The sequence below is a fragment of the Phascolarctos cinereus genome, unplaced genomic scaffold, assembly GCF_003287225.1.
Source record: "Phascolarctos cinereus isolate Bilbo 61053 unplaced genomic scaffold, phaCin_HiC Scaffold_726;HRSCAF=1367, whole genome shotgun sequence".
Taxonomy (NCBI): domain Eukaryota; kingdom Metazoa; phylum Chordata; class Mammalia; order Diprotodontia; family Phascolarctidae; genus Phascolarctos; species Phascolarctos cinereus.
In genome coordinates, this window is record NW_027556098.1 from 406,764,937 (window position 1) to 406,897,975 (window position 133,039).

Below are 133,039 nucleotides of genomic sequence, written 5' to 3' on the forward strand. Positions count from 1 at the left end.
TGCCTTGGTTTCTGAGACCTGTTAGGTATCTGGGGAAGGCATGGGTTCAAGGCTGAGGGAAAGTTGTTCTGGACTTTAAGCTCCTGTTTGAGGCCTTTTGACTACAGAGCAGGCAGAGGTGAGACTCTTTCGGCCTTTGAATTCCTCTATGGGGTGTCTGGGGATTGGGGGTTCTAAGAAAAAAGGGGCCTAGAGTTCTACTTTGGGGTCTCTGGCTGAGGAGAGCCTGAAGGGAAGAATGCCTACATCTCCGAGTCCCTTTGAGAGGTCTTTAACTGGGGAACAGTGAATAAGATATATTGGTCTCAGAGCCCATGGGTTCTCTGAACTGGGGATAGGGAATGAAGGGAACATTTCCATCTCTGAGCCCCTCTCTAGGGGGTTTCTGACCCCTGACCTCTGTCAGAATTGACTGAGAGAGGGCACTAACTGCAAGGTGTCTTGGTTTCTGCTACCCTTAAAAAGTGTCTGAGTCGAGAGAGGCTGAGGGGAGGGCCCTTTGTGAAGTTTGACTGGGGAAAGGCGAAGGGATCACTCCATGGGGTCTTTGATGGGGAGACAATGAATAGGGTCCTTCTGTGGGGTCTTTGACTGGAGCAGACCCTTCAGTCTCTGAAATCTTTGACTTGGGAGAAGCTAAAGGGAATCCCAAGGAGTCTCTGGGCAGAAGAAGCTGAGGGATGGATACCTTTGCTGTAGTCCCTGAAGGAGGAGGGGTACCCCTTTGGGGGAAGCTGAGGTGGCTGGTATCCCTTGGACTGTGGGCTCTCTAACTGAAGGGAAGGCCCCTCTCTGGGGTAGATTTAGGAAGGTCCTTCAGACTGCGGGGGCTGAAGAAGAGGATAAGCGGGCATCCCTCCATCCATGAGGTCTCAGGGGAAACAAAGAAGGCACCCTGTGAAGGGTTTTAGGTGAGGGAGGAGGCTGAGGAGATGGAATCTTTTTGAACTATGGGGTTTCTGAGGAAGCTAAGGGAGGGATCACTAAAGGGAAGGGAGCTCCAGTCTGTGGAGTTTGGGAGGGATGTCCTTTGGCTTACAAGGTCTATGAGGAGAGTACCTCAGTTTCTGGGGTCTCTGGGAGGGTAGAAAGGGTTCCTTGGTCTATGGAGTCTTGGGGGGTGAGGGGAATCCCTCAGATTGTGGAGTCTCTAGGGAATTGGGGGTCCATAGTCTAGATGATCTGAGAGGGTCCTTTGTGAGGTCTGTGTCAAGGGTCTCTTGGTCTGTAAAATCTTGAGGGAGATTGGTCCCTTAGTGTGAAGTCTGGGGAGGTACCTTTGTCTCGGGGTGGTGGTGGTGTGAAGAAGATCCCTTAGTTTCTAGGGTAGGTAAGAGGGGGTTCCTAAGTCTTTAGTGTCTGTTAAGGGAGTCCCTTGGTCTCTGGAGAGGGTTAGGAATATCCCTCAGCTTGTGGGGTTTGAGGGTCTATGGAGTTTTAGGAAGGTCTCTCTGCTTGGGATGAGGTGGGAGGGGTCCCTGTCTATGGAGAGTCCTTGTTTTCTGAAGATTTGAAGAGGGTTTCTTGGTCTCTAGTGTGGGATGAAGGATGGTTCCCAACCCTGTAGGGTTTGGTGAGGAGATGCCCTAAGTCTACGGAGTTTGGGGAGTTCTTCAGTCTATGGGATGTGTGAGGAGGGGTACCTGTCTCAGGGATGAGGTGAGGAGGTCCCACAGTATGTAAAGTGATGTGGGGGGGTCCCTTGGTCTGTGGGGATCAGTCTTTAGGGTTCAGCAAGGTCCCTTCATCTATGGGGGTTTTCAGTCTTTGGGGTGGGGTGAGGAGGGTCCTCAACCTATGGGTTGGTGTGAAGGGAAGTCTGAGTCTGTGGGGTAAGGTGAAGAGAATTCTTCAGTCTCTGAGGTGGAGTGAGCAGGGGTTCTTTAGTCTGACAAGACTGCCCCTCAATTCCTAGGGTGGAGTGTGGGGAGTCCTTTGGTCTATGGGGTGAGGAGGGGGTCCCTCAGTCTGTGAGGCAGGAGTTAAGTGGTACTTCAGTCTCTGAGGTAAGGTGAGAGGGTCTTTCATTCTGTCGTGGTGAGGAGGGTCCTTTGATTTTAAGGTGGAGTAAGGAAGAACTCTCAAATCAATGGAGTCTGTGGAGGGCTCCCTCAGCCTATGTGTGGGTGTTATGAGGAATGTCCCTTAGTCTCTGGAGTGAGGGGAGTCCCTCAGTCTGTGGTTTGGGGGAGGGAGTTATCTCTTGGTCTCTAGGTTGAGGTGAGAGCTGTCCCTCAGTCTGTGAGGTACAGTCCCTTAGTCTGAGGGTGGTGGTGAAAAAGAGTCCCTCAGTCTTTGGGGTAAGGAGAAGGGGACTTTCAGTTTCTAGTGGGGATAAGGGGAGGCCATTTAGTCTGTGGGATCAGGGGGGTCTCATTCCGGGAGGTGGGATGAGGGGAGCTCATGGGGGGTCCTTCAGTTTCTAGGGGGAGGGAGGGTCCCTCAGTCTCTAGGAAAGTCCCTCAGTCGATAGAATCTGTGGGAGACCATCATTTTGTGTTCTAGGGAAGTCCCTTAGTCTCTGGGGAGGTAAAAGAAGTACTGTAGTTTGAGGGAGAGCCCTCAGTCCCTTGTGGGGAGCGGGGTTTCTTCAGTCTCTAGGGGGATGATGAGAGAGCCCTTAGTCTCTGGGCGGGGGGAGATCCTTCAGTCTCTAGGGGAAATGAGGTGGGTACCTCAGCATATAAGGAGAGTGAGGTGGGATGGATCTCTTAGCCTCTAGGGAGGGGTAAGAGGGGTCCCTCAGCATCATGGGGTCAGGGGAATCCTTTGGTGGGATGGGGGAGGTCCCTCAGTCTTGAGAGGGATCCTTCAGTCTCTGGGGGATGAGGGGGAATCCCTCAGTCTTTAAGAGGGTGAAGGAAGTCCCTCAGTCTTTGGGAATATGGAGGTGTGTCACTCAGTCTCTATGAGGGGAGAGGGGACCTCTCAGGCTCTGAGAGGTGAGGGGGAGGTCCCTTAGTCTTTGGGGAGGTGAGAGGGTCCTTCAGTTTCTAGGAGGTTGAGGTCCCTGTCTCTAGGGGGTAAGGGAGGTCTCTCAGTCTCTAGTGGGAAGGTGAGGGAAGTCTCTCAGTCTCTAAAAGGGGTAAGGGAGTCCCTTTTAGTCTCTAGGGGTAAGGAGGGGTCCTCTTCAGTCTCTAAGTGAGGGAGATCTCTCAGTTTCTAAGGAGGGTGAGGGGGGTCCTTCCAGAGACCTAAGGGGGGGGTTAGGGGAGTCCCTCCAGTCTCTGAGGGGGGAGGGAAGTCTCTAAGGGGGCAGATGAGGGGTCCCTCTAGTCTCTGAGGGGGGTGGGAAGTCTCTAAGGGGGCGGATGAGGGGGGTCTCTCCAGTCTCTGAGGAGTTGGGGGGGTCCCTCTAGTCTCTGAGGGGGAGGGAAGTCTCTAAGGGGGCGGATGAGGGGGGTCTCTCCAGTCTCTGAGGGGTTGGGGGTCCCCCTTGTCTCTGAGGGGGGTGGGAAGTCTCTAAGGGGGCGGATGAGGGGGGTCTCTCCAGTCTCTGAGGGGTTGGGGGGGAGGGAAGTCTCTAAGTCTCTAAGAGGGGGTCCCTCTGTCTCTGGGGTGAAGGCGGTCCCTCAGGTCTCTGGGAGGAGTCCCCCAATCAGCACGGAAGCTGAGGGCTGGCGGGGAAGGGGTCTGTCTCCTTGGTCTTCCAGGTTTCTGCCTCCCTCAGTCCGCCGGCTCTGGCGCCTCTGACGGCACTAACGGTCTCAACGGCTCCGGGCCCTCTCGCACCCCTGACGTTTTCCCGCTCGGGACGCACGAGCCGCTCCGACTGGGCAAGCGCAGTGCGCGTGTGGGGGAGGGGAGGGGAGGGCGCGCGCATGCGCGCCTCCTCCCGCCGCCTTTCCAACGAGCCCAGTCCCCAAACCTAGTCGGGGCTCTACCCAAACTGACGTCCTTCGAGGCTTCTTCCTCCAAATCCCCCCTACGAATGTCCCTCTTCTTCGATCCTCCCCCCAGCCTCCTCTCCCAGTTCTTCTGATCCCTCTACTTCAATCTCCCACCCCTTCTCCCTTATCCCCCAGCCCCTTCCTCTCGTTGCCCAGAGCCCCCTTTTCTAATACCCGCAGACCGCTCCCCTCCGATCCGCTGTCTCCTAATCCTCTCAGATCTCCCTCCTCTCCCTCCCAAATCTCCCGCATGCTTCAACCCTCTCCCTGATCCTCCGAACCCCATCCCCTGCTCTTCTTAGATCTCCGCCCTAATCCCCCTTCACCTTCCCCTAAACTGCCGTCTCCTTTCATTTCTCCATATCCCCCTGCTAATTTCCCTGAACTTCTCACCCCTACAGACCCCTTCCTCCATCTCAAGATCACTTCTGATTTTCAAAGACCCTCCCCAGCCTCCCCCGTTTATTCTCCCTGGACCCCCACACCCATCTCCTTTGACTGATTGCTGCTAAGCCTCTGCTCTGCCTCTGCTCACCCTCCTTCCCATGAGGCTTCTGCCCCTTTCAGGCCCTTCCTCCTATCCCTAGCTTGGCCCTAGGCTGACCACTGGGCAGCCCCCCTCATGCCCACACTCCCCCCTCACTGCCCTGTGGAGCTGGGCTCCCTCAGAGAGCAGGACAGCCCCCTGGCCCAGCTACACCAACTGGCGATTGCCGGAGGACCCTGCTGGCGGCTGGCCAGGGTCCTGAAAAAAGGTGGTCCTTCAGGGTTCTCTTCGTAGACGCCCAGCATGGTGGTGGGGGGGGGGACTAGCTGTGGAGTTTAGGGAGTTAGCAAGGGGAGGCGTAGGCATGGAGGAACTCTTTTGGGGTGGGCAATGCCACGAAGGCGCCATGCCCCTTCCTTTTCCCCCCAGGGGTACAGGTGGATGGGGAAAACTCATCAGGTCAGACCAGCCTCTTCCTGTCAGCGCTCCTGGGCCAAGCCGGTGCTGTTAGACTTCTTCTCCACTTTGGAGCAGACCCCAATCAGTGAGTCAGCCTGTAGCCCCACGGCACCTCTCCCCCAAAGCCAAACTTCTTTAGCGATCCCACCTGAACTTCAGCCTCCTCCCTATCAACAGTCCCATCAGCCTCCCTTCATTTCCCCCTCCTCCCCTCTCTCCCACTGACTCAGTTTCCCTCTCTCCATCTTTCTCCCATAGCCGCTGCTTGGATAGAAGTACCCCAGTCCATGCAGGAGCTTTCTCCGGTCGTGGCCAGGTCCTCCTTTGGCTGCTGGAGGCTGGCGGAGATCTGAGGCTGCATGACCAGCAGGGCTGGACAGCCGGGGATTGGGCCCGGCAGGCTAGATCAGAGAGCCGGGAAGTGAGCAAGCATTGCGTGCGTGCGTGTGTGTGTGCGTGTGTGTGTGTGTGTGTGTGTGTGTGTGTGTGTGTGTGTGTGTGTGTATGTGTGTATGTGGACCCATGTGCTTGTGCATGGGCACTGAGGCAGAGTCCAACAAAAGAGAACTGGGAATGGGGAGGAGGGAAGGTGAGGAGTAGGCCTTTGGAGATACCTGACTTAATACTGATAACTCACATTTAGAGACAAAATGATGGCATATGGTGGTTAGTGAGCTGGCCTCCAAGACAGGAAGACTTGGTAAGTCCCATCTCTGACGACTCCTGGCTGTGTGATAGGGATGGAGACTCCAGCGGGGATTTCCTTGCTCTGGGGGAACTCATGGCTGAGGGCAGCACCTTTCTGGGTTCAGAGCTGCATTGAAAAGAGCCAGCACGGGTTGGAAACAAGCCTCAGATCCAAAAGATGGCTCCATACAGACCATGCCAGGCAGCCTTTCAGTGAGGGAACCAAGAATTGGTGAGGGAGAGGGGGTTTCCATACCGGGAGGCCTCTGCCCCCAAGCTGGCCCCAGTTGGCCCCAGATGCCACCTCTCTCTTATACTTGAAGGTTTGCCCATCCTGTCAGGCCTGGCAGCACATGAACATGTCTCTGGCTCTCCCTGTCCCAAACCTCCCCCTCTAGGTCTTGGAGCTCCTTCAAGATTGCCGAGCCAGAATGTCCCTGCTGGCCCAGGGGGGTGAGACTGCACTGGCTTCGTCCTTGGGGGAGCTGTGGGGGCTCCGGGCTGGAACTCTGGGAAACCTGCACCTGGCCCTGTCCTCCCAGCTCTGGCCTCTGGCCAAAGGGTAATAGCTGATGTTGCTTGTTCCTTCGCTGCCCTGCTCCGACCCTACTCCCGTTATCCCCAGGGGAAGGAGAACCTGCTGGGTGCTGACCTCACCCCCACCCCTAGGTCACTGTGGCCCAATCGGATGCAGAGGTCCCCCCAGATCCCAGGGCTGGGGTTTGGCCAGGTAAGCAGGAGAGGCACACGCAGGAAGGGAAGGAAGGGGAGAGGTGGGGGGCCTCCAGCTGGGACCTGCTAAGTAGGGTTTCTTCCCCGCAAAAGCTGAGCAGTCTGAGACCTCTGGGCCTTACCTCTGGGGTTCCCCTGGTTGATCCTGAAGAGTTGCTCCCAGCACAGGGGGAGCCTGACCGGACATATGATTGCGGCGCCCACACCATTATGATCAAGTAAGAAAGCTGAAAGTCCTTCGAGGCCCATCGATCCAGATGTCCAGCTGTCAGCCCAGCCCTGTACACTGTTAATCCCACCCCTCCCACTCCCACACCAGGACCCCTCTTCTCCCAGTCTCCTCTCCCTAGGCCTCCCCTTATTCCCTGATTTTAGTGTTCTGTCCTAAAGCCTCCTGTGGAGGGGACACCGAGTGACCGTTCGGAAACTGAGGCCACCCCCAGCCCCGGCCCTCCCAGACCTGCTGTTCTCTGACCTGAAGCATTGCAGGTACTGCCTGGCTTGGGAGACAGCCTTGCACCCTTCTTCCCTCATCCTCAGTCAATCAGTAGACACTGGTTGGGCACCTACTATGTGCCAGGCATTGTGCTTAGTACTGGGGATAGAAAAAAAAAGGCAAAGGATGGTCCCTGCCCTCCAGAAGCTTCCAATCTAATGACTAATCCTCGTCTTCCATGGAGCCCCCCAGGTTCCAGCTGGTGGCCCCAGGGAGGCGGGGGTGGGGCAGGCTGGGGCAGGGCCCCCCCGGAAGCCTTCCCTGGAATTCTGTCTCCCACAGCTTCCTCCATCACCCAAACTTACTGCTGCTCATGGCCCTGAGCCCCTCCCCTGACCTGGCCGGCCTGTCTCTCCTGTTTGAGCCCATCCAGGAGGGCTCCCTGCACCAAGTGCTGCACCCCCAAGGGGTGAGTCACACCCAGCTCCAGAGGGAGAGCTGGCCTGGGATAGGGAGGCCCTCTCTGGTTATACTTGCACCCCCCCCCCTTATCTGATGCTTCCACTTTTGGATGGTAGCATGAGGACAAGTCCCAGATCCCTTCTGCTTCTCGCCCTCCCTGGGAAGCCTCTGAAGACCCCAGGGTTAGCGTGTGGCGAGTTCCTCCTGGGATACTGGACTTACTCAGAGGGAAAGAAAGACTGGGGGCCAGAAAGGGACAGAGAGAGCAGAGGGAAGCCATCAGGTGTGGACGAGGAGTTCAGGCCTGGCTGGACGACAGTGGAGTCTTGGAAGGAGACATTCCCCTTGCCTGTGGTCGGTTTTCAGTGGCAGAGGGATCCCATTTTCCTCTGTTAGGGATGATCTTAGGGGTACCTGGGGCACTGTGGAATTAGGATGAGACCGGGGTTCCGATTCTGGTTTTGCCACTTGTCAGCTATGTAATCCTGGGCAAACTGCTTGGCCTGCCTGTGTTTATTTCCTCATCTGTATAATGGGGATGTAAATGCCTACTTGGCCTTTCTCACACTGAGGATCAAAAATGAGGATGGAGGTGACCTCCTTGTGGAGTAGTAAGTGGCTGAGGTTCAGAGTTGTCTTGTTGCTCTGATAGCCAGGCCAGAGATAAGCTGGGATAGGATGGGAATGGAGAGGCACCAGGAAGGGAAGAGGCCTGGCCAGGTGAGGTAACTGAATGCAGACACTGGCCTCTTTCCCCACTAGGATGTGGCCTGCCCCAGAATTCCCCCTGGATTCTTCCCAGGGCAGCTGCTGTTACAGGTGCTGGAGGCCCTGCTGTTCCTCCAAGGCCAGGCCCGGGCCCACGGGGGCCTCAGCTCCCACGCAGTCCAGCTGGTTCGACCTGGGCTGGCCAAAGTCAGCAACCTGGAGCACGGGCGATCCTTGCCCCGGCCCCAGTGAGTGACCCTTGAGGCCCAGCTCTGCTCTGCCCTGCTCCCCTGGCCACAGCCTCTGCCTTTATGTATCTATCTCACTTTCCCTCCCTCTGGCTCTGCAGGCCAGAGCGAGCATTTCCTTGGGGAGGCCCGAGCCCAGGGCCATCTCCACCCTCTGAGCTGTACCCCTGGCTGCCACTGGAGCTGATTCGGGGGGACCCTCCCACCTTGACTTCTGACTTTTACAGCTTCTGCATTCTGACCCAAGAGGTCTTTACTGGTTAGTGATGCCTCCCCCTCCCCCCCGGCCGATTTAACCTCCTACCCTGAAACACCCTTGACCACCTTTTTTCCATTCCACACCCCCCCCACTCAGTGTTGTCTGTCCCCTAATCCCCACCCACCATGCCATAGGGAACCTTCCCTGGGCTGGGCAAGAAGGCCTGCAGGTCAAAGCAAAGCTGGAGTCCGGGGAGGTGCCGGCGCTTGATCCCCAGGTTCCCCTGACCTACCAGCCCCTGGTCAAGGCAGGACTGGGGCTGTGGCCTCGAGACCGAAAAGGCAGCCTACAGGACACCCGATACAAGTTGAGGGTGGTGTTAGCTCAGGTACAGGCTGGGCTAGGTGATGAAGCGTGGCACGGGGGCAGGCCCCAGCAGACAATGACAGGGCTGTCCAATCCCTAGGAGTCTGCACTCAAAGAAGCCTCTTTGGGCAGTCTGGGCGGTCCCCCTTCAGAGCCAAAGACCCTACCACTGCCACCTGGTAAGGAGGGGCAAGTGGGCAGGGAAGGCATCCACCCTCCAGTCCAGCATCATTTGCCTTGCCCTGCACACACAGAGCAGCTCTCTGAGGTGGATCTCAAGGTCACTAGCACACCTAGACCTCCATCCCCCAAGATGGCCCCAAACCCCAAACCATCTGAGGTAATGGGGGTGTTTGTGGGAGGAAGAATTGGGGGCAGTGGGGACTTGGCCGGGGCATAGAGAGAGGAGGCTCTGTGTTCCTCCAATGCCTCTCTAGACTTTGAAGTCCCCTGAGAGCAGTGGGGCCTGGGGAAACACCTGGAGCTCCCCAGCCTTGGACTCGGGAAGCAGCCTAAGCCTGAGCTCCCAGACTGAAGAAGCGTCACCAGCAGACAAGAGGAAGATACCCAGTCCAGAGGTAGTAAGGGCTTTTCAGCCTCTGCTTACCTTTAGTCCTTTCATCTCCTGGCTGCCTGCTAACTGCCCCATCACTGACCCAGCCCTTCCTCCCATCTCACCAGAGGCCAGCCCTGCTGACCAGTCTGGAAGGGTCAGCCTCCCTGCTGGGCCAGGTCCAGGGCTCCCTGGAGGAACTGGAGAGAAGGTTCCCAGCCAGGATCTGGGCCCTGCAAGATCTATCAGATGTCTTAGAGGCATCCGCATCCCCATACACCTGCCCTCAGAGTGAGTGAGGACAAGCCCCTTCCTCCTTCCCTTCCTTTGTGGGTGAAGATACCCTCCCCAGTGAGTTGAGGATTCCTCCCTCCTCTTCCAGTGATTGAGGACCACCCCCACCCCCATCCCCAGGTGGCCCCAGTCTTCAGGAATGCATAGACCTTGCGGCCCAGGCCTGACACCTGGACAGACAGGAGGGTCAGACCCAGGTAGGGATCTGGGGGCTGGGTGCAAGGTGTCTTTGACAAAAATGGGGCTCCTTCTCCTGAGTCCCACGCATTCTGAAGAGCTCAGAGACATTGGATAGAAAGGAGCTAGGCCACTTCTCAGTTGGGCACCTCATCACAAGGAGAGCAATACAGACTGATCGACTTTCATGGGCTCTGCCCTGCCCACCCTCAGACTAAGGACCTAAGAGGCTGCCCATCCTCCTTCTCCTTCATGTTGTCATTCGGTAGACATTTTGGGGTGCTGAGGGTCCCTGGGATTGACATGATCTAATCAGTGGGATGGATTAAGTGCGTAAGATAGGACACAAAGACACAGGGATTCAGAAAGAGAAATGACAGGGGTGGTGGAAGGCTTGGAGGGAGGCGCTGGGCTTTGAAAGGCAGAACGAGGAAGAATGATTGTGTTTCGATGAGGCCTAAAGGTGAGCACTGCATGGGAGTCTAGCAGAACTGAGCACAGAATGGAGAGGGCAGCCTGGCCTGGCCTCTGCTGGCCTTGGCCAGACCAGGTGGCCAACGGAAGAGGAAGTCTGCTCTCTGGGGACGCTAGAGGGAGCAGAAGCTCCCAGGGGCTGACTTGCCAGGGTCCGCCTTCCCGGCGGCACAGCTGCTAGGATTTCTTCCTGGAGCTAGGTCTTAGCACTTTCCTAATAATCAGCCATCATTGATGAAGCACCTACTGTGTGCCAGGTCCACACTTCCACCCACCCTCTCTCCTGTGCCAGGTGTCGGTTCCTGAGCTGGCTAAAGCTGGTCCCTTCACCAGCCTGCAGAAGTACGTAGCTATTGATCCCTTCCCCCTCTCGAGCATTCTCCACTTTCTGTGGGGTCCCCACCATGACATCAGCCTCTTGGGTTTTCCCCCCCTGCCCTAGGCTAGACCTGCTAGAAGAGATCATCACAGAGCTCCAGGGTGAGGCTGGGGGGGAGGTGAAGGATGACAAGGGATGGGGTGAGGGTGGGACAAGGACAAGACTGAGCTCTTCCCCCAACCACACCCTGGTCATTCTAGCTGGAATACCAGTCCCTGAGGGGAATGTGGCTCAGTCACTGCCTCTCTGACTGCCTCTCAGGGGCCTCCAAGCCAAGGAGCTGAGAGTGGACGAGGCTGAGCCGGGCTGATGTAGGCCACCTGACCCTGCTCCAATAAAGCTTTCCCAGTCAGCCACCTTGTCAGCTTCTCCCTGCTTCTCACTACAGCTTAGATACCACATGACAAAATGCACAGATCATTTGTACTTTTATTTCTGTTAATGTTAAAATTTGTTTTTAAATGTTTAGTACACAGGATTGGAGCTCAGCAGGGATACACGCACTCAGATGTGCATACTTGGGCGCGCGCGCACACACACACACACACACACACACATATATACACACACCCCCAATGCCCTTCATCTGGGCACACATTCGTAGCTGCACGTACAGGGCAATGAGAAGGGGGAGGGGATCAGGACATGCTGGGGGATCCTGGGAGTTGGGGGGAGGTGAAGTGTTTTCATCTTCAGTCTCCCCCAAATTAGTGCAAGAAACCCCAGGGCAGTAGAGGTGTAAAAAGTTTTTTGTGGGGAGGGCAGAGAAACTACAGTTAACAGGTTATGAGATCACATTGGAACCAGTTTACAAAGTTAGAAACTTGAGGAATTGGGAAAAATTACAAAATGGATCACTGAATTGGGGCCCTAGGGCCAGTGATGGCAGAGGGTCCTCTGTGGGGACCTTGGTCATCATCAACAGGCACAGCCAGCTAGGGCTCCAAGGATTCCCGTCCACCAACATAGGGAGCCATGTTACAAAAAAGAATCATTAGGAGACTCAGCAGTAGCTGTGTGTCTGGCCCTTAGCATGGAGGGACCAGCTTGGGGGAGGCAGGTAGGAGGGTGGGGGGCCAGCCCCCTCTCCATGGCCATCCCCCACGTTTCCATATTGAACCCCATGAGGACCCTCCCCAGCTCCTTTCCCATAGGCCTGGGTGGGCATCCGGTAGAGTAGGAGGGGATCTGGAGGCCCCCAGGGTCGAGGAGGCCGGGGTCCCCAGGTGAGCGCTGCTTGTGAGGGAGTCGAGGGGCTGGGGGACCAGGGTCAGAGCGACTTCGGGGGTGGGCAGGAGGGGAGGAAGAACAAGAAGAGGAGGAGGTAGGGGAGGGTCCACCTCCACCTAGGGGCAAGTTGACATAGACAGGTTCCAGATGGGCCAGGCGCCGCCGGGATTCTTGGGGGTGGTAGCAGAGGCGGCTATGTTGGGAAAAAGGTTGCAATGCTGGGGGGTATGGGTGAGGTGGGGGTGGGGGGTAGCAGAAGAGGAAGTCAGGAAGTCCCTGGGGTGGTGACTGTTCCCGAATCCCATAGGAAGCATTGAGCCCCTCAGGGGCCTGGTGGAAGGAAGCCCAAGGCCTAGGCAGGCCTGGGTAGGGAGGCCCCTCACCCCCACTGATCTCATAGTACAGGTTTTCCCCCTTATCAGGGGGCAATGTGGGAGCATGTGGGGTCCTGCGGGTAGGGAGCTGAGGACCGGGCCGGAAGGGAGGAGCACCCAGGGAGTGAAGAGGAGGCTTAGGGGGGGCCAGAGAAAGGTGAGGGGCGCTCTTCGGGGTTGGGAGAGGTCACAGCAGAGGAGAAAAAGGAGGCAGGCACCTGTGAAGGAGAAGGGGACTTGTTGAGAGCTGCAGATTTTACAGCTTGTCTGGGCTGATGGGAGCCCTTCCATTTGGGAACTTGGGTATCTAGATAACATGTGCTATCTCAACTTTTATTAATGCTTTGTTTTGGGGCTGAGGGTTGGGAGGAGAGAGAGAAGAAATGGGTAAATCTTAACTGGGCCAAAACCCTACAAAAATAAGGGCAACCTGGAGAAAAAGGGACAGACTTTCCTGCTGTTCTCACTGACCTGTGCAGGGCCTCTCCATTCCCTCCGTGGGGGACCAGAAACGTGTGTGCGCAACAGGCCACCGTCACTCTGCTGCCGCTGCAAGGAGGCTGGGGGACCTGGGGCTTGGTGGCTGGAGCTCACCATGGAGTAGAGAGGCCCAGGGCTCCCAGCCCCTGGAGTTTCCCCACCTCCCTCCAGGGACAAGGAACGTCGGAAAGGGGAGTGAGGTAAGGGTGGGACTGTACCCCCCATCTCCTGCTGGCGCTGCCGCTGGGCTGCCCTCTGAGCTCGCTCGGCCAAAGCCAGGGCCATCAAGCGGGCTGGATTCTTGGGAGGTGGGGGAGGGGCCCCTCCGGGGCGAAGGAGAGACAGGGGCACAGGCAGAGGTGGAGACTCAAACCCAGGCACAGGACCTGTACAGAAAGGAAGAGGAGACAAAAGTCAGGAGATGGGGAAAGCCTCAGAATGGAGGGCTTGGTTGGGAATTTGGAAATGGAGGCTCTGTCGTGTGAGACCCTGAAGGAAGATCCTGAGAGGAGTGAGGCTGAGCCCACATGCTCGGGGCGGGGGGGGGGGGGGGTACTCACTAAGTGACCCTTGTAGGTCTCTCTGGCTGGTTAAGGACAATTTACTCCGGATTTCCCTCTGGCAGCTGTCACTCAGCTCAGTCTCGGCACTGCGCAGCAGCAGGGGGATGAGCTGGGGAGCAGGGGTGGCAGGTGGAGGGGATGGGGTGGCAGGGGCACCACCCCCCAGCAGCTCCAGCACAGCAGGGGGCACAGAAACAGCTACAGGCTCAGAGATATCCAGAGCTGTGGGGGGGGCAGGGCTTGCCGGGCCTCGAGGAGAACGAGTTGGGGGGGTGGCTTTATGGATGAAAGAGCCAGTAGGGGCTGGGGGGGCAGGACTGGCAGGAGGGGCAGGGTCCCCAGGGGTAGGGCTGCTGCAGCGGAAGGTGAGAGGATCAAAGTCAAGGCCTCTCAGCCCCTCCAGGCATGTAGGGGGGCTAAAGTCCAAGTCGTCACCATCATCCAGCCAGGCTGAAACTCGGTGTGGGGGAGAGCCCACCAGCTCCCCACTCCCCACAGAGGTGGTGCTGCTGGAGGAGGAAGACGACGTGCTGGAAGAAAGGCTTTCACAGGAGCCGGCCAGACCAGGAGCCACGGGGAAAGCATCGCTGCTGGACCGGGGCCTGCGCAATCGGTGGAGCCTCTGCAGGCCTGCGGGGAGGCGGGAAGGCAGCTGCTGGGGCCGGAGGGCACTGACAGGTGGATGCACCCCCAGGCCCAGCTAGAGAGATGACTGCCCCAGTCTCTGCCTAGTGGCTCCCAAGCTGGCCCCTCCTTCCCAACTTCTCAGGCCATTCCCTCAGGTGGCAGCAGCTCTGTATCTAAGCCTGCCCCCATCCCCTCGTGGCCCATCTTATTTGACTCTCACATCTTTGCTCCAGCATTCAGAAATCTGTCCACTGCTCTTCAGAAGACAGAGCTAACTCTCTTCACGCCCAAAGCCCCCAGCAGCTCGCTGCTGGACTATCACAGGGTCACAGACCCAGAGCTGGATGCGACTTCGGACGTTCCTCCGGCCAATTCCTCCCCTTTATAGATGAAGCGAGGCCTAGAGAGGGGAAGGGCCTGTCTCCTGGCACCCAACCCTCATCTCCAGCTTTGCAGCCTCATCTGCAAAGGCTCCCTTGCTACTGGTCCTGCCTGAATAAAGCTTTCCTCCCTAATTCTCCAGGAGCATGCTAGCTGCTTTTCTCCTTTGCCTCGTTATACCATCTGTGTCCCTGCCAGCTCTCCGTACCCACCCATGCCTACTCCTGACTGCCAGGAGAGTGGGAACTACTTACAGAAGGTATCCCCGGGGCCCAGAACACTTAAAATCAATGCTGAATGGAATCAAACAGACTCATTCAGTGTTCACAGAGACCTCAGAGACAGGGAAACAGCCCCGACGAAGGAAAGGGCCTTGCCTCTAGAGCTAAGGCTAGAAGCCAGAACAGAGCTGTCCTTGCTACTCCCCACCCATCTTCCTAGACAGTCAGGCTACTGCTTGGCTGAAAAGCCAAGCGTGGCTCCCCAGGGCCTAGAACAAGGACCCACTCACACTGTCATTCAAGGCTCTTCACAATCTGGCTCCAAGCTCTTTTTCCAGTTTCACCTCCTCATCCTCCCCTTTAGGGATGTTCTGCCCCAGCCCAACCAGGTTACTCCTGTCTCCTGCTCCTCTGCTCCTGCCCCCACCACACACCCTTGCTGTCCTGTAGGCCTGTGATCTGCCTTCTCCGTGTTGAATTTCTATCCACATCTCAAGACAATTCCCTTTCCTCTCCTCTGGGATGTCCATGGAGAGGCAGCCTGGGGCAGTGGAAAGAGCCAGATTTGGAGTCCAAGAACCTGGCATTCAATGCCAGCTCTATCTCCAATACCCAGGTGACCTGGACAAATCCCATAACCTCTTAGGGCCTCAGGGCGGTGGCCTAGATGACCCCTGGGGTTCCTTCCAACTCTGATGGTCCTTTTCTGAGGCCCTATTGGAAGCAACCTCCCCTGACCCAACCTTGGACGGCATGGAGCACCATGTGTGATGCATTATTCTGTGCACCACATATCTACTCTGCTTGATGGGGAGCCCCTGGAGGGTACAGATTGGGTACCTCTAAGTAGAAGGTTCTGCCCATAGGAGACACAATAAACACTTGCTGAGCCCAGTCTCCCTCCCTCCCCACCTCCTCCTGACTGTGATTCCCACAGAGGCCCCGGGAACCGGCCACCCCTGGGTGGGTTCTCACCAGCTCCACTGGCCTGGGATGACAAGGACTCCTCACTCTTGGCTGAGCGCAGAGGGGCTGCTTCCACTGGGCCACCTGGGTTTCAAGAAGAGACAGGAGGAACAGTTAGTGGGAAGGCCCCACCCCACCACATCTGCCTGCCCTACCGCCTTGGGCCCAGGAGCCTGCTCACCTGGGGGCGGCTGGGACCCTTGACCAGCTCCACGCCAGGGCAAGGGCTTCTTTCGGACCGAGGAAGGGCCTCTGCCCAGGGCAAAGAAGGTCTTCCAGCTGCTGCCACCTGGTTTCCTACGCTTCTCTCCAATGACCCCCTTCCTCCTATACAGGACAGAGAGTGAGATGGGACAACCTCTGGGTCAGGGCCTTTCTCCCCACTCTCCCCGATCCTGAGTGTTACTCACTGGTCTTCAGGTGAAGTAGAAGCCTTGGCCCCCTGTCCAGACAGTTGACCCTGTGACCGAGCCTGAGCCTCCTCTAGGGAGAGGAGGCGAGTGGAGGGTCCGCTGCCCACAAGGGGACTTAGGCCTGGAGAGGAGACAGCGACCTGGTGGAGTGATGGTAGAAAACTCTGTCAGCCCATCAAGCCATCCTATCTACCCTGCAGGCAAAGCTAAGCACAGCCCCCACCTCCCCTGGGAGCCCTGGAAGGCCAAGCCCCCGGCCAGGGATCAGCAAGGCAGGGACCCTGGGATGGAGGTGGGGGTGGGGAGTGGCGGGGTGGGGTCAGGGCAACTTGGGTCCTGGGAGGGAAGGGAAGGAGAGGGGAAAGGAGTAGGGGCATCAGCAACAGGCGAGGAGGAGGCAGGAATGAGCTGATGAGGCAGAGGCGGCAGCAGCTGCAGGAGGAAAGCCGTCTCAGTTACCTCAGGAGGGCCGGCCGATGATCCGCGTCCTGCAGGGGTCCAGGGTTTGTGGGGCAGGGGGTGGGAATGAGAGAAGGGGACGTGGCAGGGGTTTCTTGGGAAAAGGTGATCTCTAAAATGGGGGGAGAGGGGCTCTAAAGTTAAGGGAACTGGGAATATCCAGACCTATCGGCACCCTGCCCAGTTTCCACTAGTCCCAAGGGGCCCCTGAGGGAGCTAAGGGAGGGTGGTGGAGATGCAGCATCCTGGACAGTGGGGAATCCTGAGTCGAGGAGCTGAAATGAGAAGGAGGCTGGGGGAGGGGGCAGCGAGACTCAGGGCAGCAATCGTGGGGCCCCACCCTCCCCCAGCCCATGGCTAGCTTTCCCGGCCCCAAGGAGAGGGAGCTTCCATCCATTTCCAAAGAGGCTCAGGCCACAAGCACTGGGGAGCAGGCATACCTGCAGGATCTAGGCCTGCCGAGGTGAACGTGTCGCTGAATAAAACATCCACGTGGCTGAGAAGAAACTCCACAACAACAGACTGGACTCGAACCTCGCGGAAGGCAGCAGCCCCACCAAGCCCTACTGACTCCAGCTCCATTGACCTGCAGGCACCCGGAATGCGGAGCTTAGGAGGTCCCCAAAGATCTGGGAGCGCCCCTGAGACCAGGACAATTTAGTTCAATTCAATATTAATTAAATGCCTACAAAGATTAAGGCACTATGCAAAGAGCTAATGGTACAAAGAAACCAAACCGTGCCTTCCCTCCATACATGGAGCAGGCTGGTTGCTTCCTCCCCAACTCACCGAAGCAGGTTGGGAGCCCATACGATGGCCAGGTTTCGGGCGTGCATGCTGGTGTTGGCACTGTGCTGGGCCATCCGAGAGAGGTGCCGAAGCAGGTACTCCAGAGTCCTGGTGCAGGGCAGGGAGGGACATGGTCGCTCACTGAGCACCTCTCCAACAGTGACCCTTCCCTCAGGGGCTCAGCCCGACCCCCTTCTGCCCCCCACTCCCTGGACCTAGCCCCTCCTACCCATACCGGTAATGAGGTGGGGGCAATTGCTGGATGACATCGTGAACGCGAACCAGCCGCTCCTCCTCCCCTGGCACAGACATGGCCTCCTGGGGGAACAGGGTGAAGGAGAAGGGTGTGCGCAGGCTGGGGCTGAGGCCTCATGCCTGGGTTCCCCTGGATGGCCCTCTTCACACTTACACTGAATTTTCCATAGAGCTGGTAGGTGAGCAGGGGGTTAGGCAGCTCTCGAAAGTAGAGTTTGCAAAGGGAAGAGACACTGTGGATGTCCTGGAGGAAGGCTGGTCCGCTCAGTTCCGGGATCCGCTCACTGTCAAACTCATGCCTGAGACCCCACAAGGGAGGAGAAGCTGTCAGAGCTCTTCCTTGCAAGGCCCGCCTTCCTGTGCTCTCCTCCCAAACCCCCCACCCTCCAAGCCACCCTCCCTCCCTCCCTCCCTGGCCTCTGGCCTCCCCACCTCAGTTTCTGGATGTTGGAAGAAACACCTGAGAGGCGGTAGATCCCATCCACAACGCCATGGGCCTCGATGAACTCTGAGCAACAGCGCAAGACTTGGGGAACTAGAAAGGATAATAGGGTCAGGGCAGAAGGGGCCGTGATCAGGTGAGGGGGATGAGAATTATAAAAGGGGTGGGGGAAGAACAGAGCCGAACACACAGGGATGTCCTGTAGGGGATAAGATAGGGGTGGTCCCCAGGAGGGTTGTGTTTTCACTTGTAATTGATTGACTGTGAGACACTTTCTCTGGAGACAGCATGGCCTAACAGAGTATGCAGGATTTGGAATGAGATGAGGCTTGTACTTGAATCCTACCTCTGGCCCTTACTAGTGACCATGAAGGAAATCACTTCATGTTACTGAGTCTCATTTTTCTCATCTGTAAAATGGGCGTAACACCTGTAACACCTACTTCCTAGGATTGTTGAGAACATCAAATAAGATACACTCTTAAACAACTATGTAAATGCCAGCTATTATAATTGTACCAACAAGGACAGACTACAGTAACCCCTTTTAGAGGGCTGGGAGGGCTGGGAGGCTAGGGAGTGGCCAATCAAGGTTAGGCCTGGGCCAGGACCTCACCATCTTGGCCAGAGTTGCTGAGATGCTCCCCGAGGTCACAGCCAAAGACACGTTGCCGAAGGATGCCCCGCTGCCGTAGCCGCTGACGAGATGGGCGGGAGCGAATGAAAGAACGGAGGAGGCCTGCAAGCTTTCCTCGGGGCCGGGGCACTGCTCAGCGGTGGTGGTGATGGGAGAGAAAGAGGGTACTCAATGGAAGGGAGAGGCACAGAGGGGAGGGGGTGGGCTGGGACAGGGCCCAGGGGATGACAGCCTCAGTTCTGTTACCTGACGTGAGAGAGGGAGGGCCCTCCCTTAGGGGAGCTGGGATGCTGGATGTGGGGCCATCAGGATCTGTGGGGGGAAACCAGCATGGATGGCTTGAGGTCCCTTCCCCCTCCCCCACCCTCTCCCCTGGCACTGCCCACTTGCTGTTACCAGCTTTGACCCCCAGGCCTGGTCGTTCAGTGAACAGCTCCACACACTCGCTGGGGAAGAAACCAACCTAAGGAGAAGGATCAAAAGCCAAAGGTCAGATGGCCCAACATCCTTCAAGGTTCTCGCCCTCTTAGGTTCTCACCTGCCCCCTGTCTACCTGGAATCCATGTTTCCCACGCCACCAGCTTCGGTCCTCTGTGGGTGGCATGTCAATCACAGAGACAATGTCACCAACCTGAGAATGGAGTGCAAGTGGGAGTCAGGGGAGGGTCAATATCCAAAACAAGCCCTGCAGCCCTTTCCCCTGAAACGTTACCTCAAAGGACAGCTCATCTGGGGCCTGGGCCGTGTACCGTTTGACCACGTGTGCCGCAGCCACCGCAGGAATGTTCAGGGAGGCCTCCTCGCTGAGGAGCAGCCGTCGGCCGTGGTTATCCAGCTGGGGGAGGGGCAGAGGGAGACAGAGATGGTGGCCTTCGTGGTAGGCACACTACCGTCCTCCCACTCAAGGATTTTCCCACTACACACTTCCCCCAGACATTTCCCAAGCCCTTCTGAGATGCACATGCCTCCCTGCCCCGAAGCCCACACTCTTCACCACAGCTCACGTTCGCTTCAGGATGCAGTGGCACAGAGAGCCATAACCCAGCTCTTTCTGCTAAGTGGCTCTTCCCTTAGTTGCCCACAGCCATCTTTCATGCACCCTACCCTTGATCCAGCCCCTCAGCTGAAACACTTAGCCTGGCTCGCTTCCCACACCCTCATCTATTTCCTTCTCTCCCTCATTCTCTCTCTCCTCTCTCTCCTCTCTCTGTCTATCCCTCTCTCCCTCTCTTACTCTTGTTCTTTTGAGAACACATATACACACACACAGACACAGACACACACACACACACACACACACACACACACACACACCCCCACACACAACTCCTACTTCCATCCAGGTAAGCACGGGGCCACAGTTGAGGTTGCTGTCCACCAGTCCAGTGAGGGTTTCAAGATACTGTAGGAGCAGTGGCACTAGCAGCTGGGTGGGGAAGAAAGGGGGGTCGGGCTTAGGTGGGACCCAGCAGGCTCCCTTCCCTCCATCCCTCTCTGCTGAAATGCCACTTGTTCCCAGTTTTGAAGGGTAGGGAGCAAAGCAGAGGGTGGGGCTCTACCTGGTTCCGGGAGCCCTCTGGAGCTGGGGGCAGTTCTGGAAGGCGAGAGAACCGACGGTCAAAGATGCAGCGATGAAGATGGCTATCCAGGGAGCGGAAATCCTCATAGCTTCGGAGAACAGGCCAGGACCGGCCCTGTTGGAAACAGTGAGTCAAGCAGGGTTGAAGTGACTGATTGTAGTCATAACTTCAGGCTGAAGAAGGTTCACGGGTTGATCTCTGACAAACTGGGAGCAAGGTTAGGTTAACCCTGATCAGTCAGTGTAGGGTCGAGAGGCAAAATGTAGAATCAAGGGTCTTACCTGACAGGTCACCTGGACCCCAAACACCAGCTCATTATCGCTAGGGAGATTGGCGCCTTCACGATCTGGAGATAGCAGCAGCTGAAAGGCAAAAATCAAGGACCCAAGGCCCAGGTTCCAGCACTAAACCCAACCTCAACTACTTGAACCCAAACATATAATATGCAACAGGAGAGAGAGCAGGCAAATAGAAAGGGGGGCTGCTCTGGGGGGCAGTGGTCATCTCAGGGCTCTCATGCTGCCATGCCCAGATGGGGGACCCCAAGTACCTGAATGTGGCCGAAATCGACATTCTCATAGTGGAAATGGGCACAGTCAGCCAGCCGGGGAAAAGGGCCACGAGGGGCAGAGATCCTAGGGATGTAAGTCACAGGTCACCCTGAGCACCTTGGCCCAGAGTCCCCTAAGCTAAACTTAGAACTGGGGTCCCCCAGAATTGGGGAGACCTGGCCAAGCTCAAGATATGACCTCACCTCCTACAATCCCAAGCAGCACCCATCTCTTCCTACCTCTTGCCAGGTTTCCCCTTCACGTTAGAGCTCCCTGAAGGGGGTAGGGGCTGTACAGGCCCCTCCCCTGGACCATCCAGGTTATCTGTGCTTCTGGCCTGTGGGAAGAAAAAGGTGCCTGAGGAATGCCTGGCCCCTAGCTAGAGTGTCCCTAGAACCTAGAGCTACCAAGGAGGCCCAGATGCTATTTCTTCAACAGTAGAGCCAGAGAACAAGACAAGGTGGCCACATGCGTGGTTGGGATAGGACTAAAAAAAGAAGTCCAATAGGACTCTCGAGTGCAAGCAAAGGCAGGGCCAGAACATTCCAGACACTTTGAAGGTAGCACCTATCCTTTGCAACGAGATGTCAGGAAGTGCACAGAAGAGAAGTTGTGTATGTACCTGTGTGTGCATGTGCGTGTGCGTATGTGTATATGTGCATGCGTGCGTGCATGTGTGTGTGTGTGTGGTGGGGAATCTTTGGATGGAGAGAGTGGGGGAGAGGAGGCCATAGATACAATGTCAGTAATAATAATAGTAATTATATAGCACTACTCTGTTGCCAGGCACTGTCCTAATGCTTTACAATATTATCTTAACTGATCTTCACATCGACCCTGGGAAGTACGTACTATTATTATCCCTATTTTACAGATGAAGTAACTGAGGCTGACAGAGAGGAAATGTCTTGCCCAGGGTCACCTAGGTAGTGGGTATCTGAGGCAGGATTCACACTTGAATATTCCTGATTCCAGGCCCAGTTCTCTATCCATTGCACCACCAGCTGCTCCAAGACCCCCTTAACATGGGACAAGAAGAAAGGATGCAGAAGGGGTGTAGGGAATGAGGCATTCTGTGGAGACTGGCAAATCAGGAAGATGCTGTAGTTAGAGTGAGGATGGGATAATGTTCCGATAGACCCAAGAAAGAAATGAGGGCCAGTGAAGAGAGTGGAAGGGTGAAAGAAGACCCCCATCAGGCAGAAATGGTTGGCTGAACCAAATGGGGCTGGGACAGGGTGGCCACAGGCCAGGGGAAAGTAGTAGGGGGAAGGCTGTGATGACAGGGCAGACATGAAGAATGCTCAGGCTAGAGGCAAAGGATGGGATCAAGGCAGAAGGGCTGAAGGGGACAGGGTCGGAGTAGCTGGCTAGGGCTGGGAGCGGGTGAATGGGTAGTTGGGGAGGGGAGAAATGGACCAAGTGGGCTAGGGCTAAGTTGGGATGGGAACAAGCTATGGCTATGCAGCAGAGACATCGAAGGGGCTGGGCCAGGGACAAAAGGAGCCCTTGGGTGGCCTGAGGTGACCAGGCATCATCAGGCTGAAGGGAGAGGTCAGGGTCGGATGAAGGATGGGACTAGGCTGCAGAGGAGCCAGGGAGGATGGAGCAGAGTGAGGGGAGGACAGATAAGGGGGAAGGTGTGGCCAAGGCCAAGGAAGTCAGGCAGTGCTGAAGGGGAAGACATATCAGGTTTAGAGGAAGATAGAGTCAGGCTGACCAGACAGAAGAAGGCTGGGTTGAGGGGAGGACAGAGCCCAATGAGGAGGAGGATGGAATGACCTGCTGAGAGAGAAGACAGAGACTCTGGAAGAGGAAGATGGAGACCCTGGGAAGGGAGGACGGAGACCCTGGGTGGGGAGGATGGAGGACTCACTGAGGGGAGGATGGAGACCCTGGGAAGGGAGAATAGAGGCCCCAGGAGGGGAGGACGGAGACCCTGAGAGGGAAAGATAGAGGACTCACTGAGGGAAGATCCCAGGAGGGGAGGACGGAGACCCTGGGTGGGGAGAATAGAGGCCCCAGGAGGGGAGGACGGAGACCCCGAGAGGGAAAGATAGAGGACTCACTGAGGGAAGATCCCAGGAGGGGAGGATGGAGGACTCACTGAGGGGAGGATGGAGACCCTGGGAGGGGAGGACGGAGACCCTGGGTGGGGAGGATGGAGGACTCACTGAGGGCAGGGTGAAGACCGCGGGAGGGGAGAATAGAGGCCCGGCCTGAGCGGCAGGGCCCCGCCCCGCCCCCGCTGCCCCCCCACCCAGACGGACAGACAGACAGCCGGACGCCGCCCCCGCCCCGCTCACCACCATGGCCAGTCGCGCCGCCGCCGTCACCCTGTCACCCCGGGCGGGCGAGGGGCCCGGAGGGGATCAAACTGCACTCCTCCTCCTCCTCAGGCCGGGGCCTCCTCCTCCGCAGCGTCCGTCTCCGCTGCCGCCATGGCGACACAATGGGGAGAGGGGCGCGCGGGCTGAGGCCACGCCCCTAACGGCCCCAACGGCCGGGCGCGCGCAGGGGGCGTGGACAGGGAGGGCGCCGGCCAGCCAGAGGGGAGGGCAAGCCCCACCCCCGCCCCGTCGGCTCTTCATTGGTCACGGGCCCGCTAGGCCCTGCCCACTCCAGTGTAGCCCCGCCCCACAGGGCCCGCCCCCGGGAGCTGTCCGGGCCGGCTGTCAAACAAAGCGGCTTGTGTCACGAGGCTGTGTGTCTGAACCCCGAGGGAAGGGGAGGGGGGCCCCAGGGTGCTCCCGGCCTCCCGGAGGGGCAGCGCGGTGCCAAGGGGGGGCGCATGCCACCGAAGTCCGAGCACCTGGCTCTGAACTGAAGCCAAGTCATTGACCACTTACGGGCCCTGAACAGTTCCCTGAACCTCAGTTTCCCCATCTGTACAATGAGGAGGCTGCCTTCTGAAGCCCTGTACAGCTTTAGAACAAGGCTCGCTGTTTGTGTCCACAAAAGGGCCCCTCTCTCCTTCCTGAATCCGACACACTTGTGGCCTCACTTCCCAAATGTCCCCAAACCTTCCCATCCTCCCATCCTTTTTAAGGTTCTGGCCCCTCTGGCCTCAGCCCCTGACACAGACATTCTCTGCAATAAGCCCCCTCCCCACTTCCTCTCCTCCTCCCCGGGGCTGGAGGATGTTTGCCCCCAGGATCCTGAGGGCAGGTGCCGCTGGAGGGTCCGAAGATGCCTCCTCCACAGACCTAGCCCCTGGCTCCAGGCTCTGCCCTCCCTTCCTCCCCCATCACTGAAGAAAGCAACTGATCCAATTTATTGAACATTTATTCCTCAATCCTATGTCTGCTGGAGATCTCCTTGGGGGAGCTCAACATGCTGGCTGGCTGGAAATTGGGCCCCAAGTTCTTGGGGTCCATGGGCTTGAACAGGCGCTTGTCAACCTCCCTAAGGAGTGGAAGGAAAGGGGTTTGCAAAGAAAGAGGCAGGAGGAACAGGCAGGGACAGGGGACTGGAGGAAGGCCACAGCAGGGCCTAAGCTGGGAGGCTCAAGGGTGGTAGGTCCTAGGACAGGGCGGAGGGGCCCACAGAGCAGGGCTGGCGTGGGGCAGTGTGGCTCCAGGATTATGTGTCCTACTGAGGAGGGGGCTTTCTGTGGGAGGGTGGAGGAGGGTCACCTCAAGCATGACCGAAGCTCTGAACGCTTGGCCCGGAGCACCTGCAGCAGAGCATCTTCTTCAAAGTCTGTCCCATCTGAATCTGGGAAGGACAGGAACAGGGATGCTCCTATGGATCTCCAGGAGTGTCAAGGATGACCCATGCCCAGCTCCCAGCCTCTTCCTGATGCTGTCACCTTCTGCAGCTTCCAGTAACCCAGAAGCCAAAGCTAGCAGCTCCCTGGGGGGTGGAGTCTCAGCAGGAGGAGGGGGGGCCTCACAGGGGCAGGGGGAGTCTTCTGAAGATCTTGGGAAGAGACGTGCAGCCACCACCTGCTCTAGGGCCCCCCTCAGCAGCAGTCCTGCCCTGGGAGCCTGGCTTTTGGTGTCTGGGTTCCGGGCCTTTCTGAGCTTGTGGTCCTGCCTCTTAGGCTCAGAGGGGCCCCTAGAACTTGGGAGAAAGGCCCCAGACTGGAATCTTTTGCAATCTGTTTCTGGAGAACCAGAGTGAAGAGGAAAAGGGCTCTGACATGTAGCAAGGGAATTTGGCACTGATGGCTGGGGGCTTAGCTGGGAGGCACAACTTGGGGCAGGTGGGCTTGGCTGAGGGGTACAAAGAGGCACCACAGGACTCGGGTGGGGAATAAAAGGGGAGTTTGGAAGGCATGGCTGAGGAAGACTAAGAGGGACTGGAGGGTTTGGTTGGGGAATATTGAAAGAAACTGAGGGACTTAGCTCATGTGGACAGAGGACAACAGGGCTCTGCTGAGGCCCACAGAGGGGGACTGGGGTTACCTGCTGGGACCCGCAGAGGGGGACTGGGGGGACCTGCTGGGGCCCACAGAAGGGGACTGGGGGGACCTGCTGGGGCCCATAGAGTGGGGCTGGGGGGGTCAGTTGGAAGTTGCTGAGAGGGGCAGAGGGGCTAGGCTGGGGGTTGTTGAGGGGGCCTAGAGAGTTCAGCTGGTTGGCAACAGTGGGTCCTGGAGCATATATCTGGTGAGGCTTAGGCTGACCATGGGTCACAGTGACCTGGAGGAGGAGCACACAAGAAAGATCTTTGAGGGGGTATGCCTCCCCATCTCCTGCTCCTATCCCCAAGTCCCCTGGGCCTCACTTGCACTCCATACCAGGGCCCTGCTGGGGAGCCAGGGCTGTGCCTGGGGCCCATCTGCGCACTGGTCCCGGGCCTGCTCCATTTTCCTCCGGAGACGCCACTGGGAGAGGATGTCATCCTCTGGGCGGGCCACAGATGGCAGAGGGACCTGGGTCCTTGTCAATGGGGCTGTGAGAAAGACCTCTGACTTCAGACCGAGGTCAGGATATGTGTGTGTGTGTGTGTGTGGTGTGTGTGTGTGTGTGTGTGTGTGTGTGTGTGTGTGTCTGTCCCACTGGCCCCCTGGGGGTTAGGAGGGGGAAGGTGTCAATCTCACCTGATTCTCTGGGGTGAGGGCCTGCTCCAGGGTCAGAGGTGAAGGGTGGGGAGGGGGAGGGGAGGCCCTCAGAGCTGACTGGGATGGAGGTGACTTCATTACTGCTGCTGGAAGAAATCTCACTGGGGGAAATGAGCAAGATAAAAAGGTCAGAGGAGGCCTGGGGAGGGGTCTGTCCAACAAGCCTTCTTAAGCTTCTCCTACACCCAGCCTAGCACTGCCTTGGACTCTGACCACTCGACTGTCTCTACCCATAAAGATCTGTTCTAATTGGGGGTGGGGGAGTGGCAGGTTATAGCACCTATACAGAAGAAATAACAGCAAATACTTATATAGAACTTTAAGGTTTGTAGTTATAAATACTGTCACAATGCCCCATGAAGCAGGCACTATTAGTATCCTCATTTTATTGATGAGGAAACTGAGGCAAATCAGGTGAAGTGACTTGCCCAGGCTCACACAGCTGGTAAGTATTTGAGAGATTCTGGCAGGAAGAATATTGGGGGAAGGGCTACAAAGATATGGAGGGCTGTGTACACACAGCTGCCACTGGTCAGTTGGACTGGAATGCAGGTTAGGAGTTAAAGTGAAGGAAGCCCAGAAAGGGGCAGGGGGCTAATGCCAGGCTGAAGATTTTATTTATCATAAAGGTAACACAGACCCACTAGAACTTTGGGGGGGGAGAAGGGGGAAAAAGGGGGAACCTGGGACTAGAAAAGGCAGTCACCTCCGGAGAAGAAGCTGGGCTGCCCTGTCTTGGAGACTCAGGGCCTCGAGGTCCAATGCAGATGTATCAGAGGCTTCCAGTGGAGACACATGGCCCTGGGCCAGAAGAGGAGGAAAGGCCAAGGGCTTGGGCCCCAGCAGGGCAACTGTCCCTCTCCTCCCAAAGGGTCAGTCACCAACCACATCCCCATTTCCCAGAGGGATTGCTAGGGAGGGAGGTCCAGAACCACGGTTCTCCCATGGGCCCGGGGCCAGGCGGTTCCCAACCTGCTCTGCTACAGCCCCGAGACGGGAGGCCACAAGCCCGGTTCTGCCTACTTCCAGCCCCATCTGCTTTGTGACTTTGGGCTCTGATCACAGTCTCTTTACTGCCACAAAGGAATGACAAACCCCTCGTACTGTCCCTCTCTGGGGGATGGTAAAAAAGCACTGAGGATCCTGGTCTTGGAGCTGGGCTGCCCACCCCCTGAGCTACAACTGTCCCTTCAACCATCAGTCACCCCGTGTGCTCCTGACATGCAGGCTTCCATCCTTGATGCTCCTGCCCTCTGCGGCATGGTCTGGGTTGGGATGGCTGGGCTGAGTCTTCCTCCTCCAGCCTCCTTATCTGCAAGAAACGTAATCACCAGCAGCCCTCCCATCTCTTTGTAAGACGCCCATCTAGACCTGCCAGTCACCCCAGAATGCAGGCTTGCTGTTGGCCTGGTTCCCTGGGCAATAGGGGTAAGGGGGTCCCCATGCAGGTACCTGCTGAGGGACCAGGGCAGCCCAGGGTTGGGGGCTGCAACCACCAGAAGTCAGCAGCTGCGGGGCCTGCTGCCTGCCGCTCCTGGCGGCTGGTGGGCTGAGCCTGCCGGAACCGAGCCATATACCTGTCACAGGGAGAGGGAAAGGGAGGAGGCCAGGCTCAGGCCAGGGAAGCTCCTTTCCTCCCATTCCTCCCAGATTCTGGTTCTTCCTACTTACTTGGCAAGCACAGAGTCCCCTAACTGGTCTGTCTGTTCTTCAGGAAGATCAGAGGGGGAGGAGAGGCTTGTGGAAGGCCACAACTCTTCAAAGTCTGGGGATGTGGGGGCTGGAGGAGAAGCTGGGGGGCTGAGCTGAGGTGGTCGTGATGGGCTCAGGACCTGGAAATGGGGAAGAAAAGCTGAGGCTCCAGGCTCCCTCCCAGACCTTCCTCCTCTATCCCTCCCCACACAAACCAGCTTCCTGGACCTAGCCCTAATTTCGGACCGACTTAGACACTGTCAAGAGATTTGGTCCCTCCTGTTTCTGTCCCAGTAATCCATAACCCCTCCATTCTGGTCTAGGCTCTATCACTGGGGGCAGTCACTGAAGACCAACAGGCCCATGTTTTTCCACTGCTCGCCTGCTCCAGGTTCGAAGGGTGGAAAGAAGCATCTCTCTCGTTCTGGAAGGCCGATCCACTTCCTTTGACAAAGGAGGAAAGGGAGGCCTCGGGAGATGACTTGTCCAAGGTCACACACACAAGCAGTAAAAGAGAGAGGTGAGATTCAAACCCCTTCTGCCATGCCCTTTGACCCCAAATCCAGCCCTTTCCACTGTTCTATTCTATCTTTCAATAGGAAGCATTTTCCTCAGGACATTTCAGGAGTCCAGTCATCAGAAGATCATTCTCCTCGGACCCATTTTACAGGTGGTAGCAGCTTACTAACTTGCCCAAGGGGTCACAGAGCTGATGGCAAGCCTCCAAGCCCAGTGAGTCCCCTGACTGAAGGATTAGCAGCCTTGGGGCTGGAAAAATGAGCACTGAAGAGAGGCAGCTGTGCTGAGGTGTAAAGGTCACTCGCTGGACCTGGAGTCAGACCCTCTCTGGGCCTCGGGCTCTTCCTCCATTGGGCCAGATTGCCAAGTCCTATGATTCTCTGACTTACCATCTGATCTAAGCCTCAGAGGGCACCTGGATAGATACAACTTCATAATTCAATTTAACAAACATTTATTAAGTGTCTATCACATGGACGGCTCTGGCCTAGGCTGGGGAGAGCAAAGCCCCTGCCCTTCAGAGCTTCTCCAGAGGATACCATGCCTGTGGGCTCACCTAAATGAGGAGGAGGCCCATAGGCATTTTGGGCCTGGGCCTTAGCTTCTTCATCTGTAAAATTTCTTCCTACACCCCTTTCCCCTCCGGATGTAGAGTTCTGTTTCTCACACTCACACTCTATCTCCCCATGCCACGCCAGGACATGGCAGGAGCTCTCTCCCTTCCCATCCCTGCTTCCTGTGTCAGCTTGCCTTCGGCAAGGCCTTTCCCAGGCTCCTCAATCTTAGTGCCTTCCCTCTGGATCGTCTCCAATGCTCTTGTCTTTGGTTTATACCTAGCTATTTGCACACCATCTCCCCTTTGGAGAGCAGGGACGGTTTCTTCATAAACGCCCATTAAAGGGGAGGGGTGGCAAAATAAATGCTAGTAATTGGCTCCTGATCCATACTCCTAAACCTGAAAACGTTATGTTAACGGCAGTCATTCTAAGAGGGTGAGTTCCAGGGGAGGGACTTCGGAGAACACTGGGGGAGGGGGCAACTTTGTGGCCTGGGTCCCCCTCTGGACCTATGGGCTCCACTTCAGAAACTGACAAGAGGAGACCCGCGGCATCGGGTGGCCTGCAGGGGGAGTGCCTGGGCTTCCCTGCGTGACACTACGGCGGTCAACTCCGCCAAAAGTTTATTTTTAGAGGGACAGGGTGGCCAGGCCTGTGAGAACCCACTCTGAAGATGGAGAAACTGAGGCACCGGGGAATGGGGAGGGAGAAAAGCCTGGAGCAGGGACCAACCACCCGCCACAGTCCAGGTCTAGCTCAGCACAGGGTCAAGCCTCCTCCCCGCAGCACGCCCCGGAGGGCGTGTCCTCACCGAGGTCCGGACCTCGCCTCCGCAGCCTCGCTCTCGCTCCAGCGACGGGCGGTAATAGCTCCGCCTCTTAGGGGGCGTGGCTTTGCAGGAGCTGCCCCGGAAGGAAAATACGGCCAGGCTGGATAGGGAACAAAGGGGCGGAGTTAGAAGGGCCGAAAGCGGACTACGACTCCCAGGAGGCTATGGTTCCGCGTGGGAACAGTGGTTCCCGCCCGGGGAAGCGCGCCCATCGTAGGGCCCAGAGGCCCGGTCCTCACCTGTTGTCCATTCCGTCGAAGCCACAGCCGTCCCCGCTACCTCTTCGAACCTTTCTTTTCCCTTCTCCCGCCTCGGAGCCGGCGCTGTCCGTCGCTAAGCAACAACCCCCTCAAACCCGCCCCCTTCGCCGGAAGCACCGGGGCGGGAAAAGTGAGCGGCCCCGTCGCCCTCCAACCTCCTCAAGGTGCCGCGCCTTGGTGCGCTTGCGCAGATGCCGCCTTCGTCCATTCGTGGTTTTTTCCTGCGGGGGCGGGACTTCAGAGGAAGGCAGGCGCCATTCTATTGGCTACTCCTCCTTCTAGGCCCATAAATAGGGTGTGATGATTGACAAGGGCTCGGCCACCAGCACGGGGTGGGTGGCACTGGGCGCCCTGGATTCCCTCGCGGGACGAAGATTCTGCCCTTTCGGGGGTTCCGGCTCTCGTCCGAGCAGCCCGGCCTCCCTTCGCCGCCCAAGTCCACCAGGAGCGTGGGCGGCTCCCCACGCGTGCTCGGGGGCGCTCGCTGTGCGGCAGAAGTTCCTGGCACAAAGACGGCTGCATCCACATCCCCCCCGCCGGGAGGGGGGGAAGTTCCTCACTGACCTCCCTGTTCCCCGGCTGCACCCCCTCCTCATTTTCCCTTCCCCTTTAGGTGACCCCTCTCCCCGGGGCCCCTCAGCTAGGGCCACAAATAGGATTCGGAGTTGGAAGTTCATTGTTCCCATTTTACCGGTGGGGAAACCGAGGCCCAGAAAGTTCAGTGCGTGGCGGCGTGATGCCCCATGCTGGGCAGCAGGGCACCGTCTTTGTTTCTTCAGCTGGCCCCTCCGGGTGCCAGGCATTCTTGGTGCCCGGGCCAGGGTGCCCACAGGTGGCGGGGATCAGCGGGCCGAGCTATTTCTGCCCGTCCCAGATGCCCCCTGGCCCCGCGCCGAGGGGCACAGCGCGTCCTGGCCTCCCTCTCCTGGGGCCGTGACTCATCCGTCAGCTGGGGGGCAGGGTCGCGCACCTGGGGAGGGGGCGGGCCCAGAGCCTTGCCGGGCCTCTGCCCGGGGACTGAACCCTGGATTCAGGGAGCCCCGGCTCGGGGCAGGGCAGCCTGCATCGGTCTGGGCACGGTCCTGAGGCGTGGGCGGGCTGGCCCTTCAAAGCGGAATCGTCTCTAAGGAGGATCCCACATTCCCAAGGACAGGACGTCAGGGTGCCCTGGAGCTGCCTCACCTGGGGCGGGGCCCCCATCCCTGCCTCTTTGCCCCCCAAAAACCTTGGAGGTGCATACGGTTAGCTGATGCTCCCTGGTTATCACGGGCTGGGGGAAACAGATCCCAGGAGGGAGGCGGAGGTGCCATAATCCTCGGATAAGACGGTGCCCCCCCCTCCAAATGCCAGACCCATGGCTTCACCCCAGCCCCCACCCAGGCAGGCAGGCCCCAAATGGAAATAGGGCCTGCCAGGCAGGCAGCCTGCGTCACTACCCAGATCAGGAGCTGGCCCTGGGGGGTGGGGGGTGACTTAAAGGGGAAGGCCGCCTGATGCCCCGGGCTGCCGTGGGCTCCTTTGGGGAGGTGCACAGCAGTCGCTCTGGGGCCTGCCCATGCTCTCCTGAAGCTCTCACACACTGGCACGTTTGTCCATAGCTCTCCCTTGTCTGCACTAACTAGGCTTCTGAATCCTGTGGGGGGAAGGGGTTCTTAGCCGTCCAGTGGCTTTAATAAACATCTGTGAACATGAAGGGTGTTGGCTTGGTAGTCTCCCTGGCTGTGTTGTGTGTCTGCTCTGTCGGGGACTCTTCCCTTCCCCTCCCTTCTCTCCTGGCTGGCAGCGAACTCTCCAGAATCCTGCTCTGGGGGAGGGAGGGGACAGGGGGGGAAGGCGGGGGCCTGCTATAAAAGGGCCAGGTCGGGTGCCCACTGGGGACTTGTAGCTGCCCAGCCCGACCATGGAGATCCCTGTACCCATCCAGCCATCCTGGCTGCGCCGCCCGGCCCCCCTAGCATTCCCCAGCCTGACCACCCCTACCAGGCTCTTCGACCAGCGCTTTGGGGAGGGTCTGCTGGAGGCCGAGCTGGCTGCCCTCTGCCCTCAGGCCCTAGCACCCTACTACCTTCGGGCACCTAGCGTGGCCCTTCGGGCTGATCCTGGCCCCGGACAGGTATGGACCTTCCCAAATGCTTCCCGCTTCTCCCCTCCTCTGCTGCCTCTTAAGGGGTCTTTTTGCTGAATGGCTACTCGTTTGGGGGAGGGGGCGCTTTTCTCAAGGCCAGGGAAGACCCACCCCATTGCCAAAGGACCCCAGGTCAGCTCTAGAGAGAACCCCTACTGATCCAAAGGATCAGGGCCTCTTAAAAGCAGGGGGCCTTCCCCAACTTCACCTTGGGCACTCCCCCAGACTGACCCTTCTCTCCAGCAGACTTTAGCCATTCCCCCTTCTTCCCACGCCCAGAGGATGTTCACCATTGCCCAGAAGCTCTTTGCACAGAGACTATTGGTGTCATCCCTCAGGTACCTCTCCCCATAACCCTGGAGGTCTTCTTACTGACCTTCCCTGACCTCCCCAACAGCACCCCTCCTGAGCTCCCTAACCCCTAACTACAGGTGACCCTGGCCAAGGGGGAGTTTTCAGTGCTACTGGACGTGAAGCACTTCTCCCCAGAGGAGATCAATGTCAAGGTGGTGGGGGAGCATGTGGAAGTGCACGCCCGCCACGAGGAACGTCCGGTATGTTGGGGGGGGGCAGCCTCATCCTTCGCTGGGCAGGAGGCACAGCAGGGGAGGCTGGGGGGGACAGAGGAGGAGAGGAGCAAGGAAAGAAGGCAGGGAGGGAAGTGAGGAAGGGGTGCAGGGGCATGAGTCACCCTGGCTCAAAGGGGGATGCTATCATATTGCAGGATGAGCACGGCTTCATCTCTCGGGAGTTTCACCGCCGCTATCGCCTACCAGAGGGTGTGGACCCTGCAGCAGTGACCTCAGCCCTGTCTCCTGAGGGGATCCTGTCTATCCAGGCCCCGGCCACCACCCCTGGCACTCAGGCTGCTGAGCGCAAGGTGCCCATTGCCCAGGGGTCAGTGCCTGAGGCTAAGTAGGCTGCCACATTCTGACCCTGCTCCCAACCAACCCTCCCCCATATTCCGAGCTCTAATCACCCATCCCTGACCCCCCTCTCTCCTGTCTTCCCCTCCTTATTCTCCCCCCCCAGTCCCAAACACTAGCCCTTCTTGCCCAAGGTGCAGCCTCTGTCCTCCTCATACCCAAGCTGGGACTTCCCTTACCACTCTCCCACCCCCATCCTTGTCCTTTTGTACAGTCCCAGCTTTGTTCCTCCCAATAACACCCCCCTCACCCCCATGCCACACGCTCTGGAAAGGCTCTGCCTCCAGGACCCAATAAATGCACCGGGCCTCTCCCCTGGCTGGAGTCACATGTGTGGGCCTTAGAAGAGGCAGAGAACAGCCAGAGGGGCTGGGGTCGGGGGACACTTTTATTGGGGGGAGGTCACTGGCGCTCATACATCTCACGCAGAATCTTCATGCTCTCAGAGTAACGCAGCTGGTTCCGATGGGAAGCTTCCTTCCACCTGGAGGATGACAGGCTGTCAGGGCCAGGGATGGCCTGGGGTGGGAGGGTTAAAGGACCAAGCTGGGAGCAGGTTTGGGGGTGGGGGCTGCGTACCTCTGCCTGATGCGTTTCCAACGTTCCATATTGCGGTAGATAAGGGAGGATATGGTTGGGGCTGTCTCAGGGGGCTGCGTAGAGAGAGGGAGAGGCCGAGTCTGGGTTGGGAAGCTGGTTTACAAATGGTCTGAGAACCCGACATATCTCCTTCCAAGAACTCCTTTAGGGCTCTAGGGTCTACTTACTGGGTCCTCAGAGGCCTCCTGGCCCTCTGGCCGAAGTGGGGAGGGGATTCTGGGGCTGGGGGCCTCACCAGGAGGGCAGGGGGCGGTGGGGGGTGGCAGCTTGTACACATCTCGGTTCTTCCCGTTGGTGACCTCGGTCCCCTTTGGAAAGAATCAGCCCCAAAGTCCCTGTGTCAGGTTCTGCGGGGAGGGTGCAGCCCTCTTCCCTCCCTGCCCCTCACCCCAGGAACTCTCACCTCCTCATCCTCTGGCTGGGGAGGCGGAGGGGGGCTGGGAGAACGCTCCGGCTCCCGGACAGAAGGGCAGTTCCTCATCCAGGCCCGGCAGATGGGGTAAAGCGGCGTGTTCTCACTGAACTGGGCCAGGTCCACACTTCGGTCAAACAGCTTAATGGTGTAGGTGTCTGGGGGGTGAGGGGTAAAGGCCACACTGAACCCACCAGGTGCTAAGTGGACAGCTGGCCTTCATATCTGGCTCTCACCTCATCCTGCCCCAGTCTCATCGTATGGATGAGGAAACTGGGGCAGGCTTCCTGACTTCCAGTAGAGCTGCCAGTTCCCAACAACCCCCTTCTCACTGACTAGCACTCACTGGGTCTCTGCTGTCCCCCCTCCGCAAGTCCGTCCTCCATTTCCTTCCTCTTCTTCCTCCTGTGATGAGGGAACCTGGCCGATGGCCTGCAGGGAAAGAGATTGGGAGCTGACTGGACGGGAAGAGTGGGACTGGACCCAGCCATATGCCCCCCACCCACCGGAGCCAAAGGGGTCCAAGGGCAGGCTTGGACCCAGGGCAGGATGAAGTCAGGTTTGGGAAGGCCTGGAATGCCAGGATGAGGAGGGTATGGTTTATTTGGCAAAACAACAGAAAACCCAGAGCAGAGAGGTCTGGGCCAGACAGGAATGTGGGAGGAGCCCACATAAAAGCCGAGGGCCCTCCCCTGCCCCATCTCTCCCCCAGCTGGGGAAGCCAGCTTACCGCTTGCCAGCTGATGTGATAGAACAATCCCTAGGGAGAAGAAAAACAGCGTCACCCCAGCCCATAGAACCCCAGGGGCGTCCAGTGATCCCCAGCCCACCCAAACCTGGCCAGTGACCTACTTGCTGTGAGCATCGGAGGGCGTTTTTCCGGCCTCCTCCTCCAGCTGTTCCCTTTGGGAGACAGAATTACAGAAGGTCAGACCATAGGGTTGACCCCCTGGCCCTCCTAGCTCGGATCCCTCCAGAGTGTCCTGAAGAAGTCCATTCTGCAGCTGGACGACTCTGCTGGAAGCTACATTTAGCCTTTCAGAGTTCTCCCCCGGGGGCACAGGGCAGCCTGGAAGTCGGGGATCTAAGTCTCCTCCAGGCTAAACCTCCCACATCTCTTCACCAGCCCTAATCACTGAGCTACCTCACCCTCCCCATTTACAGAGGAACCAAGGAGGCCCAGAAATGGAAAAGGACTTCCTTGAGGCCACACAGCAGGCTGCTGGCAAGCAGACCCAGCCAGAGGCTCTTTCCCTGAAGCTGCCTCTGATGTGATGGTTTCAAGGACCCCCCACCAGACTCCAGGCTCCAGGTGGGATGTATGTGACCAGAACAGCTTTGAGCACAGCCTCCTTGGGGAGGGGGAGTCTTCCTAGCTGGACCTACCTGGCCTCCCCCCCCCCCACCGCCCTCACCGATCCACATCGGTCTTCTCCAGCAAACACTGCAATACAGCGTCCAAGTGGTTCCTGGCCTTGGACATCTCCAGCTCTGGGGAGGGGAAAGATCAGAGCCTCAGGCAACATCTGGTCACAGATGGGGAGGTCCTCAGGTTACCCGTGGGGAAACAGAGGCCCAAGTGGACTAGTGGCTGGCTCCCAGATCCCGACTGGCTGGGATCTGGGTCAGATGTCTCCAAATGGGCAGGAAGGAGGGAGGCATGAAGGACAGGCTGACTCCAGAGTCAGAGCCCAGGGGAGTGTCCTCACCCTCCAGCTTAGGGACCGCGCCCCACCCCCCATGCTCTGACTGCAAGTCAAGCCCCGGCCCCCTCCCCAGGTTCCAGGCCCCAGACATGCAGGCAAAGAGCTCAGCAGAGCCTAGAAGGCTCTGGAAATCCCCAGGAGTCCAGGCCCAGCTCCTCCCAGCCCCCCATCCACCTCAGCAGTCCCCAGGCCCCATCCAAGGTCCTCCTCACCTAGGACACCTCAGCCCCACTTCTGTTCTTTTCTCTCCTGGCCAACGTGCTTGGTCACCGGGACCAAGGTCCCATCTCTCCCCCTTCCCCATGGTCCTATATGAAGCCTGACATCCTCCTTTCCCACTGAGAGCCCCCTTGGTCTCCCCTGGTCCACTCCAGGGGAGCGGCCCCCTAAGCCCTCTCCCCAGAGTCCAGCTCTGAGCTTAAGCGTCCAGGTGTCAAGAGCCTCCCCTTGGGGTCTGCGTGTTGGGGAGACAGCAGCCTGTCTCTCAACCTGTCTCCAGCCCCATCCCCTTCCAGGCTCAGCTCCCAGCCTGCCTCCTCCAGGCAGCCCTCCCAGATTGCTTCCTTCCTTCCTCCAGGTTCCTTCTCCCTGGAAGGTAGCCCCTCCCGATCCCTCCTCCTCCAGGCAGCCCTCTGTCCTCCCACTTCCAGCAGGTCCTGGATCCCTCTTCTTCTGGGGAGGCGCCCCTCCCCCCTTCTCCAGGTAGGCTTCCCAGATTGCTTCTTCCCTATATCCCACATCCCACTGCTCCCTGCTCCCTCCTCCTTCTCCTCCGGGAAGCACCTCCTTCCTTGCTCCTTCCTCCTCCACGCAGCCACCTGCACCCCACATTGCTCGCACTGCTCCCTTCTCCTCTAGGCTGCCCTCCCGGATTGTTCCCTTCTCCCCTGGGGGTGGTCCCCGGGAGTCTCCTGATCCTCCCTTACCTGACTTCTCCACTTTCACCTTCACGGGGAACATCGCTCCGGCCAGGGCTCCGGTTCCGACGGAGGCAGGAGGGTTGCCAGCAGTGCCCCAGGGCGGGGACGGCAGCAGGGGTCAGGGGTCAGTCCAGGAGGTCCGGGGTCAGAGCTGGGTCCAGCCACGCGGCAGATGGGAGGCCAGGTTTGGGAGGAGAGCCTCTCTCTCAGCCCAAGGAATCCCACCTTCTCGGCCCAGGACGTGAGGACCACCCCGGACAGACAGCTCCTCACCTCCGCCTTAGGCCACCGCAGAGGCTTAGCTCCCACTGTCTCACCCTGGCCCGCCCGCCCCTTGCTTCTATTGGGCGGCGGGGCCGCTCGTCTAAAGAGTGGACGAATCAGAAGCCGCTAACGGCCCCCTCCCGCTCGAAGCCCCACCCCTGCACCATTCTTCCGGAAACCAACTAACGTCCCCTGGGCCGGCCGCGCGGCGCCTCATGGGAGGTGTAGTTCGTGCCCCGACCTTCCCTTCACGTGTCCCCTGAGCCCGGCCGCGCGAGGCACTATGGGAGGCGCAGGCTGAGTATGCCGCGCCACGGCTCTTGGGACTTGTAGTGCCAACGGCTTAAAGGGGCTCCTAGACGAAAAGGGAGGGAGAAAAGGGACCTCGCGGCAGTTCTGCGTTGCTAGACAACGGATTCCGCCTCTTTAAACAACCGGGCAGCGCGGAGTTGACTTCACTAGTCTTGGTCCATTTTACAGATGTGGGAAGTGAGATTTGTACCGTAGGGCAAGGCGGATGGTCCATTGTGAACTAAACTGAGAGGGCTTCCAGATTATTCCCTGCTCCAGCCAGCCGCGGATCCCACCACCTCCGCACCAAAACAGAAGCCACCCCGCAGGGCCCTCGGATTCCCCCCTAATCTGCCCGCAACCCTCACATACTCCACAGTCCGGCCAAATGGAATAGCTGTTTCCGGAATTCAGCCCTCCCGGTTTAAATCCCCTAAACACCCTGAGCTTCGAGGGGGGTGGGCTAGGTGACCTTTCAGGTCCCTTCCAACTCTAAACCTATGACCCGCTGCTCACCCTCAACCCATTCCTCCATTCCTGGAAGTCAGCCTCTGTTCATCTCTACCTCTAAGAAGTCTTGACTGTTTTTCCTTCAAGGCTCACCGAAAATGCCACTTTCTATAGGGAGGTTCCCCGAACTATCTCCTACATCTTCCCAGGTGTTCATGCCATCTATGACATCCTTCCCAGGAGAACGTTAACTCGGGAAGAGTGGGAGCGTCCCAGAGATCAGCACAGTGTCTTAGACAGAGATGACTGGAACAATTTCTGTCATTTGTATTTGCGTATTTTATATATTCTCTGGTGCAGCTAGATGGCACAGTGGATAGAGTACTGGGCCTTTAGTCAGGAAGACCTAAGTTCTAATCTTCTCTCAGACACTAACTAGCTGTGTGACCCTGAGCAAGTCATTTCACCCTGTTTGCCTCAGTTTCCTCATCTGTAAAATGGAGCTGGGAGAAGGAAATGGCAAACCATTCCAGTATCTCTGCCATGAAAACCCCGAATGGGGTCACAAAGAATCAGACACAACTGAACACCAAATACAATCTCTATCTATACACTTGCACATCCACTTACTTACCTGAAAGTTCTCTCTACTGAGACCCAGTCCCTAACTGAATCATCTGTGTATCTTCCCTATTGCACAGCTAGGGAAAGTCAAGCTCAGATAGGAGGAAGGACTAGCTCAACATCGCAGCAAGCCAGTGAGAGGATAAATTGAAAGCTAGGTCCTGTCTCCAGATCCAGGCCTCTTTTCCCTATAATACCATTCTCTCTCCTCACTTTATTGAGGTACCAGCTCCACTGAGAAGAAAATTAACAATTATAGTAGTCTAAGGGTGACATGTTTTTGCTGTACATCATAGTGGACAAGCTTCCTATCACTGGGACCTGTCAAGGAGATGCTAGTGACCACCTGTGGATAGGGCCTTCCCAGATTTGAGATTCCATGATTCTAGGGTGTGCTCTCTCAGAGATTTCAGTTTCTTCACATGTGAAATATGGAGATCCCACCCCTCCCAGAAAAAAGGGAGTAGGGATCAGCAGTACTCATGAAATATCCCTTTTTTATTATTTGGGAGCCTCAGTGGAGGCTACAGGGAGAAGTGGGAAAAGAAGTAGGAAATTAGTCAGAGACAGATGTTCTGGGGAGCCAGCCCGGCCAAACGAAAGGCCCTGGGGACCTGAAGGATGTTCGATCTTCATCTTTGGAAGCCATACTGGCCCAGTGCTGGAGGCAAGGCAGGGTGAGAAGGTGGCCTGGCCATGAGCTGGCAGGGGAGGGGAGGACCGATCAGGGTATCCCCAGAGGGATGGTGAAGGAGAGATAGTCGCCCAGGGCTCCCCAGCGGGCTCGATTGATCTGGAAGATGGTGATCCAGGAGGTCAGTGCCACGAGCCAAAAGACCAGCCCTAGGGCTGAACGCCAGACGTCTGGAAAGGCCGGAATTGAGGAAAGGAGAGAAGGCAAAAATCATGCCATGCCTTGGCTGGCCAGGAATTTATTTACCACCTGTCCCGCCCCGGCCTTCAGTGTGAGTGCAAGCTCTTCTTCTCTTCTCTTCCCCCCCCCCCCCCCCGCCCCCGCCCCCGCCACGCCTCTAGGGACTTACAGCCTTTGATTTGTCCCTGCTCCTCGTAGGCTGGGGCCAGGAAGGCCTCTCGAAAGAACCACAGAACGTTGACCAGCCAGAGAAAGGGCAGGAGTGCAAACCCGCCTGGAAAGGAAGGGAGTGGGGGGAAAGGCATTGGTTCGGCCACTCCCTCCGGGGGCCCAGCCCCCAACGCCGACATCCACAGGGTGCGGGGGATGGGGGAAGGAGGGACCCCCCGACCCCCTCACCTAGGTAGTATTTCCGGCAGAGGTTCAGCTTCTCCTCATTGGACACCCGTTCCAGGTTCATCCTGGGTCCAGGGGAAGGACGGGGAAGGGCTGCAGGGAAAAGGAGATGAGTCGGGATCTCCAAGCGTCCCCCGCTATCGTACGTGAGCCCCAGTCGGTACGAGTCTTCTGTCGCGAGTGAACGGGGTCCGAATCAGCGAAAGGAGGGGCAGAAAAGAATCACCACCCTCCTCCCCCCAACCCACCCCAGACCAGGGAATAGAAGGGGATGGAGGATAGGAGTGCAGTCCCTCAACTCACCCGCCGCTTTTCCTTCCTCCTTTCTCAATGCGCTTGCGCCTAGTGCAGCCGGGGATTCTGGGGCTTGTGGTCCATCCTCCGCACGCATGCGCCTGACAACTTAGGCGCCCTCTCCCTCGTCTCCAGCCCCCAGTTCTCTCAGGGACCTCTCTCCCCTCTGCCTCGCTCACAGGCTCGGCCTCTCCCGCCTTGCTACTTGCTGGGAGGAGCGGTCCGGGACATGCTTCCCGCGCAGGCACCTCCTCCTACCCGCCGGACTTCAACGCCCAGGATCCTCGCCTCAAAGCCAGCCCCGGAAGCGGCTTATATCACCGGAAGTGACGCCTGAAGCAGACAGGTGGAGCGAGAGGGTGAAAATGGCTGAATATTTAGCTTCGATTTTCGGGACAGAAAAGGACAAGTAAGAATCGGTGGTGGTGGTGGTGATAGGAGGAGCGGTCGTGCTGGGGACCCAGCTATCGGAAACCCCGGGGAGGGGCGGCAGGGATGTCATTTGGTAGGGTCCTGGGGGGGGAATGAGTGACAGGTCCCACTTGGAAGGGTCCTGGAGGAGTGACAGGTCCCACTTGGTGGGGGAGGGGTGGCAGGTCTCACTTGGCAGGGACCTGGGGAAGAGGGATGACGGGAGGGGTGGCAGGTCCCACTTGGCAGGGCCCTTGAGGGGAGGGGTGCGGGTCCCAGTGCTGGGGGAGGGGCAGCAAGGGCCTTACTACCCCGTTCACCCCATATTTTCACCCTTCTTTCAGGGTTAACTGCTCTTTTTACTTTAAGATTGGGGCTTGCAGGCACAGGGACCGGTGCTCCCGGCTCCACAATAAACCCACATTCAGTCAGGTGAGGCAGTCCCCCGCCCTTCCCAAGAGGAATGCCAGGGTTGCCCCCACTCTTGTTCTCCCCAGACCTCACAGCCCAGCTTGTTCATTTCATTAACCCCTCCTCTTCATCCCCCTCCCTCGGCGCCGGCCTCTCTGGCCCCAGGCCGACCCCCGGCTGACCCCCCTCCCCTTACCACCTCATCTCCCTCACCTCAGACCATCGTGCTGCCCAACCTGTACCGGAACCCTCAGAACACGGCCCAGACAGCGAATGGATCCCACTGTGAGGACTGGGGCGGGGGATGGGCATCTGGGGCAGAAGACACCCCTGGAGGGGGCAGGGCTCGAGCTAAAGGGAGCCCAGCCAGGCCCGAGGCAGGAATGGGGGAGTCCTTGTCTTTCGGGGATGGTGACATGAAAGACCGAAGGTCACAAGTGGAGAAGGCCCCCGGAGGAGTCTGCTTTCGACCCTCAACCCTCTTTTCATCCCCGACTTCTCCAGGTCGCGTCAGTGATGTAGCGGTGCAGGAACATTATGACAGTTTCTTTGAGGTGAGAGGAGCCGGACAGGGACGAGATGTTGGGGGCCCAGCCTCCCCCCCACTGTCTGAACCTGACCTCCCATCCCATCCTCCCGACACAGGAGGTGTTCACGGAGCTGCAGGAAAAGTACGGGGAGATCGAGGAGATGAACGTCTGTGACAACTTGGGGGACCACCTAGTAGGGAACGTCTATGTGAAGGTGCTTGAGGCCCCTCCCCTACAGCAGCTGTAAGCCCCGCCCCCAGCTCCAGGCTGCCGGATCTTGGGGCTCTGGCACCGTGGCCTCCCCGCGTTCCCCAGAGCAGAGCCCACCCTGCATCACGCGGGTCCCCAAGGCCCTCTCCTCGAGATCCTACGCCGCCCGCCGCCTAGCCGAGCCTTTCCGAGCCCCTCCCATAGACTGCCCCCTACTAACCCCTGTCCCTGCATCTTACCTGTGCCCCCAGTTCCGGAGAGAAGAAGATGCAGAACGGGCGGTAACCGAGCTTAACAACCGCTGGTTCAATGGGCAGGCGGTGCAAGCTGAGCTCTCTCCCGTCACGGACTTCCGGGAGTCCTGCTGTCGGCAATATGAGATGGGGTGCGGGAGGGGATGGGGGGTGCCTGGAGCCGGTGGGGCGCTGGGCTGGGGGGAAGGGAGACCCCCGGGGCAAGGCAAGGCTGGGGGGGAAGGGAGACCCCCGGGGTAAGGCTAGGCTTGGGGGGGGAGATCCCCCTGGGGCAAAGCTAGGCTTGGGGGGGGAGAAGGGAGACCCCTGGGGCAAGGCTAAGCTGGGGGAGAAGGGAGACCCCCCCCCGCGGCAAGGCTAGGCTGGGCTCAGGGCATTGAGGGGGGCGGTCCAGGCTGTGATTCTGCCTACCCATCTAATGCCACAGCGAATGCACCCGGGGTGGTTTCTGCAACTTCATGCACCTTCGGCCAATCTCCTGGGACCTTCGAAGGCAGCTGTATGGCCGTGGCCTGAGAAGAAGGTATTTGGTAGGGCATGAGCCTGGCCTGGCTAACGGGAAATGGGAACAAGGCAGGAATGTGAATGGGGGCTGGGTTGCTGCGGTCCCCTCTGCTTGATCCTGTGACCCCTCTCCCCCAGGGGACCATCACCCACAAGGCTTGGAGGGGGACACCGCCCTCGAGAAAGGCACCGGAGGAGATTTCCAGACCACCGCCACAGGACGCTTTTGAGACCCCCTACTCGTCCACAGTAGTGCCTTCTCAGGCCCTCCCCAGGACACCTGCTGCTGTGGTCTTCCTTTCCCCTGCTTCTCTTCCACATCCAGACTTTGGGGACCCAGGGACCTCGTAGTCCCTCCATTTCTTTCAAGGAACACAGGAGGAGCAGGAACCCCCTCCCTTCTTCCCCCAATAAAATTTCTTGCCTGTCCTTTAGTCCCTTCGCACTTGGGGTGTTGGGATGCCTCTGCATCCAGCTAGCTTGCAGGGGCTGAGATGGCCGAGGAAGGACAATTGTGAAGTAGAAGGGTGAAGTGCTCTAAGGCTCACAGTGACTCGGAGCTAGCTGGACGGACTTTAGATTAACCCCCTCATTTTACAGAGACAGAAAGGCCTGGAGAAGTCACCAAGGTTCCAGCCCAGGCCACCCCACCCCCACCCCCCAGTGTGGATGACGCAGTCTGCCCGGAAAGGGAAGTTAAGGGAGGGAGTGGGGCCCTGAACAAGACGGCAGGACCAGCTTCAGGTGCCAGGGGGTGGGGTGGTAGTGGGGTTCCTCTAGTGGGGTGGGGGTGGGGAAGCAGGGATCGATAAGTCTGGATTTATGAAGGAGATTCCTGAGGCCACTTTTGGGGACAGGAGGGTGGGGGTGGGACTGGGCATGGCTGACTGTGTCTTTGAGGCAGGGAGTGGAAGGGACAGTTGGGGGCGGGGGAGAGAGGGCTTTGAGCCGTGGGTCCTTGAGGGAGACGGGGTTGGGAATCCTGAAGCCTGGATTTGGGGGGCAGGGTGGAGGGGGGCAAGGCAGGAAGCAAAAACCTTGAAGAAAAGAGCACACAGGTCCTTAGTGGCGAGAGGACTCTCTGACAAGTGAAATGGGATTTTGAGGACCACAATGTGGGGCTGGAGGAGTGGGTCTCTGGTGGGGGTCGGGTGATTATCCCTCTGGCCTAGGCAACTACCATCTGGGTGGTGGCCGGAAACTCCGCTGAGGGCTGAGGTTTTCTCCTGAAACACTAAATTAATACTTGCCTGGGGTAGCAGTGACAACTCCAGGCCTAAAGCCACCCTTGCTCGCAAGCCCCGCCCTTCCCCATGTGGCTCCACCTCCCGCTCTGGGGGGCCACACTCCTCTCCTGGACCTTGGGGACCGCCCCCGTCTCCAGGCACTGCGGCTTTCTGGAGTACTGGGACTCGAAATGCGGATGCTGCAGACGATGTCTGGAGCGCTTCGGCCCGCCTAGCTGCCCAGGTGAGGGACGCTCAAGGGGAGGCAGGGGCTGAGGTTGTGGGCAGACTAGGGAGTTGGGATCTTGCATCTTAGGTGCCCCTTCTCTCCCTCCTTCCGTCAGATTACGAGTTCACCCGCCATTGTGGGCTCAGCGACCGCGGAGACCACCTGGATTTCCCATTTGCTCGGTGCCCACCTGGGCTATGCAACAAGGACAGGGCCGAGCAGTGCAGTCAGTGCCTGGACCATCCTCAGCCCCCATCTCTGCCCCATCCCAACCCCCAGCAGCCCGAAACAGTCGCTCCCAAGCCCTCTGTCCTCTGGTAAGCCCCTGGCTAGCCTGGGGATACCTGGGCCAGGATGAATAAGGTGCCACCGCCTCCCCAAGCCCAGTAACCCTTTTTGGCAAACCCGTACTCCCCTCCCAGGAATCGGTGCCTTTTGGAAAATGTAACAATATCCACAAAATCCGCGTCTGCAAGCCTTGGCAGCCCAGGACCAAGTGATGAGCCTCCTATATCCCCAAGACCCTGGGCGCCTCAACAACGTGAGTGCCGCCCCATTTCGGAGGCACCCTGCCTCCCTCTCCCCATTCACGAGGGTGGTGTGTATTCCATGAGGGCCTATTTCAGCCTTTGCAGGGAGCATGGCCTGGTATGTGGTGGGCATTACCGCCCTTCTGGCAGGAGGCCTGCTTGTTTCAGTGGCCTTACAGACATTGTTGGGGAGGGCTGAAAACGAGGAGAAGGTGGCAGAAGCCGGGGAAGCCTGCAAGTTCTTCCCCCTAACTGAGGGGCCTGGTGAGTCCCTAAGGGAGGAGGGGTGTGGGTCCCCACCCCACCAAACTCAGGACTTCCTTTTTTCCTGACCTTCCTCTTAACTTTCTAGTGCCCCCCACCTTGGCACACCAGCCCCTCTCACGACTTCTGGATGAGCTGGAGGTGTTGGAGGAGCTGGTTGTCCTGCTGGACCCTGAACCGGGGCTCCGCGGGGGCTCTGTGTGGGGAACCACCCGCCACCTGGCTGCCCGTTATGGTCTCCCAGCCTCCTGGACCACCTTTGCCTACTCTCTGCGGCCTGCGCACTCCCCACTTCGTGCCCTGCTGGAGACGGTGACAGCTCGGGATCCCGCTGCCCCGCTGGGCCAGCTGGCCGACCACCTGAGCCAGCTGGGGCGTGGCGATGCGCTGGCTGTGCTGCATAAGCTCAGGTGAGGCCGCCAGGCCAGCAGCTCCCCGGCACCCTCAGTCCCCATCTCCCCCGTACTTTGGTCTGCACGCCCTGCTCAGCCCTCCTTCCCTGCCTCCAGTGATCGTACCAAGAAATAAACCATGCTGCCTCTGCGCTCTGGCTCCGCAGTCTCACTAGGGGGATGTGGTCATTTGAACCACAGGGCTAAAAGCACCCAGGGTTTACTGAACCAAGTGGGCAGGGGCGTCCTGCTAGAGCACACTGGCACCACTTGCTTCCTGCTAGAACTCAGGACGTAAGAGCACCTGGGTTTTCACTTTACAGATGCTGAAACTAAGGAGGCCCACAGGGCTTAGGACCTCTCAGACCTCACACAACTGCTCAGGGCTTCTGCAAAAAGTGTGATAAAACTGAACAAAACAGACTTCCACCCCAAGCAAAGGAGGTACCATCAGCCCCACAGACTCAGAGGCTATGGATCCAAACATTGACGAACTTTATTGTGGGGGGGAGTCCCCCCTGGGACCCCACCTTTTAAATAAAAAAAGTGCATAGAAAAGAAGGGATTTAGAAACCTTTGTACAATGTATCTACATCCTGGACCCTGCAGGCAGGGCTCCCTGGGGACACGTGCTGAGGGTGGAGGGCAGGGGGGAAGCAAGATGGTACAGTATGCGGGTGGGGTCCCCTCGGGGCCCACAGCCGGGCTGGGACGGCAGGGGGTCAGTTGAGGAAGCGGCGACAGCGCTTGGCCCCACAGTTGCAGGGCAGCTTGTTGCTGGCATCCTCGATGGGGAACTTGTAGTCGTAGGTGAGCTCCTCCCCCCGGAGGATGCGGCGCAGGGCGAAGATGACGATGTGCTTCTGGCCCTCCACGTGGATCACCCGCGAGAAGCAGTTGGGCTCGCACGAGTGGTTGATGAAGCGCGCGGCATTGCCATGCATGGTGGCGTCCACCACATCAAAGTCATCCATACGGAACATGTAGCACCCAATGCCCTGGGGAGGAGGGCAGGAGCCAGTGAGGACCTCCCTCCCAGCCCCTGGCCCGGGCCCAGGAGCCCCTCACCTACCTTCCCATCGTAGTACTTCTCCCTCTTGTCCGTGAGCACCGAGCGGATGACTATGCCCGAGTACTCGATGACCATCTCCCCGGCATCAATGTTGCGTTTACAAAACAAGCCTCTGCCGTGGATGGCCGATCTGCGTGGGGTGGGGGCATGATGTCATTTCAGGGGCTGTGCCCCCTCCTCCAAGGTGTGGCCTGCACCCCCCCCATCCCCGGCAGTGTAAGCCCACCCCTCACCTGTAGACCCCCACGGCCTCTTTGGACGTCTTCTTAAGGTGACGGAAGCGCATGGCCATGGGCAGCTCCAAACTGGTGGCACGCCTGGGGCGGGGGAAAGCATCAGCCAGATGTGCCAGGGCCCCGCGTGCTCCCGCTGCTCTCCTCTCCTCGGACCCGGGACCCGGCCCCCCGCCATGGTACCTGGTGGACCTGAGCTGCACCTCGTCCTCCTCCTCATCACAGGCAGCGCCCTCGGGCAGCACTCGGTGCTGAGATGCCAGGAAGTTGAACATGTCGAAGGTGCATTTCCTGAGGGGCAAGGGCAGAGTCATCTCAGCCTAGCCCGAAATGGCCACAGGGGCAGCCCATTCCTCAGAGACCCCGACCTCACATCTCACCGGAGGTAGACTTCTGCCCGGGCAGCCCCGTGGGGGTTCAGGGGAGGCTCTTCCTGCCCCTCCCCCTGCTGGTGGTATCGGAACTTGTAGTGGTGGCAGCGCTGGGCCCCTGGCAGCTGCTCAGCCAGGAAGATCACAGCATCGTGGTGGATCCCCAAGAGCCTCGCACCGCTCATCCCTGGGGGGGGGGGAAGGGGGCGGGGCGCAGCAGAGGGCCAGGAGGCATCACAAGGGGCTCCCTTTGCCCCCTTTACCCCACTCCATTCCTGCCTGCTCCCCACACCCCCCCAAACTCAGCAGACTCCTCCACCCCGTCCCCTCCTGTTTCCTGGTTAACTCCTCAGCAATTGTGTGCCACAGCCCCTCCTCCCCCAGACCCCAGGCTCACCACTGAAGGAGAGGTGCCTGAGCCGAGCATGACCTCGGGCCTCCTGGACCTTCTCAATCAAAGTCCGCCATGCCCCTGCAGAGATGGGATGATTAGCACCTGGATCCTGTCCTTGCTTGGGCCGCACCCCCCTCCCCCCCAAAACTCCCCCACCTCACCCTCCAGGCTCTCAGCTTCCACACTGAAGCCATCTTCACTGCTGATCTCAAAGCGCAGGTGGGGCCCTGCCCGCCTGGGCCCCTGGTTCTCCTTATCTTCAGGGGATGGCAGATCATCCTCTGAACTTGATGCCTCACCTGCCATCATAAGGAAGGGGCTTCCAATTAGGCTCCCCAAACATTCTGCGCAAGTCACTCCTCACTGGCCCACTTTAGATTGGTCCAGCCCTCCACACATGCCTTGATGCTCACATCATCCTCCATCCGCTGGAAATCCGCTACACCCTACTCCTTCCCAGGAAGCCTGCAGGAGGCCAGCTCCCGCCCCTAGGCAAGCACTTAGAGGCCAATGCCCACTTCTTGTGTTTTCATTTCCCTGGACAAACCACACCTGGGAGAAGGCTCTGGCTGCCAGTCCCCTGACCCTGCTGCAGGCAGGAGAGGGCTGCCCAGATGCAAGAGAAGAGGAATGCGGGCTATACCTGAGTAGTGGTGCCACTGGGGCTCAAGCAGCAGGTCTGGGGGGCTATCTGAGACCTTGGAGAAGCCACAGTCTGGCAGCGGTAGCAATGGGGACCGGTCAGGAAGGGTCCTGTGGAAAGGAGAGGTAGCTGGTCAGAGCACGAAGGGACAGAGGTCAAGATTCTTGGCAGCTGAGAAGAAGCAGGTCACTCACGGAGGACTTTCTCCCCCACTTGGTTCCCCAGGAGCATCCAGGTCAAGGACTCCCCGTACAGTGGGCGTTTTCATCCGTACTCTGCTCAATCTAGTTAAAAGGAATGCAGAGATTTGAAGAGAAGACCCACATGGCTGCCAGTAGCATCTCCCTCTTCATCCCTTAAACCACCCCCCACCTCCCAAGTTTCTTCTTGCCCCTGTCACCACTCACCCACTGCCCAAGGCCCCCACTGATTGGGGGGTACTCTCGGGGGATTCCCCCTCCCCATCCAGCCGGGGGGCCTTGTTTGGGGGGGGTGCTGAGGGGCTGCGGCCCGCGAAGGTCGACACCCTCTTGACTCGAATGGCTGGCCGGGGGGGGCTGGGGGGCCCACTGCTCAGCACCAGGGTCAGCGATGGGGGAGGTGGAGGTGGGGGGCGCACCACCCCCACCACAGGCAGCACACTCAGCAAGGGCCCAGGGGTGAGACCCCAGGCTGGGGTGGCAGTAGGAGGGGTTGGTGGGGGCCGTTTTGGCAGAGGTGGGGCTGGCTCACTCTCCCCTGCCATTTTCACAAACACCTGCCCCAGTTTGTTAACAAGAATGATCTTGGAGGCAGCAGTTTTGGGGGGTTCAGGGGCAGGACTGAGGCTTAGCACACGAACTCCAGGAGCCCCAGGAAGCCAGGCAAACGTCCGGGGAGGATCGGTTGGGGTAGGGAGTGGGGCGGGGGGGGCCTGGCTGCCATTAGCCAGTGATGGGGGTGGTAGGGGGGTCTTCACCAGGGCCAGCCCCACCCTCACCAGCTCCACCTAGGTTCTTGAGTACAAACTCCACAATTTCAGAAGGAAGGTCCTCAGGGGGCCTTGCCCCATCCCCTCCTCCCCCTCCTCCCCCTACCCCACCCACCCCTGGCCCTGAAGGGGGGGCTTCCTGGCCCCGGGGCTGCTGGACGGCCTCAGCTTCACTGTCTGTGCCATCATCCACTCCATCCAGCTGTTCAATTCTGGGGGTTCCAGGTATGGGACCAGGTGGCAGGACAGGCCCAGGCACCACAGTTGGGGGGAAGTGAATGTAGTGGGCAGCAGGGCCAGCCTCCTCCTCTGAACTATCCCCAGGGCCCCCCCGGCTACTTCCCCCAACCCCCTCTGCCACAATCTCCTCCTCCTGGAAGGGTTCAGACCCAAGCAGGCTAGCCGCAAAGTCCAAGTCGGCCGCACTCAACCCTGGCACCACCTCCATGTCCTCAAAGTCAGGGCCCAAGTCCTCAGGAGGAGGGGGTGGGGAGGAGGCTGGACCAGGGGGAGCCAGCTCCCCTGAGGTAGGCATGAGGGCCTCAAGGGCTGAGGTAGGAGGGGGCACCCTGAGCTGAGGAGTGGGCCTGGAGGGTGGAGAGGCCCATCGGGGTGGTAGCCGGGAAGCCAGGGGACTGGGACGGCGGGAACGTCTTGGGGGAGCTGGGAAGTCTGGATCACCGACTGTTGGGATGTGGTGAGACAGAGATGATGGGCTTCCTGCAAGGGAAAAGAAGATAGCAGGCTCCACGCTCTAACCCCAACATCGACACAGCTCACTCTTCCTCTCTTCATCCTTGACTGACCAAGCCCTTCTCTAGACTCCCCAAGCCCATCCCCTCACTGACCGCTGTACTGTTCATACTCACCAGGGGAAGGGAGTGGCCAGCAGGAGACACCTCCCAGGGGCCTTCGGGAAGGTGAGTAGTTGGGCACTTTGATTCTAGCCCCTGAGACAGATCGGGGGACTGGGGAAGGGGTGATGCTTTGCTCTGGAGGGGGTGGCAAGGGGCCTGTGTTCTGGGCAGGGGAGTAGCGCTCAGGACCCAGGGAAACTGTGTCAGGCCCTGGTTGGAGGGACTCGGCTCCAAGCAGCTCTGAAATAACATGACAGGTAACATTAGGGGAAGAGAAAGAGAAAATAGGTCCTTTGGGGGCAGGGGACCCACCCTCTGTTCATTCCTTTGCATCTTCCCCAGTGCAATCTCAGAGTCTCATTCTGCCCACTCTGAATGTTCCGAACTTCCTTCCCCTTTCTCTCACTACTCCCCAGACATGGGCAGCGCATCCCCTCAGGCTCCAGACAGTCTTCTCCCACGTTCTACCCTAAAAGAACTTCAGTGTATCCAAGTTACAAGGAAACTCTCTACTCTCCACCATCAGAACCACAGATACATCTTCCCCTCCTCAAGCTCATGCCCACAGCCCTCCTCCTCTCACCCATTTCTTGGTGGCCACACCATTCTCCCATTCGTAGGGCCTGACAGCTCAATGTCCTCTGCCTCCTCAGTTTTGTTGATTATGCCTCATAGCTTTTCTCACATCCACCCCATTTCTAGCACCAAAGCTACCCAGGCCTCTGGCCAGGCCTCAGCCCCTTACAGAGCTTTCCTCCTTGAATCCATCTCACGTAACACTGAAAGAATAATCACTCAGAAGTACTAATGGTACTGCTGTCATCACATCCTCTCCCTGCTCAATAAAATTCCAGGCTTCCTACTAAATCACTCAACGCCAGATAAATTCCTGAATCTGGTATTCAGGGCTTTGGACAACCTGGCTTCTTCCTACTTTTCCAGATTTATTTCCTCCCCTCCCCAAAACACCCCTTCCATTGCCGCCAGGTTGTCTCTGGCTGTTACAGACAGTGCCACCTCTCTGCCTTTGCTCTGTCCACACTTCATATGGCTTCGTTCAGTCTCTCTGTCCTATTCGCATCCTCCAAGATCCAGCTCAAGCCCCGCCTGCACAACCCATTCCTTGACACACCTGACTTACCCTCTTCTCCAGGCCCTCTACCTAACATGAATAAGCTGAGCAATTATGAGGACACATCACTCTTGCCTCCAACACCTGATCGCCAGAGACACAAACATGGCTTCCCATCCCCTTCTTCCTACCACAACAGCTAACACAGAGCTGGATGCAAAGTGGAGCAGAATAACAATCCGTAGGTGAATGAGACAGTCCCCACAAGTTAGCAGGCAGTGGTTAGGGAAAGTCAATACCTAATGGGGAAAGGGTGTACCTGAAGTAGGGATGGGGCTATGCACAATGGTCCTATTCTCCTCTGCTGCCCCTACGTGGTCAGGTTCCTCCCGAGGACCCCGGGGTCGATACTCTAGGATCCGGCACCGATACCAGCAGCGCCGACGGGCATCCACTGTGCTCCAGTACAGACGTGAGCACCTGAGAAGTGAGGAGAGAAGGTGAGTCCAAAAGAGCTTCGAGCCCAGGCTGTGGTTTCTCCCTTCCTCCCACAGCCCTGGCATATCAGGCAAGGCCTCTCACTGGTAGCCAATGGGAAAGAGTCTTCCCTCGCAGTCAGACAGGTCAGACAGTGTTCCCAAGGAATCAATTCGGATAGAGCCTGTGAGAAGAAAAGAGCATGACCAAGAAGGTGACTGTTGGGAATGGGGTGGATGAGGGGAGTCTCAACAGGGAACACCGAGAGCATGGGGAAGGAAGGAGAGGGGGTGGGTGTCTCACCGATGAGCACATTGATGGCATCTGGCTCTAATCCTGTCAAAAACTTTCGCTTGAAACTGATGCCCTCAAAATCAACATAGACCCGGCGGAGAACATCAAAGCCATCAGGAGTCACAATCTCCTAGGGGTGCGGGGAGTGGAAAAGTGTCAGCAAAGTTAATAGCCCGCAAACTGCACTACCAGGTGAGGTTACAGACACAGGGAATGGGCACGAGGGTCTCTGTGCTTTCCTGGGGTAGAAGAGCAGTTATAAGGTACCAGTTATCTATATAATATAACATAACAAAGGGGTGTGACTTAAAGAGGATCAGTTTAGGTCAGGTGAGACATAATGGAGAAAGCCCCAGGATGAAGAGGGCAAAAAAGAGGGATCAGAGGATTTGCCCCTACCCTGAAGGCCACAGTCCCACCTTGCCATCCAGGAGGTCCGTGTGTTTTTGGCAAAAAACCTTCTTGTCATCCTGGAAGATACAGCAGCTGGCTCGGGCACACATGAAGTGGAAATTGCTAAGGCAAGAGGACAAGCAGCAGCCCACAGTGGCCCCAGGCTTCAGGCACAGTTCACACCTCTGAGAGGGGAGATTGGGGTTCATGGACAACTCGTACCACTAAAAGTGACTAATCTGATCCCAATCCCTTTTCTGCACAAACCCCTCCTGACATGACTAGAACCCCCAAACCCAAGATAATAGCTAAGTTACATAGCATTTTAAGATTTGCAAAGCAAATTATACATTTTCATTTTAAATCTGACAATAACTCTATAGAACAGGACCTATAGGTATTATTTTCGTTTTCCAGACAAGGAAACAGGCTGAAAATCGCTACATGGCTTGCCCCAGGTTGGTGGTAGGGTCCCAAAGCCTAATGTGCTCCTAGCCCCTCACCATCTGCCGGCCTCGGGCTACAGCTGCATGAACGTTCTTGAGGGAGCCATCATTCTCCTCAAACACTTCTGCTGACCAGATGGCACAATTGACGTGTGTCCACTCATTCTGTCCAATGTATAAGAGCCGTCCAGCCTCCTGGGGGGAGAGGATCCCAGGGTGGGCAGGGGGTTGCACCTGGCTTGGGGATTAGGGAACAGAGCAATGCCCCTCACCAAAGCCACCTCTCTTACCTTGGAATCAGCATCTCCATACTTGAGGCAGAGGGCACACTGGCGCGGGTCCTCGAGGGGGGGATCCAAAGCCCGTTCCTTGGCCTGTGTGGCTATAAAGCGAAGCATGCTGTCAGGGCCAAGACTCCAGCCTCCAGGCCTTAGCCCCTCCTCAACCCTGCACAACTTTGGCACTAACCTCCCAGCCACCTCAAAAACCCAGGGAAGCCTTCCCACCCTCTACCTGGAACGGCCCCTCCACCAGGGGGGTGGCCAGACACTGGGGCCTCAGACTCTTGCTGCCTCCACTGAGCATAGATGTGATCCGCAGATGGGGGCAAAACGGCATTGGGCAGGACTCCACTGCAGAGAGTAGGGAAGACAATCACTGAGGGAACTCGGCTGCCCCAGGACCAGAAGGAAAATTCTCCTGCCAGGCTTCCCTCTCCTCTACCCTGGGCCTCAAAGCCCTGCTCACTTGGGCAGCCGGGTACTCCTTCTCCAGTACTTGGGATCGTGGGCATCAAACCAACTGAAGGCAGACTCTAGCAGCTAGGGAAAGAGCCACAGCAGAAGAGAGGAAGGAGAGAAGGTTAATGAAGGTGGCTGGAACAGAAGTGAAGATGGAAGGCTCTTTCCCCAAGCTCTACTTTCTCACCTTCAATAACAGTCCCTTGGCCTGCCCAACGGCCCGGCGCTCAGAAGCCTCCCCTTCGTCCATGTGTCTCATCAGGATAGCGACCACATCCTCCATGAAGCTGTGCTATAAGGGGGGGGGGGCCTGTTAGGGAAGGGCCCTCTGTTAATCCTCAACCACCCCATGGCCACTCACTGCAGGCCCACTTAGCCCATACCACAGAGCTGTAGTGTCCATCTTCAAAGAGCTGGCTTACAGCTCGGAGGTCACAGGGTCCTCGGTGCAACCGCTCCCCATCCTGTCCACACTGCAATGACGCATGAAGTGAGCACGGTGCTTCGAGGGTCCTCTTCACTCCCCCCCTCCCCAGGCCGACTCCCATACCTGGGCGCACTGCAGCAGAGGTCCAGTCACCTTGGCACTCAGTAACCCTTGTAGTACCTGGTGCAGTCCCCCCCGGAGAGCCCCATCCAGGGCTTCTCTCCATCGAGGAGGGGCTGTCCCAGCACACGGCCCACATGTATATAGCACCGAGTCTGGCAGCCCAGACAAAATCTCGTAGCCCTCATCTGAAAATGGACAGGAGTAAGGGTGAAAGGGTTACTGAAAAGCTCTGAGACTGCAGCTCCCAGCAGCCCTCAAGAGTAAAACACTGGAGGCTGGGGGAAGTTGTGCCCAGGGAGCTCATGGGATACACAGTCCACTCACCCTGAAGGGGAAGGGGACTGGGGACCATCAGAGAGAGCAGGGCTGGGGTCCAGGGTGGTCCCCCCACCCACCTGAGAGACCCTCGCACTTGGCATGCACCCAGTGGTCACACTGTGCACACTGCATCATCTTGCTCTCATAGTCATTATCCTCATAGCAGCGTGTACAAATTGGGCAAAAGTTTCCTGTGGGAAGAGATGAGGGGTTCAGAAGGGACCCTCTCTTTCCACAAGCTCTGGGTCCTCCTGTTGAGTCTCTACTCCCAGAGTACCTCATCTCCACCCATCCCCCAAGGTTTGTACCTTTCTCAGAACAGGATGGGACCTACCACCCAAGCCCCACCCCTCCTTCTCCTGTGGGTCTCTCTTATCTACTCCACTCCTTTCCTTAAAAGATTAAGCTGCATCTACTACAAAGACTGCCCAGACCCCACCTCTAGAGGCTCTCTACCTTTCTCATAAAGCTGGGTACAGCCAGGGCAAAGACTACAATCTCCTGACCACTCGCTGTCCCAGTTCTTCCCTGGAGCTGCTCCACAGCTTTTACATCGAACACACGCTGAGCAGATCTAGGAGAAGTGTAGGTGGACAGTGGGATGTCAGGGAGATACACAAAGCTTTAGGCTGGTTGAAAAGTAGAGTCAGAAAAACTTGAGGATAACAGATGAGGCCAAGGCATGGGGATGATGGGGTCAGGATCTCTTACCCAATGACGCCTCTTACGGGTGGCACGAGTTGGGTAACTGGGCCCCAAGCAGGCAGGGTGGTAGGCATGGCGGCAGCGCTCACACTCCAAGAGGTGCTATCACGGTTTAAGAGGAGAGTAAATGTCACAAGCCTAGGATCCGGCCATTTACACTCCCCCTACCCCCCCAGCCCAATGACCCAATTCTCAAACCTTAGTGCTACGGCCCTTACGCCCACAAACATGGCAGAACTTGCATCGGCGGCAGCACCAGGTGTCGTGATGCTGGGGCAGTGGCCGCTCTGCCTCCTCCAAGCAGAAGGGGTGGAAAGGGTCACAGCACACCTGACAAAACACCAGCTGGAGAGAGAAAAAGCTATTTTACTGCTGTTGCAGGAGGCCATAGAGTTAGAGTATGCTTAGGAATAGGGAGCACTGGGGGACTGAGGACAGGGTAGCAAAGAACATAAGGAAGGGCATGATTGGGAGAGCACAGCGGTTGTCAGAAGGGACAGGGTAGTCTCAGACCTCATGTAAGCCTTTGCTGGCACAGAGCAGACACACAAGGGGAGGACCCCCAGGCACAGAAGTGAGCACGCTCAGACCACCCATCAGCCACACATTTTCTAGGTCCACAGTCCTCCTGGAAGGTGGAAGGAGTGATTACAATCAGAGAGAAAGAGAGAGCGAGAGCGAGAGAGCGAGCTCTCTCTTTACTCTTCCGTCCCTCTTCAATGGCTCCCATCTCTCATCAGAATTAACACTGCACTCTACCACCAGGAGCTCACCCATCTCAACTCCTCTGGGCTTTCACCCTACAAACTAGCTAACACTTTTACCTCAAGCATTTTGCTTAAAAGACATACTCCCACCCCACCTTGTGCTTCTTGTTCCAAAATGGTTTGACAGAGTTAATTTAAAATAGAAAGGCAGAACTTTCGTCCCTCCGTCTCTCAGCAAAGTTTGACTACTTAACCCTGTAGCCAGAACCCTCTAAGCCCAATCAGACACCCACTTCTTGTACCCTCACCAAAACCACGGTTCCTGCTATACCTTGAAATCTACACGAACTCGGTGGATACCGTCAGGAGATTTCTGCTTTCCAGTCCAGCCATTGGGGAAGGAGGCAAAGGGTCCAGGGGCGGAATTGTCCTGGGGAGGGGGGTGGGAGGGAGATGGGCCTGGAGGCAAGGCAAGGATAGCCAGGGTGGGGGGGAGGGGACCCTGGCTGTACCCCACTTTTCCAACCTCAGCCCTGTTGCTTCCCTAACGGAATTCTCAGATTAGGCTTCAAGTCCTCACCTGGACCACTGTGCTCCCAAACAAGCGTGGCCTCGATGCTCCCCAATCTCCTCCCTCCTCTTACTCACGTTCTATACTTTCTTCCCCCTTATGCTTTCATTCATTTGCTCATTCAACACAACAGTTCTCTTTCATCCCAATCCAGACTGTTCATTTGGCACATAACCACATGCTGTGATGATTTCCCCACCTAGACATTAAGCTTTTTGAGGTGAGGGGCTGTCCTGCCTCACTGCCTGCTCCAATCCCCTTCCCTTTCCTTAGAGCCTAAATTAAAGATGGGCAAAGAGGGCCCCCCTCCCCAAAAGCCTTGTGCATTCCCAGGGCGTTGACAGGAGATGGGGCTGACCTTTTCAAGGCGCCTCCGAGCCTTAAGCTGCACCACTGGCTGCAAAGTGGCCTTCCTGGGCCGGCTTTGCTCCTCAGGCTCCAGCAGGGGCAACTCTAGGAAAGGGAGAGAATGATGAGATCTGCCCCTCACACAACCTATTTCTCTCCCCTAAAACCTCGCACCTTCCCCAGATTACTAGGGAAACCTAGTTGTCTTATATCTTGCACTCTTTACTCAACACAATTGAGGCTTAAAGTCTGGAATGTCTATGACCCACAAGGTCCCAGAATATTATAAGAAGTCTCTTCCCTGTAAGAGTCCAGAAAAAGTTCTACCCATTTCAGGTCAGGGAGTTAGGGGAAACTAGTATGGACAGAAGTAATTGGTCCTCACCATTTTCTCGAGGTGCACGGCGGCGGGAAGCTGGGGGGACACCTGGGTCCGAGTCATCTGAGTCTTCAAAAATATCATAGGAAGGCCGCTGTTTGACACAGCGACGGGCTGACTTGCGCTGCAGGAGGGGATCCTGCTCTTCAGACCCAGGCGGGGCCACTGCCTCCTCCCGGGGCCCCCCACCTCCTGACCCCCGACGTGAGCTGGGAGGCCCAGGTGAGGCTTCCAGGGATTCATCTGAATCCCAGGGTAACAGTGTCTTCACCATTGTTCGGCCTGTGAGGACAGGGGGGATAATGGTGTGGAGGATAAGAAGTACAAGTGGGGGGGGGGGCCGGGGAGGGGGGGAGACAGGGGACGGGAACACAGAGAAGTGGTTGATCAAATAAGGCAGAAAAGAAGCAGAAGGGAATAAAGGACAAGGACAGGAATGTGGGAATGAGAAAATCATAGGTTTAAGAAAGTGAAATAGGAAGGACGTAGAGGAAATGAAGCTGAGGCAGGGGTAGAGAAAAGGAAAAGAATAATGTGGCCTCCTCCCCACTCAGCTCTGCCTAAAAGTGTGGTATGGGTTTGGGGCTTTATTTCTTGGGGGGAAAGGGAGCTGCGCACGCAGGCAAAGCCTTTCTAGCGGGATGAATTTACCTTTCTTAGCCAGGCGTTCCATCTTTCGGGCCTCAATCTTATCACACTTCCGATACCTGGGAAAGGGAGCAGCCCATCACTGGGGGAGGGGACTAGAAGTCTGGTGGGGAAAGGGAGGGGCAACCTCTTGGGATGTTAACTGTACTGTTCTGAATAATGATAAAAATGAGTAATAATAATAAGGCTGGAATTCTGTTCCAGTTGGCCCACAAGACTAGGACTAGATTCAGGGTGCTAAGATGCCTCAGGAAACTCTTGGGCAGAAAGGGTGGCAGTAGAGATCTCAGGTGACTCACAAAATGTTGAAAGGGATTGGGGAGGAGGGGGGAGTGGGTGTCACTCACAAGCAGCACTGGGAGAAACCCAAGATAACTCACAAGGAGTACAAGAGTAGCCATAGAGTAACTCACACACAGCACTGTTTTTTGGTGTTTGGGCCTCCAAACTTGGGTTTGTCCAGGCAATTGACACAGGACCCACAGTCCTGCAGCCGCAGGCAGCCTCGGCAGCGCCCACATCGTGCCATCCGCATCTTTTTGCCTTGGTGGGAGGGCAGAGAACGCCTCGGGGCATGTGGCAGGGCCCCCCCAGTCCCTGTGGAACCTGAACTCCCACCCAGGCCTGCTGGTTCCGCCTTTCCCCTTCGGGACCGTGATGGGAGGCCTTCAGTCTCAGATGCCGATGAAGTATCTGTTGGGGAAGAAGTGGGCTCAGCACCAGAAAATCTGTACCCCAAGGTCAGGTTTTTCCTTTTCTGACACCTGGACCCCCAGCATCCTCACCATCAGCGGCAAGGTCATGTCGCTCCCTGAGGGGCAGGGCACTGAGTCGAGGGACATCTTCAGGTACCATGGCTCGAGCCTGGCCCAGTGCCACAGCAGCATGACGACAAACATGCTTGATTCGAGGGCCCTGTACTGGTGACTCAGGACCCTAGAAGAGTAAGCAAAAGACAGGACAGTCACTTTCCTGGCTTCTCCAAAAAGCTTTCTCTTGACTCCCCTGACAAAGGGGTGCAAAGTGTTTTCTCTCCCTCCTCCACGGGGAGGCAGTCCCTCTGTCATTGCATACCGGGGGTCTCTCTTTCTTGGCTTCCAGAAACTCATCCTCAGACTTGACAGCCCCTCTATCAGGGCTCTGCTTGAGGGTCCTCACAGCCTCTTCTGCCTTCATTCCAGGGCTCGGCTGGGGGGAAAGAGATGGAGTCAGGGGCTGGAAAGTGAGCAAAGATGGGGACAGGGCAACAGTGGGTGGGGAGAACGGGCCTAAAGACTAGGTGTAGAAGAGACTTGAGAGCCTGAAGTTGGGTTAAGTTAAGAATGGAATCTGAGAGGGGACCCCAGGCAGGAGAGATGGAGACAAGTGAATGGGTGGATCCTGGCTGACTGGAAAACAACAGGAAAAACACCATTCTCACCGGAGCTGGGGGCGCCACCTTCTGCTGGTGCTGCTGCTGATCGATCTTGAAGAGCTGTACTTTAGCCTTCTTGAGGAGACTGAACATCTTCTCTTCTACTCCAGAGAGTGGAAGTGAAATTGTTCCCCGGGTACAAAGACTCTGCTCATCAGGGGGAGGGGGCAGCTGTGGTGGTGGCTGCTGCTGCCCATTGCCGGGAACCAGTGAGCCTTGTGGGTCCTCAGCCTTCGTGGGTGTGGTTGCCGAAGCGGTGAAACAGGGCAAGCTGAGGTGATTGGTCCGACTACCTGTCCGGGCCTCAGGCTCCAAAATAGGTTCATCAGCAGGGGGAGGCTCTGGCTCAGGGGGATCAGGGGGCCCGGGCAGAGGTGTGGTTAGCACAGATTCATAGATCTTCAGGTGGGCTTCACTGGGAGTGAACTGGGGAGCTCGAAGCAGAAGGGGCCTCCGGGATGGGGGCATGGGTGCCGGGGGTGGGGCTGGTGGAGGAGCTGGAGGTGGAGGTGGGGCTAGTTCCAAACTCAATGAAGTCCATCGGAATGTGGGCTCCCTCAGGATAGACCGTCTCTTTTCAGGAAGAGGGGCTGGTGGGGGCGTTGGTGATCGGGGAGGTGGAGAAGGGGTAGGGGTAGGGGGCGGAGCTGGTTCCTGGGGGGCTGGTGGAGAGACTTCCACAGGTGGCCGGGGAGGGGGTGAAGCCTCAGTCTTTGGGGGTCGAGGGACCTCTTCATCCATGAACCGTCGAGGGGTCTTGATGAGACGGGAAGATCGGGCACTCACAACAGGCATGATAAACTGGCGGATGTTTTTCAGGAAAGTGGTCCCCTTGGGAGGGGCTGTGGGACTGTCTTCAGGAGGCCCTGTAGGGGGGACAGGGGTAGGGGGGGAACCACCCTCTGGCCCTGCTCGGGCTGCCTCCCGTTCAGCTCGCTGGGTAGGGGTCAGGGGGGGCCGGCCTCTTTTTCGGGATCGAGTAGCTGTGGCCATAGGAGGTGGTGCATCTCTCTCTTCCTCAGGGGCTGGAGCGGGTGGAGGGGGTGGAGGTGGAGGAGGGGGAGGTGGAGGAGGTACAGGAGGTGGTGGTGAAGGCGGCTTTTCTTCCTCTTCCTTGGTCACCTTTTTCTCTTCTTCATCTTTTTCTTCTTCTTCCTGTTGCTGCCACTTCTGATGTTGCCCCCCTCCTTGGCTAGACCCAATTCTACCTGGAGGGGCCCCCCGACGTCCCCCCCTTCGACGGCCTCGACCCCGTCCTGGCTCAGGTCCCAAGGTCAACTGTCCCATCTTCATCTTTTTGGCCTTAGAGACGAACTTGAGTAGGAGAGGGAGCCTTCCCCGGCCACGGCCCCTACCTCCTCGGCCCCCTCGACCAGACTGCCCTCTGTTGTGGCTCCCAGAGCCAGGGCCCGGGGTCTCTCGACATCTCCAGGCCCCAGTTCGTCGATTTCCTGGGACTACAGGGAGTGCTGGCTTAGGAGTTGATGTTGCTGCTACCACTGCTGGCAGCTTCTTCTTTTTGCAAGAGCCTGGTGGTCGGCCTCGAGGCCGACGAGGGGTGGGAGATTCAGAGACACGAACCCGGGGGGGTGGGGGGCCTGGGCCCGCTGAAGCAGCTCAGCCAGTACCTGCACCATCCGCTCTTTGCCAGTCTCACCCCGTCTCCGGGACGGGGCCTTCTGGGGGGGAAGGACTGCTTCGGCTGGGCGGGGAGGTGGAGGGGGGGTTGTCCTGTGTTTGCGGCCCCGGCCTCTGGGGGTTCCACCTGTGGGGAGAGTGGTTGTGTATGGAGATGGATAAGGGTGCATCCGATGGACGAGGGAGTGAGAGCTGGAGCTAATAGTTAACTGGGACAGGTTACAGAGACAGTTTTCTAGAGGATTAGGAAAGAGTCTCTGCCCCTCACTCACCTTGCTGGGACCGAAGCGCAGAGCGCAGGGAACTGGGGGCCACATCTTCATCTGAGTGGAAACCCAGAAACTCCTCCTGATGGAGGGGACCGGGGTGAAGGGAGCAGTCAGTGCCAGTGAAACCTTCTCCGTATGACCCATGCATTAGGCTGTACCCCCACTTTCATCTTTGCTAGTCTCTGACTAGTAGAAATTAGAGAAAGCAAAGCAGTCTCCAAGGAAGGCTCTAATTCTTCCCTGTGCTCCCACACCTCAATTCATGACCCCAGCCCCCCACATCAGAAAGGGGTGGAGGCCAACAGAACTTGTTAGAACAAGCCTATCTAACCACCGGAGCTCATTCTGACATTTGCTTACAAGTGGCTCTTAGGTCTTAAAAAAAAAACTCTTAAAGTAGACACTGTATACTCAGGCCCCTCAAGGACAGAAAAGATGCCATCTCCACCAAGGCAGGATCAGTTTCTCCCCTTCAATAATCAGGCTGGGGCCCAGAACACAAGTAGCATCTTAGAAGGACAATGCAGTGCAGCCCCTCGGGCTAAACATTACAATCAACCTAAAGCTTCAAAACCCCCTCAGGGTAAGAAGCAGCACCAATCCCAAATAACACAACAGAACAAAGTCCCCAGAAGTAGGGGGAGGGGGTGGGATCTAAAGCTAGCCAAGCCTTCAAGACATCATACTTCCTGGTTGTCACTTTACATCTCCACATCCAATTCCCTGGGAGGAGTCTTCTTTATGCCTTCCTCTCCACCCCAAATTAGAAAGCAGAGAAACTGAGGTACAATGAAGGCCAGGAGTTTGGCCAAGGTCACATGGCAAGCCAAAGGTGGACAGATGATTGAGAATCGTGGGGTCTCCTCAACCTGAGGTTCCACCCACTAAAGCCATGCTGCTTCCACCAGCTACCATAGGTTGGGCATCCCAACACATTCTATCCTGCTCTCTGTATGTGCCCCCCCACCCCCACCCAAGAAGAACTCCGAGCTCATCAGGGACTATCAAGGCACACTTGGCGCTACAGTTTGCTCCAGCCCCCAAAAGAGGCCGGCGAGTTCCCCCACCCCCACCCCCAGCCCCCATCCTACTGGCTGGGCCCACAGCTCATTCTCAGAACTCTGGTCCCGTTCAATAAGCCCCCTCTCCCCAGGCTGGGCAGGGCCGCCCCGACTCCGGCCCCGCACGCCCACCCCAAGCTCTCCGGCTCGGGGGAAGGTCCCTTTTCTCCCACGGGGCGCTGCCGGCCCCTCTCCCCTCAGCCCGCTCACCTCCTCCTCCTCGTTCTCCTCGTCACTGCTCTCCTCCTCCTCCTCCTGGCCCTGTTCGGGCTCCTCCTGCAGGCCGCCCCGGCCCCGGCTCCGGCCCCGGCCCCGGCCCCGGCCTCGGCGAGTGTGCAGTCCCCTCCACAAACGGCGGAGCCGGCGCAGGCCCCGGCGGAGGCCGAGCAGGCGGCGCAGGGCCGTGTCCTCGCCGGGTTCCGCTCCCCCAGCCCCGGCCGCGCCGCCGCCGCCTCGTCGCAGGGCCACCCGGGCCCGCTCCCCGCCGCCGCCCCGCCCGCAGCGGCCCCCGCCCCCGCCGGGGCCCCGTGGCCGGCCCGGGAAGCGGCCCCGCGCCGAGCCAGGCCCCGGGCAACCGCCGCCGCCCGCCGCCGCCGCCATCTTGGCACCGTGAGAGGGGCCGGGGAGGCGGGGGGAGGGGCGGCCCGGGCGCAGGGCCGGGGGGAGGGGAGGGGGCGGGGCGGCTCGCGGCGCACGACAATAATAAGCGCCACAGCGCCCCGACCCGGCCGGCGGGAAGAGGCGCGCCCAGCTCAGCCCCAGCACCACCTCCACCACCACCTCCACCTCCACCTCCACCTCCACCTCCACCTCCCGCAGCACCGCCACCACCTCCACCACCACCACCGCGGGGCACCACGGGAGCTGGAGGCTGACGCGCCGCCCGGCCCTTCCTACTCCCCGCCAGAAGACAGAGGCCTAGAGTCTCAGGGAGGAGCAAAAGAAGCGTGGCGCGGGGGCCGCCGGGAAATGTAGTCCCGCCACCTCACTGCTTCTGTTAGCCACCGAAAGAGGCAGGGGGCGGAGAGTGGCAGACTACGTGCTCCCGAGCAGAGCCCTGGAGAGCACGAGGCAGGCCGACAGAGGGGCTTGGAGGACGCTGGTAAATGTGGTCCTTCCGCCCCACCAACGCCATTGTTCTCTCCGGCTCAAGCTTAGCAGCGCGGACTACAGCTTCCAGGGGGCAATCTGGCCCAGAGGGAAGAAAAAGAAGGGCGGAGCAATATAAAGCGCACGAGAACAAGTGGCCTTAGCTCTGTGCAGGGAAGGATTGGGGAAAGGGTTTCAGATCACCCCGCGCTGCCGCCCCCGGGCCTGTGCTAGCGGCTCTGCAGGGAGGCCCCACTTCTGCAACCGGGGAATGCACTGCCAAAGGGGCGCGGGTCTTCCTGCCGGATGCTTCGGAGGAGGAAAATGAATTCCAGCCCCCAAGCCGGGGCTGGACAGCCACGGGACCCCCCCCCCCCACCACTTGCCTCTAGTAAAGCTGTGGGGGTGAGCCCGAACCCCGTCTCCTAGGAAAGCCACGCGGAGGGGCGGGAGAGGCTGGGGACGGGGCGCGAGGGTCCTGTGGTCGGGCCGGAGGTGCTCGAATGGGACTAGAGTCGGACACTTTTTTTGCTCCCTCGTGGAGGAGAGCCGAGGCCCTGCCAGCTTTATTGCGTTCCACAGCCGGGCTCCGTGCAGGTGGCACCCGCCCTCGGACCGGCTTGCCTTCACGTGATGGCCGAGCCAGTGCCCACCAAGAGGCCCAGTTCCTAAGGAGCCAGCCGCCAGCAGTAAGACTCTGCTGCCCACTTGGGAGGCAGTCAGGGAGGGGCAGGGCCCGAGAGGCCCAGGCATCTAGGCCTCATCTCCAGTGTTGGCTCCCCCTTTCAATCCCTTCGTGGCTAGAGAGGCTGCAAGATCCTGTTCTCAGGTGGCCCGAGAAGGGGAGGAAGAGGAGGTCTGGAGGAAGAACTGAGGAAAGTGGACTGCATGGTCCATCCTGGCAGCTGTCCCGGGGGATGGCTTCGAATATGGGCCTGCGTGGCGGCCACACTGGGGCTGCCAGCCTGGCACAAGGGGCAGCAGTGAGGGGCTGGGCCATGCGTTCTTAGGTGCTTGGTCATGGCAGAGATGTCCTGGGAACACTGGGGGCAGAGGTGGCAAGAGAAAGGCTTCTCCCCTAGAGAAGGTGGAGAAAGACAGGTAAAGGAAGGGCGCTGGTTTGTTCTGAGGAAAGTTAGAATACTCGGGCATCGAAGCAGGTGGCTGTAGTTCTACTTAGAGCTATCAGTGGAAAGGGGACGCTACCACCTGTGTTGGGCTGGAGAAAAAAAGTGCCAAAGGGAAATGGGGCAGCCTGCTGGCTCTGTTCCACTCAGAAGACCCTGCCCCCCAATGCAGAGGAGGGATGGGGACAGAGATACTTGGAAAAAACTCCCCAGGGGCAAGACATCCAGGTACCTGTGTGGACTCTGTAGTTAGTCGACATCTAATGCTTGAGGTAGAATTTCCTTCTGCAAGAGGGACAGGGATAGGGCTAAGACCCTGAGGGCAGTGGTGGGGAAGCCCAAAGTGGGGCCACTGACTTCTGCTAACAGTTCCCATAGGGTGAGGAATAGCCTCCTGGCAAAGTACAGAGAGAGAGAGAGAGAGTGTGGGGATAGACAGCATCTCCCCCAGAGCCACGATGCCCAGCAGGACCCCTCCTGGTGGAGGCCCAGGGAGGCACCTGAGGCTGGTCACCTGGTGGTGACTGGAGGTACCACACCTACTCACCTTCACTGCTTCTCTGGTCAGAGATTTTCTTCTCATTAGAACTGGGCAGAGCTGTCCCCAGTTGGAGGGATCCTAGTAGGAATAGAGTGGGGATAGTGGGGACTGACTGCCCATGCCAAGAGTTCTTCCACACCCAAGGGACTTGGCTTGCAGATAAATAATAGAGATGCCAAGCATGCTGGGGAATGGGAGAACTTACTTGGGCAGGGGATGGAAGATTGGTGGAATCCCAAATTGTCTGGGCCGTGGCCCCAGAGAGCAGCTGGGGGACTCGGAGATAGTAAGGTCTTGAAGGGTGAAGGGAGGGAGAATTGAAGCCTCTTTAGTTCCCTGCTCTGTTGGCAGACCCTAGGTCAACTTGGCCTCTCCAGAGGGTGGCTGGCCTGCTGCTATCTCGGAAAATATGTGCTACAGATGAAAAGACGGTGTTGTACCCTGCAGGAGTGACTTCATGGCCACTCCCCTCCCAATATCTCCATCTCCTATCCCAAGGGCCTCCCTCTTCTTCCACTGGCCCAAACTCACCTCTGATCGTGAGGCCACATTTCTCTCCAGGCTTCAGGGACAGGGGTGCTGTGGGAGGAGGGGATTCTATACCTTGAAGACAGCAGCAGGATGCTTCCAAGGTTAGACTGGTCCTCCTAGCACCAGGGCCTGGTGATGGTGTTCCCTTGCAGTGAGGCTGGCTAGGGGATGGGGATAAGAGGCCCCTCAGACATCCTGAGGTTCCCAAACTCTTACTCAACACTTGGGGAAGGGTTTCTGACAAGGCCACTAGGATTTCTTCCTGCTGCTGCTTTTCTCCCATCTTCTGAGCAGATGTCCTTGATGTTGGCCAATCATCAAGGGGCTTTCCCGATTGCAACTTTATTGATCCATCCTTCCCTCCCCTTGCCTCTCTGGTTGGTTCTTCTGGCTTTTCCTGATACAATTTCAGTCCCTGATATCCCTCCTCAGCCTCTTCCCCAAGAACCCTCCTATACTTCTACTTTGAGGGTCTCTACTCCCAAGGCCCAAACTGCCTCCAGAGAGGACCTGGCTCCCCAGGCCTCAGTTCCAGGGTCTCACCATAAGCAAAGTACAAAAGGTGGGCAAAGATGGGAGGGCTCACCCTCTCAATTAGTGTCTATCATCCCTTCCGGCCCAGCTGTGGGCTGGGAGCCCCTGTGTCCCCACACTGATCACAGTGTTGCAGAGTGCTGGCCGCAGACCATTGGCTACTCGTACTAGTCCATCAACACCATGGGGCCTGTCCAGGGAATGGACTCGGAGGCTTCAGGGGAGAGGCAGCAAAGTGGGGCCCTTGGAGGGGAGGGAGAAAGGTCAGATGAGGGAGTTGTTGGACCACAGCCCCTAGCCCTGGGGTATGAGTAACTTGAAAATTGAAGAGCTAATTCTGTGACCTACCAAGAGAGGAAGAGTTGAAACTACAGTATGAAGGATGAAAGCTAGATCTGAGAGGCTTCAAGTACAGGAGATACCACGACAGGATTATTTCTCCAGTCCTCATACTCCCTTGGTAGAATAAAGTTCCTCTGTGTATCCAGACTGAGGAAGGCCCCAGGGAATGGCAGGGTGGGGATTCCAGGGGTAGGAAACAAGAAGTAGACTTTGAGGGAGCTAGGAGCTCCTCCATTAGCCCCTTCACTGACCCAGAAGCATAGCTAGCAGAGTCTCTGCATGTTCCCCATAGAAGCTGACTGGTGGGTAGAAAGGAGTCAGTACTTAGAGTGACAGAAATGGAATCAGGGATGAGGTCAGGGCTTCAGTGGGAATAAGATGAAATTACAATACCTACAAAGAAAGCTCCAAGGAACTGAGGACTCCCCAACAATGAACCAGGAAGAGGGTGAACTCCTATTCTTAGGGAGTCATGAGAAAGGGAGAAGCTGAGGTTGGGAGATTGAGAAGACCTGAAACCAGGGAGGGTCAGAAACTGGGGGAGAAAAAAACTTTCATGAAGGTTTTCATGAAAGACAAAAGAGGAAGTTGCAGGGGTGAAGGCTACTTCCCAGGTTCAGGAAAGGCTGAGAAAATTGAAAAGGCTCATTGCTCTACATGTCTTAAGTTTGTATTTTGTAAGGCAAAAACTGAAGAATAAAGAAACGTGGCTCTGTGTTATGTCTTGCAAATAGAAGAGGAAACCCCAGGTAAAAGAGACAGAACTTCTTTCAGAGAGAAAATGATTTTCATGGAAAGGGAGCTATAGAGTCTACAAAGGATACAGATCCACAGAGGTCCTAAGTGAGGTTTAGAAGTACAGATACAGTGTGGGCTGGGAGAGAAAGCCCCAGCTAGAGAAAGGAGGGCACTTACGGCTGCAGACACTTCAGGCCTTTGGGTGCTCTTTGGGGCTCCTACTCCCCAGGTCCATTAGCTCCACCCACTTGGGGCCCCCTTACTGGATGCCCCAGTCTACACACCCCCTTAGATGCTCAAGCATTGTGCCCTCGATTTTCTGTTCTTATGACCTTGAGCTCTTTTTCCTAGGGCTGACAGCTGATTTGCAGCTGCTTCTGGGTTGGAAAGATGGAAGCTGTTTATCACCTGGTCCTGAAGGTAAAGGGACATAGTAGATTCAAAGGAGCAGAAACAAGGCAAATACGAAATGGTGGTGTCCCTCACACTGAATCATACTGGGGTACCTCTGATCAGGATTTGCTTAATGGGAATGTTCTGATCAGTTGGTGGGGAGAAGTGTTGCAGGTGGCGTGACTTACAGTATCCACCAAGTTCTGGAAGGGAAATCCCAGGGTAGACTGGAAGAGGCTTTGGGAGGGAGACTTTCTTTCCCTTTCCCAGGATGGTAGCAAGTTGTATTTCTTTGAAATAAAGGCTCAGGGTTTCTTTCACATCCTGCCCAAGAGGATGGATGTCCAGGAGATTTCCCCTCTTCTCACATTTTAGTGCTCTCTGATATGGGATAAAGAAAAGGGACTGAGAAACTCAAATTCCTTATCTTGCCACAAACCCTACACACCCCTCAGTTCCTAGGTTACATCTTAGGACCTAAGACTCCTCTCCCCCGCTCCTATTTCGAGTGCCAGTTGTTCTTTTCTTCCTAGCAAATGTGGACAAAAACGGCTTTAAGAGTTATTCCACCCACCCCCAACAATTTTTTAAGAGGAGACTATTTGTTTTGTCCTTATATGTGCATCACTTAGCACAGTATCTTGAAAGCAGTAGGTGATTTAATTCACGTTTGTTGAACTGAATTACAGCTGGAAGGAATCTTAGGGATTATCTAAACCAATCTCCTTTTTTTAGGTATTCTCTCTAATTTTCTGCTCCCTTTCAAGAAAGTTAGTGTTCTAGCTGTCATGAATAATTAAATTAAGAGTGTGCCACTAGAAGAGAAGATAGAGAAAGGCAGGTGGAGTGAGGAAAGAAAAGTAGTGGTTGTGAATCAGTTGAGGGGGAATGTGAGTCAGAATGAAAAGGAAAATGCAAATAGGCTGTCTATTCATTTGCCCCTCCCTCGAACCTCGAAGAGATTTTCTGTTACTGTGCTTTCGATTCTATGTCCCCACACTCATGGACACAGCCATAAACAAATAAAGGGACACCCTGACAAAAACCTAAAAATATACTGACCAGTGAGTCCATATACACAGAGTTCTCTGCACACAAATAGAGAAACCCTCTCCAATATCTGCTGAAGATATGAGAAAAGAGGAATCAAGAAAGGGAAAGGGACTGGGGAGATGATGTCATCACATTGTGGGGGGTGAGATGTGATTACCCCCACTCTGCCCTGTATCATGTGCCAGTGATTCACTGTTCTGTGGTTTGCCCTTTGATGATCTGGAGGGTTTAGGGGCTGTCCCCAAAAGAAAGAATCCCCTACAAATCAAACCTGGGGGAGAAAGAATTATCACACTGGGATCCTAGGATGCCGACACAAGGTAGAAGCACAGCAAAGGGGCTTCCCCACGTAATGAATGTAAGACCTCAGAGAATAGGAATTCCACGAGTAAAGACCCATGCCCCACTCAATTGGGAGTAGAACAGGGTTTCAATACCAGTTCTGCCACTAACTAGCTGTGCTCAATTCAACAAGCATTTATGAAGTGCCTAGTGTATCCATTTTGTTCTTACCACCACCTTCCTGCCAATAGTTGAATGTCAGATCTTTGAGGACAGAAACTGTTTTCTCTGCCTCTTCCTGTAGCACTTACCACACAGTGTCCATAAAAGAGAAGAAATGCTTGTTGAACTGAACTGAAACAAAGTGGGGCCAGAGCTTAGGAAAGAGATGAGGGCTGGGGGCAGCTGGGAGGCACAGTGGATAGAGCACCGGCCCTGGAGTCAGAAGGACTGAGTTCAAACTGGGCCTCAGACACTTGACACACCCTAGCTGTGTGACCCTGGGCAAGTCAATTAACCCCACTGCCTAGCAAAATACAAAAAAAAAAATGAGGGCTGAATGTTGGGGGCAAGTTATGGGAATAGAGAGTATGATTGAACCCATAGAAGCTGATGAGGTCATTGAGAGTAGAAATAGAGAAGAAAGCACCAGACAGGGCCTCGGAGAGTGGGCAGGGATGATGAGAAGGGTCAGCCAGTGAAGTAGGGAGAAAACCAGAAAGAGCTGATGCAAAAAACCCAGGGAACAGAGAGTTCCCCAGGAGGAGAAGGAGCTGATAAACAGTGCCAAATACAGAGCTCAACTAGGACAAAGACTGAGAAAAGGGCATTGGGTTTATCAGCTGGGAGGTTGGTTCATGTCCTTGGAGGAAGCCATTTCAGTCAAGTGATAGGGTCAATATCTAGACTGCAAGGAAATAACAAGTTCCTAAAGAAGAGATATAAAAGACACCTGCCACATTTTACTGTAGAGATGGAAGGTCCACAAGTGTAGAAAATTATATGAGATTTCTTTCTGATAAAGGGGGAAGGGCAGGAACAAAGATACATTTAGACAATGTACAAACAAAAATGTATCAATACTTTTGTTGTTTAAAAGAAGGCTATTACAACAGCCCAGGCAGGATGATGAGTGCATGAACTAAGGTGGTAGCTTCATGAGAGGAGAGTAGCTTGTGAGAGATGTAGAGGGAAAAAAAAATCAAAAGATGTGGCAGTGGATTGGACGTGTGGGCTAAAAGTGAGAAGCAGAGAATGATGCTGAAGTTTTGGCCTGGGCGACTAGAAGGATGATAGTGCCTCCAACAGGAATAGGAGAGTTTGGAAGACGAGTGGATTTGGTAAAAAATCTGAGTTCTGTTCTGGATATATTAACTTTGAGAGGCTATAGAGCATTCAGTTCATAATGTCCAAAGGGAGTTGATAATGTGGGACTGAAGCTAAGGAGAGAGACTAGGGCTGGGTATATATAGTGGGAATCATCTGCAGAGATGATAATTGTACTTACGTGAGGTGAGAGTATAGTGAAGAGAAGAGAGGGCACAAGACAGAGCCTTGGAGGACACACATAGTGAGCATAACATGGACAAATATGTAGCAAAAAGAAAAGTGAGTCCCCTGCAGCTCTGAGGGTGATATGACTCCAACCGGGACAAGCCTCCTGCTTTGAAGATAGCCTCCTCGGGGGTTGGTAACCCCAGCTATGTCCACCAGGGTCCTTTGCTTCTCACCATGAAGCCGATAACACATTGAGGCCCTTCTAGCCTCAGCTGGGTTGGGTTATGATGGTAGCAGGAAGCGGTATACCTTCAAAGGATGAGTCAGCTACTAGTTGTCCCTGAAAGTTCTCACTTCCCCCACATTCCTCAACAAGAATTTAGCCCCTGCCCCTATCTTCCTAGAGAGGAAACCAGAAAATCATAGATTTTGAGAGCCTAGTCCAGCTCCATGGGAAGATGAGGTAAGGATGGTGAGATACTAAGCAAGGACCTAGGCAGGCAAAAGTACTCTGGATGTGGTGGAGGTGGGCCACAAATCTGTTTCCTTTTTTGTGAAGCATCCAGGGTTAACTGACTTGCCCAGGGTCACATAGCTAGTAAGTGTCAAGGGTTTGAGGCCAGATTTCAACTCAGGTCCTCCTGACTCCAAGGCCAGAGCTCTATCCACTGCGCCACCTAGCTGCCCCCACTGCAGCAGCTTTCTGACTGGTCTTGCCTTAAGTCTTTCCCTACTTTCTTCAGTCAGTATCAATATGATCTTTCTAGATCAAGGGTTCTTAAGATTTTATTTTTATTTCAAGGACTCTTTGGCAATCTGATAAATCCAGGATAATGTTTTTAAATGCATAAAATAAAGTAGAAAGGGCTAAAAAGAAAGACAATTATACTGAAATAGTTATAAAAATATATTCAAAACAAAACAAAACACAGATTCAGGCAGCCAAATGAAGTATCCTTGTTTTCAGCTGTAGGCCTGACCATATCACCTCCTCAATGCACTCCAGTGACTACCTATTTTAAGGATCAAATATAAAGTGCTCTTTTTGTCATTTAAAGTACATTGATTTCCCTCCACACATTTTAAGATCCAGCTACACTGGGCTATTTTCAGTCCCTTGAACTAGACAGATAGTCTGTCTCTTTGAGTTTTCTCTGGCTATCCCCTATAACTGGAATGATCTGCTCCCTCACCTCTTGACTCTTTCCCCGACTTCCTTCAAGATTTGGTTCAAATCTCCCCTTCTACAGGAAGTCTTTCCTTATCCCAACCCCTCCAGATGCTAATGCCTTCCCTTCTCTAATTAGCTTCCATCTTCTCTGTGTATAACGTCTCTATGCCTGTTTATGTACAGGTTATCTTCTCTGTTAGAATATGAGTTCCTTGAAGGACAGGATTGTTTTTGCCTTTCTTTTTATCCCTAATCCTTAGCAAAGTACCTGGCTTCCTTCAGGTCTGTGCTAACATCCCACCTACTACAAAAAGCTTTTCCTAATTCTTAATCTCAGTGATTTCCTTCTGAGACTACCCCCAATTTATCCTGTGTATATTTTGTTTGTCCCATTACACTGAGTCCCTTGAGATTATGGACTAAACATTTTTCCCTTTCTTTGTCTCCCCAGCACTTAGCACAATATCTGACACATAGAAAGTACTTAAGAAATGCTTGTTGATTGCTTAGGTGGCTACTACTTGTTACACAAAGATTCTTCAGTTTAAAAAAGATTTCCCATAAATGTTATTTAAAGAGTGAATAATTGAGACCATGCAAAGTAAGATTGAGTTTACAAAGTTAAATTTACATGTATCTTTTCTCAGGAACACATCTCTTTTGCAAAATGATGTCTTCTTAGCTCTTTTAGAAAATAAAATTTGCCACAGAATTCCCTGAAAAGCAACAATAATAGGGGTCAGATTCTTAAGATCTGGCCTGCTTCCATTAGCAATACAAATGCTTAGATTCCTTAAGAGTCTGGCCAATATGGAGGATGTTCTAATAAACCTTGTCTTTCGCTGAAAGAAGGCTTGGGTCAAATTCATTGAGGCAGCACTGGTGTGTTGTGATTTTGGGGTCCCAGCACCCCTAAACCTCAACATTTTGGTGGCCCTTACAGGGAAGCTACCTAACCCTAAGCTCTTCTCCAACCAAGATTGGAAGCGCACCCACCGTATGCTGTATCTACATCAAAAGTGCAACCAATACTGGAAAGAGTAACCATGGAAGCTGTGTCTTTCGGGTGGAGCCAGTCTCAGGCAAAAGAAGGGGAACATGGCCCACAGACACTGGACTGGAACTTCAAATGTAGTCAAGTGCAAACCTTGCACAGCTTCTGCCCACACCACTCATCTGCAGCTCTGATGGCCACATCTATACCTCCAAGAAATTGGTGACCACAGATGAGAGCCACTAGATAGTGGGACAAGTCAGAGAATCCAAGAATGAGGGAGAGGGAGTTTGATCTAGGAAAGGGACCACACAAAGAGTCATCAGTCCATTGGTCGCTCTGTTCATCACTTATATTTAAGTATTTTACCTTGTAATAATGGAGGATTCAATGGGAATGTAGGGAGCATATAGTATTGCATTGTAAAAGACAAACAAAAGATATCCATTAAAAAAAAATAACAATAATAAACTACATTTAAATGGAATTCCTAGTATCTGACCCCTAGTAAGTTGATCCAAAGTATGCCAGAGAAAGGGTGTAACTAATTTCTTTCATTAAATTGCAACACAAAGAAATTAAAGCCATCTATAGTCATATGAAAAAATGCTCTAAATCATTATTGATTAGAGAAATGCAAATCAAAACAACTCTGAGGTACCACATCACACCTATCAGATTGGCCAATATGACAAAACAGGAAAATGATAAATCTTGGAGAAGATGTGGGAAAATTGGAACACTAATACATTGTTGGTGGAGTTGTGAAATGATCCAACCATTTTGGAGAACAATTTGGAACTATGCCCAAAGGGCTACAAAAATGTGCATACCCTTTGACCCAGCAATAGCACTTCTAGGGCTATATCCCAAAGAGATCATACAAATGGGAAAAGGACCCACATGCACAAAAATATTTATAGCAGCTCTTTTTGTGGTGGCAAAGACTTGGAAATGGAGAGGATGCCCATCCATTGGGGAATGGCTGAGCAAGTTGTGGGATATGAATGTAATAGAATACTATTGTGCTATAAGAAAATGATGAACAGGCTGACTTCAGAAAAACCTGGAAAGACTTGTATGGTCTGATGCTGAGTGAAGTGAGCAGAACCAAGAGGACTTTGTACACAATAACAGCCACGTTATGCAATGACTAATATTGTTAAACTGAACCCTTCTCAGCGTTACAAGGATCTAAGATATCTCCAGAGGCCCCGGGATGGAAAATGCTGCCCACATCCAAAGAAAGAACTATTGAAGTTGAATCACTATCACTTATTTTTACCTTCTGTTGAGTTTTGTTTCATCTTTCTGATGGTTCCTCCTACTGGTTTTAATTTTTACTTACAACTTCACTAATGTGAAAATATGTTTAATGGGAATGTAAATGTAAAGGCTATATCAGATTGTGCGCCGTCTTGGGGAGGGTGGGGGGGAGGAAGGGGGAGAAAAAAAAAATTTTCAACTCAAAAGCATATGGAAGTGATTGTTGATAAATCAAAATAAATTAATAAAAATTTTTTTTTTTAAATTGCAACACAATAACTAGAAAACATACACCTGGTTATAACAGGTGAGCCAGGCCTGGGCTACAGAGAGACCATACAATTATACATGTAGAGGTTTAGATATGGCCAGATAAGATACTACAATAATGCCTGCTAGTAATAATCTCCAGGGATATAATAAAAAAAAGAAAAAGTAAGAAGGAAAGGAACCTTAGCAGCACCAGATCTCAAACTATACTACAAAGCAGTAATCATCAAAACATTTGGTACTGGCTAAAAAAATTGAAAGGTCAATCAATAAAACATTACGTATACAATATTTAGATGTAGCCTAGATCCCAACTTCTAGGATAAGTAATCACTATTTAGTCAAAAATGCCATGAAAACTGAAAAGCAGTTTGGTACAAATAGGTATAGACCAATATCTTACACACTATATACTGAGATGAACTAAAAATGGATATATTGCTTGGACAGAAAATGTTATAAACAAATTAGAAAAGAATAATTTAATTTTCAGATCTATGGATAGGGGAAGAGTTCGTAACCAAAGGGCTAGAGAAGATCATTGAAGACAAAGTAAACAGTTTTAGTTACATAAAATTAAAGTTTTTGCACAGATCAAATGCAGTTAAAATTGGAAGGAAAGCAGTTAACTGGGGGAAAAGTTTGCAGAAAGATTCTCTGAAAAAAGTCTAGTTTTCAAGATACGTAAGGAATTGATTCAAATTTATAAGAACAGCCATTTCCCAATTGATAAATTGTCCAGGGCTATGAACAGGCAATTTTCAAAGGAAAAAAAATCCAAAACTATCAACAACCACATGAAAAAAAATACTCCAAATCATTAATAATTATATAAATGTAAATTGAAGCAACTCAGGTTTTACTGCATACCCAACAGATGGGTAAAGATGGAGGAAAAGAGAGAGAAAAAATAAAAATAAGGAAAATGACAAATGTTCTACGAGACTCTGGGAAAATATGTAAATTAATGCATTACTGGTGACTGTGTGAACTGGATTTAGCCGTTCTGGAAAGCCATTTGGAACTATGTCCAGTGATACCATTACTAAGCTTATAAGCTTGGAGATCAAAGAAAGAGGAAAAGAATCTATAGGTACAAAAATGTTTATAATGGCAAAGGACTGGAAACTAAGAAGCTGTCCATTAACTGGGGAATGGCTAAACAAATTATGATATATAAATGCAATGGAATGCTATTGTGCCAAAACAAACAGCCAGAAGGATAGTTTAAAAAAAAAACCTGGGAGGTGAGCAGAACCAAGAAGACAATTGTTACTCGTACGTACGTACACACACACACAGTAATGTAAGGAAAAATAACTTTGAAAGGCTTAACTATGATCCATGTAATGACCGCCCCCAATGTCAGAGTACCAACGATGAAGCATGAAGCATCATGATGGACTCAAGATTCAGAACGAGACCTATGTTATTTTACATGACCGATGTGGGGATTTGTTTTGCTTGACTAGGTGTACTTGTTTTTGTTGTTTTAAGTCCTGATTCTGCAGGAACTCATTTGGGATTTTCTTTGCAAGGATACTGGAGTGGTTTGCCATTTCCCTTTGGCTCATTTTACAGATGAAGATCTGAGGCAAATGGGATTAAGTGACTCACCTAGGGTCACAAAGCTAGTAAGTTTCTGAGGCTGCTCCTTATGAAGCATCGCCTCTGCTCCTGCTGCCAGGGATCTCTGATACACTGCTGCCACTGCCATCCCTGCCAAGCTTTTGTTGAAGAGAATTTGGGGGGTCAGGGGATCCCACGCTCTATTCACTGTGCCACCTAGCTGACCTGCTAGGTAATACAACAGAAATAAAGTTAATTTGTGAATTTCTAAGTCAATATGTAGCCTGAAGGGACCTGAATCTATCGGAGTTTGACACCATTGATGTAGAAGATATGACCTGAGCTTTGACTTGAATGAAGTGGGCTTCTATGAGGCAACAGAGAGGAAGAAGTACATTCCAGGGACACAGAGCAGCCAGTAAAAAGGCAGAAGACAGGAGATGGAGTGTCATTGGTGAGAAACAGAGAGGTCAGTTTGGTCAGACTGCACAGTACAGAAAGAGAAGTGATGCCCAGTGAGACTGGAAAGATAAATTGGGGCCAGGTTATGTAAAGCTTTGCAAGCTGAAGAGAGCAATATATATTTTATCCTAAAGGAAATAATGAGATGCTAGAGTTTATTGAGTAGGACTAAGTGATGTCAGATATATACTTAAGGAAAGTTACTTTGGCAGCAGTGTGGAGGACAGACTAGAGTGGAGATATATGAGGTAGGGGCAGCTAGGTGGCGAAGTGGATAGAGCACCTGCCCTGAAGTCAGAAGGAGCTGAGTTCAAACCAGGCCTCAGACCAAACATTTGACACGTACTAGCTGTGTGACCCTGGGTAAGTCACTTAACCCCAGTAACCTAAAAATAAATTTAAAAAAAATTTTTTTAAAGAGAGATACCTGAGGCAGAGAAATCAATCAGGATGCCATTGTAATAATATAGGCAAAAGGTGATAAGGGCCTAAGTAGCTGTATGAGTAGAAAGAAGTACAGATGTGAGAGATGTGGTGGAGATAGGAACAGCATGACTTGGCAAGTGAATGGAGAATCGAAGAAAGAAAGAAGGGGCAAGGATAACACCAAAGTTACAAAAACCTGAGAGACTAGAAAAATTGTCTTCAACAGAAATAGGGAAATTTGAAAGATGAGATTTAGGGGAAAGTTAGTGAGTTCTATTTTGGACTTGTTGAGTTTGAAATGTCTCTGGGAGATCTGTCTTGAAATGGATGGCGATTAGGCAATTAGCAACGCAGGGCCAAAGTTCAAGAGAGACTAGGGCTGGATATAATAATAGTTGTGTGTGTCAGTGGTATAGAGTTGACAGTTAAACCCCATGGAAGATGGTGAAGTTACCAAGATAAAAAATAATCATATGAGAAGAGGGGCCAAGGACAGAGATCTGGGGAACACAGTTAATGGCAGTGATATGGATAGAGTCAGGAAAGGAGATTGAAAAGGAATAGTTAACATAGGCAGTCGAGGAACCAGGAAACGGTAGTGTCATGAAAATCCAGAGAAGAGCAAGTATTCAGGATGGTAAAGTGTCAAAGGCAGCAGGGAGACCAAGATGGATAAAAAAAAAAAAAGAATTTGACAATTAAGAGACTATTAGTAACTTTAGAGAGAACTGTTTTAGGTAAGTGATGAGGCTGGAAGCCAGAATGCAAAAGGTTGAAGAATAATTAAGAGGAAGGGAAAGAAAGAAACACATGTAGAAAGTGTTCTCCTTGAGTTTCACTAAGGAGGGCAAGATATAGGATGTTAGCTTGAGGATACCATAGGATTTAGTGAAAGTTTTTTTTAAAAAATGACTGAGGAAGAGTAGTAAGGAAGGAACCTGCAGATGGGGGTGGTCAGTCAAGGTGATTCTACAAGACGAGGGTCCCTAAGAATGATCCCATAATATCTGGGTCCCATAAACAACCATAAAATGTTCGTCCATATGGGATAAACCTACCATAGCACTGGCCCTGTGGGCAATCATAACATCTTACTTTCAAAAAGGATTTTAAAGAGCATATAGACCAACTCATATCTGAAAAGGAATCCCCTCTACAACATCACCAACTGATGTGATAACCAATGATCTTTAAAGCCCAGCCTGAAGACCTCTAGTGACAAGGTACTTTCTAAAGTAGCCCATTCTACTTTCGGACAGCTCTAATTATCAAGAAGTTTTCCTTATGTGGAAGGAACCTAAATCTTCTTTTCTGCAACTGTATTCTCCATATTTGCTGTTTTTATGCTGCAATTACACTCCATTACATTTCGTAATACCAAGATGTATGTTTTGTGGTTTGCCGTATCTCTCAAATTCGTCACTTCATAACCAGCTTCCTATAGCAGACCACATTTCACATGACACAAATCAATCAATTAAAATCGACAAGCATGTAAGTTCTTACCATGAACCAGCCATTACGCTAAGCACTAGGGATACCAAGAAAAGCAAAAAATACTGTTCCTGCCTTCTAAAGTGGGAGACAATATGGAAATAGCTACATATATATGTATGTATATGCGCATGTGTGTCGTGTGTGGGAGCGTGTACACACATACACACAAGATACATACACAGTAAATGGAAGGTAATCTTGGAAGGAAGGCACTGGCAGCCAGGGGAATTGGAAGGAGCCTTCTGAAGGGGAGAGTTACAAGGAAGCTGAAGAAGCTAAGAAGCGGGGGGGGAGAGCACTGTGGGGAGGGGGCAGCCAAGGCAGAGGCCTAAGGCGGAAAATAGTAACCTAGAGGTGAGAGAAGATGCTCCTCCTCTGTCTCTGAGGTCCAGGAGGAGGCCCCCCCAAAATGGGATCTGTGAGTCACCTTACAATCCCACAATGGGGGCTGCGAAGAGCCCCCCAAATGGGATCTGAGTCATCCTAGGAAGAGCCCCCCACAATGGGGGTCTGCGAGGAGCCCACCCCAAATGGGGGTCAGCATGGAGCCCCCCCACAATGGGGCACTCTGGGCAGCCCTCACAACCGGGTCTTTTAAGCGTCCTCCAACAAGGCCTACAAAGTGCCCCCACATTGGGGCTCTTTCACGCACGCCCACTATGCCTGTGAGCCCCCCAAACAGAGGTTCTTCGACACCCCCCCCCCGAGCCCGGAGCTTTCTGAGGAGCCCCGCCCCCACCTTCCCCGCCTCGCCCCAACCACAGGGAAGGAAGAAACGGAAAACGTGGAGTCCCCACCGCTCTGCGGCCTCCTGCTCGCCGTCCACTCGCCCGCCCGCCTCGGCCTGGCCAGGCCGGGCCTCCGCTCCGGGGCTTCGGCCTCGACCGCCGCCGCGCTCCTGTAACGGCCCCTCGCCGTTAGGCCCTTTCCCGCCTTTTCTCCGGCGCGCTCACGCTTGGCGGTTGGCAGGGAGCCGGGGAGGGGGAGGGGAGGAGGGCTGAGTCTCTCGGAGGGAAAGCCCCGACGTCACCGAGAAGCTCTCCCGGGATAGGGTGGCTGCGTCCTGTTGGGGTGGGGGAGATGCCCCCCTGTCGCCGCCACCCTCGGGTTAGAGAGGGGGGAATGGGGACCGAGGTTCCTTTCCCGCCAAGATCAGCGGACCCCTCTGTGATTGGCTGAAGAGCTCGCACCTCGGGACACGTGAGGGAGAGGAGGGGAGGAGAGAAATAAGAGGAGGCGGTGGGTCTCATCCGCCGCCTCTGATTGGCTGCGGGACTCGCGTCTCCCCTCCCTATTGGCTGAGGTTAGCCGAAGGAGAGGCGGGGACTCTGTTCTGCGGTTAGCACCGCCCTCCAGTCACCAGGCCGATTGGAAGTCGTTGTTGGGGTCCATAGGCAAAGGAGACTCGCGGGGTTGCACCTGCCCTCCAAGGCAGGAGGGGAGAGGACGGAGGGAAGCGGGCTAGGGCTACCCAGAGCTGAGCAGAAGAGGGAGGCAGATGGGAAGGGGAGCTTGGGATCCCCAATCTGGAGCTGGAGGGGCCCTCAGAACCCATCTAGTCCCCCCTCCCCACTTGACTGACAAATAGGGAAACTGAGGCCCGGAAAGGTTGAGTGACGTGCCCAAGGTCACCCAAGCAGTAAGCATCACAGGTGGGATTTGAACCCAGGTCTTCTGATGGGCAATCCAGGGCTCTTTTCCAGTGTGTGCCTTCCTTCCAGAGTCCCAGGGTCCCTATCCCAAGTTTAGCATATAGTGCAGGAGGGATTGCAGGTTTCAAATCATAGCCTGGTAGAAGAAGGCAAGGCAGAGCCCCGTTAACCCAAGGGCAGCATGCATTCTGTGCCCTTCCTGTACAGAACAGCATCATGAAGCCCCCCTCCCCCCAGCAGATCTAGCTCCAGACAGGATACCCAAGGTCTGGCTATTTGGAAAAGCTGGATCCAGAGCTCTCCAGAACTTGAAGCTCCCATTGTCTGGCAAGGGTTAATATCTCGTGCCCAGGGCAGAGACCTCGGCTGGTTTTCCCTGCCTGATGTCAGAGGATCCCCGGGGGGCTGCTCTGCCTCTCTCCTTCCTCAATGCCTGACCCCAGCTGATCCTGGGTCTGGACTCTCATTCCTCATTCCTGGACTTTCATCTTCACAGGGCCAGAAGGAGAGGGGAGGGCCAAGGATGAAAGCTGGGGCTTTGGTTTGGGAAAGTGGAGAGAAGGCGCCCCGACGGTGGTCTCAGCAACACCCCTGAATCCATGACTTGTTGCTCCACTGATTCCATCTTTGTTTGGTCAAGGCCAGACAATGCAGCCTGGTGCAATGGGAAAAGCCCGTCTCCTGTTCATGCTCCGTGTGCATCTGGGCCCCTCACCTCACCTCCTCATCTGCAGAATGGGGCTAGTGGGCAGGCTGTTTTGAGGCTCAGAGGACACAAGGGGTACATGGCTAGGAAGACCCTGGATGTAGAAGCTCAGATCAGTTACATGCCATGGAACCAGAACCAGGTTCTGCTGCCTTCAGATCCTGGGTCCCAGCCTTCAGGCAGGAGCAGGCCATTCTTGGAAGAACGGGATGGGGCTGGTTAGTGGTTTGGGTAACTCGAGCAGCTGAGATGTGATTTACCCACTTTTGGCTTATCCTTTCCCTTTTCTGCTTTTTGTCCTTTAGCCTCCCTTTCCACTGCTAGGGTCACCGTTTCCTGTGGCCTCGGCCTTGTCTCCTCTCCCGTGGGGATCTTTGGGCTTTGACATGAGCCAGAGGTGTCAGCCTTTTGAGCTGAAATTCCTCTGGAAAATATTGACGCCATACCAACTAACCTGGGTTTCAAAAAAAAAAAAAGACTCTTGCCAAGGCATTTAATCAACCAACCCAATTCCAATCGTTACTAATGAGATATAAGGAGACTAATCATGATTAGTGAAGTGACAGTGTCCACTAGCATGTCTCACATGGTGAAGCGTCCATTAGCTGGTCATCTAGTTACCCTCTGCCTGAGTTAATTCCTATAACTCCCCTCTTCTGTGTGGAGGGACCGTTCTGTGCTTGTTCTAGAAAACAGGGAGTGGTTCCTCCTTTTGGTTTTAATTCTTACTTACAGCATCACTAATGTGAAAACACGACTAATAGGAATGTATGTGTATAGCCTATATCAGATTGCACGCCATCTTGGGGAGAGTGGTGGGGAGGAAGGGGGGGGGAATTTAAAACTCAAAAGCTTATGGAAGTGATTGTTGATCATTCAAAATAAATTAATTACAAAAAGAAAACAGGGAGGTCTGTGTGTACAGTTTCTTATTAGGACTCTTCTCCTTCAGGACCCCCTTTCCCCATTGCAAAAGGTCTGAGCAGCAAGCTACCATGCTTCCCTCCTCGCATCCACACACACTAGGTACCTAGCTGTGACCGGTTCTTTCAACTTTACTCCATTCCCCCTTTCTCACTCATCTGCAGCAGTAGCAGCGGACTCTCCTAACGGGATCAAGAAACAGGCAAACCTGTTTTGCCTGTTAAGGGCGGGTGGAAACAGCCAGCCTAGAACATGATTTTGTCCAGCCCCACTCTTGGGCATGAATGTGGCCAAGAAGGGAATGTGGCCAAGCTGGAGCCCAAGAAGGAAGTAGAAAAGGACGAGGGCAAAGATGAAACTACCACTCCCTCCCTTCTTACCCTGGAAGGTATGCTCTCTTCAGCCCCAGGAGCCTTCCAGCCAGAACAAACCAGCTCAGGATGAGAAAAAAGAAACCTTTATTTGACACAAAAAAATATGTGCAGGCTGACAAGGAAAGACTCCATCACTCTTAGCGGGAACTGGGGATGTCTGGGGATGGAGGAAGAAAAGGAATACAATAGTATCAGGAAGAAGGAAGAAGGGTGAGTTATTTTGGCGAGAAAGGGAAGAAAATTAGGAAGAGCAAATACTTGAGGGTCTGGGTGGAGCGCTCTTTCCAAAGGGCCCACAAAACCACCAGTAGGGCAAGGGTGGGCCCAGCAGGAGGAGAAACTGCTTCTGGGGAAGGGGGACCGCTTCCTTGAGGGTCTCAGAGTATCGTATAGTAGTACATGGCCAATAACATCACAGGCAGCTGAGGAAGGAGAGAGATGGGAGTGAGGAGCATACCCTTAGAGTCATACTCTTCCTCTGCCCAGGTCCCTAGGCTAGAGGGGAGGGGGGGAATCTTCTGCCAGGAGTTTGGGTCAATGTGAATGGGAAATAGGATTAATTCTAACTTCCCCCAATTTCTTAAGCACTCCCCTCCCAGCACCTTGCTCCAGGGGTTTTTGCCTTCCCAGATCTTGGCTCTTTCTCTCACCGTCCACATAAGGATTGCGAATCCAAACCAAGAGATGCCCCAGGTGTAGCTATCAATGGCATGGCCAATATGGTCAAAGCAGCCCTGGAGGGGAAAAGTACAGTGATGGAGAGGCTGGGTTAAGCAATGGAGGGGTGTATTTATAGCAGCTCTTTCTGTAGTGGCTAAGAATCAGAAGTTAAAGGGATGCCCATCAGTTGGGGAATGGCTGAACAAGCTGTGGCGTATGACTGTAACAGAATATTCTTGTGCTGTAAGAAATGATGCAGAATGATTTCAGAAAAACCTGGAAAGACTTATGTGAACTGATGAAAAGTGAAGTGGACAGAACCAGAGGAATGTTGTACACAGTAACAGCAACATTGAAGACTTGTGAGTGACTTAGCTATTTTCAGTAATGCAATGGTCCAAAACAATCTCAAAGGACTAATGATATAACATGCTGTCCCTCTCCAGAGACAGAACTGATAGTGTTTGAATATAGACTGAAACATGCTATTTTCACCTTTTTTCTTTCATTCTTTTTCTTATATTTGAGCTTTCTTGTACAAGATGATTAATACGGACATGTTTTACGTGATTACACATGTATGACCTGTATCTGATTGCTTCCTGTCTGGGGTAAGCAAGGGAGGGATAAAATTTGGAACTAAAAACTTAAAAAAAAAAAACCCAAATGTTAAAAATTGTTTCAACATGTAATTGGGAAAAATAAAAAGCAATAGTGGGATGAAAGGCAAGCTCTGATGTTACCTTGGTGAAGAGGTAGTCTTGGTAACCAAGCTTACATCCCTCCTCGCTGAGAGGGTTGAAGTTGGCATCCCTACGGCAACAGAGTGGAGGCCAAGGAAACTCCGCCTCTGAGATGGCCTTTCGGAAGGCTGATGTGAAGCTCACCCAGTCTAGGGGCCCTGAGGTACCACAGCATTGTTGCTGGAAAGACAGACAAGGGAGATAGAGAGTGAGTACAAAACAGCGTAGAACAAGACTCCCTTTAACATAGAACCCAGCATCTGGCTCTCTGGGCTCTGAGTTTCTCCCTTTAGCTCCTGCTTGCCTTCAACAATCTGTGGCTAACATCCCAGCTTCTGGATGCCCACATTTCCCTCTATACATCCTGCCCATCTCACTGCCCTCAGGGGAGCCTCACCTCAATCATGACTCGGTTCCAGAAACGAGTCAGTTCCCGGCCCTGGCTCGTGGGGGCATTGTAGTATGTGAGCATCTGCTTGGTGATAAGTGCTGGGTTGGATACCATCTGGAGTAAGAAGGAGAAAGGAGTCAGAAGAGAGGGTGGAGTCTTTCCTAGAACCAGGAGGAGAAGAGTCCCTTAGGGAAATAACACCAAACCCTATCCCTGCTCTGTCCTCCTCTCCCCCTTCTCTTGGGGATCTTAACACTTTGTGTTCTAGACCCCTTGGGAAGTGTGGCGAAGCCTGCAGACCCCTTCTCACCCCAGAATCGTGCTATTAAATGCGTAAAATAAAATCCAGAGGATTATCATGGAAACCAGTTATATTGCAATAATTAAAATCTTTTGAGATACAAGTTCACAGACTATAGGTTAAGAATCCTTCCTCTGGCCCCGTATCTCCAAATTATCCCTCCACAAGCGTCCTCTGCCCCCTTTACTCAACCCTTAACTCCCCCTGAGTGCTCACATAGTCTCTGTGGGTATATGATGTGATGCAGGAGGCACATTCAAACACATAGACAATCAGCATTAATACCAGGTACTAGAGAATAAAGAGAAGAGGGTCAGATAGGAAGGGACGGGGATCCATGGGGTGGGGGGTGGAGAGCAGGGGATCGTGGTTAGAGGCTTTGGCCCAAAAGGGAATGGATTCAGATAAGAGTGGGTAATTGGGGTTTGATCAGGAAATTGTGGGTTTTGGAAACAGTCCAGTTGGGAGAGATGGGAAGAGCCCAGCTAAAGGCCACTTCTCTGTCACCCATTTCACTCTCCATCCTGCCCCACCCACCCAAACTCCACCCCAGCCCTGACCGTAAGAAGCATTCCTCGGCTATAGCACAGCACCGCTCCTATTCCAAAGCTGGCAACCACGAAGAGGGAGAAGCCGGTGAAAATGGCGATCCACGCCCCCGCGAAGACGTCATCCTTGCCAGAGACCCCAAGCAGAGGGTAGACCCGGTACTGATCGGCCGTCACCCAGACAGTCTCCGCAAACAGTGCCAGGCCTGACAGCTGGACCAAGGGAGCAGTCAAGGTGGGGCACATACACCCCCCAGCTTCCAACACCTTTCACCCAGCCCCTTGTAATCCCCCATGCCCATTAACTTCTTCAACCAAGCCTTACTGCTCCGTACTATCCCCCAATCTCCTTTCCAAATACCCACTGCAATGTTTCTATCACCTGCCCTGTTTTTCATGTGTTCAGACCACATTTGAGTATATACCCATTCTCCCTTATAATTTCATGGCTACAATCCTATAGTATCAGCACGCAAAGCAACCAAATCAATGTTTTGTTTTTCTTTTCTTTCACTCAACTAATCCTGTTTCTCCATTTATACTAACTCAAATCCCTTGCTAAGGATTTCAGTACTGCCAAATGAGGATTCTGGGCAGAAGGATGGTATATAATTACCCCCAAAGCAGCATCTTGCTTCTCACTCTTACAGTATCATTTCCCTATTAAGCCCTGTGCCCCAGAATTTCCTCTTTTCTTTCCCATAATACATTCTTAGATCCCCGTGGCAAATTAGGTGTTCAGTTTTCTGTCTGAACCTATTCCCCCCACCCTAACTCCTTGGGAGAAGACTCTGGGGAGGTAAAGGGGACTGGGATATGTTTACCAGGATGATGATGTTTCCAAAGACCAGTAAGCCCACCACTGCTGGGGATCCTTTCTCTGCTGCCATGACCCTCTGCAACACAAGCAGAATTCCAAGGTTCTCCCATGTAACAGTCTCCCCAGTCCTTCCAATCCAATTGTGTCTATCTCCCCAAACCCAGAACCCAGATATTTATTCTGCTCCCCCTCTGCTCCCTGCTCCCAGCTCCTTCCTTACCTCTTGTTTGCCCTGGTGATAGTCAGTCAGTCTTTGCTGGGACCCTAGGGCAGTTTTTTATATCACCCAAAGGAGTGTGTGTGTGTGTGTGTGTGTGTGTGTGTGTGTGTTTGTGTGGCCACACCCTGAATTCCCTTTCCTTTGGACACTTTGGGGCAGAGTGCAGCACATCTCTGAGTTTTCTCAGGTGTTTGAAGAAACTGAAATTCTTGGTGTACCTAAGACAGTGAGCACAGGGGAGAGATGGGGAGCTAACTGGAAAGGGGGGGCTATAGATGGTGGGTGTGGAGTTGGGAGAGAAGTGGGGTTTAAATTCCAAGGGAGTTGACTAGAACAAGAGAAGCATTTCAGGAAGGGGGAATCCAGACAGGATGCCTTGGAGAGAAGAGATGGACCTATTTGTAGGGTCTGTCAAGAAGGAACCATTGGCTTTGGGGGTGTTGAAGTGGTAATTTCTTTTTCATTCCCTCCTTCTCCTGCCCCGCCAACTTTCCCTAGACCTGAAAATCTAGTCTGTGCAGTTTAGCAGTGTCTCGTTGGGCAGGATACATGGGTATTAAGTGAAGTGCCATAAGATAGCAGAGGAAGATGGCCTTTGGGGAAGGGGTCAAGCTTCTCATAAAAACCCAGCATGTTAGTGGCTTAGTGGGTGGGAATTTCAGTTGATGATAATGATGAACACATTACTTACACTGTACTCACATGCAGCCAACCACCCTAGTCCAGGCTCACATCCCCTCCCATTTGAACTTCTCGGCCAGTGTTCCTGCCTCCAGTCTCTCCACTTTCCAATTCATCCTTCCCATAACTACCAAAATCATCTTCCAAAAAACACCGATCTAACCATGCCATGCCCATGGTCAAAGAACCTCAGCTGGCTTTCCATCCCTAGGTCAAGAGAGAATAAAATACAGACTCTTTAGCCTAGCATTTAAGGCAGGCTACAGTCTGGCTCCAAAATAGCTTTTTAATTTATTTTAATTTAATAAATTTTCAATTATATCTGTTTTAATTTAGATCTGTCCAGACATCTCTTTTGCTCCCATCACTCCCTTTGTCTCAGTGTACATGTTATATCCACCGAACCTTACTCCCCATAGAATATGTTTCTTGAGAGCAGGGACCATCATTGAAAATGTCTGCATGTTCAGCACTGAGTCCAGTGCTTTGAACATAAGAAACGACAAATATTTGTTGAATTGAACTGCCAGAGAGAGACAAAGGGCTGAGGGAAAATAGAAAATCCCAGATTAGAACCTCTTTCTTCCCCCCAAACAAATATTCAGGGCTGTCCTAAGCATTCTGGACAAGGACAGAAGAAGGACAAGATACATCACTTCTCCTCCAGGGGCTTATACGATGAGAAGGGAGATCACACCACATGGACTGTTTAGTCAGAGAGCCATTCAATACTAAGCCTTGTGAGACTGACTATACATTTAATGAGATTCATGAATGGAAAAATCACTGTGGGCTGGAGAGGTCAAACAGGTTTTCATGGGGAAAGTGGAATTTGAGCTGGGCTTGGCACGACATTCAGCATTTGGACAAGTGGATGGAAGGAAGGTCCTTTTCAAACCCATCCTACAAACCCCTACCAGATTAAATTTTTATTTCAGTTATTTCCTCCCCCATTTAATAACCTACTATGTTGCCCCACTGCCCACAGGAGAGACTCAAAACTCATAAAGCGGCTGGTATTCAAGGCCCTTTATGATCTGATACCAACCTACTTTTCCAACTTATTTCCTGTCTTCCAAGACAAACTCTCTCCTCCAGCCAAACTGACCTAGAACTAGACTTAGAATCTAGACACTATTCCTAGAACACGTCTTGGACTTTCTCTCATTCAAACCTTTGTCTAGGCATTTTCCTACTCCTAGAAAGGTCTTTCCTTTATCTCTACTTGTTAAAATCAAACCCATCCTTTATGATCCAGCTCAAATTCCACCTCCTATGAGTTTTATTTTATCAGTCCCAAATTAGAAGTAACTTCTTTCTCTGAACTCCTATTGGACTTGAATAGTATCATAATATGATCTTATATATATGCATGTATATATGCACATATGTATATGTATACACATATATATAAAACAACCATAAATAAAGTTATATATTTGTGCATTTGTTTATTTTGTTAAATATTTGCCAAATATAGTTTAAAATTATTAACATTCATTTTGAATTATTAAATATTAACATTAATTTTTAAAAGTTTGAGATCTAAATTCTCTCCCTCCTTCTTGCCTTTCCCCTACCTTTTGAGAAGGCAAGCAACATGATATCAATCATACATGTGAAGTCATGCAAAACATATTTCCATAGTAGCTATGTTGCAAAATAAAACACATTCCAAAAAAAAAAAGCAAACAACAACCCAAGAAAAATAAAGAAAGTGGGTTTCAGTCTGCACTTAGAATTCATCAGTTCTCTCTCTGGAGGTGGATAACAAATTTTTGTCACAGGTCCTTTTGTAATTGTCCTGGATCATTGTCTCATTAGAGTAGCTAAGTCTTTCACAGTTGATCATCCCTGGTTCTGCTCACTTCACTTTGCATCAGTTCATATAAGACTTACCAGGTTTTTCTGAAACCATCCCATTTCTCATTTTTTATAGCATAATAGTGTTCCATCACAGTCACTACTTGTTCAGCCATTCCTCAGTTGATGGGTATCCCCTCGATTTCCAATTCTTTGGTTTTTCTTTTAAATTAATTTATTTTGATTTATCAACAATCACTTCCATAAGCTTTTGAGTTTTAAATTTTTCTCCCCCACCCTTCCTACCTTCCTCCCCAAGATGGCATGCAATCTGATATAGGCTATACAAATACATTCCTATTAAAAATGTTTTCACATTAGTGATGTTGTAAGTAAGAATTAGAACCAATAGGACAAACCACTAGAAAGAGGAAACAAAACTCAACAGAAGAAAAAAAAGAGCAAATAGTATGCTTCGATCTGCATTCAAACTCCATAGTTCTTTCTTTGGATATGGATAGCATTTTCCATCATGTGGCCTTTGGAGATGTCTTAGATCCTTGTATTGCTGAGAAGGGTTAAGTCTATCAATATTAGTCATCGCACAACGTGGCTGTTACTGTGTACAATGTTCTCCTGGTTCTGCTCACTTCACTCAGTATCAGACCATACAAGTCCTTCCAGGTTTTTCTGAAGTCAGCCTGTTCATCATTTCTTATAGCACAATAGTATTCAATTACATTCATATGCCACAACTTGTTCAGCCATTCCCCAATTGATGGGTATCCTATCAATTTCCAATTCTTTGCCACCACAAAAAACAGCTGCTATAAATATTTTTGTAAAATAGGTTCTTTCCCCTTTTCTTTGATTTCTTTGAGATATAGAGCTAGAAGTAATATTGCTGCATCAAAGGGTATACACACAAGTTTATAGCCCTTTGGATATAATTCCAAATTGTTCTCTAGAGGTTGGACCATAACTCCACCAACAGCGCATGTGTCCCCATTTTTTCCCATATTTGTATTTTTCTTTTCTGTCATGTTAACCAATCTTATAGGTATGAGGTGGTATCTCAGAGTTGTTTTAACTTTCATTTCTCTAATTAGTTGTGACTTAGAGTATTTTTTCACATGATTATTGATAGCTTTGAGATCTTCTTCTAAAAACATCCTGTTCATATCTTTTGCCCATGTATCAGTTGGAAAACATTTCTTATTTTTATAAATTTGACTCATTTCCCTATACATTTGAGAAATGAGGCCTTTATCAAAGAAACTTGCTGTAAAAATAATTTCCCCAGTTTCCTGCTTCCCTTCTAATTTTGGCTGCATTAGTTTTGTTTGTGCAAAAACTTTTTAATTTTGTGTGATCAAAATTATCCATTTTACCTCTGTGAACTTTTCTGTCTGTTTTTGCTCATGAGCTATGGGGGGAGTCCTGGATGACTGCTGGGTAGGGAGCTCAGAGGAGGATGGTATTATTTCCTACAGTAATAGGGAAGTGGCAGGGGCAGCAGGGGTTAGGCGAAAGATAACGAGCTCCATTTTAGACATGTTGAGTTGAAGATGTCTACTGGACACCCACTTCAAGATGCCTGAAAGGCAGCTAGAAATGAGAGATTGAAGGTCAGCAGAGAGGTTGGGGCAGGATAGGTAGATCTGAGAATCATCAGCATGGAGGCAGATGGTAATAAAATCCATGGGAGCTGATGAGATCCCAAAGTAAAGTCATATGGAAGGAGAAGAGAAGAGGACCCAGGACAGAACCATGTGGGATGCCTACAGTTAGAGGGTGTGGTGTGGAGGAGGATCTAGCAAAGGAGACAGAGAAGGAGTGGTCAGGGAGGTAGGAGGAAAACCAGGAAAGAGAGAGAGAGAGAGAGAGAGAGAGAGAGAGAGAGAGAGAGAGAGACAGACAGACAGACAGACAGACAGAGAAACAGAGAGTGATAAACAATGTCAAAGGCTGCAGAGAGAGCAAGGAAAATGAGATTGAGAAAAGCCATTGGATTTTACAACTAAGTTGGTAGCTTTGGAGACAACAGCTTTAATAGAATGATAAGGTCAGAAGCCAGATTGTAAGGGGTTAAGAAGAGAGTGAGAGGAGAGAAAGTGGAGTTGTAGACCTAGATGGCATTTTTGTAGACAGTGTTTTCGAGGAGTTTAGCTACAAAGGGCAAAAGAGATAAAGGATGATAGTAGGGATGGAAGGATCAAGTGAGGGTTTTTTCAGGGTAGGAGAGACCCATGTCTGCTACAAACATGCATGTTTGTAGCAGGAGGGAATGGGCCAGTAGAGAGGGAGAGATTGAAAATAAGTAAAAGATACATATGGTTGAAAAAATACTATTAATTTGAAAAAAGAAAACCAATAAAAGAGTGGAATGACAGAGGGGGCAATCTGTTGGAGGAAATGGGATAGAATTGGGGTCACTTGTGCAGGTAGAGGGGTTAGCTTTGGGAGGGAGCAAGTCTACCTCCTCATCTGAGACAAAGGTGAAGGAGGAGAGAGTGGCAGATGGCACCTGAGTGATGGGAGATGAGGAAGAGGGGGAAGAGAGATCTCACAGTGAATGGCCTTAATTTTTTCTGTAAAATATGAGGCAAGATTCTCAGCTGAGGGAGTGGAGGTTGGGGGAGCCATGGGAGGTTTGAGGAGGGATGAGAAGCTTTGGAAGAGTTGCTCTGGAGGGTGGAAGAGTGAGTTGATGAGGGAGCTTGATAAGGATTGCCTGGCAGCAGTGAGGGCCTAGGTGAGATTGTGTGATGTAAATTTTAGTGAAACCAGTTGCGTGATTTTCTCTACTTTTGTTCAGCAGAACCTGTATAGGAGCGAAGGTGATGAATGATGGGAGTGGTCCAAAGCTGAGGCTTAACTGGGTGTAATGGATGATATGACAAGGGGGTGAAGAATTCAAGAGAGGAGGACAATGTAGAGTTGAATTGGTTTACCAAAGAGTCAAGAAGGGAGAGTGGCTAATGCTGGGTGATGGCTTGGGGGAAAATTGAGGGGTCAGGGGATTGGTGATAGTGGTGCAGATGAAGAGTAGGGTTTTGCAAAAAAAGGCAGAGGGAGAGATGAAAAGCTAATAGATTATGGTAAGATAAGGGGATTTCAGAATGCTTACATTTGTGGGTGATGGCAAAATCAATTGGTATGATCATCTTTGTGTGTGACTGAGGTGGGGTGGAGGAGCAGCACGTGGGAAGTGATTACATTGAGGAACTGAGTGGTTCAGGTCTTTGAAGGAGGGACTGTGTATGTTAATTTGGGGAAGAGAGAAAAATTGTGAGCCATGTACTGAACTCATTGAAGAAGGAAGGGGAGTGGCCTGGGGATCTACACACAGCAGCTGTCAGGATTCCAGTTGAGCATTGGATATGAAGAGCATGAACCTCAAAGGAAGAGAGGTTCCTAAGTGATGGAGAAGAGGGGAGAACCTGGGGAGCAGAGTATTGCAACTCCCCCTCCTTGAACAGTGAGTTGAGGGGAATGAGTGAAGGTGCAACCAGGACTGGAGAGGGTAACCAGGGAGGCTTTGTCCTCAGAGGGAAGCCAGGTTTCAGTAATAGCTAATAGATAGATGGAGTCAGAGAGAAAAAGATTTAAGATGAAGAGACGCTTGTTGACAATGGAATGGGCATTCCACAGGGCACAGTGGAAGGATTTGGTGATGCTTGGCTGAAACTTTGGAGTGGGAGGGTTGAGGGGGGTGGGAATAAGTAATTGAGTGGGGGGGATGGGGAATGGGGTTCGGATGATGACCTACAGGAATTCAGAATCACTAGGTTGATTGATGTGACAGGTGAGAGAATGTTCATCACTGAGTGGCCGGTTCTACTCCTCTTCCCAAAAGAGGGTGGAAATCAGACTGGAGAAAAGTGCAGTATGAGATGGGAGGCCCTGCTTCACTTCTCCTTTTCCCTCTGAAGGGTAGAGGTCAGGCAAGAAATCCTATGATCATTTATATATAAGGGGAACTAATACTATTAGTTAATGAATGGTTGGAGTAGAAATGGAGGGAATTCTGGGATGAAGGAATAGTATGAACCAAGGTCCTCTGGCCCTTTGCTGGAGACATGGATAAGTAAGAGAGGTGGCGATCTGCATTCTTCTCACCTCCTTTCCACTAGAGTATAAATTCTTGGCAGGGGGTGGGATGGGGGTGGCGGTGCCGGTGGGGATAGGTTATGTTTTACTCATCTTTGTATTCTCAGCTGTGCCTTTATCAATAGGAGGTATTCAGTAAATATTAATTAAAATTGTGGAGGCCTTTGAGGCTCAGATTCATATCATAGATGTCATGGTGGCATGGTTGGAGGCAGGGAGACAGTGAGTTCAAATCTTGACCTCAGCCATTTACTAGCTATATGACCCTGGGCAAGTTACTTAACCTTTGTCTGCCACAGTTTCCTCATCTGTAAAACGCAAATCATAATAGCACCTACCTCCCAGGGTTATAATGATATTTTTGAAATGTTCTGCAAACCTTAAAGCACTCTATAAATGCTAACTGTCATCATCACCATTATTATTATTATTATTATGACGACTTTAAGTGGCAGGGCTGGTATTGACCTGCATTGGTAGAGAGAGTTTTTTTGTACTAGTGAAATCAGGTTGTTGTTAAACTGCGTTTCAGTCATGTCTGATTCTCCATGACCCTATTTGGGGTTTTCTTGGAAAGGATACTGGAGTGGTTTGCCATTTCTTTCTCTAGCCCATTTTACAGATGAGGAAACTGAGGCAAACAGGATTCAGTGACTTGCCCAAGATCACACAGCTAGTAAGTGTCTGAGGCCAGACTTGAACCCGGGAAGATGAGTCTTCCCGATGGTGCATGATGGCGCCACCTGGCCACTCCTGGTGAAACCACGAGTCTGGTCCTTATTGTCCCAGTTGACATAGCACCTTAAATAAATGATCACATTTGATACTCAACATACCCCTGGAACGTTAGTGCTATTATTCCCATTTTATAGAGCATCATACAGCTAATAAGTGTCACGACTACCCCATGTCAGAGTCTGGATTTGAACTCGGGTCTCCCTGACTCCAAGTCCAGTGCTTTATAACTAAAGGTAGGGAGCCTGTCTAGGACCTGCCCAGAGTAGCAGGGAGTAGAGAGGACAGGGAATCGTTCCAAGTAGCTCCAAGTTTCCTAGCCAGGAAGTCTGGTAGAATGAGGGGCGATGGTGACAAAAATACTGTAGCTGGGGATGAGAGCTGTTGGGGAAGATGTGTGCAGGAGGAGAATGCTGAGCTGGAAGAGAGACTGCAAAAGTGGCAGGGTGGCCGGGTTTTTTTCCGAGAAGGGAGATGCAGCGTTGGTGGACACCAAGCAAAGATACCATGGATGGGCCTCGTGTTAAGGATTCAGCACGGCACTCCCCTCCCTTTGGGAGGCATCTGACAGCCAAGGAAGCCATACCCGGCGCCCTGATCCTGGCTTTGGGGGAGATGGGAGGGGGGGATCAGAGGAGGACTGGGGGGGCAGCGCTGAGTGCCCCTCACCTCTCTGAGGGCTCGCCATCCCTTCCCGCTCGCTTCGGAAATCTCATCATGCCACATCCTGGTGCACTTTATTTATTAGACAAGCTTAGCCCGTTTGCAAAGGGGCCGGACAGTTGAGGGTGTCAGACACACCTACTGGCCCGAAGCATCGATGGCTATCCGCAGAGTCAATTGGAGGGCAGCAGTGACAGCTTCAAGTTATTGGGGCTTTGGTGCTTTTCACACCAACTCCCCTCTGAGGTGGAAGGGCACGTAGTCCTGTCCTGGCCCAGGGAGGTCCTCAGGTACCAGGTCATAAATCCTCACTGGCTCCTCATATGCTCCATGGGGCCGTTCTCCATGCTGATAAGTTCCCTGGCAAACAGAGAAAAGAAAGTGGAGAATTTGTGGGGAAGGAGGGCAGGGCATGAGGACAAGATCCAGGGAGTGAGCTCCCCATCAGCCTGACAGGGAAGCAGAGGCCAGGTCGGGGACTGCTAGCATCCTCACCATTTGTGCTGCTTTGTAGGGAGTCTCCCAGGCACCAGACAAGGGGTACAGACTTTCAACTTCATCATAAAAGGGTCCGGGACCTGCCACCTCTTCATATTCATGACCCCAGAAACCTGGAATGGGGGCAGAAGCCAAGGGAGTCGGCTGGTTAGGAAGTCCATTGTCCTGACCTGAAAGGTTATTTCAATTTCTAAAGGATTGGAGGAAATAGGCAGGGAGGAAGGGGAGAGTTAGGGGGGCTGAGCAGGGTGATCTTTCAATTTACCTCGATACTGGGGTTCTTCTTCAGGTGTTGGGGCAAGCTGGGGGCTGAAGTCCTTCACGGAATGGTAATAGGGGTCCACCTCTGCTGAACTTTCCTGTTCTCCAGCAGAAAACGAACTCAAACCTTCATCGGTAGTCAGTGCCAGGGAGTCTGAAAGAATGCCCTCTTTCCTCCCCACTATCTACTTGGAACCCGTAGAACCCTTTCCCCACCCTTTCCCCACTTCAGTTGCACTCTGATAGGGTCCGGGATGTGTGTCCCCTCTCATTCCCCACCCCCTTTCACCCAATGCCCTTATTCCTGTCCAGGAAGGGATCTGATGAATTCATTCACTCAAAGGTCTCCTTTCAGAGGCTATTTGCTTTTAAAAGAAGAGCCAGAACAGATAACTATTCCCTAATAATGGAATTCCAGGCACACATGGATTGGGGAAAATATTCAGGAGCGTGGGGTGGGTTGGGGGTCTTTCCTAAACCCATTCAAATCACAGAGGAAGCTGGGGCACGGTAGGTAAAGAGCTGGCCCTGAAGTTGGGAAGATCTGAGTTCCAATCCTGCCTCAAACTTTCTAGCTGTGTGACCCTGAACAAGTCACTTCATCTCTGTTTGCCTCAATTTCCCTATATGTAAAACAGGGAAAATAATAGCACCCACTTCCCAGGGTTGTGAGGATCAAATAAGAATATTTTTCAAGTGCTTTGTCAGCCTCAAAGCACTATATAAATACATTCCAGCTATTTCTATCAAAGTGAGTCCTAATCCCCGGGGCTGCCTGGACCCCACTGTCCTCCCCTCAGTCTCACCGTAGTGCTCGGGGTGCGCCTGTCACTCCATCTGCCTTCTCCATATTCATTCCCAGCTCGAGTCTCTGACCTGCGGTCGGACAGAAGAATCTGGTATCAGCTTCTCTCCTTCCCAGATCGCAGCTATTCCCCACCTCCCCCTTCTCTTTCCCTCCTGCCCCCCTTCTATGCCACCGATCCTCTCCCTCCCTCTAGGATAAGCTTCCTTACCCGTCCTCTGTCTTTTCATCTTTGGCTCCTGAGGGCAGAGTGAGAGTAAAGCAGCGAAAGTCAGCCCATTTGGGGACATCTTTATGGGGGGCTTGGGGAACCAGATCCGCGCTCTTCCCCTTGCATGCAGAGTATTACAGTCAACATCCTCCCTTTTCCCCCAGTCCTTACCCTCTGAGGGATGCCCATGATGTCTCTGCCTCCAGAGGACATACCCTATGCAGGAGGCATTGGAGAGGAGGAGCAGAAACCCAAGGGCAAAGAGAATGGGAAGCAGGAACCACTGAGAGAATTCTGGGAACACAAACATAGGATCCTCAGGAAGGGGAAAAGCCGGGGTTCTACAGAGCACTTTTTCCATTTCACCCTCGGCTGAGAGCAAATCCTTGTTCTCGAACACCTACCTGGCTTCCTTCCATTGCCTCCTAAATGGTCTAACTACTCCGTTTTCTTCTTGCTATTACATCCTACACTTGGATGCCCAATTAATTTTTGTTTTTGCTTTAAAAAAATTAATTTATTTATTTTTAGTTTTCAACATTCACTTCCACAAGATTTTGAGTTCCGAATTTTCTCCCCATCCCTCCCCATCCCCCACCCCAAGGGGCGTGGATTCTGAATACCCCTTCCCTCCATCTGCCCTCCCTTCTATCACCCCCTCTTCTCTTATCCCTTTCCTCGTCTCTTTTCCTGTAGTGCAGGATAGATTTCTATACCCCATTGCCTGTGTATCTTATTTCCCAGTGGATTCCCAATTAATTTTAACACATGCAGTCATTCATTTAGTATTAGTTAACAAGTGCACATTCATCCCTGAGCCGTGGGAGTTACAAAGGCAAAGCCAGTCTGTCCTTCATGAGCTTACAATGCAATGATTAAAAACAGCTGTCTACGAACAAGGTATAATACAGGGTAAATGAGAGGTAATCGAAGAAAATAAACCCTAGGAATGGGGGAGGCAGAAATGGTGGTGGATTCGGGACCCAAAAAGAGAAGGTGAGATTTGAACTTTTGTCCTTAAGGAAGCCAGGAGGTAGAGTTGAGAAGAGGGAGCGTTCCAGGCCAAGGGGGGCGTTGTTTTGTTCTAGGGATAGTGAAAGGGGCAGAATATTCAGAAAACCAAAGTTCAAATAACCAGTAATGCCACCCGTGTGACCCGAAGCAAATCATTTAGGCTCTCAGGCCTCAGTTTTCTAATCTGTAAAATGAAAGGGTTAGACTTGATAACCTCTAAAATCCTGTCCAGGGGCAGCTAGGTGGCACACTGGATACAGCACTGGTCTTAGAGTCAGGAGAACCTGAGTTCAAATCTGGCCTCAGTCACATAACATTTACTGGCTGTGTGACCCTGGGCAAGTCACTTAACCCCATTGCCTAGCCAAAACAAACAAAATAAAATCCTGTCCAGGTCTATATCTATGATTCTACTACCCCTGGTCAGAAACCTGCAATGGTTCTCCTCTGTGTACAGGGCCAAGGATGCCTCTACCTGGCATTCAAAGCACTTCCTGATCCAACCCCGGCTTTCCTTCACAGTCTTACCTCCCATCCCTGCCCAATATACACCTCTGCTCCAGTCAGGGGAGTCTCAACACTGTGGTTGTTCCTTGTACCTGAAATGTCCTTATCCAGGCAAACGTCACTGAGCTAAAGGCTCACATCTTTCATGACTGCGCCAAACAAATATGTAATAATAATAACTTGCATTTTTATAGCCATTTAAGGTTTTCAAAGTGCTTTACAAACATCTCATTTTATGCTCACAGCAATACTGGGAGGTAAGTGCTATTATTGTCCCCATTTTACAGATGAGAAAACTGAGGAAGACAGAGGTAAAATGACTTGCTCAAGGTCACACAGCTAATACCTATCCGAGGCCAGATTTTAATTCCAGGTTCCTGATTCCAGGTCCAGGGCTCTATCCACTACAGCCACCTGGCGACCTAAAGTAAAGATGTCATTTAACATTGGATTATAATGTGCATTGTTCTGTAGCATTCACAAATTACTTCATGTTCATATAAATCTTATCTACTCAGCAGAGAGTTAAGGTATCCAAAAGCAAGGACCATATTTTGCAATTTTCTCCATCTCTCTCCCAGGACCTTGTTCAGGGTTGGATACCAAGTAGGCACTCAGTAAATATTTGGTGAATTAAAGAAGAAAGGACAGCGTGAAAGGGCTTCTACGTGGAGAAGAAAGGAGTAAAGGAAGTTGAGTTGACAGGTCAAGGGGTTGGCAGGAAGCTAAAGGAGAGGTGGATGGGGCCAAAGAGCTAACTAGGTGGTGATAGTAAGACAGGTTTCTTTCCTAGGCAAAAGACCAGGAGGGCCTCACCGGATTCTGTGGGGAATTGGTCCTCTGTCTTCTCAGATGACTCTTCAATACCTAGTAAAAGAAAATGAGTGGGTTGAATGTCAGGATGCCCTTCTAATGCTGGCTAACCTGGTTTACCATCTCCCAGCCAACCCTAGATGGAGATTCTCTGAGTGGAGCCCGTATCACAGTGGGCACCATTATTTACCCAGTCCCTTAAAGGTTAGTGAGTACTCAGGGCTAACTTTGGCCCTTCTCTTTCCCCGGATTCTCAAACAGTTACCACGTCCTGTTGAGCCCATCTCACCCATGGCCATTCCCTTCCTGTGTAGCCCCACAGTGTCTCCTCAACTACAGGCAGGACCTCATGACCCACCACCCGCATCCCAGCAGGTCTGGCCTCTCCACATCCTCCTTCATCTGCTTCCTGATGGCTTCTAAGGCACCTCCCAGCTCAAAATCTAACATCCTTCAGTCCTTTGTGGGTCGATCTGGTCATGTGCAACGTTCAAGATCTCCCGCAGTCCAGGGTCACCTTATCTCCTTGTCTTTTCTCTCATTATTCTTTTCCATGCCCTCTATTCCTCCGTCAAACTAGATAACTCTCTGCTACCACAGCATGCCCTTTCATTTCATTTCACAGTGGTATCCTATGCCTAAATGTTCTTTCTCCTTCTGGGCCTAGAGTCAGAGTTCAGATTTGGCCTCAGACACTTCTTAGCTGTGTAACCCCGGGCTAGTCACTTAACCTCTGTCTGCCTGCCTCAGTTTCCTCAACTGGGGAAAATGGAGATCATAATAGCACCTACTTGCCAAGTAATATTAGTCAACTGCTTGGCACAGGGCCTGGCATGGAGTTGGCTATGAAGAAATACTTGTTTCTTTCCCCCTTCCCTAGGTGGCAAAGGCAGGAGTCTCTGGATGACTGTCCAAGGGATGAGAACTGTAGTTCCTACTCTTTCCAGGGACTTTCTAATGCCCAAATTTCCCTAACACCTTTCCCCCTGGCACCTATGGTGGTCACTGGGATCCGGGCTCCTCGATCAGCAAGATCACTGTCCCCCAGGACATTGGTGGCCAGCAGAGAGAAATGATATAGGGTGAAAGGCCGAAGACCATCCACAGTGAAGGAGGTGGCTTGAGGTGGGACGACATCAACGTACAGGTACCCTGCTGTCTCAGGTGCCTCGTACCTGCAGCAATCATGGGGCATTTGTAGACGAGCAAGACCGCTCAATTTCAGTCCACTCCCTCCCCAGTCTCCCCACTATGGTCCCTACCTGACACGGAATCTCTGCTCCAGGCCCCCATCAAAGCCTGCTTTCCATTCCAAGCCCACAGAGTGGTGGGTGATATTCATAACCCTTAGGCCTGTTGGAGGGTCTGGGCGACCTGTCAAGGGGAGAGGTGAAAGAAAACCACCTTCCCTGAGCTCCCCCTTCCACATTCTGTGCCCGTGTCCTCCTGGACCCAGGTAGGCCTACCTTTCATGGTGGAAATTGCCTCTTACGAGATGATTGAACCCGCCTTTGGCTTTTCTGAAGAGGCCACATATATTTTTCAAAGATTAAACTATCCTAGCTCCTAGAAATAGTTTTTATGTAGCAAAAATTCAAAACACACTGAACCCCTCTCCTCAAGAATATGGATATTTCATGAAGTGAGGGACACATGTAATCTTTCAGGTTGTGGAACAAAAGATTTCCCTAGAGCAAGGGTTCTAAGCCAATTTTGTGTATCATTGTTTCCTTTAATGAAGCCTGTGGGTCCCTTCTCAGAATCATGTTTTGTGGGCATAAAATACATAGAGTGACAAAGGAAATGAGTTCTGATGAAATAAAGATTTTTCTCATTCAAGTTTATAGACTCCACCCCAATCTGCAATCTCTGGGGGTCCATGAGCCCCAGGATAAGAACTCTTTCCTCAGAGGCTCTGCCCTCCCCTCTCCTGCCTTCCCCCCCCCCCAAGCCATACTAATGCTGACGATCTGGATATCAATGTGGTCACTGCCCAGGTTGTTGGTGGCTGTGCAAGTGAAGAGGGCATAGTCTTGAGCAGCCGTGATGTTGGCAATGGTGAGGACGCTGCTATGAACTGATCCCTCATGATAGGTATGCTCAGTGTATCTGGGAGGAAGGGATGGATAAAGAATGAAGTAAGGTCCGGTAGGGTGGTAATGGTGGTGACGGTGGTGGTGGTGGTGATGGTGGGGTGGGGATGATGATAGTGATGGTGATGATGGTGGGGTGGTGGGGTAGTAGTGGTGGGGGGGTGGTGATGATGGTGGGGGTGGGGGTTGGGGTGGTGGTGATGGTGGTGTGGGGGGGTGGGGGGGTTGGGGGGTGGTAATGGTGGTGACGGTGGTGGTGGTGATGGTGGGGGTGGTGGGGTAGTAGTGGTGGTGATGGTGGTGTGGGGGGTGGTGATGATGGTGGGGTGGGGGTTGGGGTGGTGGTGATGTAATGGTGGTGGGGGGATGGTGGTGGTAGTGTTGATGGTGCTGATGGTGGTGGTGATGGTGGGGGTGGGGATGATGATAGTGATGGTGATGATGATGGGGGTGGTGGGGGTAGTAGTGGTGGTGATGGTGGTGTGGGGGTGGTGGGGGTAGTAGTGGTGGTGATGGTGGTGTGGGGGTGGTGGTGGTGGTGATGGTGGGGGTGGTGGGGGTAGTAGTGGTGGTGATGGTGATGATGGTGGGGGTGGTGGGGGTAGTAGTGGTGGGGGGGTGGTGATGATGGTGGGGGTGGTGGGGGTAGTAGTGGTGGTGATGGTGGTATGGGAGGGTGGTGATGATGGTGGGGGTGGGGGGGGGGGTGGGGTGGTGGTGATGGTAATGGTGAGGATGGTGGGCATCAGAATAAGTCGAGCTGCAGGCTAGATAGGGTTGGGTTCAGAGGATACGGTGCTAGGGGTTGAAGGAGTGGTGTGAGAGTTTAAGACAAGTGGAGTGGAGTGTTAGAGGCAGAAGGGTATGGGGCCAGGATTTGTGAGAAAAAGTGTCAGGGAATGGGAATAGGTGTGTGTGATTAGGAATTGGGTGAAAGTAGTGAAACGCTTGTATTTCCAGGGGTCAAGGAGTGGGATGGAGAGAGATTGAGATTAAGGTTATGTGGGATTAGGAGGCATGTAGAAATCAGAGGATGTGTAGGATCAGGGAAGGTCTGCAGTCGGTGCAGGGGCTGACCTGGGGTCTTGGAGGTCCAGGGGAACCCCATTCTTGGCCCAGGTGAAGGCAACATTAGGGACACCTCGTGCCCGGCAGTGTAATGTGGCCGAGCTGGACCCGTCCCCAGTGGCAGCCACCTTAGTGAGGGGCTGAGGGTATTCAACCTCAGGAGCAACTTAAGGGAGACAATAAGGAGATGGCATAAGAGGAAGAATTTTGCCATCTAAGGAATTGTGGGACACAGCTGGCTTTGTCTAAGCTCTAAGATTCCAAGGGGCCACAGTGAGGGACTTGTGAGGATCCCAGTGGGGTATCAAGTTTAAGGTCTGGGGTGGGAGATTTGGAGGTCAAGATGAACTTAGTGTGAGGAGTCCATATTGGGGTTCCCCTAATTTGGGAGGGTCTATTACCTACATCTCACAATAAGCCTGGAGAGCCTCCGGGCAGGGGGAGGTATCCCATTGTCCACAATGCATTGATATGGTCCAGCCTGCTCCAAAGTAGCCTTATGAATCTGAAGACGTCCTGTCAATCCCTGTGATATCTGTTCCATGTCCTCCAGGCTTTGTTCTTCCTCTCCCTTCAGGGACACAAATTCCGTTAAGGGTCAGAAACCCATCTTCCCAATCCCCCTCCCCCTCCCGGGAGAGACTGAGCCTCCCAGCACTCCACAGGCATGGTGCTGCCCTGAATGCCCCTAAACCAACTCCTCCCCCTCCCGCTGCCTATCTGTCCTCTTCCAGCCCTGCTGAGGCACAGAAAACAACCGTTTGGATAACTTCAGGAAAGTCCCTACAGTCACAGAGATGATTCAGGCTAAATCCCTGCCAGATATCTAGGGTCAAGAAAAGTGTCTTCCTTTGAGCTGTGTAAATCGAGTCTGAAGGATGGGCAGGGCAGGAGACCTGGCTGAGGCCCTGTAGGAATGTCATCGAGCTGGGGAGAAGTTGGGGCTGGGCTCGGGGATCTGTAGCCTCGTGTTGAGGGCTGGATCGGGAAAAGGAAGAGGACTGAAACCGGGGCTGGGGCTGGGGATGTAGGAGAATCCCTCACCAGCTTCTCCCACTGAAACATATTTGGAAGGACAGGGCTGGCATCGACCACACAGAGGATCTCTGCCGATCCACCTACGTCCACCTCTGTGACATCAGGGATGGTCCAGATGGTCGGGGCATCTGGGGAGGGAACAGAGGTGAAGGACTCGATCTGGGGAGGGGTGTTGAGGGGAAGGCTGGCCACTCTCAGGCAAGGGAAGATCACTCACAGTGGACATCCAGCCTGACCACGGCCTCACTGATGCCCTCTGCGTTCTGGCACAGCAGCCGGTACTCCCCGCTATCTCCCCTTGTCAAGTTCCATAGTTTCAACGCTCCTCCAGGAAGGATCCGGTGTCTGGGACCCCCGTCTGGGAAGGGAAGGGATGCAGCGCCCATGAAAGCATGTCCTCCCCTTCCAGAGCCCTCCAGGGTTATAGTTCCTCCTGCCCAGTCCTTCTCTCCCACTTCTGGTACCTGGACTCAGTTTGCTTCCCTGAAAACTCCAATTGAAGAATTCAGGGGCTGGGTTAGCAGACACAGAGATGGGGAGCAATGCTCCCCCGTGTTCCTGGGCTTCCACTTTGTGGACCTGATCTTCCAGGAACTTGGGAGGGTCTGTGTGGACAAGGAAAGTGATTATTGGGATCCATGTGTGGAGGGAAGAAGGGTCAGGGCTTGGGGAGGGGAGAGTAAAGCCTTTACTATGTACCAGGCACCATGCTGAGCGTGGCTCAGTTACAGGGTCTGGTTCAGGTTTAGGATGGTGGTGGGGTCAGCGATGGATGGAGTTGGGTTATGGGCCCCTCCTCCCCAGCCTGGTCACCCCCATGGAGCACGCACAAAGCACGTGGAGCCGATAGAAGGCGCTCACGGTCTCTTGCAGCTCAGGGCTGTTAGCCCTGCATGTCACTCGGTTCCCGTGGTCCTGGGAAGACACATGAAGCCATATGCTCCCCGATGCCTCTGAGCCCCTGAACCGGGACGGCCTGTACCTGAAGGCCATTCCTTGGAGTCTGGGAAGGATGGGGACATGACAGGATGTTAGGAGGTGTGGGGACAAGTCTGGGGGCTGGGCTTCTGGTGAGCAGGCGGGGCTGTGATTCTTCAGTCCCAAGCTGGGGGTGGAGGTTGGGGGGTGGGGAGTGCATGACCTCACCTCTCCCCTTCCTTTTCCCAAGACAGGTTGGCTGGGGGGTTACTGCTGAGGCTAACACAAGTGAGGTTCACTGAGTCTCCAGGGCGTAGAATGGAGGCATTGGCTGAAATAGTCACGTTGATGGGAGGGACTGCAATGAGAAGAAAGGGGGAGGGGAGTGTCTGAATGACTCTTGCGTCATTCCAAAATTTCCACAGTGTGATAACTTTCCAGAAACTTCTATCCAACACCCCCCTTTCCCCCAGGGGAGAGAGTTTCCTAAACCCCACCCCTTGGAGCCTCCCCTCCTAGGATCCCTCCTTCAGGGGTGTGAGAGCCCCCTCCCCAGGAGGATCAAGGTGATGTCTCACACTGCACGTGGAACTTGGTGGAGGCTGAGGCTTGGTCGCTGGTGGCCTTGCAGTTAGACGTGGTCTTGCAGGTGTAGATAGCCTGATTGTCACTGGGGTCCAACTTCAAGATCAACTCTCTGGAGAAGGTGTTCCCTGACTTCTCCACGATGCTCCGTGTCCCTGACTTGGTCTCCACTACAAGCTTCTTATCCTTTCAATCCATACCCAGCCCCAGAATCTCTTGGCACCTGACTCCCAGTCTGGGATTTCTCCTTCCCCTCTCCCCACAGGGGACCCACATTTGGGAATTCCCACTCTTGACTCTCCACCCATTCATCCTTCCGAAGCTGTTCTAGGTTCTAATTCCTCCCTTTAAGCATTTAGCTTGCCCACCCTTCTGTAGAGTCCCAGAATCCCCCAATGATTTCCAAAGCCACATCACAGCTCATCCCACAACTGGCCTCCCAGGCACAGACAGCCCCAAATTCCAGTGATTTTCTAGCAGCCCATTCTGGACACCTGCCCCTCCCATCCCCCACCCTCTGCTTTATACAGCCACACCTGCACCTCTGAGAAGGGATTTTCTGCCCTTCAGGAATCCTCAAATCCCTTCCCTGACCCTGAGTTTTCTGCACTCACCTTGCACCAGGAGAGGGAAGGCTCTGGATTGCCCCCAATGGCCAAACACAGGAGCCGAACCTGATTTCCTGCTCGAAAATTTTCTCCCTTAGGGAAACTCTCAATCCAGAGTCTTTGGATAGGATCTGGTGGGTGGTGGGGAAGGGGAAAACAGCCTTTTTTTCATTTCCTCTCCCTGCACATGGGCCATGGGGGTCTGGGACAGGGTCTCTGGGGGAATGTCCTCAGGGAACAGCATGGACTATTGAAATAGCCTTCTGAAATAGCCTCTGCCATCTCCAGTGGGAATGGATAGGACTGAACAGGAGAGGAGCTGCAATGATTCCCTATTCATTCCCTCAGCACAAAACATAAATGCCTCTGTTTAGCGTTTGAAGCCCTTCCTAATCTGTCTCAGGCCTATTTTTCCAGACTGATGATGCATTTCTCCCTCACACACAATCTTTGTTCCATCAAAACGAGCCTGCTTGGCAGATGAGGATACACACCACTCCATCTCTGTGTGCCCCGGACTATACCTCATTTCTTGGAATCCTCGCCTTATGTCAAGATGCTCCAGGATCGCCTTCTTCAAAAAGCATTTTCCTATTTGTTACTGCCCTTCTAGCCTAGGCACTGTATTTCTTTTGTGATCTAGACTGTGTTTGCTTATCTGTGAATGTTACAAACCCTGCCCCCACCCTTCCTTCCTCCCCATCCTCCACAGAATATAAGCTCACAGAGGGCAGGTCGGAATCCCTTGTGTATTTTTTTTTAAAGGCAATTGGGGTTAAGTGACTTGCCCAGGGTCACACAGCTAGTAAGTGTCAAGTGTTTGGTCTGAGGCCAGATTTGAACTCAGGTCTTCCTGACTCCAGGGCCGGTGTTCTATCTACTGCACCACCTTAGCTGCCCCTTCCCTTGTGTATTTCTACCCCTAGCACCTAGCACCTAGCTGATGCTTAATAAAAGCTTGTCGATTGATTGCGAGGTTGAGAAGGGGCATTCTATTAGGTTTTTTGAGGACCTTTGGGGACTCACATTTCACATTGAGTGTGACTGATTTCTTGAGGGTCTCCTTGGCAAAAGCCTCACTAAAGGCCTCACAGGTCAGCATCAGCCCATTGTCTGCCCTTCGCAAGGTGTGGGTCACATTGGACATGGTTACTCGACCACCATACAGTCCCTGAGGGTGGAATTGGAGCCTCAAACTTGGGCTTCCAGCCCACCTGCCCCAGGACTCCCCCACACCCCCATTAAGGGTGGACCAAGTCTTTGATTCTCTCCGACCCCAGGCTCCTGGCTCTTCGGGGCCCCTGGGCTCCAGCCCTCAAACCTCACATCAGTGACAGTCACATCTGTGGGTCTGAGCTCCTGCCAGCCCAGCCACCAGCGCAGCAGGACTCCTGGGTTACTAGATTTGGTGAAACAGGAGAAAGACGCAGTCTTGTTCTCATCTAGGCTTGTGGAGCCCAAGATGGTGATGGAGCTTGGGGGGACTGTGAGGAGGTGAGACAGAGAGATGTGAGGATGGCACCGGACAGAGCTAGAACTAGGCTGGGGTGACTGGGGCTTTTGCCCAGGGCACCCGCAGGGGTGGACACTTTCCCTCTATAAAAATCTGGCACCTTGGCTTCACTGCCGTCCCCAAGGACACCCCGAGGTTCTCTGTCTGCTGCCACCTGCCTTCCCCCACCTCTGAGTCAGGGCACTCATTGGCTGTTCCTCTGGAAGAAGGGCTGCCCCTTCTCCAAGTGTGACTGCACCCAAACATACGGACCAGAGCTGTGCCTATTATGGAGGATGAAAGTGCCTTTCTTCCCACTCATTGAGGAACCCTGGGATCTGTCTCCCTCTGCCAAGGGTGGTGCTCCAGGGTCTCATCTCTCTCTGAGGCTCTGTTTCCCCAGGTCTGGCCCCCTAAACTAAATTTGCCCCGGGCACCAGAATTCCCAGTCATGGTTCTGGTGCTGGTGCTGGTGCTGGAGGAACTAGGCAAGCTTGGGCAAGCCTGGCTGGGGTGGGGGCAGAGGAAGGGGATAGAGTGCTCCAGACAAGAAAGCAGTGACTCCAAGGGGCCTGTGAGGGATGGAACAGGGCAGGGGTCCCAGGATCCTCACAGGTGATGTGCAGTGTGATCACATGCCCTTGAGCCTCGGGGGACACACTGTTCTGGGCTTCACAGCTGAGCTGGGCCCCGTTGTCCTCCGGCTGGATGGTCAGAGGCAGGATGCTGCGGGCCAGGGCCTGCTTGTGGTCAGTCTCCCAGACTGTGGAGATCACCTTTCCATTCTAGGGTGGGGACAGGGGATGGTATGGGAAAAGTGAACAGGGGATCCTGAAAGTGAAAGCCCAAATTGCTGAGACCCCTCTGCGGTGTCCCCACGTCACCTTCAGCCACTGCAAGGTGGCCAGAGGGTTTCCCCCTCGCGACATGCAGAGCAGCTCCAAATCCTGTCCAGCCTTGGCGCTCCCCTCCAGCTGGCCGGGCCACTCAATGATAGGAGGGCCAGGGGGAACTGGAGAGAAGGGACCCAGAGGGGACTCAGCAAGGAGATACTCCTCAGCCCGGGAGGTCTTCAAAGAGACCCAGAACTCAGTCCCCTTGCCATCTCTCCCTGGTCTCCCATTTTCCAAGTCCCTGAATCGTGATACTTAGACTTTCCATACAAGAGCGTGTTTGGCAGTTTTGGTGGACAAGGCCTCCCAAGGGACCCATGGCACCCTCCCCTTCCCACCATGTCTGGGGGCCCTAGCTCACACAGAACATTCATAGTGAAAGAAGCTTTCAAGGACGTCTTCATGGCTGGGTTGATCGCTTCACAGATGAAGAGTTTCCCATTGTCAGAGGACTTGGGAGTCACCCTGGGGAGAGAGGAATTCAAAGGTGGACCAGGAAGGAGAATAGATTGGGAGAAAGCATTTGTGTCCTTGGAGATCCACGCACCCCGCCCTGTACCTGACTGTGGCCTCCGTGGTGACGAACTTCTCATGGGTTCCAGGCTTTGTGTAGGGGAAGACGTCTGGGACCAGCCAGTTGTCTGGTTAGCAGAGGAAAGGGGGGAGGGAGGGAGACCCAGGGAGCTAGGTCAGAAGTTAGGGAGAATGGGGGACCATAACTTCCAGTGAGTGACCACCTATCCCCAAGATCCAAACATCTTTGGTTTTGCCTTTCTTGCTCCGCTATCCACAGCCACACACACCTATCTCTATCTTCCATCCCACTTGTGGGGTTCCCTCCTCCAGTTAGCTCCCTACCGAGTAGTCTGCTAACGCCTGGAAGCAACTGTCTCCTGAGCCAAACTCCTAGTCTGGACAGCCCAACCCCCTTCTCCCTGCCTTCCCTACTTCTGTTAATAGCCCCTCCATCCTCCTGGTCACTGGCCACTCCCACATCCAATCAATCACAAAGACCGTGTTGATTCTATCTCAGCAATATCTGGTCCTCTCTCCCCTCCTCTCCAGAGCCGCTGCCCCCACACAGCACAAGCATGCTCTGACACTCGTGGATCCTGGCCTGGACTATTCCATCAGCTTCCTCCCTCCAATCCACCCAGCACAGAGTGACAGATTGAGCTCTGGCCCCTGCATGAAGCTTTCAATGGCTTCCCATTGCCCAGAGGATAGGGGCCAGATTCCTTAGCTTAACATTGAGTCCAGCTGGCCACCATGTCCTTCCTAGTACTTTGTTTCTCCCAGCTCCCATTCACGCTCCTCTCTGCTCCAGATTCCCATGCTTCCTCTCATCATGTACTTTACCTTGGAATGCCCTTCTGGGTCGAATCTGCCTGACCACTTCCTACCCAATCTTTCACTGCCCAGGTCAAACGTCACCTCTGTCAGGATGTCTTTCCCGATCCCTTCCAAAAGGAAGTGCACTCATCCTTCTTTGAGCCGTCCTAGTCCCTTTAAATGCACTTTCATAATCTGTCTCACATTATTGGAAGGGGAAAGGAGCAAATATTCATCAAGTGCCTTTTGTGTCCCAGGCAGTGTGGCACAGTAGATAGAGCACCAGCCCTGGATTCCAGAAGACGTGAGTTCAAATCTGGTCTCAGACACTTACTAGCTGTGTGACTGTAGGCAAGTCACTTCACCCCATTGCCTCACCAAAAGGAAAAAAAAAAGGAAAGCTCATACTTGTGAATATGTCTTATCTTTCCTACTATGGAACAAATCGGGCAGCAGAGCTAGGGTACAGAAGGGGACTGGTCTCAGCCTCTGGGATGAAGAGGTTTCTTATATCAATGGAGGTCCTGGTGTTGGGAGACTCTAACTGGGGCTGTCACCGGGGCCAAAGAGGGTTTGTGGGGCACCTGCTTTCTCACTGCGTATAGTGTTAAGAAGCTTCCTGGAGCCTTAGGAGCTTGGGTCTTGCCCAGGAAGACACAGCCAGGATGTGTCAGAGGTGAGGCAGAAGGGATGATGTTTAATTCTCTTTGGATTCCCCACAAAGTCCCTCCCACAGCTTTATAAAAGTTGACACCCCATGTATCCTCCTTGGATTGCTTGACTGTGTGACCACTTCATGGTTTCACCAAAAGTCTCGGATGCTTTCAGTCAGACACATCCACTCACCTTGGTGAAAAATGATCTCAGCCTCTGGTTTGGAGTCTCCGGAAGTGCAGGTGACTGAATACTCCTCTCCGGCAACCCAGGTGACCAAGCTCCCAGCCTCAGGGCTCATCTGTATCACCTTAGGAGGTACTAATGGAGGCACAGGGTCAGAGAAGAGAGAATCCTAAGTTAGAGAGAGTGACCCCAAGAATAGACACCAGAGTCCCTGAAGCCTGTAAAGAATTGGGTGACTACTGCATGGATCCCCCAGGTTTCCTCCAGAATCTGACTAGGAAAATCAGAGGCTGGAGGCTGGACTCTGGGAATCCTGGGGCTGGAGAGGAAGTCGGGGCAGACAGAGTGCTAAGAACCTGGGAAGATCTCATACCTAGCACAGTGACTGTGATTCTGGGAGAGACGAGCTCCGGGCTGGTCTCTGACCGGCTGACTTGACATTCAAACTCTGCATTGTCACTGATATCACACTTAGAAATGTGGAGGTGAAACTCACCTGTCAGGGAGACACAGATACAGTGCAGGATTCAGCAGTGCAGGGCTGGTTATGGGCCACTCCCATTTCTGGGGTGATGTTGGGCTCTCCCAGAATCACAGGGCCACCCAGTGGCCAGCCCTTCCCCGAAAAGGAATCCCTGCCTCCTATAAACACAGTAGGTCATCTCTCCTTGGAGACCTCCAGTGAGGGGAATGAGTGACCTCTGAGGTGACCAATTCCATCTGACTTCCTTATGGTAAGCCTGGGTCTCCTTGAGGGGCTTCTCTTTGCTGAGTCCTCTGTCCGTGGGGAGGCAGCTAGGTGGCACAGTGGATAGAGTGCCAAGCCTGGAATCAGGAAGACTCATCTTTCTGAGTTCAAATCTGGCCTGAGACACTTCCTGGCTATGTGACCCTGGAGAAGTCATTTAACCCTGTTTCCTTATCTGTAAAATGAGCTGGAGAAGGAAATTGCAAACCCTTCCAGTATCTCTGCCAAAAAAAGACACCAAATGGGGTCACAGAGAGTCGGACATGACTGAAAACAACTGTGGACCGTTGCTAGTTCAGTCCTTGGAGGCCAAAAAGAACTCACCTTGATCAGGGTTGCCTGTCATGCGGTATCTGGGGAACCCTGGGATCTCAGGGTTGGGGCCCAACACGAAACCGTCTTTCACCCACTGCACATGCCCTTGTCTGGCCCGGACGCCGCATTTCAATACAACGTCCTCTCCTTCGATGACTGTCACATTGTCTGGTACCAGCCAAAAGTCCTGGTGGGGTGGGGTCTGGAGCCGGACTTTGGGGAAGAGAGAAGTAGCAGGATGAGGGGCCAGGGATCAGAGGCCTATTATGGGGAGGGTCAGAGGCCAGTGGTCTCTCTTACCTGCCACAAGCAGCTGCAGGAAGATTCCAGCGTGCAGGGTTCCCCTGGGCACCAGTCTCAAGGCCCAGGACATCTCTGCTTCCCACTCCTAGCCCTCCCCTGCCCAACTCAGCTCCCTACTTTGGGGTGTCTTAGAGACGCGGAGAACATCCAAACTTTGAGAAGTCTTAGAAATCACCTAATTGAATGAGAGGAACAAGGTCCCCCAGGAGGAGCAGAGCAGGGATTGGAAGGCTGGTCTCCTCACTCCCAGCTCAGGTTGCTTTTCATTGTCCTCTCTGGGACTGTCTGGCTCTATCTGTCCTTATTTTCCTACTGAGGTGGGGGCAGAACCCAGGGCCAGGAATCCCCCGGCGTCAGCACATGCCAGTGACATTCCTCAACCCGACAACCCCTCCACGCCCTGGAATGGCCAGCTCCACTACCGGCCCCCTCCCCCACCCGCCCCCGTTTGGAGGCTCGGCCTGAGGTTGTCACTAGGGGACTAAGGGGCTTTGTAAGGCGGCTTCAAATTTAGAACTGGAGTTAGGCAGTATGTGGGTAAGAGCCTTGGAGTTGGCATCAGGAAGACCCGAGTTTGAATTCTGCCTCACTGACTACAAGTTACTTAACTTCTCCCAGATGCTCTTGTCTTTAAAACAGTTCCAATGAGAGCTCTTCCTTCACAAGGTCGTGGTGAGGGTCAAAGCCAATGAAAGTGCTTTGCAAACCTCAAATCACAATATAAATGTCTGTTCTTATTACTGCCCTCCAATCCAACTCCCCATTTTACAGACAGGGAAACTGAGGCCCCAGGAGGGAGTCTCTAATTTCAGAGGACCTCGGTTCAAATCCTGATTCTGCCACAGTCTGTGTGTGACTTTGGTCAAGCTACTTGACATTCCTGGGCCTCAGTTTCCTTGTATGTAAATATTGGAATTGGACCCCAGCAATGGCCCCCTTCTAGTGCTAAATCCATGACCCCATTTCTTGTCATTTCAGATTCCTTCCAGCCCTCTCCAGCAAACCCCGTGTCTCCTGGGCTCCTTCCAAGGCAGGCTGCTCCTTCTTTCCAAACCTTTGTCATGCATGCAGGGATAGGAGGAGGACAAGTCGGGGAACATTTCTCCTCCAGCCTCTGTCACTCAGCAGTCCAGTCTCCTCCTTTAAAGTTGACTGTGTCCTGGCCAGACCCTCCATGGACTTCGTTCTCCCTCCTCCACAATGCATGAATCCAAAAGCATTTATTAAGTGCAAACCAAGTGCTTGGGCCTCTAGGTGGTGCCATAGTGCACAGAGAGCCAGGCCTGGAGTCAGGAAGACTTGTCTTCATGAGTTCAAATCTGGCCTCAGACACTTTCTAGATGTGTGACCCTGGGCAAGTCACTTATACTTATTTACCTCAGTTTCCTCATCTGTAAAATGATCTGGAGAAGGAAATGGCAAACCACTCCAGTATCTTTGCCAAGATGGGGTGACGGAGAGCTGGACATGACTGAAAACGATTGAACAGCACACTTCCCCCAAACCCCTTTCAGTGGAATGTGTCCCAGGTGCTGAAGTTAACAGCACTATCTTCCAATTCCCTTCTGAGGACTTCTACAACAGTAACCCTGACTTAAGGGACACTTAGACCCATTTTGTGAGCAGGAGTGGATGTACACTGGGGCATTTGAAGGTATGCCCAAGGCCCCTATTGGGAGTTTCCTTTGACTGACAATTACTTGTATTTTTATGTAAGCCCTAGAATCTGTGGAGTTAGAAATGACCTGCTTTGGCACAAGACCAGCTGTGTGTGTGTGTGGGGGGGGGTTTGTCAAAGATGACTCTAAGATTGTTGAAGATGACTGGGGGTGGGGAGGGGGGGGGGGAGGCGGTATCATGAGGGAGAATGGCCTTGAGAAGCAAGGATGGCTTTCCAGAGGAGAGAGTCAGGCTGGAATTTTTTTTTTTTTGGCTAGGCAATTTAGGTTAAGTGACTTGCCCGGGATCACACAGCTAGTAAGTGTTATGTGTCTGAGGCCAGATTTGAACTCAGGTCCTCCTGACTCCAGGGCTGGTGCTCTATCCACTGTGCAACCTAGCTGCCCTGAGGTTGGGATTCTTGAGAGATCCTTGTGAAGGGTTGAGATGCTTGTCTGTGCACCCCAAGCTCCATCTTTGCTCTATTTGGTTTCCTATCTGATGGGGCGATATTATCTGAATGTTATGTGCATCAAGGAAGAGATGAGATCGTCTGGTGGGACAAGAAAAAGCCAAATAAACCAGAACAAGGAAGGAACCACCTGCTAGGGGTCCTAGTAAAGTGGGGAGTCCTGAGGTTAGCTTTGTGACCTGGGCCAAGCCAGGCCTCTCTGGGCCTCTCTGGGCCTCAGCTTTCTCATCTGTAAAGTGATGGGGTTGGACAAGATGGTGGCTATGTCTCCTGTAGCTCCAGAACCAGGATCTCTATTATAAGCACCATCCCCCCAGTTCGGAGGCGAAAAGAGGAGACAGATACAGACCACCTTTCTTCAGGGGGAGCTTGTAGGATAGGCAAAGACAGTGTGTGGGGTGACTAATTCCGGTGACCCCAGAAACATAGGAGGCACATGGAGCAGTGAGAAGAACCCTGGCTTTGGAGTCAGAAGGCCTGAGTTCAAATCCTACCTCTGTGAGGTTGGGCAAGTCGCTTCCCCCTTCTGTGCTTCTGAAGTCCCTTCTGGCTCTAGAGAGGGGATCCCATAAACATAGGTTAGGAAGCCTACATATATGTTGTTGTCGTTCGTCCTTCATCCCCTTCCGAGGAGGATCAAGATGTATAGGAATGGAAGCATCATTTGTTATTTAAAGATGGAGACGGGAGTGAAGTGAACAGAGCCAGGAGAACGTCATGCACAGTAACAGCCACGTTGTGCGAGGACTAACATTGATAGACTCAACCCTTCTCAGCAATGCAAGGATCTAAGACCTCTCCAAAGGCCTCATGAGGGAAAATGCTATCCACATCCCAAGAAAGAACCATGGAGTTTGAATGCAGATCCAAGCAGACTACTTGCTATTTTTTTTCTTCTGTTGTGTTTTATTTCCTCTTTCTGGTGGTTCCTCCTATTGGTTCTAATTCTTCTTATGACATCACTAATGTGAAAATATGTTTAATAGGAATGTATCAGTTTGAGTGCCATCTTGAGGAAAGAGGTGGGGAAGGAAGGGAAGAAAAATTTAAAACTCAAAAGCTTACGGAAGTGATGGTTGATAAATCAAAATAAATTAATAAAAAAAACCCTATAAAAACAAAACAAAACAAACAAAAAAAGATGGAGAAGGATCCAATCACGGACGGGGCAGAGGGTGGCAGGATTTCAGTATGCAAGGCCAGGACAAGGGTGTACCTTCCCTCGGTCCATGAAGCAAAGTCTCACTGGCGGGACTTGAGTCTCAGCCTTTTCCTTCCCCCACCCCCACCCCAGTCTTTCCTGACATGGCTAGCTGCATCTCTTGCCCTCTCTGGGCAGACCTGGTTATTACACTTGGGGGTCTGGATTGGGGCTGGCTGTCCCCTTTTCCATGTCTGGAGTTACTTTCAAGGGGCTGCAGCTATAGCTCTGGTTAACTGCCCATCAGGGCTCTTCTTTTTTTTTTTTTTTAATGTATTTTCTTTTTTTTCAGGCTCTTCTTTCATGCCCCCGATGCACCCAACCCACCCCCATTGTGATCACAGGATGACAGGAAGTCAAAAGTGAAGCCTAGATAGATTTTGCATGTGCTCTATTAAATCAACAAGCAACCTGCTGGACACACAAATGAAGGGAGGTAGGGTTGGGGGAGACAGATCCATGAAGACATAAAAGTGCTTTGAGATCCCCCAGGTGAAGGGGAGCAGAGAGAGGCAGAGGTTTATTCATGCACAGATGTGCTCCTGAGGGAGTCCCCAGGTGTGCTCAGAACCCTAGTTTCCGTCAAGGCTATTGGAAGCAGGGTTGGTAGGAGGTAGAATGTGGCTTGGAGTCCTGGGAGATTCATAGATTACCAGAGATGGATGGCCCCTCACAGCCTGAGAGGCAGTATGGAAGTAAGGCGCTAGGTGGTGCCATAGTGCATAGAGCGCTGGGCCAGGAGTTCATCTTCCTGAGTTCAAATCCAGCCTCAGACACTTACTAGTTGTGTGACCCTGGGCTAATCACTTCATCCTGTCTACCTCAGTTTCCTCACCTATAAAATGAACTGGAGAAGGAAATGGCCAACCACTCCAGTATTTCTGCCAAGAAAACCCCAAATGAGGTCTCACTGAGTCAAACATGACTGAAATGACCTGACAACATGGCACAGTAGTAGTAGATAGGCTGTTTTGCAGTTCAGAGGCCTGGGTTCAAATCAGTTTTCTGATTTGATTGGCTGTATGGCCAAGACCAAATCACTCAAAGACTCAGTTTTCTCACCTATAAAATATATGTGGTATTTAAATCACGTTTGCTGTGGGGGCCTAGACAAGAAAATGTTCTTAAAATGCTTTGCAAACACCAGTTGTCACCATCATTTAGTCCTGTCTTCTCATGTTACTTAATAGAAACTGAGGCCAGGAGAGCTGGTGACTTGGCCAGGGTCACAGAGCCAAGTATCAGAGCCCCTTCTCCTGCCCCATTGATTGGGGCAACCCAGAGGTCTTAGCCTCTTCTGCTTGAGTGCCCAAGCCTTCAGGAAGTCCTCCCCTTTGGGTTTAGACTGCCCCCATTTCAGAGCTCAAACAGCTTCAGGATCTGTGTCATGATAACGATGGACACATAATAACATGGTTAGAACTGGACAAATTCACTAGGAAGGGGAATTGGGGTCAGTGTGGTGTACAGGTGCGTGCAGAAGCCAAAGAGCATTCGTGCAACCGTGGCTTTTAAAACTATACACCAATAACAGTGGAGATGAAGAAGGGAAGGGAAAGAGAGGGCTAGGGAGAGGAGTATATGTAAGTGATTAATGATGATAAAACTACTAGCAAAATCAGACAGAAGAACTATGAGAGCGCAGCTCTACATCCCTAGCCCCTAAAACCCCAGCTAGGGCCTATGCTCATCTTTGACCTCTTAACTTGAGTGTCACGCTAACATTTACCGATTGCCATGCACCATCTAGTGGCGAAAAAGGGATAATCTCGGGTTAGTGAGGTTGATGCCTTTCATCCAGACTTCCAGGAAACTTTCCAGTCCAAGAAGCATTTGTTAAGGACTTATTATGTGCTGGGTACTGCTAGATGTTGGATTCCAATGACAAAATAAAAAAATACTGTCTGCTGTCCATTAGAATGTAAGGCACTTAAGGACAGGGACCGTTTAGTTTTTATCTTTAGAATCCCAGCATCTAGCATCATGTCTGAATTTATCACAAGCATTTATTAATGTGCCAGGCATTGGGGATGCAAAGGCGAAAATAAATAAATAATCCCTACTCTCAGGAAAATTAATTCTAACAGGGAAATGTGTGCCTACGTCGATAAATATATCATAAATTATAAAAAGAATAAATACAATGCAAAGGATTTACTAGCAGCTGGGGATCAGGAAAGTCTTCCTGTAGAAGGGGATGATTGAGTAGCTGAGTCTTGAAGGAGGTAAAGAGGGAGTGCGTTCCAGGCACAGAGGCAAAAACATGAAGGCTGGAGGTGAAGGTCCCTGTATGAGGAACAGAGAAAAGGCTCTGGATGGAAGAATGCAATAAAGAGAGTGATGTTGAAGGAGGCTGGAAAGATGGGATGGGGTCAGGTTGTGAAGGGCTTTAAAAGGTAGACAGGGCTTAGTTTCTTCACCTGTCAAATGAGAAGTTTGGATTTAATGACCTCTACGGTCCTTTTCAGATCTAAATCTATAACTCTGAGTTTATTTTTGGAACAATAGGGAGCTACTGATGTTCACTGAGTGGGAGAGTAACACAGTCAGAGCTGTGCATATGGAGAATCACTTTGGCAGCTATGTGGAGGATGGCCTGGAGAAGGAAGAGATTTGAGTCAGGGAGATCGGTTAGGAGGCCACTGGAATCGTCCAGCCAGGAAGGACATGATGAGGACCTAAACTAAGCTGGGGGCTGTGTGAGTGGAGAGAAGGGGTCAGATGTCAGAAATGTAGTGGGACAACACAGCCAATGTGGAAATGCTCTACGTGACTTCCTATTTATAACGAGCAGTGTATTTCTTGCCTTCTCAATGTGGGGGATAGAATTCAGAACTGAAAATACAATTCTAAAAAAAAATTTAAAGTCAATTTCAATTGCTAAAAGAAATGTAGCGGTGGAAATGACAAGAGTTGGCAACTATTTGGATATGCAATGTTTAATAAATGCTTGGTGATCAAAAAAGATAATAATTGTAAAGTGTTCAGCACAATACCTGGAACATAGTAAGTGACATATATAAGTTATTATTATTAAACTGTATATGTCCTTTGTTTTTTGTTTTTGTTTTTTGCTTTTAGGCAATTAGGATTAAGTGACTTGACCAGGTTCACACAGCTAGTGTGTATGTTCTTTGATATCACTACTTGGCCCCCAAAGAGATGAATGAAAGAGGAAAAGGTCCATTCCTCTACAAAAATACTTATTTATATTATTTTAATAATGTATTTAATTATGTGTTATCATGTATCATATATTACAATTAATCATTAATGTTTAATAATAATAGATTTGTATTTGTATTATTTATAGCAGCTGTTTGTGGTGGCAAAGAACTGGAAACCAAGGAAATGTCCATCAATTGGGGAATGATGAAACTAGTTATGTCATACAAATGTGACAGAACACTTGTGCTGTAAGAAAGGAAGAAGTTTCAGAGAGAGACCTGCAAAGACTTGTATCAATGGATGCAGCGTGAAATTAGCAGCATCAAGAGTCATTTATTCGTCAACAGCAGTGCTGCAGAAACAAATGAGTTGGAGAGAATTAAGAACTTTGATCCACATTAGGGAAGGAGCCAGGAGATAGGGAGAGACTGATGATTAAAGAGACAAGAAAATCAAAGGGGCAGCCTTCCAGGCAAGAGACCAAGATGGCAGATTCAAGGGCAAACTCTCTTCTATAACTTAACTCTAATTAGTTAGGTCTACACAGACTGATCACAAACCCACTTTCATTTCAGTAGATGCTGTAGAAAAAAAAAAAGGATTCATTCCCCTGATCCATCTAGTGATCATCCTGTCCAAATTAACCTAGATTGGTCTTTGGTACGTTCTGACATCGAGCCTGTTTGCATGTAACTCAAAACTGGGGGGCAGCTAGGTGGCACAGTGGATAGAACACCAGCCCTGGAATCAGGAGGACCTGAGTTCAAATCCAACCTCAGATGCTTACTAGCTGTGTGACCCTGGAAAAGTCACTTAACCCCAATTGCTTTGCAAAAAAAAAAAAAAGAAAAAAAGAAAAAAAAGAAATCAAAACTGGGCATTAGCCACACAGTCCAACGCTAGGTTTTTGGCTTGACAGAGTGGTCCAGAACTTGTGCTCACCCTCATTGCCTTCAAGCTTCCAGGGTTACCCCTCCAGCACCATGAGGCATTGGATATTAGGACTTGAGCAGAGGCCTAGGAAACTCATCCAGGAAAGGCAGTCCTAAAAGCCCCAAATCCTGCTTCCTAAAAGAAGCAGCAAAATAATGTGTATCCTTAGAGATTCTCTAGCTGGATTACATTTATTTACAGACATCACAACGAATGCAACTTGGCTGGAAAGACTCTGGCTTGTTAGCTGGAAGCAGTTAACAATTATTTTACCATTCTTGGGGGAGTTGAAACTGATGCTAAAATTAAGATTTAAAAGTCACACAAGAGTTCTAGGAAAGGGTGTTCAATGACCCTGGATGTTTAACATCGAGGCAGAAAGCAGGGAGACATGTGCTTGCCACACAATGGCAGGTCCTCAGCCTCGGACATTCAGGATACAGCCCGGGTCACATTCCCTAGAGATGGTGAGGTCCTCCAGGGGTTCCTGTTGGTGATACTGAGCTGACTGCATCAATTATAACAACAACGGCATTTACATAATGCTTTAAGGTTTACAGAACCTTACATATATTATATATGTATTACATAATATTATATGTATTATACATCTCCTTTGTTTCTCACAATAACCCTGCAAGGTAGGTGACATTGTTTCCACTTTAGAGATGAGGAAACTGAGGCTGAGAGAAGCTAAATGACTTGCCCTGGGTCACACAGCTAGTAAATGTGTGAGGATTTGAACTCAAGTCCAGCTGTCTAAACACTCTTCCTCCTATCTGCTCTAACATGGCTGAGCCTCCTAAACCAGGTCTGCTCCAGAGCTGAGTCTAACCACCCACAGATTAAAACAAGTGGATGAAGGAAGGACCCCGTCATCCAGGCAACCCCAAAGGCCGGTCTGTCAGTTCCTCTGCCTATGACAGTCCCTGCAGATGGACAGTAAACAGGGCCCAGCATCACAGAACGGGATGGATTGCATTCAGAAAAGCATCCAGGGCTTTGAAATGACCCTCAAGCTTCAACTTCAAACTAAAATCCAGCTTTTAACATCTTCCAGTGAAGAATACTGTATTACGTATGGCTAAAACACATGGAACATCAGTCTCTGAGGAATTGGGAGGGTCACCCAGGGGGCAACAAGGTCATGAGAGATGCCAGCAGGCTTCAGCCTATTGCCAGCAAAGACCCGTGCAGAGATGGTGTGAGGGCAAGGTGAGCTGGACGTGGATCAAGACCAAGGCAGGGACAGGTGGGGACACTATCCCCTTCAAGATACCCAGAGAAGGCCCCTAGCATGGCTGGTGGACCTCACTGCACAGTACGAGGTATAGATGGGTTGCTATCTGCACCACTGGAAAGAATGCTCACACTAAGTGCACAGACCTATTGGAATCTTTGGTGTATGAGTGACAGACAGTACAGTGATCCCCTCATGTAACTGAGGCACAATATTTACACCCATTTTACTGACTTGACTAAATGAGACGCTTTATCTGCTTTTCTAGCACCTTTAGTTAAAATGTTACTAACTTTAATCCAACATTGCTCCCAAATCTGCTTCCTAAGCTTCCCTTATGGCACTCCTCAGCATGGGTAACCTGTACCCTGTGTACAAAGGCAGAAAATGCTGGTGCAGGAAGCTGAACTTCCTTCTTTTACACAGTAAGTTGTAGACTTCCTCCCACAATTAAAACAAATTGACCAATGTGTGCAAAGCGCAAGCTTTCCAGACACTAAATAAAGGCGGGGTGAGGGACTGCCTGGAAATGAACTGGACCCCAAGAGCCAGTCTCATCTTTGCCTACCCATGGCAAAGCACAGGGTCCCCCTAAGGAGAAGAAATACAGCTCCTGATGATGAACCCTCCATAACCCCACTCACTAGTCTCCAGAGTGAAGAAAACTCTGCCCACTATTAGCTTAACGGGCCCGAGAAATGCTGCTCTGTAGAAGCGCTTGGAGATCCTGTCTGTGTTCAAGGCCAGGGAATGAGAACGGGGGCCGGGCTGGAGGAGATGGGGTAATCTTTCTCCTCTGCTTCCCTCACTAGCCTGCTGTGGACATTCATGGACACTCAACACTTGCTCAATCCCAACACAGTTTATTTTAACATGATTCAGGTCCCCCAGAGCAGGGTAGTCACAGATCACATTTCCCCGCTCTGAAGGAAGAAGGGATCCAGCCCCAGGCATCGGGGTGGGGTAAGGGAGGAAGAGGAGGCAGCTCAGATCTTCCCAGGGAAAGTGTCTTCCACTCTGCGTTCATCCCAAGTACTCACCTACAGATGACAGAAAAATACCAACATGATTTAGGCTGACTTTCTCCCTCTTCCACAGACCTCAAACTATTTATTACATGCGACCCATACTCCTTTATTGCAGCACTCCCACCCCAAAGGTTATTCCTTCCATCTTACAGGAAAGGGAAAGATCCAGGGGAGGGAGGGGTGGGGATTTTCTCAGGGTCACAGAGCATTGAGGCTAGTACCCAGGCCCCCTGGCTATAGGACACAATTATGTCCTTGCAAGCTGGAGGGACATCTTCACATCCCTGGTTAGGAGAGTCACTAAAGGCAGGCAGGCATAAATGGAAGGATAAACCCAGTATGGTGCCCCTACCCCCCAAGGCCACATACCCAGGACAGAGGACACAGGGACTTGTAGACATGTTTGTACCACTGGCAGACAGACACATCACCACCTTTCTTGTTCATGGCCTTCTCACAACGGTAAAAATCTAGGAGGTAAAGTAAGAGGGGCTTAGTAGCTGACCTGGAGGGGACAGAGAACCCCCTAGAGTCCAGGAGAATGAAGCTGAATCGTAGGCTCTGAGATCCCAAGAGGGGACCAGATACCTGGGAATTAGTTCAATTTAACAAGTATGTATTGTCTACTCTGCGCCAGGCACTGGGCTAAGGACACAAAGTTTCTTCCCTCCATAAGCTGACACTGAATGGAACTGGAGAAGTAGCTGAGGAGTCGGGGAGGATATTAGCCTTTTCTGTATCATGCAGAATCTTGTGGATCCCTTCTCAAAATAATGTTTTAGATGCACAGAAGTAAAATGCATTGGATTATAAAGAAAACTAATTATAGTGAAACACAGTTTGTATTGCACTGTTTGCATTTGTATTAAATTTGCTGTATAGTTGGGGAAAAAAAGAAAGAAAGAGAGAAACTCCCAAGTTCATTACTCATGCTGGGTGAACTGGGGGCACGTGCCGGGCAGGACTTGGGAAGGAGGCGTACCCAGGTAGTTCTGCCAGCAGTTACGGGTCTGGTTCTGGTTGGGGAAGCGGCTGTCAAAGGGCGCCGTGCGGTAGTTTTGGATCTTGGTTTTGATGTCTTCAGACATGGCGGCTCCTGGAGTGGAGAGACAGCAGAGGGTCAATCACGGGCCGCCAAGCCTAAGAGAACGCCTCTCTCCCACCCCACTAGTGTCTATCCCAGTGGGCCAAGAGGCAGCAGGGAGAAAATGTGAATCCTGGGCCAAGTTCCACTCTGTGCTATGGGTAGGATATACCAGGCTGGGGATGGGTGGGCTGCTGTGCAATATACCCAGGCACAGAATGGTGGGGGGATAAGGGAATCTGGGAGACTGGGGGTGGGAGGCAGGGTCCTGATGTGTGGAGAAGGCGGGGCACACAGTATATAAATAAGAGGAGATGTTGGGCTATGCAGCAATATGAATGAAGGGAGGCACTTACATAGGCAGGTGTAGAGAGGGGGGTGTTCTATATGTATAAGTTACATAGGTGGGATGCATGGCATATCCAGTGGTAAATGGGCAGAAACAGAGGCTAGATGTGCTGAGGCATATCTGGCCGGGGGGTCTGTGAGGAGGGGACGGGCAGCATACAGGTGAGTGTAAAAGGTGGGGTGTATGATATATGGGAGTACTAAGGTTGTGGTATATGAGGGGGCGTAGTACACAGACAAGCAAAAAAGCAGGGATAAGATACATATGGGGGTGCACAGTATACAGGCCAGTGTAGAAGGTGGGGTGCTGTATATCTGTTATCTTTATCTATACGAGATATATATGGCAGTGCAGTATTCAGGGGAGTGTAGAGAGTGGAATGTGGAGTATACATGGGGGACATGCACCAGACAGATGAGAAGGAGGGGCACAGGTATCTATTACCGTACGCAGCAGAAAGGTGAGTATAAAAGGGGTGATGTGCACTGTCTATGGAGGTACAGAAACAGATGGGAATATGTATAGGTGTGTAGCAGTGGGGTACATGGCATATTTAGGGGATGCGCAGTATATAGGCAAGTGTAAAAGACTGGGTATGAGGTATATATAGGGTGGCAAGGACTGACTGCGATATATGGGAGGGGCTGCGCAGCATACAGCCGAATGCAGAGTGGGATGAGGGGTGCCTACAGGGGTGCACAGCACCGAGGCCGGTGCAGAGGGCGGGGTGTGGGGTGTCTATGGGGGTGCACAGCATCGAGGCCGGGGTGTCTGCGGGGGTGCACGGCACCGAGGCCACTGCCGAGGGCGGGCTGCGGGGCATATCTTGGGGCGGGGGGACTCCGGCACATCCAAAGATGGGGAGGGTCACCTGAGGTCGCTTCCGCCGCGGTCGCTGTCTCTGTCCCCGCTGCTCCTCCCGCAGACCCCGCAGACTCAATGTGACCCTCAAGCACTAAGGGTCCGAAGCAGGAAGCGGAAGCGCAGGCCCCAGACGCAGGGCGGGTAGGGAGGAGGCGAGGCGAAGACTTCCGGCGAGGCTAGAGCGGCCACGGGGGGGGGGGGCGAGGTGCGGTGGGGGGAGGGGGAGAGCGCTGCGCGCCTCCATTGGGCCAGAGGACCCGCCCGTCATGTCCCAGCGAGCCAATCCGCATCAAGAGCGCCGGGAGCCCTCTTCTGTCCCCTCCCCTTCGCTCGTTCTGCTCCGGCCCTAGTCCAAGAGCTTGAATTTTCTTTTCTTTTAGAAATAAATCTGTTACTTATTTTTAACATTCATTGAAAAAATATTTTTGGTTCCAAAATCTGTCAGTCAACAGATAGAGCGCCTGACCCAGAGTCAGGAAATCTGAATTCAGATATGGCCTCAGGCACTTACTAGCTGTGTGACCTTGGGCTAGTCATTTAATCCTGTTTGCCTCAGTTTCCTCATCTGTCAAGTGAACTGGAGGAGGAAATGGCAAACCACTCCAGTATCTCTGCCAAGAAAACCCCACATGGGATCACAAAGAGTCGGACTTGACTGAAAGCCAATCAAATAAACAAAGTGAAAAAGTGTGTTTCAATCTACACTGATTATCAGTCATCTCTTTGGAGGTGGATGTGATGGGGTTGGGATCTGGGCCCCAGAAAGGAAAAACCCCGGGCTTTCCCATGTGTCCAAATCTCTGGCATTGACCTGAGGCTATAATCCCATCAACTGGCCTTTCATTGTGGCTACATCCAATCTCCTCTGCACTGTCTTACCTCCCTATGGACCCTGGCCATTTCCCACACTTAATCCTAGCTAGGCTCCATTGTCCAGGTCCCAGGAGTTCTGTTCACACCAGTTTACTGGCCACTCCTATCCAGATCTCCTTAGGCCCCTCCTCCCATCACCCCAAACTACTTGGCAACTCCCACAGTCTTTCTGTATATAAGGTCCATCTCATCTCCATTAAAATGCTGGAATTCTTATAATCTAGCCAATAAGCCAATAGCTCACTAATGTTCAGACTCCTTAAGAGTCTGCCCAATATGACGGATGTTCTAATAAACTTTGTCTTTGGCTAAAAAAAGACTTGGGTCGACTTCTTTGGAACAGGACCTGTGTGTTGTGATTTTGGGGTCCCAGTACCCCTGAACCCCTAAACCACATCAGATGGATAAATCCTTTGGAACTGTAATGGGTCTTTGTCTTGATCAGAGTAGCAAAGTTTTTCCACAGTTGATCATTGTTACAATGTTACTATATATTGTACAATGCTCACTGGGTTCTGCTCACTTTATTTTGCATCAATTCATGTAAGTTCCCAGGTTTTTCTGAAATCATCCTGCTTGGCATTTCTTATAGCACGCAGTATTCAATTACAATTATTTACCTCAGCTTGTTCTGCCATTCCCCACAACTGATGGGCATCTCCTCAATTTCTGATTCTTTGCCACCACAAAAAGGGATGCCAAAAATATTTTTGTATAAATATGTCATTTTTTAAAAAATCTTTTTTGGGATACAGACCTACTGGTAGTGTTGCTGGGTCAAAGATTATGCAGTTTTATAGCCCTTTGGGCATGGTTCCAATTGTTCTCCAGAATGATTGGACCCAGTTCACAACTCTACCAACAATGCATTAGTACCTCTATTCTTCCATATCTCCTCTGGCACTTGTCATTTTCCTTTTCCATCATGTTAGCCAATCTGATAAATGTGAGGTTGTATCTCTGAGTTGTTTTAATTTGCATTTCTCTAATGAATAATTATTTAGAGCATTTTTTTGTGTATTGATACTTTGATTTTTTTTCCCTGAAAACTGCCTGTTCATACTCTGACCATTTATCAATTGGGGAATGGTTCTTATTTTACTCAGTTCCCTATATATTTGAGAAAAGAGGCCTTTATCAGAAAAACGTACTGTAAAAATTCATGTCCCCCACCCCCCATTTATTGCTTTCTTTCTAATATTGGCTGCATTGGTTTTGTTTGTGCAAAATCTTTTACGTTAGTGTAATCAAAATTATCCATTTTACTTCCTGTGACACTCTTTATCTCTTTTTTGGTCATAAACTCTTCCTTTATCTATAGATATGACAGGTAAATCATTCCATGCTCCCCTAATTAGCTTATGATAGTCCCCTCTCTGTCTAAATCATGTGCCCATTTTGATCTTATCTTGGTATATGGTGTGAGATGTTGGTCTATACCTACTTTCTGCCAACTGCTTTCCAGTTTTCCCAGCAATTTTTGTCAAATAGTAAGTTCTTGCCCCCAATCTTGGATCTTTGGATTTATCAAACACTATATTACTATGAATTACTACTGTGTATCATGTACCTAACCTATTCCACTGACCCACCACTCTATTTCTTAGCCAGTACCAGGTGGCTTTTGATGATTACTGCTTTGTAATACAGTTTAAAATCTGGTGCTGCTAGGTTGCTCTTTTTCATTCTTTTTTTATTGATTCCCTTGTTATTCTTGACCTTTTATTCCTCCAGATAAGTTTTGTTATTATTTTATCTAACTTTATTAAATAATTCTTTGGTAAGTTGATTGGTTTGGCACTGAATAAGTAAATTAATTTAGGTAGAATTTTCATTTTTATTATATTGGCTCAGCCTACCCATGACCAATAGATATTTCTCCAGTTGTTTAGATCTGTCTTTATTCGTGTGAACAGTGTTTTGTAACTGTAATTATTTTGTAATTCATATAGTTCCTGGATTTGTTGTGGCAGGTAGACTCCCAAGTATTTTATATTGTCTATAGTTATTTTAAATGGAATTTCCAAGAGCCTGAGTTTTCTGTTTTGTTTTGTGGTTTTGTGTTTTTTGGGCAATTGGGGTTAAGTGACTTGCCCAGGGTCACACAGCTAGTGTCAAGTGTTTGGTCTGAGGCCAAATTTGAACTCAGGTCCTCCTGACTTCAGGGCTGGTACTCTATCCACTGCATCACCTAGCTGCCCCAAGCCTGAGTTTTCTAATGCCTCACGAAATCAGCCTGGAAATCATCTGGCCTTAGCACAAGTTGGCCTGTGTTCTCTTTTGGAGAAGAGATTAGATGTATTGTGCTTGGGTGGGAGCTACAAAGTGGCCAATTCAGGCTTGATTTTGAGGAAAACTCAGCAGAGAGTGAGTGGTGTGGGTTGCTCCCCTAGTAGGGTAGTGAGCTCTCCAAACTTGGAGGTTTTCTTTTTTGGTTTTCTTTTTTCCCTCAAGACAATCAGAGTTAAGTGACTTACTTGCCCAGGGTCACACAGCTAGTATCATGTGTCTGAGACTGGATTTGAACTCAGGCCCTCCTGACTCCAGGGCTGGTTCTCTATTTACTGCACCACATAGCTGCCCTCCCTTTTTATTTTGTAAGAGTGTGTGTGTGTGTGTGTGTGTGTGTGTGTGTGTGTGTGAATTAGGATTAAGTGACTTTCCCAGAGTCACACAGCAAGTAAGTGTTATGTGTCTGAGGCTGAATTTGAACTCAGGTCCTCCTGACTCCAGGGCTGGTGCTCTATCTACCACTCCACATAGCTGCCCCTCCTTGGAGGTTTCAAGCAGAAGCTGGACTTCTAAGTGTCCAGGATGTGATAGTGGAGCTTCCTTTCCTTTCGGGCTAGACTAGAGGGTCACTGAGGTCAGTCAGTCAATAAGCATTTATTAAGCACCTATAATACAGGTACAATAGAAAAATAAAAGACTGGGGTCATGAAGGATCTCAAACAACTGAATAATAACACATATGTGTGTATCTTTGATTCTGTACATTGTAACCTAAAGAAACCTAACCTTTTCTCCTCCTTTCTAGATCTCCTTGAGTTGATTGACTAGGTGATTCAGAGTTGGGGAGAAGAGAGGGAGAGAGAAGGCTAGGTGGATTCTGGGACCTTTCAGAGGGTTTCACCTATGGTGTCCCCTTTTATTTCTGTTTCCCCAGCATGGGGCGCCCCCTCTAGTATCTTGAGTTTGTAGACATGTGGGAGGCTACCAAAAAAAAAAAACAGATGAAGATACTAATAACAACTGTAGCAGCATTGCTGTGAATAACACTGATATCACACTTTGAAGGTTTGCAAAGCACTTTGCACCGGTGATCTAATTTGATGGGCTCCAGTGGTGCTTACTCTCTTCCCTCTACCCTACTTTTCTTGGATTAAGCCTAGCAAGTATCATCTTGACCATCCCAAGACAGCTCAACCTGAAAGTGAAGGGAACATTTGAAATCTAGACCCTCTTTAAACTGTACCCGTGGAAGGGGTATACAGCAGAGAACTTCCAAGAGCCAAAGGAATTGAAAGGCCAGAGAAGACATGATGAATAAAGATCTAAACATGTTGTTCAGTTATCTTCAGCATTCGGACTCTTCGTGATCCCATTTGGGATTTTCTTGGCAGAGATACTACCAAGGGTAAAATAGCCATAGAAAGGATCCAGTGATCACCTCCTAAAAGATCCCAAAATGAAAACACCAAGGAACATAACAGCCAAATTCCAAAATTACCAGGTCAGAGAGAAAAAAATGCAAGCAGCCAGAAAGAAACAATTTAAATATCATGGAACCACAGTCAGGATTACACAAGACCTTGCAGGTTCTACATTAAAAGATCATAGGGCATGGAATATGATATTCCATAAGACAAAGGAGCTTTGATTACAACCAAGGATCAACTACCCAGAGAAAATGAGCATAATCTTTCAGAGGAGGAGATGGACATTCAATGAAATAGGGGACTTCCAAGCCTTCCTGATAAAAAGACCAGGGCTCAACAGAAAATTTGATCTTCAAATACAAGACTCAAGAGAGACATAAAAAGGCAAACAGGACAGAAAAAACCCCCAACATGTTATTAATTGGGGCAAACTGTTTACATCTCTACAAGGGAAGATGACACTTGTAACTCCTGAGAACTGTGTTGTTATTACACCATTTTAAAGGGGTATGCATAGACAGAGGGAGTAGATATGAGTTGACTTTGATGTAATGATTGAAAAAAATCTAATTAAATGGGTTAAATGGATCTAAATAAGTGAATTAATCAGATCCAATTAAGAGATTGTACTGGGAGAAAAGGAAAGGAGGAGGCAGACAAGGATAAATTACTCTACAGGAAAAGGCACAAAAACCTATTACAGTAGAGGGAAGGAAGAGAGGGAAATGACGATTTGGCTCAAGGAGGGAAAGTAAAATACTCCATCTCAGAAACAGAAATTGAACAAGTCATTGATGACCTCCCTAGAAAAAAATCATATGGATTTACAAGCAAATTCTATCAAACATTTAAAGAACAATTAATTCTAATACTATATAGACTATTTGGGAAATTAGGCGAAGTAGTCCTACCAAATTCTTTTTATGATACAAACATGGTGCTGATACCTAAACCAGAAAGAGTCAAAAGAGAGAAAGAAAATTATAGCCCAATTTCCTTAATGAATATAGATGCAAAAGTTTTAAATAAAATATTAGCAAATAGATTACAGCAACTTATCACAAGAATAATACACTATGACTAGGTAGCATTTATATTAGGAATGCAGGGGTGGTTCAATATTAGGAAAACTATCAGCATAATTGATCACATCAACAAAAAAACCAACAGAAACCACATGATCATCTCAATAGACACAGAAAAAGCTTTTAACAAAATACAACACCCATTCCTATTAAAAAATACTAGGGAGCACAGGAATAAATGGAGTCTTCCTTAAAATGATAAGTGGCATCTATCTAAAATCTTCAGCAAGCATCATAGGTAAGGGAGATAAGTTGGAAGCATTTCCAATAAGATCGGGGGTGAAGCAAGAATGTTCATTATCACCACTGTTGTTCAATATGGTACTGGAAACGTTAGCTTTAGCAATAAGAGAAGAAAAAGAAATTGAAGGTATTAGAATAGGCAAAGAAGAAACAAAGCTATCACTCTTTGCAGATGATATGATGATATACTTAGAGAATCCTAGAGAATCAAGTAAAAAACTACTTGAAATAATAAACAACTTTAGCAAAGTTGCAGGCTATAAAATAAACCCACAAATCATGGCATTTCTATATATTACCAACAAAGCCCAGCAGCAAGAGATAGAAAGAGAAATTCCATTTAAACTTACTATAGACATTATAAAATATTTAGGAGTGTACCTACTGAAACAAACCCAGGAACTATATGAACACAATTACAAAACATTTTCACACAAATAAAGTCAGATCTAAATGACTGGAAAAACATCAGTTGCTCATGGGTAGGCCGAGCTAATATAATAAAAATGACAATTCTACCTAAGCTAATTTACTTATTCAGTGCCATACCAAACTACCAAAAATTATTTTATAGAGTTAGAAAAAATAATAACAAGATTCATTTGGAAGAACAAAAGGTCCAGAATATCAAGGGAACTAATGAAAAGAAATGCAGGGGAAGGTGGCCTAGCATTCCAGATCTTAAATTGTATTATAACAATCATCAAATCTGCTTGGTACTGGCTAAGAAATAGAGTGGTGGATCAGTGGAATAGATTAGTGTGCAAGACACAGTGGTTAATGACTGTAGTAATCTCCTATTTGATAAACCCAAACCCCAGCTTCTGGGATAAGAGCTCACTATTTGACAAAAACTTCTGGGAAAACTAGAAAAGAGTATGGCAGAAACTAGGCCAAAATCTTACACCCTCTACCAAAATAAAGTCAAAATGGGTTCATGATTTAGATATAAAGGCTGATACTATAAGCAAGCTGGAAGAGCAAGGAATAGTTTACCTATCAGATCTATGGAGAACAGAAGAATTCATGACCAAACAGAGATAGAGAACATTACAAAAGCAAAATGGATAATTTTGATTACATTAAATTAAAAAGTTTTTGCCCAAACAAAGCCAATGCAACTAAGATTAGAAGGAAAGTAGAAAATTGGGAAAGAATTTTTACAACCAGTCTCTCTGATAAGGGTCTCATTTCTAAAATATATAGAGAATTAAGTCAAATTTATAAGAATGCAAGTCATTCCCCAACTGATAAATGGTCAAAGGAGATGAACAGGCAGCTCTCAGATGAAGAAATTAAAGCCATCTATAGTCACACGAAAAAATGCTCTAAATCACTATTGATTAGAGAAATGCAAATCAAAACAAATCTGAGGTACCACATGACACCTATCAGATTGGCCAAGATAACAAAACAGGAAAATGATAAATGTTGGAGAAGATGTGGGGAAAATTGGAACGCTAATGCATTGTTGGTGGAGTTGTGAAATGATCCAACCATTTTGGAGAGCAATTTGGAACTATGCGCAATGACCCAGCAATAGCACTTCTAGGACTGTATTCCAAAGAGATCATAAAAATGGGGAAAGGATCCATGTGTACAAAAATATTGATAGCAGCTCTTTTTGTGGTGGCAAAGAATTGGAAATTGAGGGGGATGTCCATCAACTGGGGAGTGGCTGGACAAGTTGTGGTATATGAATGTAATGGAATACTATTGTGCTATAAGAAACGATGAGCAGAAAGACTTCAGAAAAACTTGGAAAGACTTGTATGGACTGATGCTGAGTGAAGTGAGCAGAACCAGGACAGCATTGTATACAGTAACAGCCATGTTGTGTGATGACTAACTTTGATAGACTTAGTCCTTCACAGCAATGCAAAGGTCTAAGACATCTGCAAAAGTCTCATGATGGAAAATGCTATCTATATCCAAAGAAAGAACTATGAAGTTTGAATGTACGTCAAAACATACTATTTGCTCTTTTTTTCTTCTGTTTTGTTTTGTTTTCTCTTTCTTGTGATTCCTCCTATTGACTCTAATTCTTCTTTACAACATGACAAATGGAAAAATATGTTTAATGGGAATGTATATGTGTAGCCTATATCAGATTGCATGCTGTCTTGGGGAGAGAGGTGGGGAGGGAGGGGGAGAAAAATTTAAAACTCAAAAGCTTATGGAAGTGATTGTGGATAACTCAAAATAAGTTAATTAAAAAAATAAAAAGAAAAGTGGTTACAGGTGTCACCAGACAAACATAATGCTGGTACATATAGTGCATGTGGGGCCCAGGCTGGCTAGTAGAGTTACTGTGTTCTGAGGGAATTGTCTGTCCCCAAGAAGTCTCTGTGGCTGAAATATTAGGCAGATAAAGGGGTTACTGATGGATTCGGCTGTCTCCCCTGGTCTGAATTGACTTTGGGGTATAGTATATAATGTCTTCTTTATTTGCCTGAATCAGATAGTCTATGTGACTGGCAGGAAAACTCTTTTTCTTAGGGTCTGCTAAGGGGAATGTTTCACAAGCCAATCTGGGAAGTCAACCAACTCACCAACTGGCAATAAATGACTTTGATGAATTGTCTCTCCTGGGGCCCCATGTGTCTTCTATTTTTATGCATATGTGCATGTCTGCTTTCTGTATATCCCTGTTGGCTAGTCCTTTTTTTTTTTCTATTTTATTCTTATTTAGGGGCAGCTAGGTGGCACAGTGGATAGAGCACCGACCCTGGAATCAGGAAGACCTGAATTCAAATCCAACCTTAGATTCTTACTAGCTATGTGATCATGGGCAAGTCACATAACCCTGTTTGCCTTAGTTTCCTCATCTGTCAAATGAGAAGGAAATGGCAAACCACTCCAGTATTTTTGCTGAGTAAATCCCGAACAGGATCATGAAGAGTCAGACATGACTGAAATGAGTGAACAACGACAACAATTCTTATTTATCTGTAGAGGGCATGAATCAGCCCTCACTATGTGTGTATCCTGCACCAGGGTGTACAGGTGTTCAAGGAGGACCAGCACCTCTGGTGGGATGGCTTGCTAAGCCTTTTTCAAGGCTGCTCATCCACCTTTAGTGTCCACCCAGCCCTCAACTCTCACCTGTGGGTCCAAGAAGCTGTAGTATGTGCACCAGCCATACCCCAGTAAAACCATGTTGGTAGACAGGTTAAACCGGGCTGAGGGTAACACACAGACCTCAAACCTATAGGTGAGTTGGGAGGGTGGTGTCTATCCCAGGCACGTAAAGACTTCCCCTGGTGGAATGGGCAGATGTGAATAATTTGTTCCAAAAACCACTAAGGTGGCCGAGGCAGGTTCTATGGAGCACTTAGAGCTTGGTCAGACATGAAAGAAGCCAAGGTCATTCATCGCACCCCAGGGCCCATCACCAGTCATCCTGACTTTTGCCTTGCAACTGGACTTTGATGACTCTGGAAGAGAGAGTGAGGTGGACAACTTTGTGCACCTCTGCCTCTCTTAAATGCAATTCATGCACGAATCAAGACATCACCCATGATGTCCCTGATCCTTTTTGAAACGGACTCACAACATCCTGTGTGTGTAGTTTAGATTTCTAGCCACAGAAGAGGTATTGTTGAGGAATGCTATGTATCCTTCTGGGCTTATAGTATCCTTTGTATCTTATCCTTCTGATCTGATTCCAGACATGGTTGACCTAAAGGTTAAATAGCACCATAGGATAACTATTTGTGATGTTGGGATATATTTGTTTTGGTCTGGACCTTTGGTTTTATCCACGCAAGGCAAAGGTCCTTATAGAGTGTTATTATTCTCGTGAGCAGAGGAGGCTAATTGGAAATCCCCACCATGGAAGGAAGGGATAGGGTTGGATGCCAGAAACAGCCTGGGCTTTTACAGACTGAACTCCATCTGTTGGCCAGCAGGGATTCTACAGTCTCTTAGCAAGGATATCCCATGCGTGTCTAGAGAGAAAGAAACAAGGTCTTCGGGCTTATAGTTCAAACAGAGCTAGACCTAGTTAGCAATTCAGATACTGCTGCACCTGGCTGTATTATTAATACAGTGATACCATGTCGGCATAAGGCAATCAGTACTGGACCTGGGAACAAGGGTCTTTTAAATAAATTTATTTACTTACTTATTTTAGTCTTCAACATTCACTTTTATAAGATTTTGAGTTCCAAATTTTTTTTATCTCTCCTTCCCGACCCTCCCCAAGATGGCATGCAATCTGATATAGGCTATACGTGTACAATCACATTAAACATATTTCCGCATTAGTCATGTTGTGAAAGAATCAGAACAAAAGGGGAAAACTGTGAGAAAGAAAAAAAAAGAGAAAATAATATGCTTCTCTCTGCATTCAGACTTCATAGCTCTTTCTCTGGATGTGAAAAGCATTTTCCATCATGAGTCTTTTGGGGTTGTCTTAGATCATTGCATTGCTGTGAAGAGCTAAGTCTGTCACAGTTGATCATCATTACCATATTGTTATTACTGTGTACAATGTTCACTTGGTTCTGCTCACTTCACTCAGCATCAGTTCATGTAAGTCTTTCCAGGTTTTTCTGAAGTATTCCATTACATTCATATACCACAACTTGTTCAGCCACTCCCCAGTTGATAGGCATCCCCTCAATTTCCAATTCTTGGCCACCACAAAAAGAGCTGCTACAAATATTTTTGTGCATGTGGGTCCTTTTCCCATTTGTATGATCTCTTTGGGATAAAGACCTAGTAGTGCTATTACTGGGTCAGAGGGTATGCAGAGTTCTACAGCCCTTTGGGCATATGAACTTGTTCTCTTCAAAGTTACCAAAAATCTTCCAAATTTAGTAGCCTCTTCTTAATTCTCAGCCTTCTCAATCTCTCTTTCCATCTTTGACACTGGCAGCTCCCCTTTCCTGAACACTCTCTCTCCTCTGTAGGTTCTCAGGACGCCTCTCTCTCCTGGCTCTCCTACCAGCTGTCTTATCTCTGGCCATTCCCCTTGAGTCTCCTTTGCTGATTCATCGTCAATGTCACATGCACCGTTAGTGTTCCTTAAGGCACTGTCCTCTGCCTCTTCCCTTTTTTCTCTCTGGTCTCACTTTTGGTGACCTCATAAGCGCACATGGATTCCATAATCATTTTGATGCAGATGACTCCTGTAATCTATCCAGCCCTAGTTTTTTTCTTGCATTCTAGCTTCTTATCACCAACTGCCTATTGGGCATTTCAAAGTAGACATCCTGTAGGTACCTCAAATTCAACATGTCTGAAAGAGAGCTCTTAGCTTCCCCCCAAACCTCTTCTTCCAAGCTTCCTTAGTTCTGCTGATGGCACGACCATCATTCCAGGTTCAAAACCTCAGTGTCATCCTGAACGCCTCACTCCCACCCCACATTTGCAATCAGCTGCCAAATCTTCTCTTTTCCACTGAAGGCATCGAGGCAGTTCAGTGGATAGTGCTGCATTTGGAGTCAAATCCTGCCTTTGATGCAACCTCTTAGTCTGTCCCCTCATCTGTAAACTGGGGATAATAACAGCCCCTACCTCCCGGGGTCGTTGTGAGGATAAAGTGGAATAATATTTGTTAAGTGCTTTGCAAACCTTAAATGCTATCTAAATGCTGGCTATATTGTTCTCTCCTTATGCCTCTAGATATGCCCCTTCTCCTTGCCTTGCACCTGTACTACTAAAATGGTCTTTTCAGTTTTCCTGTCTTAAGCCTTTCCCCCACTCCAGTTTTCTCTCCTCGTAGCTACCAATGATTTTCCTAAAACGCTGATCTGACCGTGTCTGCCCTACCCAACAAATTCTAGTGGCTCCCTTTGTCTCCGAGGATCAAATAGAAACTTCTTTTCTTTGGTGGTGGGAGGCAATTGGGGTTAGGGACTTGCCTAGGGTCACACAGTATCTGAGGCCAGATTTGAATTCAGGCCCTCCTGACTCCAGTGGTGGTACTCTATCCATTGCACCATCTAGAAACTCCCAAACTCTTCTCTTTTAAATCTCTCTCCCCTTTCTCCATCTCTCCACCTATCTCTCCTCCTCTCCATTTCTCTTTTCTCTTTCCCTCCTCTCTTCATCTTTCTCTCCCCTCTTTCTTTGTCCATCTCTCTCCCCTTTCACCATCTCTCTTCTCTCTCCCCCCTCCTCTCTCTCCTCTTCCCTTTCTCCATCTTTCTCCCCTCTCTCCCCCTCTCCCTTTCTCTCTCCATCTCTTTCCTCTCTTTGTCTATCTCTCTGTGTCTCTCTCCATCTCTATCTCCATCTCTGTCTTCTCTCTTTTTCCTCTCTCTCTCCATCTTTCTCTCTCTCCTCTTCCCCCCCCCCACCCCATGCCTGGAATATACTCCTTCCCCTCTGCCCTTTGTAATCCCTGGTTTCCTGGAAGACGCATCTCAAGCCCAACCTTCTTCATAAAGCCTTTCCTGATCCATGCACCAACTAGGACACTCCCTCTCCCCTCTCCCATATTCTGTACTTTGGCTCATTGGCCAGTCCCTGTTATATTCCTAAGTCATCTGTTACTGAAAGCTTTTGGAGAACAGGAACTAAAACCCCATATGTCTTTGTTTCCCCAGATTATCACAAACAAAGTAATTGCTTAATAAGATGCTAGTCAGCTGAACCAGAGGAAATAGTGCAAATATTATTGTCATTTATACAGAGGGAAGCTGAGGCTGAGAGGTTTGGAGGGGATCCTCAGAATCAATCAATCCATCAACAAGCATTATTAAAGCCCTACTATGTGTCAAGTGCACTGTGCAAAAAACCGCAACACTTCCTGCCCTCAAGGAGCTTACATTCTAGGTGAGGAGAATAAACTGGGGTTGGTTTGGGCAGCTCAGGGCATCTCTTTTCTTGCCCTCTTGCTCACTGCTAATTTCAGC

At 51.9% G+C, this 133,039-nt stretch overlaps 13 protein-coding genes and 1 long non-coding RNA gene across 28 annotated transcripts; 5 read left to right on the forward strand and 9 right to left on the reverse strand.

The window, feature by feature from the left end:
- The first annotated feature begins 3,393 nt into the window (after positions 1-3,393).
- Positions 3,394-10,969, forward strand: LOC110201437 (inactive serine/threonine-protein kinase TEX14-like). Its single transcript, XM_078146367.1, is given in 18 exon segments — positions 3,394-4,645; positions 4,807-4,921; positions 5,095-5,257; positions 5,922-6,085; positions 6,193-6,253; positions 6,349-6,473; positions 6,646-6,744; positions 7,034-7,160; positions 7,916-8,109; positions 8,211-8,368; positions 8,503-8,696; positions 8,775-9,014; positions 9,112-9,252; positions 9,376-9,518; positions 10,430-10,442; positions 10,444-10,514; positions 10,615-10,652; positions 10,813-10,969. Coding segments are annotated over 18 exon segments (2,202 nt in total). The 5' UTR covers positions 3,394-4,512; the 3' UTR covers positions 10,836-10,969.
- ARHGAP33 (Rho GTPase activating protein 33) lies at positions 10,961-23,012 on the reverse strand. The gene is given in 25 exon segments (XM_078146326.1): positions 10,961-11,778; positions 11,781-12,300; positions 12,302-12,373; positions 12,627-13,021; positions 13,196-13,828; positions 15,403-15,477; positions 15,575-15,720; positions 15,804-15,916; positions 15,918-15,946; positions 16,706-16,851; positions 17,055-17,162; positions 17,290-17,372; positions 17,464-17,608; positions 17,742-17,844; positions 18,368-18,517; positions 18,635-18,700; positions 18,785-18,851; positions 18,942-19,019; positions 19,101-19,223; positions 19,722-19,814; positions 19,948-20,082; positions 20,250-20,330; positions 20,519-20,603; positions 20,759-20,856; positions 22,826-23,012. Coding segments are annotated over 25 exon segments (3,774 nt in total). The 5' UTR covers positions 22,832-23,012; the 3' UTR covers positions 10,961-11,554.
- A 774-nt stretch (positions 23,013-23,786) lies between these two features.
- PROSER3 (proline and serine rich 3) lies at positions 23,787-29,508 on the reverse strand. 3 transcript variants are annotated; one of them, XM_078146339.1, is made up of 12 exons: positions 29,424-29,508; positions 29,167-29,284; positions 27,662-27,760; positions 27,259-27,419; positions 27,040-27,164; positions 26,793-26,899; positions 26,294-26,388; positions 25,567-25,688; positions 25,264-25,418; positions 24,331-25,165; positions 24,155-24,236; positions 23,787-23,924 (listed from the first exon to the last, which is right to left on the reverse strand). In XM_078146339.1, the coding sequence occupies exons 1-12, from the start codon at positions 29,432-29,434 to the stop codon at positions 23,804-23,806; spliced, it is 2,031 nt and encodes a 676-aa protein (XP_078002465.1). In that variant the 5' UTR covers positions 29,435-29,508; the 3' UTR covers positions 23,787-23,803. The 3 variants fall into 3 exon arrangements, with proteins under 3 accessions (XP_078002465.1, XP_020832849.1, XP_020832844.1); XM_020977190.2 differs by lacking the exon at positions 27,662-27,760 and having other exon boundaries at positions 29,179-29,284; XM_020977185.2 differs by lacking the exon at positions 27,662-27,760.
- A 1,792-nt stretch (positions 29,509-31,300) lies between these two features.
- Positions 31,301-32,808, forward strand: HSPB6 (heat shock protein family B (small) member 6). The gene is made up of 3 exons (XM_020977784.2): positions 31,301-31,557; positions 32,001-32,123; positions 32,294-32,808. Exons 1-3 carry the CDS (start codon positions 31,345-31,347, stop codon positions 32,486-32,488), a joined length of 531 nt encoding a protein of 176 aa, XP_020833443.1. The 5' UTR covers positions 31,301-31,344; the 3' UTR covers positions 32,489-32,808.
- Positions 32,809-32,865: 57 nt separating this feature from the next.
- Positions 32,866-36,460, reverse strand: LIN37 (lin-37 DREAM MuvB core complex component). Its single transcript, XM_020977642.2, has 9 exons — positions 36,140-36,460; positions 34,923-34,998; positions 34,360-34,410; positions 34,238-34,267; positions 33,854-33,939; positions 33,499-33,665; positions 33,263-33,403; positions 33,075-33,148; positions 32,866-32,979 (listed from the first exon to the last, which is right to left on the reverse strand). The coding sequence occupies exons 1-9, from the start codon at positions 36,171-36,173 to the stop codon at positions 32,898-32,900; spliced, it is 741 nt and encodes a 246-aa protein (XP_020833301.1). The 5' UTR covers positions 36,174-36,460; the 3' UTR covers positions 32,866-32,897.
- A 1,779-nt stretch (positions 36,461-38,239) lies between these two features.
- On the reverse strand, positions 38,240-39,423 carry PSENEN (presenilin enhancer, gamma-secretase subunit). 2 transcript variants are annotated; one of them, XM_020977801.2, is made up of 4 exons: positions 39,336-39,423; positions 39,036-39,125; positions 38,806-38,910; positions 38,240-38,626 (listed from the first exon to the last, which is right to left on the reverse strand). In XM_020977801.2, the coding sequence occupies exons 1-4, from the start codon at positions 39,421-39,423 to the stop codon at positions 38,487-38,489; spliced, it is 423 nt and encodes a 140-aa protein (XP_020833460.1). In that variant the 3' UTR covers positions 38,240-38,486. The 2 variants fall into 2 exon arrangements, with proteins under 2 accessions (XP_020833460.1, XP_020833451.1); XM_020977792.2 differs by having other exon boundaries at positions 39,036-39,203.
- A 228-nt stretch (positions 39,424-39,651) lies between these two features.
- U2AF1L4 (U2 small nuclear RNA auxiliary factor 1 like 4) lies at positions 39,652-42,080 on the forward strand. The gene is made up of 8 exons (XM_020977688.2): positions 39,652-39,735; positions 40,082-40,169; positions 40,367-40,433; positions 40,653-40,702; positions 40,794-40,892; positions 41,140-41,273; positions 41,570-41,665; positions 41,785-42,080. The coding sequence occupies exons 1-8, from the start codon at positions 39,692-39,694 to the stop codon at positions 41,897-41,899; spliced, it is 693 nt and encodes a 230-aa protein (XP_020833347.1). The 5' UTR covers positions 39,652-39,691; the 3' UTR covers positions 41,900-42,080.
- Positions 42,081-42,177: 97 nt separating this feature from the next.
- On the forward strand, positions 42,178-44,848 carry IGFLR1 (IGF like family receptor 1). 4 transcript variants are annotated; one of them, XM_020977498.2, is made up of 7 exons: positions 42,178-42,390; positions 42,906-43,116; positions 43,217-43,418; positions 43,524-43,642; positions 43,728-43,895; positions 43,984-44,305; positions 44,611-44,848. In XM_020977498.2, the coding sequence occupies exons 2-7, from the start codon at positions 42,960-42,962 to the stop codon at positions 44,615-44,617; spliced, it is 975 nt and encodes a 324-aa protein (XP_020833157.1). In that variant the 5' UTR covers positions 42,178-42,390; positions 42,906-42,959; the 3' UTR covers positions 44,618-44,848. The 4 variants fall into 4 exon arrangements, with proteins under 4 accessions (XP_020833157.1, XP_078002479.1, XP_020833164.1 ...); XM_078146353.1 differs by lacking the exon at positions 42,178-42,390 and having other exon boundaries at positions 42,626-43,116; XM_020977505.2 differs by lacking the exon at positions 42,178-42,390 and having other exon boundaries at positions 42,626-43,116; positions 43,737-43,895.
- KMT2B (lysine methyltransferase 2B) lies at positions 44,766-61,488 on the reverse strand. Its single transcript, XM_020976922.2, is given in 40 exon segments — positions 44,766-45,285; positions 45,360-45,489; positions 45,593-45,676; positions 45,776-45,883; positions 45,973-46,150; positions 46,361-46,435; positions 46,519-46,656; positions 47,001-47,110; positions 47,195-47,284; positions 47,408-47,949; positions 47,951-48,690; positions 48,840-49,067; positions 50,219-50,379; positions 50,482-50,560; positions 50,680-50,800; positions 51,090-51,248; positions 51,567-51,704; positions 51,800-51,891; positions 52,023-52,141; positions 52,257-52,330; positions 52,437-52,541; positions 52,633-52,722; positions 52,800-52,984; positions 53,195-53,308; positions 53,574-53,691; positions 53,829-53,924; positions 54,021-54,167; positions 54,336-54,440; positions 54,442-54,450; positions 54,861-54,959; positions 55,459-55,553; positions 55,834-56,109; positions 56,479-56,534; positions 56,889-57,168; positions 57,261-57,411; positions 57,550-57,663; positions 57,896-59,478; positions 59,481-59,654; positions 59,800-59,875; positions 61,068-61,488. Coding segments are annotated over 40 exon segments (7,905 nt in total). The 5' UTR covers positions 61,458-61,488; the 3' UTR covers positions 44,766-45,009.
- A 1,258-nt stretch (positions 61,489-62,746) lies between these two features.
- ZBTB32 (zinc finger and BTB domain containing 32) lies at positions 62,747-77,509 on the reverse strand. 8 transcript variants are annotated; one of them, XR_013482783.1, is made up of 6 exons: positions 77,437-77,509; positions 64,146-64,306; positions 63,820-64,028; positions 63,621-63,692; positions 63,306-63,358; positions 62,936-63,024 (listed from the first exon to the last, which is right to left on the reverse strand). XR_013482783.1 is itself a non-coding variant. In XM_078146357.1 (5 exons), exons 1-5 carry the CDS (start codon positions 69,234-69,236, stop codon positions 62,965-62,967), a joined length of 588 nt encoding a protein of 195 aa, XP_078002483.1. In that variant the 5' UTR covers positions 69,237-69,254; the 3' UTR covers positions 62,936-62,964. The 8 variants fall into 8 exon arrangements, 3 of the variants coding, with proteins under 3 accessions (XP_078002482.1, XP_078002481.1, XP_078002483.1); XR_013482782.1 differs by having other exon boundaries at positions 63,306-63,467; XR_013482781.1 differs by lacking the exons at positions 63,820-64,028; positions 77,437-77,509 and adding an exon at positions 68,995-69,254 and having other exon boundaries at positions 63,306-63,467.
- LOC144454433 (uncharacterized) lies at positions 62,969-72,567 on the forward strand. The gene is made up of 3 exons (XR_013482789.1): positions 62,969-63,047; positions 66,111-66,179; positions 71,099-72,567. It is a non-coding gene; the product is annotated as an uncharacterized LOC144454433 (long non-coding RNA).
- Positions 77,510-80,509: 3,000 nt separating the features above from the next.
- UPK1A (uroplakin 1A) lies at positions 80,510-83,828 on the reverse strand. Its single transcript, XM_020977654.2, has 7 exons — positions 83,763-83,828; positions 82,951-83,151; positions 82,607-82,681; positions 82,096-82,203; positions 81,699-81,878; positions 80,946-81,029; positions 80,510-80,717 (listed from the first exon to the last, which is right to left on the reverse strand). Exons 1-7 carry the CDS (start codon positions 83,826-83,828, stop codon positions 80,673-80,675), a joined length of 759 nt encoding a protein of 252 aa, XP_020833313.1. The 3' UTR covers positions 80,510-80,672.
- Positions 83,829-92,035: 8,207 nt separating this feature from the next.
- NPHS1 (NPHS1 adhesion molecule, nephrin) lies at positions 92,036-108,591 on the reverse strand. Of its 2 annotated transcripts, XM_020976935.2 has the most exons (29): positions 108,313-108,591; positions 108,022-108,225; positions 107,323-107,445; positions 106,956-107,084; positions 105,337-105,418; positions 105,139-105,242; positions 104,769-104,896; positions 104,498-104,669; positions 103,719-103,876; positions 103,419-103,563; positions 102,399-102,523; positions 101,778-101,970; positions 101,428-101,557; positions 101,112-101,284; positions 100,746-100,886; positions 100,499-100,639; positions 100,288-100,409; positions 99,649-99,814; positions 99,253-99,409; positions 98,040-98,191; positions 97,345-97,456; positions 97,076-97,257; positions 96,086-96,136; positions 93,920-94,042; positions 93,749-93,776; positions 93,539-93,608; positions 92,737-92,830; positions 92,469-92,584; positions 92,036-92,333 (listed from the first exon to the last, which is right to left on the reverse strand). In XM_020976935.2, exons 1-29 carry the CDS (start codon positions 108,383-108,385, stop codon positions 92,199-92,201), a joined length of 3,729 nt encoding a protein of 1,242 aa, XP_020832594.1. In that variant the 5' UTR covers positions 108,386-108,591; the 3' UTR covers positions 92,036-92,198. The 2 variants fall into 2 exon arrangements, with proteins under 2 accessions (XP_020832594.1, XP_078002453.1); XM_078146327.1 differs by lacking the exons at positions 98,040-98,191; positions 99,253-99,409.
- A 9,244-nt stretch (positions 108,592-117,835) lies between these two features.
- Positions 117,836-120,456, reverse strand: COX6B1 (cytochrome c oxidase subunit 6B1). Its single transcript, XM_020977966.2, has 4 exons — positions 120,321-120,456; positions 118,999-119,112; positions 118,386-118,486; positions 117,836-118,028 (listed from the first exon to the last, which is right to left on the reverse strand). The coding sequence occupies exons 2-4, from the start codon at positions 119,102-119,104 to the stop codon at positions 117,975-117,977; spliced, it is 261 nt and encodes an 86-aa protein (XP_020833625.1). The 5' UTR covers positions 119,105-119,112; positions 120,321-120,456; the 3' UTR covers positions 117,836-117,974.
- Positions 120,457-133,039: the final 12,583 nt, after the last annotated feature.

Excerpts from the sequence above, each read along its gene's own strand:
- PROSER3 (XM_078146339.1), bottom strand. Across the intron at positions 26,389-26,792 it reads GCATGTCAGGAGCACACGGG|GGCCATGTGTCTCCACTGGA; the intron begins GTGACTGATGGT and ends CTTCTGGCCCAG. Across the intron at positions 25,689-26,293 it reads GCCCAGCTTCTTCTCCGGAG|TGAGATTTCTTCCAGCAGCA; the intron begins GTGACTGCCTTT and ends CATTTCCCCCAG.
- HSPB6 (XM_020977784.2), top strand. The coding sequence starts at position 31,345 with ATGGAGATCCCTGTACCCATCCAGCCATCCTGGCTGCGCCGCCCGGCC. Across the intron at positions 31,558-32,000 it reads CTGATCCTGGCCCCGGACAG|GTGACCCTGGCCAAGGGGGA; the intron begins GTATGGACCTTC and ends CCCTAACTACAG. Across the intron at positions 32,124-32,293 it reads CCCGCCACGAGGAACGTCCG|GATGAGCACGGCTTCATCTC; the intron begins GTATGTTGGGGG and ends ATCATATTGCAG.
- LIN37 (XM_020977642.2), bottom strand. The coding sequence starts at position 36,173 with ATGTTCCCCGTGAAGGTGAAAGTGGAGAAGTCAG. Across the intron at positions 33,666-33,853 it reads GGGGGGACAGCAGAGACCCA|ACACCTACACCATTAAGCTG; the intron begins GTGAGTGCTAGT and ends CTCACCCCCCAG. Across the intron at positions 32,980-33,074 it reads TGGAAACGCATCAGGCAGAG|GTGGAAGGAAGCTTCCCATC; the intron begins GTACGCAGCCCC and ends GTCATCCTCCAG.
- PSENEN (XM_020977792.2), bottom strand. The coding sequence starts at position 39,423 with ATGCGTGCGGAGGATGGACCACAAGCCCCAGAATCCCCGGCTGCACTA. Across the intron at positions 38,911-39,035 it reads CTGCCGGAAATACTACCTAG|GCGGGTTTGCACTCCTGCCC; the intron begins GTGAGGGGGTCG and ends CTTCCTTTCCAG. Across the intron at positions 38,627-38,805 it reads GCAGGGACAAATCAAAGGCT|ACGTCTGGCGTTCAGCCCTA; the intron begins GTAAGTCCCTAG and ends CGGCCTTTCCAG.
- U2AF1L4 (XM_020977688.2), top strand. The coding sequence starts at position 39,692 with ATGGCTGAATATTTAGCTTCGATTTTCGGGACAGAAAAGGACAA. Across the intron at positions 39,736-40,081 it reads TTCGGGACAGAAAAGGACAA|GGTTAACTGCTCTTTTTACT; the intron begins GTAAGAATCGGT and ends CCCTTCTTTCAG. Across the intron at positions 40,170-40,366 it reads ATAAACCCACATTCAGTCAG|ACCATCGTGCTGCCCAACCT; the intron begins GTGAGGCAGTCC and ends CCCTCACCTCAG.
- IGFLR1 (XM_020977498.2), top strand. The coding sequence starts at position 42,960 with ATGTGGCTCCACCTCCCGCTCTGGGGGGCCACACTCCTCTCCTGGACC. Across the intron at positions 43,419-43,523 it reads CCCAAGCCCTCTGTCCTCTG|GAATCGGTGCCTTTTGGAAA; the intron begins GTAAGCCCCTGG and ends CTCCCCTCCCAG. Across the intron at positions 43,643-43,727 it reads ACCCTGGGCGCCTCAACAAC|CCTTTGCAGGGAGCATGGCC; the intron begins GTGAGTGCCGCC and ends GGCCTATTTCAG.
- ZBTB32 (XM_078146355.1), bottom strand. The coding sequence starts at position 69,236 with ATGTGTTATCGGCTTCATGGTGAGAAGCAAAGGACCCTGGTGGACATA. Across the intron at positions 64,307-68,994 it reads TCACTATACTCTCACCTCAC|CCAGCCTCACTGCAAGGGAA; the intron begins GTAAGTACAATT and ends CCCATCCCCTAG. Across the intron at positions 63,025-63,620 it reads TGACCAGAGAAGCAGTGAAG|GGGAGAAGCCTTTCTCTTGC; the intron begins GTGAGTAGGTGT and ends CACCTTCTCTAG.
- UPK1A (XM_020977654.2), bottom strand. The coding sequence starts at position 83,828 with ATGGCAGCAGAGAAAGGATCCCCAGCAGTGGTGGGCTTACTGGTCTTT. Across the intron at positions 83,152-83,762 it reads TTGGAAACATCATCATCCTG|CTGTCAGGCCTGGCACTGTT; the intron begins GTAAACATATCC and ends CCCTTGGTCCAG. Across the intron at positions 82,204-82,606 it reads CATATACCCACAGAGACTAT|ATGGTATCCAACCCAGCACT; the intron begins GTGAGCACTCAG and ends TTCTTACTCCAG.
- NPHS1 (XM_020976935.2), bottom strand. The coding sequence starts at position 108,385 with ATGTCCTGGGCCTTGAGACTGGTGCCCAGGGGAACCCTGCACGCTGGA. Across the intron at positions 105,419-106,955 it reads TGAGATCATTTTTCACCAAG|ACAACTGGCTGGTCCCAGAC; the intron begins GTGAGTGGATGT and ends TCTGCTAACCAG. Across the intron at positions 94,043-96,085 it reads CCAATTCCCCACAGAATCCG|AATTCTCTCAGTGGTTCCTG; the intron begins GTGAGGCCCTCC and ends TTGTGTTCCCAG.
- COX6B1 (XM_020977966.2), bottom strand. The coding sequence starts at position 119,104 with ATGTCTGAAGACATCAAAACCAAGATCCAAAACTACCGCACGGCGCCC. Across the intron at positions 118,487-118,998 it reads CTGCTGGCAGAACTACCTGG|ATTTTTACCGTTGTGAGAAG; the intron begins GTACGCCTCCTT and ends TTTACCTCCTAG. Across the intron at positions 118,029-118,385 it reads CCCTGTGTCCTCTGTCCTGG|GTGAGTACTTGGGATGAACG; the intron begins GTATGTGGCCTT and ends TGTCATCTGTAG.